Source organism: Pinus tabuliformis, chromosome 2_1 (genome assembly GCF_031772625.1).
Source record: "Pinus tabuliformis cultivar Carrire ecotype Pingquan chromosome 2_1, CPIR1, whole genome shotgun sequence".
In the NCBI taxonomy this organism is placed as follows: Eukaryota; Viridiplantae; Streptophyta; class Pinopsida; order Pinales; family Pinaceae; genus Pinus; species Pinus tabuliformis.
The window spans coordinates 452,574,177-452,718,355 of record NC_142299.1 but is presented as its reverse complement, the minus strand read 5'-3'; the positions used below and the strand labels follow the sequence as shown (position 1 = coordinate 452,718,355).

Below are 144,179 nucleotides of genomic sequence, written 5' to 3'. Positions count from 1 at the left end.
TCAACCTCATTAAAAAAAAATGAAACAACTCCCTTTTCAGATCGAGTCTTTGATTAAGATCTCGTAAAATCCCAGTCGAGTCTTTCCAAGATCTCGAAAGTGAACCTTCATTCCATCCACTTTGTCGAATGCAATGAAGCTTGGGGGGGCATGTACCTCGATTTGCGTCATTATGCTGGGGGCATGCGAGCTTACAACAAGCATAGTTTTTCGTTTCAAGCTTGTGTAAACATGAAACCGAATCCAAGCAAAGTTCTCCATGGTTCAAGTTTGTGTAAAAATGAACCCATACCCGATTTACATCTCGTGATTGCCATTTTTATCCGCCGAATTCTGCTAGATGAGCCTTGGTTGTTTTCATTCCATCGTCGCCATCTCTTTGGCCGATCATATGCTCTCACTTGGTTGTTTATCCTTTCCTGAGGAACTGCTGCGATGAGTGGTTTTATTAGCCAGCCTCTTAACCATTACATGTTTTGAACAGTTCCACCATTGCCGGAACCAGTTGCTACCCTTTATACCACTCGTTCCTCTAGGATGAGTCACCTTTAAGCTCTTTTCTGACTCATAAAATATGAAAAGATTGTCGAGTATTTTTCCCTATTTGACTCGTTAAAGAGAATAAAAATGGAGGTCTGCTTTCAGCTCTTTTCTGACTATTTAAAGATGAAAAGATTGCCGAGTCCCCCTCTCGACTCGTTAACGGAACGAGAGGCGGTCACTTTTAAAGCTCTTTTTCGACCGTTTAAACTAAAAAGATCGCCGGGTGTTTGTCGTTTCGCGCTCGATATCGGCTCTAAAACGACGTGTTTTCGACCGCTTTTTTACTTTTTCGGGTCGAAGGCACTAGTCATGAAAAGTACTCCTCGGTTGTAATGACCGGGCGGTTCTTTCGAGCATAGTTTTATACTTTTTCGGGCTCGAGAGACACAACTATATGAAAAAGGACCCCCCTGGAGTCTTCTTTTCCGCGTTCTTTTCAGACTCTCGAAACAAGAAAAGAAGCCGAGTTTCTCCTTTGTCAGGCTCGTTAAACACTCAATGACATCGGATATTGTCAACATGACACACATCAAGCATATGTTATCCCCGTCAAGCTTGTCATCCAAAAATAATCGGGGTACCTGCCTGCAAAGGTGGGGAAAATGGAACTTTGATTACAGTCGTCTCGGCAGTACGTCACTCTTGAACATGGCACTCCGCTGTTTCGTGTCTGGGTGGGGTCATCTCATCTCGTTTTCACTAGCCTCCATGGGTTTGGGATATCCTATTTGACCTCTCATCTGTTCATTGCCGTCACCATCTTATCCGCTGCTCATTTGATGTCAAGTACTGCCAAATCCGTTACAGTGCCGTTATATGTTCAAGAGAAGTTGTCCTCTGCCACAATGCAACCTCGTTCGCTATCTCATCACAAACTATTATATCTCTGTCTCGTGTCGATGATGTGGGAATCATCATGGCCCACCTTCGATCAAGGCCACTTCTCGTCGACTTCAACTCATTATCCGAGAAAGTGACTTAGAGACTCCTTCCCGGTGCCTTGGAGCCTGCATGCCTCAATGGCAGGTTCCTCGTGTTCGACGCAAGGTTTACATCATTGACCTACGATCGAATGATTCCGTGGGTGTTCGACACCAACTCATCGATTCACACGCCACGGATTGTACCTATAGTACCTTGAGGGCCATTGTCATTATTGGTGGTACCTCTCGCGTCTGTTAACGGTTTTCATCATTGACCGGTAATCAGACGATGTTCATGCATGTTCGACTCCAACCCTCGTATTCACATGTTTGGACTTGTACTCTGTTCGGGTTGAGATGGAGCGCAAGACCCTGGATCCTTGCTCACTGTGGTCCAGGTTGCGATTTTATGAATAATCATTACATGACTCATTGATGGATGGCTGCGCCCATACCAGAGTCTTCATGGATGGCTGCGACCATACCTTGTCATTTTTATGGTCTCTTTAGCTGGGTGGCTGCGTCCACACCATCGACCAGTCTCGCATGTCTTTTGGATGGCTGCGCCCATGCCTAGACTGCATGTATATGATTGTCAGAGATTTTTCGGTACTTCCTGGTGGTGTTCCAGTTCGGCGTGTGTTGTAAAGCATTTCACCCCTCCCACTCTCTCGGTCTTCATGCTTTAGGGGGCATCTGTTACACAGTAATTTATCACTGCCTTCCTGTCAGTCACCCTGCTGTGTCCAGAAGTCACAATCACTAAGTGTTTGATCCCTGAACTGGCTTAAAAACCCTTTTTTCCAAAGTTTTGTGCATCAGCGCGTCTGTTCCTAAAATAACCGCGATGACCAGCGCCTCACAGTGTATTTCGTGCGTTGCCATCGCGGAAGAACATCACTTTTCCGCGATGACGCACAGCGCGGCTTTCCCGTGTTCTTCCGCGCTGACATGACTTGTTCAGTTATTGTTATGTGCTGACAGCGCGGCAGTCTCCATATAATCCGCGCTGATCCAGTTTGGGCGAATTTGTTCAAACAACCAGCCTTCCAGATCTCTCCAGGCTTGGTTGTTAGCTTTGTGAATATTGACTCCCTTCTATGGCATGTCTGTTCGACCCTTTGCAACTACTCCCCTTGAAGATAAGCTCATCCTTCCCCCTTTTTAGGAGACTCCTTCTCCTATATAAACTTCCACCATTACCATGAGCAGCTAGTTAGAAACTAGTGGGAACTAGCTAGACTTAGCTTGGATTGTACAGAGCTTGTAGTGCTCAGATTGCTGCTATAGGTTTGGTGTGTTAGGAGTGGAAGTGATTGATTGCTTGGGGAAGTTTGGTTGTGACATTTGTGAGAGAGAGAGAGAGTTGTTTGTCTTGGGAGAACCATCCTCAAAGGTGAATGCTTGAGATACATGCTGACTGATCCCTCCTGAGAAGTTTATCGACGTCAGAACATTTGGTTGTACTCTTCTCTATTCTGATTAATAATAGATGACTGCTATTATTGTTCCATTCTCGTTTGTTTATGCAATGGATAAATGTGAATTATGTCTTTTCTGACTGACATATAGTTACTTTTACTAGATTTCACGCTTGCGTTTGCCTTCTCTTCGTGTGTGCAGGTGTCCGTTCGCGGGAATCGCGGAGGACTGTGACCAGCTGAAGTGAAGGAGCGAAGGAGACATCTCTTCGTCCAACGACAGCGCAGGAATCCAAGTAGGTGCTCTTTACTTCTTGTTTAATTGTAACTAGGAACATGCGTGGCAGCATTGTGTGATTGTTGCTAGACCCCTATTGGGCTAGTAGGGATCGCCTCTATCCGTAGAGGGGATTTACCTCTCCAACACTACTTGTTATCACTCTGATATTTCTTTCGAAGTTAATAAAGAAAGATAAGTCAAAGGTAACCACAAACCACTTCTAGAAATTAGGACCTAGCCTTCCTGATGCTCAGAGAGGGCTCTCTCTTTATAATTTAACTTTGTTTTAGTAAGATGATTTTAGGCTAGTTATTGCTTGCACTTGGGTTTTGTTTTGAAATTGGGTGGTGGGATCACTTTACTTAGATGAAAAGAGGTTTGCTTCTACCATTGGGCTATGGAGTCGAATGTCAGACAAACAAGATTGGATTCAGTCTAAAAACAGTGTCTACAAGGCAAGATAGATGAGTTACATCAGATCTCAAAGGCTAGATGGTGAAATGGTTTCAAATCGAATCCAGGGAGTATTAGAAAATTATATATTTCGTAGCAATGGAACACATAAAATATTGCAGAAATATAAACACAGAAGATGCATAAAACAAGAAAGACACAGATATACGTGGTTCACCCAGTTTGGGCGATGTCCACCCTGAATAGCCAGTCCTTCCTTTCTATTATCCAGCAAAATGAAGAGACACAACCCACAGTAGATCCGCTATAATATCCTTTGTTTTCTATCACAGTCTCACCTCTTTGCTTCTCGCTCGGAGAATACACATCTATTAAACAGACTCAATACAATGCCCTCATACAAAGAAAAGGGTTGTCTTCTAGGAAAAAAAACCCTAAACTAAACATAAGTTCTACCATTAGATCATCCACCTAATTAATGGCCCAGATTGACTAGAAATTATTGTACTTTTACAAGGCAATTTTTCATCTGTTTTTAGCTTCCCGGGACTGCTGGCTCCCCGACCCCCCAGCCGAGGGGGATCGGCCCCCCCGCACCCCCCCCCTCCCCCGGTGTGGAGGGGTGTACAAACTTCCTGGGGTATACATCCGACTAAAACAAATGTCTCTAGACAATCATGCTCCATACTCAACAATCTCCCACTTGGAGAATTATTGTAGCAACTCCATCGCTGCTTCATTTGCTGGACAATGACTCCTCTTTGGACCTGGTTGTTTCTCACCTTCATCGTCATCCTTGAAGACCAATTGAAACTGAGAATATTCTCAGTTTCTCCCTGGTTAGAACTTTTGTTAACATATCTGCAGGATTTTGGCTAGTGTGTATCTTTTCCAGCTTCAACTCTCCATCTTCCAACACTGATCGTATGAAATGGTACTTGAGCTGTATGTGTTTAGTCCTGCAATGAAATGTTGAGTTCTTTGCAAGATGAATGGCACTTTGGCTATCACCTTATAACATGCCCATATCATGCTCCTTACCCAATTCACCCATAAACCTTTATAACCAAATCATTTATTTACTAGCCTCTGTAGTAGCAACATACTCTGCTTCTGTTGTTGAAAGTGCAACAACACTTTGGATTTTTGAAACCAAACTGACAAATATTCCACCAACAATAAATACATATCATGTAGTGCTCCTCCTGTTATCTCTGTCACCTGCCATATCTGCATCAACATATCCCTATAGAGAAATGTTTGAACCACCAAAGCATAATGCTTGATTTGTGGTACCTTTCAAATATCTGAGAATCCATTTCACTGCCATCCAATGTTCCTTTCCAGGATTGTTCATGTACCTGCTTACAACTCCCACTGCATGTGCAATATCAGGCCTTGCGCAGACCATTGCATACATTAAGCTTCCAACTGCTGAATCATATGGAACTTTAGACATATAATCCATGTCTTCTTGGGTCTTTGGGCACATTTCCTTACTAAGTTTGAAATGGATAGCAAAAGGTGTACTAACTGGTTTTGCATTGTGCATATTAAATCTTTTCAACACCTTTTGTATGTACTCATTCTGAGACAATGTTAATTTACAATTTTTCCTGTCTCTAGTTATTCTCATACCAAGGATTTATTTTGCAGCTCCCAAATCCTTCATTGCAAATGAATTTGCCAATTTTCTTTTGAGCACATTTATTTCCTGCATTTTAGACCCTACAACAAGCATGTCATCTACATACAATAAAAATATAATATAGCTACCATCATTTCGCTTTTTCAGATAAACACAATGATCAGAGTGACATCTAGTATATCCTTGTTCAGACATAAACTTGTCAAATTTTAGATACCACTGCCTTGGAGCCTGTTTTAAGCCATACAAGCTCTTCTTCAACCTACACACTAGTTTCTCCTTCCCTTTCACTTCATATCCTTGTGGCTGCTGCATATATATCTCTTCCTCCAAATCCCCATGGAGAAAGGTTGTCTTTACATCTAACTACTCAAGATGCAAATCTTCAATTGCTACTAGACTTAAAATAGTTCTGATTGAAGTCATTTTAACAATAGAAGAAAATATTTCATCAAAATCAACACCTTTCTTCAATGCAAACCCCTTCACCACAAGTCTAGCTTTGTACCTTTGTTTTCCTCCATCTTCTTCCTTCACCCTGTAAACCCATTTATTCTTCAATGTAGTTTTTCCTGCAGGCAGCCTAACTAAGTCCCAAGTCTAGTTATGCATTAAGGAGTCCATCTCTTCTTCCATGGCCACCTCCCACTTCTTCCTGCTTTCAACCTGCATTGCTTCTTCATAACATTCGGTTTCACCAGAATCGGTCAACAATAAATAATATAATGAAGGAGAGTATCGTTCAGGGGGTCTACTTGACCTGGTAGATCTTCTAACACCACTTTCAGGTGCTTGGGGTGCTTGTTGATGTTGTGGTGGTTTATGTTGTTGTGGTTGTTGATTATTATTATTTTCAGACACCTTTACTTTTTCAATGATTTCATCAAGAACTGCATATTCCTTGTTTTCTTTTTCCTGTTTCTTTTCCTGCAACTGATTCTTATACAAGACCTTTTCATTGAATATTACATCTCTGCTCCTAATGATTTTGTGATTTTCGTAATCATATAAGCGATAACCAAAATCATTAACACCATATCCAATAAAGGTACATTTCTTTGACTTTGCCTCAAGCTTTGTTCTATTTTCTTTATCAATATGGACAAAAGCCTCACAACCAAAAGGCTTTAAAAAAGAGTAGTTTACCTTTTTACCTGTCCATGCTTCCTCTGGAACACCACCATCCAAGGAACTTGAAGGCCTTCTATTTATTAGATAAACAGCAGTATCTACAGCATCTACCCAAAACTGTAAAGGCAATCCTGCATGTAATCTCATGCACTTTGCACGCTCCATGATTGTTTTGTTCATCCTTTCTGACACACCATTTTCTTGTGGTGTTCTTGGAACTGTCTTCTCTCTGCGAATTCCATGCTCTGAACAGTACCTATCAAACTCTTTGCTGCAATATTCACCTCCATTGTCTGATCTAAGACACTTCAATTTCTTTCATGTCTCAATCTCAACCAAAGCTTTCCATTTCTTGAAAGTATCAAATACATCAGATTTATTCTTAATACAATAAATCCAAGTTTTTCTAGTTGCATCATCAATAAAAGTAACATAATAACGAGAGCCACTAAGAAATGATACCTGAGCAGGTCCCCATACATCTATATGCACAAGCTTTAATTTTTCGCTCTTCTTTTTCTTTTCCAACTCTGAGAAATCTGACTCTCTTCTGTTTTCCATAAATGCAATTCTCATAGAAGTCCAAAACAACATTCTTCAAACCTGGCAACAAATTCCTTGAGTGAAGAATATTCAATCCCTTTTCACTCATGTGTCCGAGCCTATGATGCCATAATGCTGCATCTGCTCCTTTGGAAGTTAAATCATTAACAAAGTTAGAAATACCATTTCATAAATACAATGTACCAACCTTTTCGCCTTTTTCTATTACCAGGGCTCCTTTGGTGACATTCCAAGCTTTATCTATGAAAGTTATCACACAACCTTCACCACCTAACTGCCCTGTTGAAATCAGATTTTTCTTTAGATCTGGAACATGCCTTACTTCCTTTAGTAGCCATTGGTTTCCATTCTGCTATTTTACAAGAACCTTACCCATTCCAACAATTTTACAGGGTTTATCATCACCCAAACGAACTTGTCCAAAATCTCCTTGAACATAGTCATGAAAGTATTTCTTATCAGGTGTGGCATGGAATGAGGCCCCTGAATCTACCACCCAGGAATCAGTAATATTTTCTAAAGAAAGAATCAAAGCATCTTGTAACACCTCACCTGTCACATTTGCTTCATGATTGTTTTCTTATTGTGCATCTCCTTCTTTTCCCTTCCGAGATCTACAGTCTTTCTTTAGGTGTCCTTTATTTCCGCATTTCTAGCACATTATCCCTGATCTAGACTTGGATCTGCCTTTCCTTGATTTACTGCGATATCCTAAGCTCTTTCCTCTTTCCATTTTTCTTCCCCTTAACTATGCACTCAAAGCATTACCCGATGTCTCACCGGAGCTTTTCCGTCACATTTCCTCACTAAGGATAGCACCGACAACATCATCAAACTTTAAAGTACTAGATCCAGAAACAGAGTTACTAATGGCAATTACTAAACCATTCCAACTTTCTAGTAATGAGCACAAGAATAACAGAGCTCTAAATTCATCATCAAAGTTTACCCCTACAAAACATAACTGACTTGTAACAGTAATAAAATCATTTAAATGGTCTGCAACAGATCCACCATCTGACATCTTCATATTAAATAATTGTTTCATAAGAAATACCTTTTTTGAGGCCGAGGGTTTTTCATATAGTTTCTCCAACGCCTTAATCAAACCCTCTGTTGTTGTTTCCTTCGAAATGTTGAAGGCAACCGACGCTGCGAGGCACAATCGTACTGTTCCGAGTGCCTTTCTATCGACAAGGTTCCATTCTTCATCTGTCATACCCATCGGCATCTTTGTTTTTCCGTCCAATGGTAGGTACAGGTCTTTCATACACAGATAATCTTCCATCTACATCTTCCACAGTGCGAAGTTTTAGCCATTAAATTTCTCGACCCTAAACTTACCATCTTCCGCCATTGCTCCCACTCGAACGAGGAAACCTTCTTTCCTACGAGTTTATCAGCCAAATAGACCTTCGACTCTGATACAAGTTGTTCGAAAATTATATATTACGGAGCAATGGAACACATAAAATATTGCAGAAATATAAACACAGAAAACACATAAAACAAGAGAGACACAGATATACGTGGTTCACCCAGTTTGGGCTACGTCCACCCTGAATAACCAGTCCTTCCTTTTTATTATCCAACAAAATGAAGAGACACAACCCACAGTAGATCCGCTGTAATATCCTCTATTTTCTCTCACAGTCTCGCCTCTCTGCTTCTCGCTCAAAGAATACACATCTATTACACAGACTCAATACAATGCCCTCATACAAAGAGACGGGTTTCCTTCTAGGGCAAAAAAACCTAAACTAAACATAAGTTCTACTGTTAGATCATCCACCTAATGAACGGCCCAGATTCACTAGAAATTACTATACTTTTACAAAGCAATTTTACATCTGTTTTTAGCTTCGGGGGTGCTGCCCCCGGACCCCCCAGCCGAGGGGGATACAAACTTCCTAAGATATACATCCGGCTGAAACAAAGACCTCTAAACAATCATGCTCCATACTCAACATGGAGCAATTAAGGGTTCCCTAAGTCGAACTCTAGAAGGAATGAAAGAAGTCAACCGGGATGGGAGAGCAATTAAGGGTTCTCAAATCCGGGTATCAAAGGAAAACATGTAAATGACTAACTGTGCAAAACAGAGTGTACTTAAACAAATTCTAAGTGATATCTCCAGTTAATTCATTCAAATTTAGAACACATTTAAGATTATGAAACACATAAGAAGGTAACAAAATCACACAAAGAAGATACTTCACTGCAAATGGCTCATCTCATGAATCCTGTAGCGAAATGCTTTTATTACTTGCTCCAGTCTGTTGACTTGAAAATGGTACAATCACCCTTAGGTTTAAGATCAAAATAACTCTACAAATGTAAAATAATCCCCCATAATACTTCGAATTTTGAAGTATTTATACAAAAGGAATTACAAAATATCTGAAATTGCTTTCAAAACTAATCTAGGAAAAAAGGAATATCTTCTTGTAAGAAGATAGAGATAGCTATTGAACTATTGCTTGTTGTCCCTGTTATTAAGGTTCTGCTGGCTTTGCTCTTTGATCTTTTGCCCTTTATGCTGCTTGGTTGTTTGGTCTTCACGTTGGATGTTTTGTTTTACTTTAACCTTTCACCTGATACTCTTTCATCTGATACACTTTAACCCTACTAACCTGTCAATATCCTTTTACTGTGTTGTTTTACTTTTTACTCTACATTAATAATTTATTGTGAATTTACTACAGTAAATCATTGAATTTTTCCTATCTTTCCTCATCCGGTAATTGGATATTGAGCATTTTTCTGTATATCTCATCTACTACTGTATATTTGGAAAAAGTAGGATTATTAATAAACAAGTGTTTTACCTCATGGTGGAGGTAAAACAAATTTTCAAAAGTTTGGTACCACACTTTCCCTGTTCGCATGCCCTTTATGGATGAAGTGATTACCTATTCTTTGGCCACTTCCCTGATCTTCTTGTTGTAATATGCCTGTGTCATTAACTTGTCATTTATTACTAAGGGATTAGGTAATCCATTTTCCTTCAAAAGTTCAAACTTAGCCTTGAACCTGTCAACGGCTAGCTGTATGTTCTGACACTTATCTTCTAAATTCAACATCCAATTCCTCTTGATGAGGACTCTTCTGACTTCCAAAATTGTACTTGTCCTATCAGGGATATCTAGTTCTTGCAGTTCATACTTATTCTTGGAGTTGAGGAAGTGGATGATTCTTGTTGCTTCCTCTGGCATATCTCTAAGTTCTGCTTTACCCCTTTCAATGGCTTTTGTAGCCTGCTTGATCAAATCAATCTGCTCAAAAATGACCTAGATGGATGGCCAAATATCATTGACAGAGTCAATGATATTGGCCCACGGTTGTTCTTTAGCCTTCCTATAGGCTTAGTAAATTTCATTTTACAGGCTTTTTATCCTTTCATTCATCCTTGTAGCCTTTTGTTGTTCTTCCTTATGGATGATCCAAGCAAGTTTGAAATTTGTCTCAAGGTTGCTGACTTTGTCTTTCAGTTTGTTCATCTCATTGGTCTGAATGTACATTTCTTCCATTGCTTTGATCAGCATATTTTCTTCTTCACTTGTGGAGGTTGTTGTTGTTGATCCTATTGTTGATGTAGTTTGTGCAAATGTTGGTAGTGCAATGGCCATTGCAGCAATGGGAACTAATGTTGCTGCCAAAGTAGAAGGCACAGTTGTGGTCACTGTTGGAATGACAGTTGCAGGAGAATTATCAATACTAGATTGTTTGACCTGAATCAAGCTATCCAGATCCTTCTCCATCTCCTTTAACTGGTCTTTTAGTTGCAGCACCGAGTCCATAATTTCCTCATGATTAGTCTGGATTTCCAGGACTTCCTTTGTCTATGGGTGTTGCAATGAGGCAACTTGAGCTGTTTCTTGAGGGTTTTTATTTCCTCATTCTTCTTTTTTATTAGTTTCTTTGTGGCCTTAACATCAATTGGGTCATGGCCCAGTTCAATAACCAAGTCCTCCAAGGAAATTATCCCGGTGTCTTTAGCCTATGAAGAGGCTCTCTCCAATTTGAATTTGGTTGTTATATTGTCTAATGAATCCTGCAGCTTGTAAGCAGCCATGGCTTTTGATGTGAGGGTGGAGTAGATCATCTCTCTAACCTGCTTGTGAAATTCTATCTGATCAAGGGGTGAACATCCCTGGTTAAGACCTCAAAATTTGTGTTCTTGTAGTCTATTGAGGTATTTGGTTGCTGTACAATGGGCTGCAAGAATGATACCTGCATTTTTCCTTCTTTGATGTCAAATGCTGACATCAGTCTAGTCTGGTTTCGTGGTGTGAGCTTGAGGTATTGGGCATATGTCTCTGCCTTCAGTCTCTCATTCCTCATTTTTATCTCTTTAAATCTGTCTTCGATTTCTTTTTCCTTATCAGCTAGCCTGACATAGGAAGAGATCTCCATACTCGATTGTCTATCTATCAACTATGTGTTGGATGTTGAGGGTTGTTGTGTCTCCTCTGATACAGTTTCTTCTTTACCTTTATGTCCCATTGCCTTAGTGTCAATTATTTCCTCTGATGCAATGTTATCCTCGTGTTCAAAGACAGGATTCAATTTGGGCCTCTTGCTTGGCTCAACCAACTCATCAGTAGTCTCCATGGAAGAGCTAGATGCCTCATCCCTGCTCCTCTTAGGATTCTTCTCCTCATTTAGTGGAGTCTGTATGACAAGAGGAATGTTCATTTTCTACCCTTGTTCTTGAACCTGCAGGAAAGAGCTATGATCAAATTGTCTTTCCAAATCAATAAGTGTATTCTCTATATCCACAACAGTGATGTCCATGTCAATCAAAGTGTTCTCCATCCACTCATCCTGGTTAGAAAATTGTTCAATGTCAGGCCTTGGGTGGTGGATGTATTCTCCCAACTTGACCTTGAGTCTGAGTTTGTTTATGACCCCATGAGGGTCATAGTGCCAGATGAAACTGTTTCTGAATTTCATTAGTTGAAGTAACCTGTCGGCCTCTAGTTCAACCTCTCTGTTGTTGCAAATAAACGGGCCCATTTGGTTCTTCACTTTGAACTTTGTTTTCTTCCTATAAGATAGGAAGTGGATTTCATCAGATTTGATGGTTTGCCTGAAGTACTCAAGAGCAAATATCCTCATAGGGAGGTATTTGGGAAACTTGTAGGGGGCTAGCTCACAGCCATAAATCCTGATCTTAGTGTGGTTTTGGTACAAGTACCAATCTCCCACCTTGTTGTTATTGGCTAATTGCAGTACTGAGTCTTAGAAATCAACATGTTCATGACTAGGTATATAAAAGAGTCTATGAAGTCTTTGTAGATGAATGATGTGGAAAACTTGTGGACCAAGGGTGTCCAGTAGATGATTAATCTCTCCTTTCCCTTGGTATCCAATTTCTGGATCCTCAAAGGGAACTTATCTGTCTGGTAATACAAGAACATATGAAACAACATTGAAGAGTATTTCAAAACTCTTTCAAGGGGAAATCTAGTGAATTGTTCAATGAACTAGGCATAATCATACATAATAGCAGGAGGCTTGCCTGGAGTGAAAATGGATAAGGCCATGATGACCTCATCCACATGCTCACCTAATGTGTATCCTAGGATGCATGAGAGCATGGTGATTATTCGCCTGCCAATCTCTGGAAAAAAAAGTGGAAGCATAGGGTGGAATTTTTTTGGAGTATGGCGCTCCTCAATGATGAAATTTTAGAATATTTGTTTGATTTTGACTGGGTCCAGTGTGATGTACAGGTCCAACGGGTTTCCAATGGACAAAGGAGTTAGATTAGGACTAGGCTATATTTGCAGCATTTGGTTGATGGATTCAGTAGTAATGGTGAATAATATCTCATAGTTTGGTGCCCCAATAGCCTTATGGCTTGGAACATAACAGGCATGACAAAAATGTACTATATTTGGGAATGGTTGAACTTATGGGAATGTATACTTCGGAAAAATGGATTCCCAGAGGTTGATGTCATCAGCATGGTTTAGAAACCTATCCTTAGCCCAACAGTGGATTTTCAGAAGGTGGCCTGGAGTGGTTGTGTCTTTAATTTGGAAAACCCTCTCTCGCAGGGCCAAATGCTCAATGTCCAGGAGAGGGTTTGAGATCAGTCTGACATCCAAAGAGGTCAGGGCAGCCATTTTTGTGACAAAATATGGGAATTTGGCTTATATAGCTTGTGAAAATGGGGTCTTGGCAACTCTGGTACAGGGATATGGTATTAGAAATATGCAGGATAGGGTTTTTCAGTATTTGAGGGGAAATACTCACAATTCAATGGAAATTTATTAAATTCAATTAGTTATTTCTTGAATTTACTGTATACTTTTAAATTTGAGAGGTTCGTTCTGGTTCTTTGTCAAAATACCTCGAATTTATGGTTCAGGTTGCAAACTAGTTCTGAATGATGGTTGTATAGGGTTTTGGTTCTCCAGTTGTGAACTAGATGCTCAAATTAGGCGTCCGGAGCTTCTTCAGGATGCAATTGGTGGTTGGAAACAGTTGTAGAAGTTCGGGGACACAGGAGAACTTAAAATGCTTTCGTAGAGAAAATGAGTGAAAAAGGGCGAAAATGGGGGTCTGTGAGCTTTTAACCGGGAATGGTTAGATTTTGGCAGGGAAAGTGTTTTATGAATAGTGGATGGTTTTCACGTTGGGCGGGGAGGCGGTTTAGGGACACATTGCACCGCTTTTGACCAATGGGTGGTATTATCCCGAGAGCACACGACTTAACGTGGTGTCACCACATAACCCAATGGGGCCGAAGCAATACCGCCCATATCGCGTGCTCTCGGGCCGGTAAAAGTCGGGAGATGATCAGGCACGATATGGGTGAGGGTTGTAGGATTTGGGGTGCAAGATACAACCGCTATCGCATAGCGAAGATGCCTAACGGGAGATGGGGGAGAGATTTAGCGGGGCTCAGGGGTTAATTACACTTTAAATGTAATTAATCAATGTATAATTGCACAGTTATTCTGTAATGCGGGTTTATGGAGTATAACGGGGAAAAGTGAATTTGCGGGGTTAGTAAAGTAATGCGGGAGGGGAATAATAGTTAGGATAAGAGGTTTTAGTGGGTTTTTTAGGGTTTTTTAGGGAAATAAATAAAGGAAAAATGATTTTTGCATGGGACAAGGGTTTCACACTAGAGAAAAAAGGGGTTTTTTGGGTAGGGAAATGAATTTGGATGGTAATTTACTAGGGAATGTGTGAAACCAAAGGGAAAGGGTAAAAATGAAGGGAAAAGGAGTTTACATAAGAAATGAAGTGGTAAAAGGGGAAATTAGTTAAGTATGTAGTAAGGGGTGAAATAGAATGGGGGAAGTTAACCAAATGAACTTGAGAGCATCCTTTTTATTTCACAATTGCTCCTGACACTGAAACACATGATTAAACACGATATGTGTGCTTATGCCTCAAATAGCTTGTATTTCTGCAACCTTTCTTCTACTTACCCTAACATTTTTTCTTCACTTTGTTGGGTGCACTTAAGCTAGCAAACCCTTTTCTTTCATTTTTCTTTTACGAAACAAACTATCTACTTCTAACCTTATATCTTCCAAGGGCGCATATTAAACTGATGAGCTCCTTTTATTTCTCTTCCTATCTACTAATCTACCAAGATTAAACTATTTGGCTAGATTTTTATTCTCCAACTATAAACATGAAATTCAAAGCATGAAGTAGTCAAGATTAAACAGTTTGACTATCATGGGTTGTGGCATGTATGACAAGCTGTACACAACCATTATTCTACACAGTAAAGTAAAGAGTAGTGGAACTTGTACTTGCACACTTTCATGATCTGTTTTTGTTTGGGGTTCATATTTTTTCATTTTTTTATCTTTCTTATTCTTTTTTCCTTTTGATATTTCTTTTAGGACATACCCTCTTTACATTTTTTTAATTTTAATATGGAAAAAATTTGCAGAAAGCAAAGGTATGTACAATATTACAATTGTTAACCTCAACCAATTCAAAAATTATGAATCCCATCACTATAGGACCCTAATAGTGCCCCTAAAGGGTCATCAAGTGGGGTTGGACGTCCTCTCCAAAGTACTAAAGAAGTCTTAATCAATCCCTCAAAGGACGACAGATGTACCTTGAAGAAAACATCTACAACATACCCTGAAAATCAAGTGAAATCATCATCATAGGTGAAGTTACCATAAAAGTATCATAATGGGTCATACCTAATGCCAAAGGCACCAAAATGCTCCACACAAGCATCACCTACAAATGCCTTTCTAGGTTAGGGTTTGTAAACAAGCTATCATGCTTGGATATGGGAGGGTTACCTAGAGTCCTTATTAGGTGCTTCTGACCCTAAGGGAAGGAATAATTCCTAGGCAAACACATCAATCCATAACTATAAGTGGATAGCAATATAGTGGGGGTTTACTTAAAGTAAAATACAACCATCTATGTCCTAGTTATCAAATTCCATCATTCTTGGGCATTGTAATGTGAAAAGTGTGCAATCTTGGAACCTAAGTTACCACTTTCCTCAACTTACTTTTAACACCCCTATTGTGCACATTTTTCTTCAAATTTTTTATGCATAGCGTGGTTATTTTGTAATGCAGGTTTATGGAGTATAACGGGAAAAAGTGAATTTGAGGGGTTAGTAAAGTAATGCGGGAGGGGAATAATAGTTAGGATAAGAGGTTTTAGTGGGTTTTTTAGGGTTTTTTAGTGAAATAAATAAAGGAAAAATTATTTTTGCATGGGACAATGGTTTCACACTAGGGAAAAAGGGGTTTTTTTTGGTAGGGGAATGAATTTGGATGGTAATTTGCTAGGGAATGTGTGAAACCAAAGGGAGAGGGTAAAAATGAAGGGAAAAGGAGTTTACATAAGAAATGAAGTGGTAAAAGGGGAAATTATTTAAGTGCGTAGTAAGGGGTGAAATGGAATGAGGGAAGTTAACCAAATGAACTTGAGAGCATCCTCCTTGTAGATCTGATCCATCTATCTCTCTCAAGAAAAAGGCATTGTTTCCCATATATCCATAAATGACATAAGGCCTTTGCCACAAAAAATTAAAATTTTCCATGCTTTCCTTTGTCTTCTCTCCTTGAATCCCACTTAAAGACTTTATCTCCTATGTAAAAATCATCTGCTTTAGTCTTTTTATCAAAAACCTTCTTGATTTTGTCCTGGATTACCTGTGATTTTACATATACTTCCTATCTGGTTTGTTGCAGGTGTATGGTCTGATTTATTCTTCTCTGAATATCATTTGGTTCCACCTGTAATTCCTGGATGATCTTCATCATTGGGACTCCAATGGATGATGGGGAAACTGCATCCATCCCATAAACTAGCTGATAAGGTGATGTTCCAATGGACTTCTTAGTAGTCAGTCTATCTGCCCATAAGGCATTGACTAACTTCTTGTTCCATGTCTTTTTGTTATCTAATTTCTTAATGATATTGACCGGGCTTTTCTTAGATGATTCTACAAGTCCATTACCTTGAGGGTAATAGGTTATGGAATGGCCAAGGGTGATGTGTTATTTGTTACATAAATCTGTCATTCTCTTGGATTTAAAGGTAGTGGCATTATCAGTGATGAGCTTCTGGGGACATCCAAATCTTGACAGGATATTACTCTCTAGGAAGGAGATTATGACAGCGTCTGTAGCTTGCCTTGAAGGTATGGCCTCTATCCATTTGGTAAAATAGTTCGTGGCTGTCAGAATCCACTTGTGCTGAGTTGAGGAGGCTGGGTGTATTTCTCCAATGAAGTCTAACCCCCATTGTTGAAATGGAATTTCAATGGAAATTGGTTTAAGAGGCAAGGGTAAAAGTTTTCTCTTTCCCTCAAATATCTGGCATTTATGACAAGAGGCCACATATTTCTTAACATCTGCAAAAAACGTGGGCTAGTAGAAACTAGCCCTCGGGATTTTGTCAACAATAGTTTTCCAGTACAAGTGTCCTCCACAATCCCCTGCATGAAACTCTTGCATGATTTTATCAGTTTCATTTTTCAGTAAACAATTCAAAAGAATACCACTATTGTCTTTCCAAAATAATGCATTATCTATGATACAATACTTTAATGACTTCATCTTTAAAAATCTAGCTTTAGTTCTTGTTAAACCAGGAGGAGCTTGTAAATTTTGTAATACAAATATAATATTTGCATACCAGGGTGAATCAGTAAAAGGTTCACTAATCGATGGAGTCGCCATCTCTTCCTGATCATCAAGGGCACTAATGAAGTTTATATCAAGGGCCTGACAGTTCGATTCAGCCATGAGTTTAGCTAAACCTTGGCCTTTGATAAGCTTAGTTGGCTTTATCTCTATGTCATATTCCAATATTGTGGCAATCCACTTGTCTCTTTTCCCTTCAGGCCCATTTTGTGTCAAAATGTCATTAACTATAGAATTTGGAACATAAGAAATAATGTGAGAATATAGAATGTATACTCTGAAGTCTTTGATAGCCTTTACTAAAGCTAATGCTTGTTTTTCCATAATATTGTATTTGAGTGTGGAATCTCTTAAGGATTTACTAAAAAATGCAATTGGTTATTCATATCCTTGGTTGTTCTTTTGCAGCAAGACTGCCGCAATGGTGTGTTCTGAAGCAAAAGAAAAAATTATGAAATCCTTGTTAAAATCAAGACTTATCAAGACTCGAGTTTTGGTTAAGGATTCCTTGATGGCTTTAAAGGATTGTTTGGCCTCCATTGTCCATTTAAGTGTTGAGTCCTTTCTTATCGTGTTATTTAATTCTCTAATCAGTTCTTCTAGATTTGAAATGAATCTCCTAAGAAAGTTTATTTTGCCTAGAAATGACTGTAACTATCTAATGTTTCTAGGATGGGTAATGGTCAAAATGGCTCTATTCGATCAGGATCTATTCTAATCCCATCTTTAGATATGATATGTCCCAATAATTTTCCCTCTTCCAAACCAAAGAGTGTATTTTGGGGATTTAAAGAAATCGCAAATTTTCTACATTTGATAAATAGTCTTCTCAGGTGGTCTAGGTATTCATGGTCACATTTAGAGAAGACTGTGATGTCATCTTGGTATACTACTAAGAAGTCATGGATCTCCTTGGCAAAAGTTATATCCATAGCTCTTTGAAATGTGGTAGTTGCATTCATTAATCCAAAAGGCATATTCAAATACATGAATGTACCCCAAGGAGTAGTAAATGCAGTTTTGGCTTGGTCCTCAGGTTAAACTAAGATCTAGTTATACCTAGAGAATCCATCTAACAGTGAAATCCTAGATGATCCTACTACCCTCTGCAGGATATGGTCCATTTTTGGTAAAGGATAGTTATCTTTTAGTGAGACCTTATTTAGATTTATGAAATCTACACAAAGTCTAATTTCACCAGTATTTTTCCTAGTTGTGACTAATTTTGAAATCCAATCTGAGTATCTAATGGGGTTTATAATTTGGGCATCAAACATTCTTTTAACTTCTTTCTCAATAGAGGGCATAAGAAATGGGTTTATTATCCTAAGTTTCTGTTCGAAAGGTTTATGATCTTTTTTTAGAGGTATTTTGTGTTGGATTACACTAGTGTCATAAGATTTTAAGTCTTTATAACTCCAGGCAAATACATCCTAGAACTCTTTAAACATATTGATATATTTAACCGTTTCCTCTAGAGGTAAGGCTTTGATATTTTAATGAGTTTTGGTTTATCCTCAATGCCTATGTTAACCTATTCTATGTCAGATCTCAAGGGTTTCATTTTGGGTTTCCTAGCTACATCATTAGAGTCAAACAAATCTTCTAAAGGGACTAATCCCTTAGGCAAAAAATTATTTTTCAGATTAAGAATTTCAGGATCATCATTCATTATTTCTTTAATCTCTACATTCTCTAAACTATCTATTTCTACTCTAATAAATTTAGTTGGTTTAGCTATATCTAAAATATTTACATCTATGTTACTTTCTATATTATTATCTTCTATGGAGTCAGTATCTATCTTACAATTCTGAAACTCGCCTTCATTGTTCATGAAATCGTAAATCTAAGAATCCTGGGAGAAAATTTATCAATACTTCAGGTTGTCTGGTATAACAAGCCTATGTCTAACTTCTACAGTGTACTTATGGTTGGTTTGAAATGGAAATTTACAGGTACTAGCAAAAGTGGCCAGACTGTGGGCCTGCATGTTTTGTTTTCCAGGAATGGCAGCAAAGTTTGTTTCCAGGAGGTCTTCGATCAAGTCTAGGACAGTATCCCTATATTGACCAAGTGTAGGATTGTATGTAGAGTATTCATTGTTGGGTGTGGAGCCTGATTATCTTTTGTATTCAAAGGTTTCAGCCAGATGTATACCCCAGGAAGACTGTACACCCCTCCATGCGGGGGGGTGCGGGGGGGACTTGTCCGCCCCCCGCGGAGGATGTAAAATTGCCTTGTAAAAGTCTAGTAATTTCTTGTCAATATGGGTCGTTCATTAGGTGGATGATCTGACAGTAGAAGTTATGTTTAATTTAGGTTTTTTTTTCCCTAGAAGGCAACCCCTCACTATATATGAGGGAATTGTATTGCGTCTATATCATATCTGTATTCTGAGTGAGGAAGAGAAAGGAGATTGAGAGCAAAGAGGGTGTTACAACGGATCTGCTGCAGGTTGTATCTCTTCAGTTTGTTGAATAATATAATAAAAGGACTAACTGTTTCTCCATGGATGTAGCCCAAACTAGGTGAACCACGTATATCTGTGTCTCTCTTGTTTTATGTGTTTTCTGTGTTTATATTTCTACAATATTTTATGTGTTCCATTACTCCGTAATAAATAATTTTCTAACAACTGGTATCAGAGCCGAAGGTCTATTTGGTTGATAAACTCGCAGGAGAGAAGGGTTCCTAGTTCGAGTGGGAGCAATGGTGGAAGATGGTAGGTTTAGGGTCGAAAAATTCAACGGCAAAAACTACCAGCTGCAGAAGATGCAGATGGAATATTATCTATATCAGAGAGATTTGTACCTACCATTGAGCAGAAATACAAAGAAGCTGACAAGTATGACAGACATAGAATGGGATATTCTCGACGGAAAGGCACTGGGAACAATACGGTTGTGCCTAGCAGTGTCGGTAGTGTTTAATATTTCAAAGGAAACGATAACAGAGGGCTTAATGTCAGCATTGGCCAAACTTTATGATAAACCCTCGGCCTCAAATGAGGTATTTCTTATGAAGCGTTTATTTAATATGAAGATGTCAGAAGGTGGATCTATTGCAGACCATTTAAATTATTTTAATACAATTACAAGTCAATTAAGTTCTGTAGGAGTAAATTTTGATGATGAAGTTAGGGCTCTGTTATTTCTGTGCTCATTTCCAGAAAGTTGGAATGGTTTACTTATGGCCATTAGTAACTCTATTTCTGGATCTAGTACTTTAAAGTTTGATGATGCTGTCAGTGCAATCCTTAGCAAGGAAATGCGACGGAAAAGCTCCGGTGAGACGTCAGGTAATGCTTTGACCGTAGAGACTAGGGGAAGAAAAATGGAAAAAGGAAAGAGCCCACGATATCGCAGTAAGTCAAGAAAAGGCAGATCCAAGTCCAAATCGGGGATAGTGTGCTGGAAATGTGGGAAGAAAGGACACCTGAAGAAAGACTGCAAGTCTCGGAAGGGAAAAGAAGGAGACGCACAGCAAGAAACTAATCATGAAGTGAATGTAACAGGTGATGTGTTGCAAGATGCTTTAATTCTTTCACTAGAAAATATTATTGATGCCTGGTGGTAGATTCAGGGGCCTCATTCCATGCCACACCTGATAAGAAACATTTTCATGATTATGTTCAAGGAGATTTTGGACAAGTTCGATTGGGTGATGATAAACCCTGTAAAATCGTTGGAATGGGTACGGTTTTCATAAAACAACAGAACAGAAATCAATGGCTATTGAAGGAGGTAAGGCATGTTCCAGATCTGAAGAAAAAATTGATTTCAACAGGCTAGTTGGGAGGTGAAGCTTGTGTAACTACTTTCACAGATAAAACCTGGAAGGTCACTAAAGGATCTCTGGTAATAGCGAAAGGAGAAAAGATTGGTACATTGTACTTATGCAATAGTATTTCTAATTTTATTAATGCTTTAACCTCTACAGGAGAAGATACGGAATTGTGGCATCATAGGCTCGGGCACATGAGTGAGAAGGGGATGCAGATTCTTCACTCAAGAAATTTGTTGTCAGGCTTGAAGCATGTTGATTTAAAATTATGTGAAAATTATGTTTATGGAAAACAGAAGAGAGTCAGATTCCCTAGAGTTGGGAAAGAAAAGAAGAGCGAAAAATTAGAGCTTGTGCATACAGATGTATGGGGACCTGCTCAGGTATCATCTCTTGGTGGCTCTCGTTATTATGTTACTTTTATTGATAATGCAACCAGAAAAACCTGGATTTATTGTATTTAAAATAAATCTGATGTATTTGATACTTTCAAAAAATGGAAAGCTTTGGTTGAAAATGAGACAGGAGAAAGGTTGAAGTGTCTAAAATCAGATAATGGAGGTGAATATTGCAGCAAAGATTTTGATAGGTATTGTTCAAAGAATTGAATTCGCAGAGAGAAGACAATTCGAGGAACACTACAAGAAAATGGTGTGTCAGAAAGGATGAACAGGACAATCATGGAGCATGCAAGGTGCATGAGATTGCATGCAGGTTTTCCTTTACAATTTTGGGCAGATGTTGTAGACACTATTGTTTATCTAATAAACAGAGGGTCTTCAAGTTCCTTGGATGGTGGTATTCCAGAGGAAGCATGGACAGGTAAAAAGGTAAACTACTCATTTTAAAGACTTGGTTGTGAAGCCTTTGTCCACATTAATAAAGAAAATAGAACAAAGCTTGAGGCAAAATCAAAGAAATGTACCTTTATTGGATATGGTGTTAATGATTTTGGTTATTGCTTATATGATTATGAAAATCACAAAATCATTAGGAGCGGAGATGTAATATTCAATGAAAATGTATTGTATAAGAATCAGTTGCAGGAAAAGAAACAGGAAAAAGAAAACAAAGAACACACAGTGCTTGATGATATCACAGGAAAAGTGATGGTGCCTGAAAATCATAATGATAAAAAGCTAGAATAACAACCACAACAGCAATAAGCACCTCAAACACCTAAAAGTGGTGTTAGAAGATCTACCATGATAAGTAGACCCCCTGAACGATACTCTCCTTCATTATATTATGTATTGTTGACTGATTCTGGTGAACCAGAATGTTATGAAGAAGCAGTGTAGGTAGAAACCAGGTAGAAGTGGGAGCAAGCCATGAAAGAAGAGATGAACTCCTTAGCACATAACCAGATTTGGAACTTAGTAAAGTCCAGGCTAAAGGAAGAAGATGGAGGTAGAAAAAGGTAGAAAGCTAGACTTGTGGTGAAGGGGTTTGCACAGAAAAAGGGTATAGACTTTGATGAGATATTTTCTCCTGTTGTGAAAATGACTTCAATCATAACTATTTTAAGTCTAGTAGCAGCTGAAAATTTGCATTTTGAGCAGTTAGATGTAAAGAAATCCTTTCTCCATGGGGATTTGGAGGAAGAGATATATATGCAGCAACCACAAGGATATGAGTTTAAAGGGAAGGAGAAACTAATGTGCAGGTTGACGAAGAGCTTGTATGGCTTAAAACATGCTCCAAGGCAGTGATATCTAAAATTTGACATGTTTATGTCTGAACAAGGTTATACTAGATGTCACTTTGATCATTGTGTTTATCTCAAATAGCAAAATCATGGCACCTATATTATATTGTTATTGTATGTAGATGACATGCTTGTTGTAGGTTCTAACATGCATGAAATAAATGTGCTCAAAAGGATATTGGCAAACTCATTTGCAATGAAAGATTTGGGTGCTGCAAAACAAATCCTTGGTATGAGAATAACTAGAGACAGGAAGAATCACAAATTAACATTGTCTCAAAGTGAGTAAATAGAAAAGGTGTTGAAAAGGTTTAATATGCAGAATGCAAAACCAGTTAGTATACCTTTGGCTAGCCATTTCAAATTAAGTAAGGATGTGTGTCCCAAGACTCAGGAAGAAATGGATCATATTTCTAAAGTTCCATATGCATCAGTAGTTGGAAGCTTAATGTATAATGGTCTACACGAGGCCTGACATTGCACATGCAAGTGGGAGTTGTAAGCAGGTACATGAACAATCCAGGAAAAGAACATTGGATGGCGGTGAAGTGGATTCTCAGGTATTTGAGAGGTACCACAAATCAAGCATTATGCTTTGGTGGTTCAAACATTGTTCTACAGGGATATGTTGATGCAAATATGGCAGGTGGCAGAGATAACACGAGGATCACTACAGGATATGTATTTACTGTAGGTGGAACAGCTATCAATTGGTTTTCAAAAATCCAAAGTGTTGTTGCACTTTCAACAACGGAAGCAGAGTATGTTGTTGCTACAGAGGCTAGTAAAGAAATGATTTGGTTACAAAGGTTTCTGGATGAATTGGGTAGAAAGCAGGAGTTGGGCAGGTCACACAGTGATAGCCAGAGTGCCATACATCTTGCAAAGAACTCTGCATTTTATTCCAAAACTAAAAATATACAGCTCAAGTACCATTTCATACGGCCAGCATTGGAAGATGGACAGTTGAAGCTGGAAAGATACACACTAGCCAAAATCCTGCAGATATGTTAACAAAAGTTGTAACCAGGGAGAAACTGAGAATTTGTTCAGTTTCAATTGGTCATAAAGTATGATGAAGAAGATGAGAAACAACCAGGTCCAAAGTGGAGTCATTGTCTAGCAATTGAAGCAGCGGTGGAGTTGCTATAATCAGTCTCCAAGTGGGAGATTTTTGGGTGTGGAGCCTAATTATCTTATGTATTCAAAGGTTTCAGCCGAATGTATACCCCAGGAAGATTGTACACCCCTCCACGCGGGGAAGTGTGGGGGGGACAACCCCCTCAGCTGGGGGGTCCAGGGGCCAAAGGTCCCCTGGCGGGGCTTCGGGTGCAGCGCCCCCGAAGGTAAAAATAGATGTAAAATTGCCTTGTAAAAGTCTAGTACTTTCCTATCAATCTGAGTCGTTCATTAGGCAGATGATTTGACGGTAGAAATTATGTTTAATTTAGGGTTTTTTGCCCTAGAGGGCAACCCCTCACTATATATGAGGGAATTGTATTGCGTCTATATCATATATGTATTCTAAGTGAGGAAGAGAGAGGAGATTAAGAGCGAAGAGGGTGTTACAACAGATCTGTTGTAGGTTGTATCTCTTCAGTTTGCTGAATAATATAATAAAAGAATGATTGACTGTTTCTCCGTGGATGTAGTCCAAACTGGGTGAACCACATATATCTGTGTCTCTCTTGTTTTATGCATTTTCTGTGTTTATATTTCTGCAATATTTTATGTGTTTCGTTGCTCCGTAACATATAATTTTCTAACATTCACCATTAATCAATTTAATAATCAGCTCTGAGTCTCCCATGATGGAAACTCTTTTAGCTCCCAGTTTCCTAACCAATTTTAACCCTAGAATTAGAGCTTCATATTCGGCCATGTTATTGGTACACTTGAAGTTCAATCTGAAAGCATGTCCCTCAGCATGATTGCTCTCCATATTATGGATCCACACTCCTGCACCAGCCCCTAACCTATTGACAGACCCATCAAAGTCTAGATGCCAAATTGAGTCATGAAATATGTTCTCACTGTCAGTTGTTTTGTATTTCAAGTCTTTAGTTGTGATTTCCTTATTACCATTTTCTGCATTGTACAAGATAAAGTAGTCCATATCTGAATGCATGGAGTTTATGGGAAAGTTTTGTGGTTTTTCATCACTACTCACCATGTATTTCATCAAGGTCTCTCTATATAATTTTCTTGGTTGGCCAAAAACAGATATGGTGGCGTAAAACATATTTAACTGCAAGGATCCCTGCAGTTTTTCTCCCCATGAGTGAGATAGCAGCATTCCATATTTTGGTGGGATGTCTGCAACTACAATGTCCATTAGAATACTCTTTGCAGGGCACTGGACAAGAGTTACACATGATTCCTTGATCAAGTCAAGGGATTTAACCTAGCTAGAGTCAAAATAAAAAAAAATCCTTATATGGCCTAGTGATGTCTAGGTTCAATCTCTCCATGATTGCCTTTGGCATCAAATTGTGGGATGCCCCTGAGTCCAACATAGCGTTATGCAATATTTTGTCATGAATGTTTAGGCTAATGTAGAAAGGAGGAACTCACCCTTGCTAATGAATACCATTGGCCTCAATTCCAAACAATAATTTAGGTTGGTCGTCATTTAAGTTAACAGCGTCCTCTCCCTCTCCTATGTTTAAAGTTTCAGTTATCTGTGACATATAAGATTGATTCTTTACTAGTTCGGTAAAAGGAACTGATATCTTTAATTTTTCTATTGCAGTTTTGATGTTGAAAAGGAGCTGAGGTTAGTTTGTTTGATTTAGATCTTCCTTAACATGTGTAGTTTGTGTGTTCTTATCCTGTTTCTCAGTGTTAGGCATTTCAGTCTGTGTTTCTACTGTTTTGTTTTGATTTCTCTTATTTTGATTGCTTTCAGTAATTGTCTCTATTTGAGTTTTAGTGGAGGTTATATCTACAATTTTAGAGGTAGAAGTCTCAGGTGTTCCCCTAGGGAGGATTTGTAACACTTTGTTAATTGGAGCTTCTTTTATTATCTTAATCTGGGTTTGGATGGATATTCTTTTTTACTTCTCAAGTTATATTGTTTGTGTACCTCATATATAGTTGACTTATATCCCTATTTAAAGTCAAAGGATTCACCAGATTCTAACTGCAACTGTTGCATCATATATAACTCATGCTCATCTTGAGTAAGAAAAAAATTGTGTTCATCTTTGGTTTCTAGTAAGTTTATCTGGGTATCATCCTCTCCTTCTTCGTTATGTGAATCCTCAACATAATTTTCTTGGAAGGGGGGGCTAATCTGTTGATCTGGTGTAGAATTCTTTCTAGCATTAGGGTTCTTCCTAAAATTGGGATTTCTTATTAGGGATTGTTGTTGTTGATTCTCCCTTGATTTTTCCTCTCCATGTTTTCTAATATATCCATTATTCTCTCTAAACTCTTAGCTAAAATATCTACCTTTCAATTGGAAGTGGAAGCTTCCTCTTTAAATACAACTTTCTTTTCATTTCTCATTCGGGCTTTCTCAGCTAATCGGTTGGCCTCTACACTAACAGCATTGCTTTGCATTTGTTCTAGTGTTTCAGGGTTTCTTTCCCTTAACTGGTATGACATGTCAGCGTCAAAACCATCAGGGAATTTAATTAATGCTAGGTCAGGTGGAGGCTTAATATTGACTGGAATTGCATTGTAGATATTGTTGAATCTAGTGCAATAGTCCTGAACTGACTCATTAGGATCTCTTCTAATGTTTTAATATTCGGAAAGTATTTGCAATGGGTTTTTCTTTCTCTCCCATCTATCAATGAACAACCTATGAAAATTAGCTAAGTCTGCAATATGGTTGGTAGGAAAGGCTTTGAACCATTTCTTGACATCCCCAGATAAAGTTTGGGCAAACAACCTTATTTTGACATCTGCTTCATCTATCTCATGCAACTCAAAAAAAGTTAAACATCTTGTTTACATGTTGTTGTGCAGTGTAATGATAAGTGGCATCAAACAGGAAGATTTTACTCTAATAATCTGTGGGCATGGCATGGAGTTGTGCAGGTAAAACTAGAGGTGCATATTGGTTTGCCATTGCTGTGATTCTGGCTTGACTAGGGGGTAAAGTTGTGGTACTTGAGGAAGGACTTGAAACTGATGGAGGTGAACTAGATGATGATGAGGATGGTTGATTAATAACTGGTTTAGGTGATTGGATTGTGGTAGATACAATTGGTGAAGTTGTGGTAAAAGAAGGGGTATTTACAGTGAGTGAAGTTTGTGATAAAATAAGGGGTATTTACAATCAGTGAAGTTTGTGCAGAAACTTCAGGGGCAGCAGTAGTAAGGGCAGTTGTTTCAGCATATTGTTGAAGGTAAGAATCACCTATATTACTTATCAATTTAGAGGCCCAAGCTTCTATCTTGTCAAAAGTCTCAACGACAAATTTATCTAAATCTGAATGAATAATCCTTTTTTATTCAATGAGTTGAACAAACTCAGGGTCTAAGATTGTTTCATGGATTGCATTCTCAGATTTACTTCTAAATAATGAGAGGTCAAATGACAAATCAAAAGGGATGTCCTCTAAAGTTGACAACTCCTCAGGGAGTGAATTGGCTCTAACTAACCTGCTACTACTGGCTTGAGTTTTTGTTGTTTTGGGTTGTCTTAAAATTCTTTCTCGGTCATCAACTATAGTTGCAGGGTTTGGATCTGAGTTTTCCCTGGTATAGTGAATCTTCTTAGGAGACAGAATTTTAACTTTTTTAACTGTTTTTATGAAATTTTTCAAAATTGACTTCAAAAAATGACCTTAAGGGGCTCAAGATTAAATTTAAGGTTTCCTTAAAGTTTTATGACATTGAGAATCGAAGTTCCCCAGTATGGTTGCCATAAATGTTATCACTCGAATATTTCTTTTGAACTTAATGAAGAAAGAAAAGTCAAAGGTAACCACAAACCACTTTTAGAGATTAGGACCTAGCCTTCTTGATGCTCAGAGAGGGATTTCTCTTTATAATTTAACTTTGTTTTAGTTAAGATGATTTTAGGCTAGTTATTGCTTGCACTTGGGTTTTCTTTTGAAATTGGGTGGTGGGATCAATTTACTTAGATGAAAAGAGGTTTGCTTCTACCATTGGGCTATGGAGTCGAATGTCAGACAAACAAGACTAGATTCAGTTCTAAAAACAGTGTCTACAGGGCAAGATAGATCAGTTACCACAGATCTCAAAGGCTAAATGGTGAAATGGTTTCAAATCGGATCCAAGGAGCAATTAAGGGTTCCCTAAGTTGGACTCTGGAAGGAATAAAAGAAGTCAATCGGGATAGGAGAGCAATTAAGGGTTCTCAAATCTGGGTATCAGAGGAAAACATCTAAATGACTAACTGTGCAAAACAGAGTGTACTTAAACAAATTCTGAGTGATATCTCCAGTTAATTTATTCAAATTTAGAACACATTTAAGATTATGAAACACATAAGAAGGTAACAAAATCACACAAAAAAGATACTTCACTACAAATGGCTCATCTCATGAAACTTGTAGCGAAATGCTTTTATTACTTGCTCCAATCTGTTGACTTGAAAATGGTACAATCACCCTTAGGTTTAAGATCAAAATAACTCTACAAATGTAAAATAATCCCCCATAATACTTCAAATTTTGAAGTATTTATACAAAAGGAATTACAAAATATCTGAAACTGCTTTCAGAACTAATCTAGGAAAAAAGGAATATCTTCTTGCAAGAAGATAGAGACAGCTATTGAATTGCTTCTTGATGTCCTTGTTATTAAGGTTCTAATGGCTTTGCTCTTTCATCTTTTGCCCTTTATGCTACTTGGTTGTTTGGTCTTCACCGTAGATGTTTTGTTTTACTTTAACCTTTCACCTGATACTCTTTCATCTGATACACTTTAAATGTGTTGACCTGTCAATATCCTTTTACTGTGTTGCTTTACATTTTACTGTACATTAATAAATTACTACGAATTTACTACCATAAATCATTGAGTTTATCCCATCTTTCCTCATCTGGTAATTGGATATTGAGCATTTTTCTGTATATCTCATTTGCCTCTGTATATTTGGAAAAACTAGGCTTATTAATAAACAAGTGTTTTACCTCATGATGGAGGTAAAACAAGTTTTCAAAATTTTGGTACAACAATTTCCTAGTTGGCATGCCCTTCATGGATGAAGTGATTACCTATTCCTTGGCCACTTCCCTGATCTTCTTGTTGTAATTTTCATGTGTCATTAACTTGTCATTTATTACTAAGGGATTAGGTAATCTGTTTTCCTTCAAAAGTTCAAACTTAGCTTTGAACCTGTCAACAGCTAGCTGCATGTTCTGACACTTATCTTCTAAATTCAACATCAAATTCCTCTTGGTGAGGACTCTTTTGACTTCCATAATTGTACCTATCCTGTCAGGTATCTCCAGTGCTTGCAGTTCATACTTATTCTTGGATTTGAGGAAGTGGATGATTCTTGCTGCTTCCTCTGGCATATCTCCAAGTTCTTCTTTAACCCTTTCAATAGCTTCTATAGCCTACTTAATCAAATCAATATGTTCAAAAATGACCTGGATGGATGGCCAAATATCATTGACAAAGTCAATGATATTGGTACACAGTGGTCCTTTAGCCTTACCTATAGGCTCAGTCATTATCAGTTCTCTCTCCAGGCTTTTCATCCTTTCATTCATCCTTGTAGCCTTCTGTTGTTCTTCCTTATGCATAATTTGGACAAGTTTGCAATCTGTCTCAAGGTTGCTGACTTTCTCTTTCAGTTTGTTCATGTCATGGTCTGAATGGACATTTCTTCCATTGCTTTGATCGACATGTTTGCTTCTTCACTTGTGGAGGTTGTTGTTGTTGATCCTGTTGTTGATGTAGTTTGTGCAGATGTTGGTAGTGCAATGGCCATTGGAGCAGTGGGAGTTTATGTTGCTGCCAAGGTAGAAGGTACAGTTGTGGTCATTGTTGGAATGACAGTTGCAGGAGCATTATCAATACTAGCTTGTTTGAGTTGAATCAAGCTATCCAGCTCCTTCTCCATATCCTTCAATTGGTCATTCAGTTGCAACACCAAGTCCATCATTTCCTCATGATTGGTCTGGCTTTCAATGACTTCCTTTGTCTGTGGGTGCTGCAAATGAGGCAACTTGAGCTGTTTCTTGAGGGCTGCCATGTCCTCATTCTTCTTTTTTATTTGTTTCTTTGTGGCCTTAACATCAATTAGGTCATGGTCCAATTCAATAACCAAGTCCTCCAAGGACTTTATCTTGGTGTCTTTCGCCTATGAAGAGGCTCTCTCCAATTTGAATTGAGTTGTTATATTTTCTAATGAATCTTACAACCTGTAAGCAGCCATGGCCTTTGATGTGAGGGTGGAGTAGATCATCTCTCCAACTTGCATGTGAAATTCTATCTGATCAATGGCATGAACATCCCTGGCTAAGACCTCAAAATTTGTCTTCTTATAGTCTGCTGAGGTCTTTGGTTGTTGTACAGTGAGCTGCAAGAATGGGACCTGCATTTTTCCTTCTTTGATGTCAAATGTTGGCATCGATCTAGTCTGGTTTGGTGGTGTGAGCTTGAGGTATTGAACATATGTCTCTGCCTTCAGTCTATCATTCCTCATCTTTATCTCTTTAAATCTGTCTTTGATGTCTTTTTCTTGTCAGCTGGCCTGACATAGGAAGAGATCTCCGTACTCGATTGTCTATCTATCAACTATGTGTTGTATGTTGAAGGTTGTTGTGTCTCCTCTGATGCCACTGCTTCTTTACCTTTTTGTCCCATTGCCTCAGTGCCAATTATTTCTTCTGATGCAATGTTATCCTCCTGTTCAAAGATAGGATCCAATTTGGGCCTCTTGCTTGGCTCAACCAGCTCATCAGTAGTCTCCATGGAAGAGCTAGATGCCTCATCCCTGCTCCTCTTGGGATTCTTCTCCTCATTTAGTGGAGTCTGTATGACAGGAGGAATGTTCATTAGCTCCCCTTGTTCTAGACCCTGCAAGAAAGAGATGATCAAATTGTATTTACAAATCAATAAGTGTATTATTTATATCCACAATAGTGATATCCATGTCAATCAAAGTGTTCTCCATCCACTCATCATGTTTAGCAAATTGTTCAATGTCAGGCCTTGGGTGGTGGATGTATGCTCCCAACTTGACCTTGAGTCTGAGTTTGTTTATGACCCCATGAGGGTCATAGTGCCAAATGAAACTGTTTTTTAATTTCATTAGTTGAAGTAACCTGTCGGCCTCTGGTCCAGCCTCTCTGTTGTTGCAAATAAACGGGCCCATTTGGTTCTTCACTTTGAATTGTGTTTTATTCCTATAAGCTAGGAAGTGGATTTCATCAAAGCTGATGATTTCCCTGAAATACTCAAGAGAAAATATCCTCATAGGGAGGTATTTGGGCAACTTGTACGGGGCTAGCTCACAACCATAAATTATAATCTCAGTGTGGTTTTGGTATAAGTAACAATCTCCCACCTTGATGTTCTTGGTTAATTGCAGTACTATCTTGACTTCTGGGTTGATTCTAGGCTGAGTCTTAAAAGTCAACATGTTCATGACTGGGTATACAAAAGAGTCTATGAAATCTTTGTAGATGAATGATATGGAAAACTTGTGGACCAAGGGTGTCCAATAGATGACTAATCTCTCCTTTCCCTTGGTATCCAATTTTTGGATCCTCAAAGGGAACTTATCTGTCTGGTAATACAAGAACATATGAAACAACATTGAAGAGTATTTGAAAACTCTTTTAGTGGGAAATCTAGTGAATTGTTCATGCATTCTGTCTGCAATGAACTGGGCATAATCATACATAATAGCAGGAGGCTTGCATGGAGTGAAAATGGATAAGAAGGCCATGATGACCTCATCCACATGCTCACCTGATGTATATCCTAGGATGAATAAGAGCATGGTGATTATTCTCCTGCCAGTCTCTGAAAAAATAGTGGCAGCGTAGGGTGGAATGTCTTTGGGATGAAATTTTGGAAATTTTGTTTGATTTTGACTGGGTCCAATGTGATGTACAGGTCCAACAAGTTTCCAATGGACAAAGGAGTCAGATTAGGACTAGGCTGGATTTGCAGCATCTGGTTGATGGATTCAGCAGTAATGGTGAATAATATCTCATGGTTTGGTGCCTCAATAACCCTATGGCTTGGAACATAATAGATATGAAAAAAATGTACTATGTTTGGGAATGGGTGAACTTCTGGGAATGTATACTTGGGCAAATTGGATTCCCAAAGGTTGATGTCATCAGCATGGTTTAGGAACCTATCCTTAGCCCAGCAGTGGATTCTCAGAAGGTGGCCTGGAGTGGTTGTGTCTTTAATTTGGAAATCCATGTCTATCAGGGCCAAATGATCAATGTCCAAGTGTGGGGTTGATAAGCTATATTGTATGTCCAGGTGACAAAATATGGGAATTGGGCTTATACAGCTAGTGAAAATGGAGTCTTGGCAACTCTAGTATAGGGATAGGGTATTAGCAGTTTGCAGGATAGGGGTTTTCGGTATTTGAGGGGAAACACTCTCAATTCAATGGAAATTTATTAAATTCAATTAGTTATTTCTTGAATTTATTGTATACTTTTGAATTTAAGAGGGTGGTTTTGGTTCGTTGTCAAAATACCTGGAATTGATGGTTCAAGTTGCAAACTGGTTATGAATCATGGTTGTATAGGGTTTTGTGGTTCCAGTCGTGAACTGGATGCTCAAATTGGGTGTTTGGAGCTTCTTCGGGATGCAATTGGTGGTCGGAAACGGTTGTAGAAGTTTGGGGGCACAAGAGAGCTTAGAATCCTTTCGTAGAGAAAATGAGTGAAAAAAGGCGAAAATGGGGGTCTGCGGGCTTTTAACTGGGAATGATTAGATTTTGGTGAGGAAAGTGTTTTATGAATAGTGGATGGTTTTCGCGTTGGTCGGGGAGGCAGTTTAGGGACACATCACACCGCTTTTGAGCGATGGGTGGTATTATCACGAGAGCACACAACTTAACGCAGTGTCACCACGTAACCCAAGGGGGCCCAAGCAATACCACTGATATCACGTGCTCTCGACTGGTAAAGGTCGAGAGATGATCAAGCGCGATATGGGCGAGGGCCGTAGGATCTAGGGGTGCAAGATCCAACGGTCGTCGCGTGGCGGAGATACCCGACGGGAGATGGGGGAGAGATTTAGCAAGGCCCATGGGTTAATTACACTTCAAATGTAATTAATCAATGTATAATTGCGCAGTTATTCTGTAAGGAGGTTTTATGGATTATAACGGGGAAAAGTGAATTTGTGGGGTTAGTAAAGTAATGCGGGAGGGGAATAACAATTAGGATAAGAGGTTTTAGTGGGTTTTTTGGGGTTTTTTAGGGAAATAAATAAAGGAAAAATGATTTTTGCATGGGACAAGGGTTTCACACTAGGGAAAAAGGGGTTTTTTTGGGTAGGGGAATGAATTTGAATAGTAATTTGCTAGGGAATGTGTGAAACCAAAGGGAAAGGGTAAAAATGAAGGGAAAAGGAGTTTACATAAAAAAATGAAGTGGTAAAAGGGTAAATTAGTTAAGTATGTAGTGAGGGGTGAAATGGAATGGGGGAAATTAACCAAATGAACTTAAGAGCATCATTTTTCTTTTACGATTGCTCCTGACACTGAAACACATGATTCAACGCGATAGATGTGCTTACGCCTCAAATAGCTTGTATTTCTGCAACCTTTCTTCTACTTACCCTAACATTTTTTCTTCACTTTGTTGGGTGCACTTAAGCTAGCAAACCCATTTTTTCCTTTTTCTTTTATGAAACAAACTATCTACTTCTAACCTTATATCTTCCAAGGGCTCATATTAAACTGATGAGCTCCTTTTATTTCTCTACCTATCTACTAATCTGCGAAGATTGAACTGTTTGGCTAGATTTTTATTCTCAAACTATAAACATGAAATTCAAAGCATGTAGTCAAGATTAAACAGTTTGACTATCATGGGTTGTGGCATGTATGACAAGCTGCACACAACTATTATTCTAAACAGTAAAGTAAAGAGTAGTGGCACTTGGACTTGCACACTTTCATGATCTGTTTTTGTTTGGGGTTAATATTTTTTCATTTTTTTTATCTTTCTTATTCTTTTTGTCTTTTGATATTTCTTTTAGAATGTACCATTTTTACATTTTTTATTTTAATATGGAAAACATTTATAGAAAGCAAAGATATGTACAATATTACAAGACTTAACCTCAGCAAATTAAAAAATTATGAATCCTATCACTATAGGTCTCTAACAATACCCCTAAAGGGTCATCAAGTGGGGTTTAACATCCTCTCCAAAGTACTAGAGAAGTCTTAATCAATCCCTCAAAGGACGACAGATAAGTGAAATCATCATCGTAGGTAAAGTTACCATAAAAGTATCATAATGGGTCATACCTAATGCCAAAGGCACCAAAATGCTCCACACAAGCATCACCTTCAAATTTCTTTCTCGGTTAGGGTTTGTAAACAAGCTATCATGCTTGGATATGGGAGGGTTACCTAGAGTCCTTATTAGGTGCTTCTGACCCTAAGGGAAGGAATAATTCCTAGGCAAACACATCAATCCATAACTATAAGTGGATAGCAATATAGTGGGGGTTTACTTCAAGTAAAATACGACCATCTATGTCCTAGTTATCAAATTCCATCATTCTTGGGCATTGTAATGTGAAAAAGGTGCAATCTTGGAACCTAAGTTACCACTTTCCTCAACTTACTTTTAACACTCCTATTGTGCACATTTTTCTTCAAATTTTTTATGCATAGCTTTTGTTACAAGCTTTCATTCATGCATCTTTTACCCTGTTAAGGTCCTATACTAATAGGATTCATAATTTTGAATTAGCTATGATTAGTCTTGTAATATTGTACATTCTTTTGCTTTCTGCAAAATGTTTTCCTATATTAAAAATAAAAAATAAAAAAGGGTAAGTCCTAAAAGAAAAATCAAAGGACTAAAAGAAAAAAGATCAAAAAAGAAAATAAAATATGAACCGCACCAAAAACAGATAAAAAATAGATTTTGAAGTGATGCAAATTCAAATGCCACTACTTTTGCTTTGTCTTGCAAAATAAGATTGTGTGCGGGTTGTTAAAATGCCACAATCCATGATGATCAAATAGTCTAATCTTGATTTGTTCATGCTTTAAATTTCATGTTGGTAGATAGAGAATGAAGATCTAGCCAAACTGTTTAATCTTGGCAGATCAGTGGTTAGGTAGAGAATAATAATGCGCTCATCAGTTTAATCTGAGCCATTGGAAGTTATAAGGTTAGAATTAGATAGTTTGCTTATCAAAGAAAAAGAAATAAAGTGTCAGCAAGCTCAAATGCACCCAATCAATGAAGAGAAAACGTTAGGGTAGATAAAGGGTAGGTAAAAGAGGTTTTGAAGTACATAAGATTGCTAGCTCAAATGCACCTTCATCATGCTTGATCCTATGTTTCATGTGCAGTTGGAATTGTCAAAAAAAAAGGACATTCACTAAAGCTCATTCACTAATTTCCTCTCATTTCACTAAACCCCTACATGTCTAGTTCATTAATTTCCCTTCATTACCCCTTCATCACTTTTCATTCCCTAATGTTTTTCCCCTTCTTGGTTCCAATTGACACTTCTCCCTTCATTTCCCCTTGTAATAACCCTTCCCTTTCATTTTCTCTTATTCTAACACATTTCCATTGTAAAAACCCTTTCCCTTCTTTTTAACCCCTTTTCCCTTTACATTTCCCCTTTCCCTAGACATTACCCTTTAAAAATTGTTTCCCCCCCTTATTAATTTCCCTTTTCCGTTTAAACCCACTAAAACCCCCTTATCTTAAGTTTAAAAAGTTAAATATATCAGGCCCCATCAAAAAACCCTCCCCGATACCCTTTTTAACTTAACCCTTGTATTATTCTAACCTATAGCCCCCACTTTATAACTCCCTAACCCTCACCAAAACCTTTGTATATATTTAAAACCCATCGCATATATTAAATCCCGTAATTACTTTTTAATTATTTACATTTCATTAAAACTCAACCCCACTCCCCGACTCACCCCTCGCAACTCCGTCACGTGATAACCCTTCAATCTCCCACCTCCAGATTCGACAGCCCATACCCATATCAGGCGTTCCCATCGTCCGACAGTTAAGATCTCAAAAGTACGCGAGATTCGCGGTTTTGCCCGATCCCCATTTTGCTACGTGGCAGCTCCACGTTATGTCGCGTGCTCTCAAAAAATACTGCCCTTCACTCAAAAGCGGTGCGATATGCCATAAAACCATCACCCCACGTAAAAGGAAATTGCCTATTGTTCATACATTAATCCCGCGCCCAAAAGTTAATCGTTGTCGATTAAAAGCCAAAAAGTCGCCCTTTTACCCTTTTCATTGTTATTTCGTTGCAAACACCTCTGTCGACCAATTCTAAAACCCTGAAGCTCTGCTCAACCATTTTAACCTCACAACTAGAAGATGCGGAAAACTTCAATTTAAAGCAACACAGAGACAATTGAAGCCTCAGAAACCTTCTTTGCTACCACAGAACCCTGTCTACACACCTAATCGTCGTTTTTCCAGGTACTCTTGAAAGAACCAGAACAGCGATGTACTTAAGCTCTGCACAGTTTTTGTTAAAGGTTAATTAATTGAACTAATTAGAAAACCTTGCCAACTAAAAGAACCCCACTGTGCATCCAAAAGCCCTTTTCTACAGAGTATATTCACTCTTCCCAGTGCTCTAGAAGTCTTGAGCCTACTCCTAAAGCCAGAGAAAGATTAATTCAATAAAGTAAACAAAATTATGGCTTCCCAAAGCATTCTGAATAAAAAACCCCTACAAACCCCTCACTTGGATATTGACCACCCCCCATTGGCTGACAGAGATTTTCAAATCAAAGACATAGTTTCTCCTAGCCATCTATTGAAACTCCACTACTGGAGTAAAGACAAATTCCTCAACCACGGTGATGATATTCAGTTATGGGAATCAAATTTGCCCAAGTACTTGTTCCCACAGGTACACCAGTTCCCTGAAATCATCCACCTATGCCAACTCTGCTATATCCCAAGCCAAAGAGCCATAGTCTCTCCTAACTAGCAGATTTTATTTACAATCACTGTAGAGTCAATAAATCAAATGTTGTAGATCCATCCAAACCCAAATGAAACCCCATTTTCCATTGAAAACCTACTTGAACACTACTTGAAGCTAGACCTTCCCAAGAGAACTCAAATCTTTCATAGTTTCATCCTAGGAGAGTCTCATACTCCTACAGACAGTGCTCCATACTCTGCCACCATTTTCTCTGAGAGGACCAAACAAATTGTAACCAAACTCTCTTGTATTCTAGGATACACCACTGATGAGCATGCAGATGAGCCTATACTTTCTTTTCCCTCTATTTTTTGCCCAGGCAAGCCTCCAGCTGTAATTTTCAATTTTGCCCAGTTCTTGGCAAATAGAATCCATGATCAATTGATCAGATTGCCAAATGAAAGATTATTTAAATACTCTTCAGTATTGTTCTACATGTTCCTATATTTCCAATCAGACAGCGTTCCAGTTAATATCCAAAAGCTGGACACTAAGGGCCATCCTAGATCTGTCATCTTTTGGACGCCCTTAATCCAAAAGTATTCCATTGTTTTCAGCGACAAGTTCATTGATTCCTTTGTTCACCCAGTTGTAAATATGCTATGCAGTAGCAATCAACCCAGGATCAGTGATGAGATAAAGAGAGTTTTGCAGTTGTCTAAAAACAGTAGAATAGGAGACTAGTATCTATACTAGGACCACACTGAAATTAGGATATATGGATGCCAACTCACTCCCTATAAGCTGCCCAAATATCTCCCCATGAGGATATTTGCATTGGAGTATATCAGGCAGATTATAAATTCAGAGGATGTAATTTTTTTATCAGCGAGGAAGAAAACACAGTGCAAGATAAAAGATCAGTGTGGACCTTTTATCTGTAATAATAGGGAGGTTGGAGAAGAAGCAAAGAAGTGTTTACAAGAAATGAAGTTCAACGACAGTTTCATTTGGCTGTATGACCCTTAAGGTGTCATAAACAAACTCATACTCAAATATAAATTGAGTCCTTTTTTGCATGAGTCCAGACCAGACATTGAAAAATATGCCAACCAGTTAGAGTGGTTGGAAAACACCTTGATAGATATGGAGAAACAAATGGATACTAGTTCCATCCTGCATACTCCAGCCCTACAGGACAGAAATGTAAAGCGAACCAGGGAAGAAGGTTCTTGCTCAAACATAGATACAACACATGATAGATTTGAAATCATGTGCAGGAATAAGCCCAAGCTAAATCTTGCCAATGAGCAAGAAGAGACAGTTGAGACAGTTAAGACACTTCAAATAATGGATACGGATACAAGGGTCAGAGAGAGCACAGCTCTAGCAGTTTCAGAGGAAACTCATCAACCTTCCACCTCTAATACTCAGAGTATTCAGAAACAGCTTAGCATTGAGGTCTCATCATCAAGCAAACCAGTGGATAAGGAAAAAGACATAAAGGAGAAGTATAAAGAGATCAAATTAAGAAATGAGGCATTGAAAGTTGAAACATATGCCCAGTATTTCAAACAAACTCCTAGCAATCAGAATAGGTTAATGTCAGCTTTTGACATTAAAACTGGTAAAATGCAAATGACCTTTTTGCAGCCTACAATCCAGCAGCCTAAGTCATCAGCAGATTACAGGAAGACAGAATTTGAAGTTTTGGCCAGGGATGTTCACCCTATTGATCAAATTGAATTTCATAAGCAGGCAGGAGAAATGATATACTCAACGATGACCAACAAGGCCATGAGTGTACAAAAACTTCAAAATTCTCTAGACAATATCACAGCACAGTTTAAGCTAGAGAAAGCATCCTCACAAGCAAAGGATAACATAATCAAGTCACTAGAAGACTTGGTTATTGAGATTGGCTACAATCCAAATGACATCAAGGCAACAGAAAAGCTCATAAAGAAGAAAAATGAAGATATTACTGCTTTGAAGAAGCAACTAAAATTGCCTCCTTCAGAACATCCACAGACCAAGGAAGTTCTAGAGAGCCAAAGCCAGAAAGATGAGATGATGGACCTCATTCTTCAGCTAAATGCTCAATTGAAAGAAATGGAGAATGAAATGGACAAGTTAATACACGAGAAACAGGCAACATTGAAAAAACCACTGCAACTGCGATTCCTACAGTAACTACAGCAGTTCCTTCTACTTTGGCAGCGTCATTGGCCCCAGCAACTCCACTAGCTATAGCGCTGCCAACTGCATCAGCAACTACATCAGCAGCAGGTTCAACAACAACAGCAATTCATCCAAGTGATGAAGCAAGTAAACTGGTCAAAACCATGGAGGATATGTACATCCAAACCACTGAAACAAATAGGCTTAAGGAACAAATGAAAAGTCTAGAGGATGAGAAGAAACTGGCTCAAATCATGCATAAGAATGAAGATCAAAAGTCAAACAGGTTGAATTAAAGGATACAGAAGTTGGAGAAGGAGTTGACACTAAAAGAGCCACTAGCCCAAGCAAAACAACTTTTATGGGCCAATATCATTGACTCAATCAATGATATTTGGCCATCTATACAGGTGATATTTGAGCAAAATGATTTGGTCAAAGAGGCTGGTGAGGCAATTCAAAGGGTTAGAGCCGAACTTGGAAATATGCCAGAAGAAGCCTCAAGAATAATCCAGTTCCTTAACTCAAAGAATAAGTATCAATTGCAGGAGTTTGGAATAGTTGACAGAACTAGAACCATACTAGAGGTAAAAAAGGTAATGACCAAGAGGAACCTAATGATGCAGCTTGAGGAGAAGTCCCAACCAATGGAGCTAGCAATAGGCAGGTTTATGGTGAAATTTGATGCTTTGAGGCAAAAAGGTCTGCCTAATCCATTGGTAATAAATGACAAGTTGATGTCTCATGAAAATTATGACAAGAGAATCAAAGAAGTGGCCAAGGAACAAGCCAACAATTCCTCTATGAAAGGGATGCCTACAAGAAAGGTCCTTTACCAAACTTTTGAGAACCTCTTTTACCTCCAGCATGAGGTAAAACATCTTTTTGTAAACAAGCCCACCTTTGCAAAATACACAGAAACTGATGAAGTCTACAGAAAAATGGTAAATATTAAATTACCAAATACAGAGACTTGGAAAAAGTTGAATGATTTACTGTGAAATTGCAAGGTAAACAGTGAATACAAAACAATGAAAGAAAAATAGCAGATCAGCTAAGTCAAAGAGTATCAGATGAAAAACAGAGTTTAAAGATGAAAAGTATCAGTCAAAGGGCAGAGTAAAAGGACAGCCAGCGTAGAGCGACGGCCAAAGAGAGAAAGCAACAAAAGATCAAAACAACAAACAGCAAATCAATAAAAGAAGGGACATCGAGCCTTTTTAGTCTCCTAGGTGTCTTTATCTTCTTGCATGAAAATATTTTATTTTCCTTGAATAATTCCTAAAACAGTTTAGGATATTTTGTAACTATTTTTTGTATAAATACTTTTTAATTCGAAGTATAGGTGGTGGATTGCTGAACATTTCTATAGTTATTTTGATCTCAAAACCTAAGAGTTTATTGTAAACATTTTCAAGTCAGCAGACTGGATTGAGTAATAAAGGCATTGCATTACAGGATTCATGTGTTGGGCCACTTCAGTGAAGTATCTTTCATTTGTCAAATTGTTATTTTCTTAAGTATTTCACAAACATACTTGTTTTTTCCAATTTGAATGAAATAACTGGAATGTTACTACAGAATTTGATGAAGTACACTCTGTGTTGAACAGTTATTCATTTTTATGTTTTCTTCTAATATCCTGAGTCGAGAATTCTTCATTGCTCCATGGTTTCGATTGACCTCTTTTATTTCATTCATTATTCAGTTTGAGGAATCCTTAATTGCTCCTTGACCCCGATTGAAAAACCACTTCACCATCCAGCTTAAAAGATCTGAATTTACTTAGCTACCTTGCCATGTGAACACTATCTTTAGAACTTGATTCAGTCATGTTTTCTTGACATTTGGACTCCATGGCCCAATGGTAAAAAGACACTTATCTATCCATTTGAATCAATGATTCCACCACCAAATCAAATCAAAACCCAATCAAGCCTAAATAACTAGCCTAAAATCAATTAACTCAACAAAGTTAAATCATTAAGAGAAAGCCCTCTCTGAACATCAGGAAGGCTAGAGCCTGATCTCAAAAATAAGTTTGTGGTTACCTCTATCATTTCTTTGAACACAACATGACAACCCTAGGGAAATTTTAGAGTGATAACATACCCATTGAAAATGAAGTAGTTTATTCTTAATCAGAATTGGGATAGCGAAGATCCTTTCATTTTGATTGCTCATGCACTAGTCGAGAACTTGATGAGGGCTAACAAAGGGGGTAGAGCATAAGTTAGTCTATTTTCCAAGCACTTTATTATATCCAAACCAAATTTTTTGCATTTTTCCATATTCTCTTTCTTTCTATTGCATCAATGTCATAGGGAAAATTTTGTAGGCCCCTACTCAAGAATGAGGAAAGTAGGGAACCAATACTACTTTTAGAGAGCAATCAACTCGAAAATGGGACATGAAACAAGGGAACAATGGAAAGCGTTAAATATAGATTACCATGGTCAAACAACATTAATAAATACCTCATAATTGTGCCCCTCATGGCCAATGGAAATAAAGACCTCAAGGAAGGTCAAATTGGACCAGGGGCAAGAAATAACCACCAAGGTGAAGTATGGGAAAAAGTGTACAACCCTAAGTGGTCTATCATCCAATTCAACCCATGATTCATACTAGAATACCCTGAAACATTAAGTGAAAGCACTTGATTACAAAAATGGTTAACATACCCCATAATGGATAAGCTAGATGTCACAAAGAATTAAGGCTAGCTATCTATAGATCACATAGGGCTACTGCTTAGCAAGGTTAATAGAATAAAAGAAAATGTTCTCCTAAGGAAAGCCAAGGAAAGGGGTAACTACTCTGCCTCTATTGTAGCATTGGGAATTCTAAAATGGTGTGCAATGAGATCTCTTGGTTGGTTGCGTCTCTGTCATGATCTCTCATTTACATATGGCCATGTTTCTTTCTTGGTCTTTCCTTGGGACCTCTTTGCCATTTCATTTCGTTGTACATTTAGCATCCATGAAATTGGTAAATACTTTCCTTTGGTTTGCACCCACAATTACAGCCACTATAAGATGGATGACAAGGAATCGCAGAAGACCAAGAGGACCTTTAAACACCATGAACCTGCAATTGACAAGCATGATAGTTCAATTCAATCGAGCATGTTGGACCAAAAAAACATCACTAGTTCATAGATTGAAGTAATAATGGGCATGCTCTTGCAGCCATAAAAAAACACATCATTGCATTAGAATCTAAACAAAGAACTTTGTGTCACCTTATTGCTTAATTTTCAAAAGAGATACATTCTCAAATTTACATCGATGTTCACTCAACACAATGAGACTATGGAAAGCCAACATAGCAAGATACAGTCCAAGTATTGGAGCAAATGGAACCAGTAAAAATAGTGAAAGATCCAGCCATGTGAACAAAGGATGAAGCCATCAATTGAATTACCTACAACTGTATAATTAGATATGTTTTCAAAGTATTTAGTCCTTTATGACCTTTTTGTAAGGTTTACACTTACGGATATTTCAGTATCATAATGCATCTAAAGCTTTTTTTGGTATGAAAATATATATTGGGTCTCTCTCTTTTTGGCTTGTGAATTAATGATTACCAACATTTTTTTATGTTCCTTCCTTGTGAGCTTTGCTGCAGCTTTTATTATTATAAATCACCCTGTTATGATTTAAATAAGAAATAATAAATAATAAATAAAACAATTAATTTACTCCAAGATATTATCAATCCACCCACCCACCTCTTCATTTAAAAACCACAAAAAAAATTACAAAAATCAATAAATAAATAAATATCCAACGAAGCCTGAGGAAGGTTCAATAATGAAGATCTACCACTTTGAAGAATGGACTTACATACAGTGACTTGTAGTACTCTCCAAATCACCCTCCTCGAAAAGAACCAATGCTGCACACAAGATGAGGGAAGCACAACAAAAGCAAAAGCGATAAAATGATGAACAATAATTTCTCGTTAATCTACCTCTCGTGCGTTCTAGAGATGGAAAACTCCATCCTAGAGGAGGACTCAAGAAAATCACTCACAAGATGAAAATAGGGAGAGGGCAAGAGATGGAAAGAGGAACAACAAAAAAATCATTACTTACAGTTTTGACGGCAAACCCTAATAGTGAAGGGTCCAACAAAACCATTCACAATTCACAGAAAGGAAGATAAGTCAAGGGGATGGTAATAGAAAGAAATATAAACAATAAGAAAGATATGTCAAGGGGATGGTAATAGATAGAAATATAAACAAGAAAATACCATTACTCTACATATGCAGGCATGCCTTGAAAAGAGAGCAAGCCCTAATCCCATGAGGTTGAGCATAGAATCCCAAATATAAGTAAAATAAGAAATAAAAAGGACTAAATGATGAAATGGTTCAGACAATAAAAAATAATGTCAAATCACTATTTTGTATTTTCTTTTTTTCCTTACTTTTTATTAAACTGCGACAGACAAATTGAAATTGATAATTCGTATAGTATTGCTAGAAGGACCTCATGTGTCTCCATTACTAGTATTGCTAAAAAGGCCTCTTGTGTCTCCCCGAACAAGCTAGATGTTACTAGTATGATTCCCAGTCAGCTAAAAACAGCATACCCAAAATGTTGTCAATGGTTGAAATCCATTAGTTGATTACTTGAGGCATTAAAAGCCAAATATTTCACCAAGTCCACTAAACAAAAATGAAAATCCAAAAGCATGGTTCAATAAAATCTCAATAATCAATCAATGAGCAAAAGGCACAAGAATTTTTGGGAGCTCTATGTTGGTGTTTACCCATGTAACTATCAAATAATATATGAACTTCCCCTGGCACTTTGTCAATTTACATTAGTACATTTATGCTTCAATCCTTAGGCATGCCCCTTCAAGATGGTTTTCACTAGAATGTTTTTACGAGATATGCAATGTTATGTGTCTATTTTAAACATGCAACCCTGACATGCAACATTTTTATTTTAGAAAGAAACGCTTGCATTTTTGTAACATTCCGTTAACCTGTACATGTATCATTAGTTTTTTCCACTTGATAAAGCTCAAGACTCAAATGCACCTCTACGTTTATTAGACACCCATGTCCCCAACATGACTTTGGAGGTATACACTGATTGCTTGAAGAACTTTTTATTATCATAATGTCGCCACTTTAAAATTTCATTCATAACTGGCTCTGGTCACTATCCACATTATCGTCCCCCTACATCACAATTTAACCACTTTAAAATTTCATTCATGACAATTCGTTGGCTCTGGTCCCTGCCCACATCATCACCCCTCCCCACAACCAAGAATAATGAAATAAAGTTGCTTGTAAAGAGAGGAGAGAGAGACGGGTTCAATAATAAAGACCAATTACCATGTCCTTGAAAAAAGCTTCAAACATAGCAACTCCGTGTTCAAGGAAATGTAACTAGGTTCAGTCTCCATAAATGTACTTTTGATATTTGTATTTATTCAAGAAAATAAATATTATTTTTATAATATATGCCAATGAGTTTCTTGCTCATTGAAGTAGGTCTAGCACATGTTAAAGTGCTATAGATGAGTCAAAGAGTCAAAAGAATTATGTTGAAGACCTTAAGAGTATGTTACATTATGTATATTTTATCTATAAGAGTCAAAGAAGAGACCTCCAAGCAAAGTCACCATCAAAAGAAGCAATGGCACCATTAAAAGCACCCATCGAAGCAAAGGAAGTCAAGTCAGCCTCAAGGCAGCAAGTCGGCCTAAAGGAGGGACAGTCCTCTATATATAGAGGTTGTCCACTCCCTCAAACGACAAGCAACTCACTCTGAAATCAGCGAAGATAGAGGACCGAAAAAGAAGCCGAGAAAGGGACGAAGAAGGAGCCTCTAGTGCAGTGAAGAAGCAAGAAGGAAGCAAAGGTTTTGGGACTGTTTTAGGGCCCTACCAACCACACGTGAAGAAAAGGGCGGGCTATCTGCAGTTAGGACAGAAGCAAGTCACCTCTCAACATACCTCATCGTTTGGGCTACAAACTAGGCCTACTAGGCCTCCTATCCAAGCGAAGAAGGAAGGACCTCAAGCGAAGGAAAGAGGAGCCATATAACATCAACAAGACCTCTCACACATGCGAGAATTAGGGCTGCAGTGCTGTCACACAAAGCCTACAACTATACATCAAGAAGGAACTTTGTTGGTCAAGAGAAGGAAGGAGTATCCTTAGGTGAAGGATCTCACTAAGTACAAAAGATAAGTGTCTCTTCTAGAAGGACTACTAACAGTGGAAGGAAGAACGGAATGCCGGGGAACGAAATGACGGAAGAAGGTGGACAAGGTGCTGGGGAGACATAGTGCAAAGAAAAGGAAGGACTTGACTTGTACTTCAAGGATCTTCTAGTCAAGGGTCTAGGGTTTGGCATTGATCAAGAAAGAAGCTTCAATAAGAGAAAACTTACCGAAGCGTTTTCCTCTCAAGAGGAGAGAGATTTTGGCCTTGGCAGACAGCCAATATCTTGTGTTCTTTTTTTATGTTTTTTATAGCAGTTTGATGAAGTACACACACATGCATTAATAAGAGAAGAAGAAGATTAAGCTAACAAAGACAAATTGTAAAAAGACTTCACAAATTGTTATCTAGTCCCGAAGAATCACTCTACATCTCATTGCCCTAGATTCTTCAACACTCTGTACCTTGAGACTCTCCAAATCACCTCCCCAAAAGGTATCCAACAAAGCCCCTCACTCACAAAGGGGAAGAGAGGAGAGAGAAGGTTGAACAGTAAAAGCCTATTGGCCCAGTCTATATACCTTGAATAGAGGGTAAACCATAATTGTATGGACCACCAGCCCATAGGTTGTTAAGAAACAAAAAAGACTGAATGGTAAATAAGTTGAACAGCGAGGGTCTTTCGGAAGGTCATTTGGTATTATCTTCATCTCTTCATCCCTGCATGGGGCCAGATTAAATCTCTGCAAGGAGCATAAGACTCTAAACTTATCAATTCGTACAGATGATATGTTCTTGCTAGTATTTATATAAATACCTTGTGTCTCCCCAATCAAACTAGATATTACTGATATAACTCCAATAAGCTACAAGTAAAATACTCAATATCACTTCAATAATTAAGTCCAAAAGCTAATTAATAAAGGCGCTAAACTGCCAGTTTTCAACAGACAAATATTTGATCAAAATATTCAATAAACTCTTTAGACAAAAATCTACCAGCATATAGTTAAATATAATCGCAATACTCAATTGATGAGCCAGAAGTTTGCTATGGCTCTAGATTAGTATTTGCTGCATGTAACTAGCAAACACCTACATCAACTTTTGATGGCACTTCGTAGTATGTAATCAGTCTCACAACTATAGCAGCAGTCTGGAATACCAAGGTATTTCACATGGGACACAATAGACAATACAACCTGGTGCACACAAGATTTATTCCTTGGAAACAGTGTTTTTATATCCAATCAAACAAATCCACTGGACAGACCAGAACCATAGCTGAATTCCAACCCTTTTTGTATTTTAATTTTTTATCTATACATGCCAACCACAAAATCTGTAAATCTACAAGAACGCAGAGTTTATCTTTAAATGAAAATTGGGTGAATAAGAAAATTCCAGAAAAAGGTCATACATGCAGCAGTCCAATTTAAGTCCTCGACTTGCACATCACGACCTAAATGAAAGGTCATTTTGTAAATTCCCGATATCCTACTTACAAGAATGTAAGCAGTATTGATATTCTTCTGGTGTAGTCAGCCAATTTCTTAAATTTGCATTCTAAAATACAAATTCACAATCTTGAAAATTATTCCTGGAACTACTGACCATGTTGCCTGAACATTGTTGATCGATCTTTTGTTGACTGGCAAATGACACCCTTTGCAAGAGCATGTTTTTGGTTGCTTGAAATATGATGCTGCGTTTTAAACAGCAGAAAAAACTTATCACATCGACAAACATATAGCTGTCTACAACATGCATTTTTTAAACATGTCAACTTACAAGAAATCATCGGTTTCCTGGCGGAGTGATGTCTCCACTAACTCGATTTGCTTCACTAACTCCAGCAGCCAAGGCAAGAATATCTGGTGTTATTTCCCAACTTCCACTCTTACGGCCCCAACTTGAACGCCTTGGATGTATTCCACCTCTTCCCTCTGCACTTTCCACGGGAAGTGTACGGCTTGAATGAGCAAAAGAGTCCTCATAACCATCTTTGTTTTCTAATCCACCATTGCTTTCATGTGCTTCAAAATCTGCCAATACTTCAGCACCAACGGATGGCCATGAAGGCTTATTACCTATTTCAAGGTCAATTCCTCCTTTGCCCATGTCAGGACTGAGAAAGTTCCCCCCCTGAAGGAGGAGCAGAAGTATCTTGCAGTGTAGAATCATTCTGTAACTTGGCTCGAAAATTATTCTTTGACGGTGGAACACTTGTAAAAAATATTTCTTTGAAATTCTGTATTACTCCTTTGTTGTAAGGATTTGCTCTTCTATCATACCGATATCTGAAATTCTCATATGTAGTCTGAAAAAACAAAAACCCCTCAGACCCAAGCAATAGCTAAAAAACAAATAAGCTATGCAGGAGAAAGCAATCCAAAGTCTTTTATTCGTGATGTTAATGTGCTAATGATAGGAAAAAAAACAAAGGAAGCATATTTACCCAGTATAACCAAATGTTACAAATGCAACAGAAAATCACCTGATTTGTACTGATCAGATAGAGATGAAATACTGTAAGTCCACCAACAAACCAAACTGAAAAGAATGTGTACAGTATGAGCACAATTGATGCAGGTGTTTTTGACATAGCTTTCCAGACTGTAACATCATCTGCTACCATAATTTTCTTGATATATACCCAACAAAAGGAGAATACATAAACGCACAACAGCGTTGTTGAAAAAACAAACATAAAGAAGAAACGGTAGTTGCGCTGCATACAGTTTACCAAATATGTCAGCTCCTTTAAGCAGCGAACAGAAAGCATACCAAAAGAGCAAAAAATTTCTACTATTTTCTGCCAACCACATATAGGTGAAGAAAATGAAGTAAAACAAAATAAATAGGAGTCATTGGCTAATATTATCTACAACTACAAAAAGTACAAGAAAAAACAAGATTCAGCCTGACATTCATCTAAAATTAGAATGTGTAGTTATTTATATGGAAAGTAAGCATACCAGCCCAATGCACTGCCCTACCCATGGGCAATGATGATCAAAACGCTCCACACAATTATTGCATATAGAGCAGTGGGAACATCGTGGCGGACGATACAACATACAGGTATCACAATACTTTATCTTCACTGAAATACCATTCACAATCACATCTTTTGTACGAGGTAATCGTGGATGTGGAGTCTGCCCACCTATTGACTCTGGTGTCAAACTGGAAACATCATAACCTTCTTCATGTTCAGGAGGGTGTGAATTTCGAGGGAGTATTCCAGGATCTCTTCCGGATGTGAGAAGAAGAAGAACCAGAACCTGCCCAGTTAATTACACAGCATCATAATGACAGTTGAAACTCTTAATAGACAAAAATGTTACAAAACCATAAAAATGAATGAACTGGAAGGCTAAAAGAATCATTTTTACATGTTTGCATGCACTTGAGATTAAATTAAAACGGCCCAAACCTTAAATCGAAAATCATAGCGAGGATGGAACTTTGAGAAGAGAATTCTTTCAAAAACTTTCTGAAATGTTTCAATTGGGATCATAGGATATAATATAGTCAAGTCAAGGTTTACACATGTTAAAACCAATGTTCCACCAAGACTCTGGGACGAGGAGACGCGGGTGTGGGGAGACGCACAAAGGGGACGTGTGGAAGTACCCTCAAATTTTAGGGAAATTTAGGGCGGACGGGGGGCATCGGGGTATATAATTTTTTTCCTTTTTAATATATATATATATATATATATATCAAATTCATATTTTATAATGAATGCATAAATACAATAATACGTACATATTTGAATTAAATAATGAAATACATTGATCCATACTCATCATCAATGTTTTAAGACTCCGACTCCGACTCCGACTCGGCCGAGGATCGACTCCGACTCCGACTCCGAAACGGTAATGACTCGGCAGGCTCGATTTCAATGACTCGGTCATTGTAAAAAATACATTAAATATTTTTTTTTTTATAAAAAAACATAATTTTAAAGATTTTAAACATAATTTTAGAGATTTCATTCATGTTTCCAAACACACCTACAACTGGAGTCCTTGCTAGTTGTGAGACTGAGGATGGTGGATTGGGATCTGCATTCAACTGAATAGCATGTTCAAGTTCAATTGATGTCTCGATATCTAAATCTAAATCAAGATCCTCATCAAGATCAAACTCTGCTGGACGACTCTCCACTACCCAATCTCATGTTGGATCAATGTCTTCCAACACAATGGGATCTGAATCAGGTCTTTTGTTCAGCAAATGGTTTCGTCTGAGCCGGAGGTTGTATTGGACATAAACTAGATCATTTAACCATTTTTTATCCAAACGGTTTCTCTTCTCTGTGTTACTTGGGAGCAGGAGCGAAAATGGGAGCGGGAGCGACATTTTCAGAAGCTCCTGGTTTGGGAGTGAATCCCAGAGGAGTTCGACAACCAATGTCACTAACATCAAGGTACATAGAGGGATTGGTGCTCTTGATTAAATAAGAGTTCCATACCCTAATACATGACAAAATTCAATGGAAACATTGCAATCCTCCAATCCTGAAATCCTGAAAAACTGATAAGTCTGCTGGATTTTGAATGAAATCTAAAATTCTACTTTCTCCATATGAAATCCAATGAGGCCGAAACCACTCTCAAACATCCTAAGTCATTTCATGGTAATGTTAAAAATTTAAGTAAAAGGATGAAAATGAAAATTAAGGAGAATGTCACTTTTACTTTAAGAATTTAACATTACCGTGAAATTTGAATAGCATATCAATAGTAGAGAGCATTTGAGTGTGTTAAATAGGGTTTGGGAGGGGGAATGGACCCCAAATGACATTTAGCAAATTCATATAACACCTTGGAGTCCAAACCAATCAGAAATCACCTTAAAAATCCATTAAAAAAATATTAAATTGTTGTTTAACATGTTCTGGGCCGGCTTTTTGTGACTCGGCCGAGTCATAATAGAAACGGCCGAGTTGGCCGAGTCATGGCTGAGGGTATCGGCTGGATCAACTCAGCCGTTTCGGTATCGAAACGACCGTTTTTTAAAACAATGCTCATCATCCTTACTAATACATACATGATTCATCCATAGACCACGAGATTCAATAATGAAATACTCTGATCCATATTCATTATTCATTATTCACCATTCTAGAATCTACATTGATTTAAAAATTAAATTCATCATTCTAGATTCTAAATTGAATTAAAATTTAAATTCATCATTGATCATTCTAGATTCTAAGTTGAATTAAAATTTGAATTCATCATTCATCATTCTAGAATCTAATTAGTACTAAGAAAAATAGACTATAATAGATACTGAAATCTAAAGTTTGGAATAGTAAATTGATATAGCTAAAACTCAAAAACAGTGGAGTGATGAGTCTAAAAGTCACTCTAAAATACACAAAGGGCTTGGTGGTCTTTATTAAACACTGATCAAGAGACATGACAAAATGCAATGGAAACATTGCAATCCATCGAATCCTGAATTCGTGAAAAACTGTTAAGTCTGCTAGATTTTGAGTGAGATCTAAAATTCTACTTTCTCCATATGAAATCCAATGAGGTCGGAACCACTCTCAAACATCCTCTTGATTAAATACTAATTCCATACCCTTGTACATGACAAAATGCAATGGAAACATTGCAATCCATCGAATCCTGAATTCCTGAAAAACTGTTAAGTCTGCTGGATTTTGAGTGAGATCTAAAATTCTACTTTCTCCATATGAAATCCAATGAGGTCGAAACCACTCTCAAACATCCTGAGTCATTTCATGGTAATGTTAAAAATTAAAGTAAAAATGACATTTTCCTTTAAATTTCATTTAAAGGAAAATGTCACTTTTACTTTAAGAATTTAACATTACCATGAATTGCATAGCATTAGTAGGGAATTATGGTCAAATACTAGGTTTTCCTTGTGATAAATCATTGTTTACAAGCAAATTTAAGGGGGGACGAATAGCCCATTTTGAGGGGGGGGTGCCCAAGCGTCCCCCTTTCGGGGAGTCGCATCCCCCACACTAAGGAAACGCCCCCCCCCCTGCATCACCCCACGTCTCCCCAAAAGGGGGACGTGGGGAAACGTTTCCCTAGACATCCCCCCGTCCCAGGTGTGTGGGGTGTGAGGGTGCACGCACCCGACCTTGGGGGACGCGTCCCCGTGGAACATTGGTTAAAACTAATCAGTTACTATATTACTTACTACATAAAAGGTACTCACTAGTTTAATATTCGCTAACTATGTATATTCACTATTTAGCTACCTTAATATTGATTATGCTAAATATCTAGGATTAATCTTTGCTGAACTAAGTTATTAGAAAATTATAAATAGGTAAATAGTAATACCAGTCAGCTCCGAGTTTCTTAGAAGTTTTAATGCATGAAACATTTCAACAATGGAACAAAATTTCATCATAACTACGCTGCAAACGAAACCAGTAAAGTTACAGGCAGGTATTTTGTGAAGCTATACCTAACCCACCCAAAAATGAGTAACTAAAATCTGATGTGGATATCCAATCTCACTGCTGGAACACCCACCTGAATCATGGGCCTTGACAAGAGAATGGCAACCCTTGATGTTACAGCAGCAAAAAGCAATGGAAACTACCCAAAGGCTCCGACTGTTACAGCCTATGGAACCAAAAGCTGTAGTCATTTAAAAAAGCCTTAGCAAGACAATTTAGTCAACTTTCACTCAAACAGATATGTGGATTACCCATTTTCCTGTTGTTTTATAAATTACATCAAGGTAAAGAAACTGTTATTTATTTCACATGGCTATTTACGTTTGACTAGATTATTGAAACATAAAATTGTATTCACATTTCATAATCTTACAATTTAATCGTGTTGTGTATCTATTTATGTATCTTGATGGTTCGTCTGCTTCCAATAGGGACTGCCACATAAATATTCAGCCTAAGTTGTGAGGAAACATAATAAAAAGGTTGTCAAGCTGGAATGGAAAAATAACAGGAAATAGCCAAAAGCTAGAGCAGCAAGTCATAAATGATTTCTCAAGTTATTCAACCTGAAATTACAAATATGTTTTTTCTGCTCTGCCTTTCCCATTACAGTGGACCACTGGACAACAAATATTTTAATGTATTCTCACATTGCTTCAGCCAAGAACCAGACTATATATCTCCCTCAAGAATTTATGTGGCAAGGCCAATCCATCACATATTTAAGAGTATATTTGTTGGAAGATGCACAAGAAAAAATGAAAAGAACTGATCCCAATATGGGAATAACATATATTAATCAGATGCTCCATTATTAAAGAAGTAATGTACTTCACCATTTTGCAGTAGGTGTTTTAATCGCTTAATTCTAACACCTAACTTTTGATTATGTCATAGTGATTATGTAACATTGACAAACAGACTTGGGGCTAAGTTGCTAATTGTGGAAGTGAGGAGTTTCAAAACATAGACCAAGATTCCATGCCTATTGACTTTCTGGGGAATGGAACCAAGAATTAAGGGTTGAACTCATGACAATGGGAGTCCCCAAGGCAGAGTGGCTGTATATCTTGATGGCATTGTCAAGGGCCACAAAATGATATTAAAGACCCAAACCCACACCAATGTTTAATGCCTGCCATTTTTTGCATCATTTTCCTCAATATTAAATCTTCATTTTCATGCTTTTATAAGAGCAGCCTTTGCACTCCCACTTTGTATCCCACACAGCTGTACTAGCAGTCCCACTGACCTATTTGTGGCGATTTGTTGGACATTAATAGAATTATCTATCATGTGTGAAAATTCTATCACTGCAACAACTGATTTATTTTACCTACTTATTTTCCAATAAGTTATTTACGAAAACCCTTCAGTAAACATTAAAATAAATTCTGTTGCAGACATCACACCATAATACAGAAACAAATACATGCACAAGAATCAAACACATCAACACAGATATTTTGGACAATTGTCCCCGGAAAAACCCAATGTGGGAAAACCGGTGCAGCAGAGGAGGATTTTATTAATCAGCTATTCTTGAGTACAACTGGGTGCCAAACTAGCTTACCCAACAGAGATAAATTCTCCAGCACCCTCCCCCAGACTCAGCGTCAGACTTGCTGGCCTCTGTGCAGCTCCCAGACCCTCTGCGTTAGCTCCTGCCTCTCTACATCAGCTCATGCCTCTCTGCGTCAACATTGGGACTTTCTACGTCACCCACACAGGCCCTCCAGTGACTGCATAGTCTTGTTGCCTCTGCGTCTGCCTCTCTAATCTCTGCGTTGATCTTTTGGGGTTGTTCATGCCTCTATGTTCCGTACTCGCTACCTCTTGCTGCAATCCAAAACACTAGTTCGAATTTCTTAGCAAACCCCGCTCCAGAAATCGAACTGACTGGTCTCCCTCAGTGCGTTCTCCAACTGGCCCTCAAGCCTCTTCTTATACTTTTCCTGTTGGCTTGATCCATGTCTTTTGGAACCTTCAAACTAGTTTTATATTAATACCCATTAATATTTTAGTTTTCCTAAGTTTAGACTTAGGAACTCCATTAAAAATATTAATTATTTTAATATCTCCCAAACTGGGAGTCTGCCCAAACCATTTCTGGGTCTTGGAGATCTCATGTGCTTTAGCCTCTCCACCAATTTTCATGGCTAGAGCACATATGATGCTACCCCAAATCAACACTCCCTCTTAGAAGAGGATGGTGCTCTAGTAATACTCCATACTAAGCATCACTATGATTATACGCATAGGTACATGTGTTGATGCTAGGCCTCCCCGCCCAACATCCTATGCACTGTTGAATCCTATATTGCTGCCCATGGCTCTGCCATTGCCACTGCTACATCCGTACGACAGTTTCCTCTGCATCTGTGTTGTTGTTGGTCCTTTCTCCCAACACTGCAACTCCCTTTGCATCCGTGTTGTTGCTGGTCCTTCTTCCCAACATTGCATCTGCACTGCAACCTTCCCCCAGACTCAATGTCAGACTTGCTGGTCTCTGCGCAGCTCCCAGACCCTCTACGTCAGCTTTTGCCTCTCTGCGTCAGCATTGGGCCTCTCTACGTCACCCACGTAGGCCCTCCAGTGACTGCGTAGTCTTGTTGCTTCTGCATCTGCCTCTCTAATCTCTGCGTTGATCTTCTGGGGTTGTTCATGCCTCTCTGTTCCGTACTCGCTACCTCTTGCTGCAATCCAGACCACTAGTTCGAATTTCTTAGCAAACCTCACTCCAGAAATCGAACCGACTAGTCTCCCTCAGTGCGTTCTCCAACTAGTCCTCAAGCCTCTTCTTATACTTTTCCTGTCGGTCCTTCAATGGCCGAGATTATATCTCTAATCAACAGCTAAGATTAGATTTGGCTTGATCCATGTCTTTTGGAATCTTCTAACCCAGTTTTATATTTATATCCATTAATATTTTATTTTTCCTAAGTTTAGACTTAGGAACTCCATTAAAAATATGCAATTGTCTATAACGCGATTTTTTGAAAGCCTTTCCGGCGGGTTTTTCCGGTGAAAATCCGGCAGCAATTTATTGGAATCGCAAGTTTGATAGCTAGTTTCTGCACAATCAAAGGGCCCCAGGGGTTTTTCAGGGTGCTGAATCCAAATATGCAGTTAAAAAACCATTTTAACTGCAACAAATCATGATTTAATCTCAATTTCTTCCGCCGGATTTCGTCACCGGAATCTCCAAAAAGTCGCATTATAGACAACTCCTAAAAATATTAATTATTTTAATATCTCCCAAACCAGGTAGAGTCTGCCCAAACCATTTCTGGGTCTTGGAGATCTCATGTGCTTTAGCCTCCACCAATTTTCATAGCTAGAGCACATCTGATGCTACCCCAAATCAACACTCCCTCTTAGAAGAGGATGGTGCTCTAGTAATACTCCATACTAAGCATCACTATGATTATACGATACAGGTACATGTGCTGATGCTAGGCCTCCCCACCCAACATCCTTTGCACTGTTGCATCCTATACTGCTGCCCATGGCTCTGCCACTGCTGCATCCGTACGACAGTTTCCTCTGCATCTGTGTTGTTGTTGGTCCTTTCTCCCAACACTGCAACTCCCTCTACATCCGTGTTGCCGCTGGTCCTTCTTCCCAACATTGCATCTGCACTGCAGCCTCATACCCATTTCTACTAATGAAATGGATTCTTTAGCATCCCCATCTTCTCCCTGAAATAATAAAACTTTGTTCTTCCAAGGGCCTTGGTAAGAATGTCTGCCACCTATTCTCCTGTAGGAGTGTAGCTCAATTGTATAGCTCCTCGTTGGACACAGTCTCCGACAAAGTGACACCAAATATCAATATGCTTTGACCAATCGTGAAATACTAGATTCTCAAGGAGCTTGATGCAACTTTGATTATCACACATGATCCTGGTCGCCTCCATCTTTCTTCTGAATAGGTTCATAAGTAGTTTTCTAAGCCATATGGCCTCGCACGAAGTTGTGCTTGCAGCCATATATTCTACCTTAGTTGAGCTCAGAGCTACAGATTTCTGTTTCCCACTGCACCATGATGTCATTCCCAATCCAATGTTGAAACAATACTCAGAGGTACTTTTTCGATCCACTAAACTTCCAACCCAATCTACATCAGTAATTCCACTCAATCTGATATCCTTACTCCTAGTGTACAAGAGTCCATAATCGACTATTCCCTGAATATATCTGAGAACATGTTTGGCTGCTACCCAGTGCGCCCTCTTCGGTTCCACCATGAACTAACTGAGGGTGTTGCCAGCATAACAAATGTCTGCCTGGTATGACCAAATACATCAGGGACCCTATGAGTTGCTTGTATATGATGGGATCAACATCCTTGTCTTCTGATGCATCAATTTTCTTCCAATTGGTGATCATTGGTGTAGCCATGGGTCTACAATCGTCCATCCTAAATCTCTTCAGAATTTTTATAGCATATCTCCCTTGTCCAAAAAAGATCTCCCCCTTTTGCTACCAAACTTCCAACCCTAGGAAAGAATGCATCTGTCCCAAATCCTTCATGTCAAATTTTGTGGCTAGATTCTTCTAGCAGTCCTCGATGAGCCTAGATGATCCTATCAGGAAGAGATCATCCACATATAATACTAGGATTAGAGGCTCATTCTCTACAACCAGACAGTCGAGATTTGGATATGTGTCACTCTTGACAAATCCCATCTTCTGCAAGTAGCCATCAATTTGACCATACCATGCTCTAGGTGTTTGTTTCAGCCGATACAAGGCTTTCTTCAATCTGCATACATGAGACTTCTTCTCATGTGTATCAAAGCCTTCTGGTTGTTCAATGTATACCTCCTCTTCTATCACCTCGTTCAAAAGTGTCGTTCTGACATCCATCTGATGAATCTCCCATCCCATCTATGTTGCAAGAGATATCACAGTTCTAATAGATGTATACTTGGCTACTAGGGCGAAGGTCTCTTCATAGTCAAATCCTTCCTTCTGAGCATACCCCTTAGCCACAAACCTAGCTTTGTATTTTTCCACACTGCCGTCTGCAGCATATTTAATCTTGAAGATCCATCTCGAACCTACCATCGATCTGTCTTGAGGCCTCGACACTACCTCCCAGACATCGTTCATCATTATGGAATTGTATTCCTCTACCATCGCATCCAACCAAACTTGATGTTGAGCAGCCTCCTGAAAACTGGTAGGCTCCCCATCCTAAGCTACTAATGCTTGATATCTATCTAGTTGTTTTCGCTCCCTTTTATTGTTTCTTGGTGCACCGATAAAATCCTCTGCATCTCATAAAATCTAACAAAATTCCTTGCTCGTTCTTCCTCTGGTAGCAGGTGCTTCTGTTAGCTCCTCCTCTTCCTATGATTCTTCTTGATCCGACAAAGAATTCTTTACTTCCATTGGTTGAAGTGGTTTGACCAACAGCTCATCTTTTCACTGCTCCTCGGAAGGCATTTCTCGAGATTTCCTGAAAGCCCTATCTTCCATGAACTTCACATATCGTCGAATTACTACCTTCCTTCTCCCTGGAAGATATATTTTGTATGCCTTAGCATTCTCATTATATCCCACTAGATATCCTTTCTCTGCAGTTTGATCCAGCTTCTTCCTCTTTTCCTCAGGTATGTGGCAATATGCTAAGCTCCCAAATATCCTAAAATCACTGACTTTAGGTGTCTTCCCTGTGAAGACTTTCTCTGGAGTAATCTTGCCCAATGCCCGATGAGGAGTCCTATTCTGAACATAGACTGTTGTGTTGCATGCTTCTACCCACAATAATTTTGGCATATCCTAATCAAAAATCATGGCCCTAGCTGCTTCCACAATAGTCCTGTTATTTCTTTCTACTACTCCATTTTGCTCTGGATTGTAAGCAGTTGTCCACTCTCTTCTGATGCCCTCCTTAACGCAAAAATCAGTGAAATCCTTATCGACATACTCTCCACCATTATCTGAGCGCAAAACTTTTATTTTCTTCACTGTCAAATTCTCCACCAGAGCCTTGAACTCTTTGAATTGACAGAAAACCTCGTCCTTGGTTTTCAGAAAATAAATCCAAGTTTTCCTTGAGTGGTCATTAATGAAAGTCACGAAGTACTCGGCACCACTAAGAGCTTTAGTGGACAAAGGTCCGCAAATATCTGAGTGTATCAATCCCAGTACACTCTTGGCCCTATTTTTACTTCTAGGAAATGTCGCTTTGGCATACTTTCCTAGAGCACATCCTCTACATACATCATCTCATTCTGTACTCGGAGCCGAAACTCCTGTTACAGTTTTCTTGAGAATCCTTAGAGGTTAGAGCCCCATGGTGCAAATGTCCCATTCTTCTATGCCATAGTTCACTCAAATCCTTGTCTCCATGATTGCCTATCAGTGCCATTAGTGATTCTAATTGTAATTTATACAACCTGTTACTTCTGATCCTGATCTACACTTTTTTTTCCAGCTTGAGTGTTTTGTAGGTTTTAACCAGTGTTTTACAACCAGGCCGAGTTGACTCGGAAACGGCCTGGTCAAACCGAGTCGAAAAAAAAAATTACGACCAGGCCAAGTAACCGGCTAGGTTGGCCGAGTCATAGCTGACTCGGTCAACCAGGCCGAGTCCGTATTGACCAGGCCGGGTCAATAATTGGGTGGTGTTTTACATTGACTTTCAGCGTGCGGACCCTGGATTTTTTCAGGATACCAATGGTGGCTCCCTGTTTCACTTGTCTTTGTGTTTTGCAACGGTCAACGAATAAGAGATGACAGAACAATATCAATTTAATTATTCGATTCGGGAATATTTTCCAAATTTAATTAATTGTAAGATTCAGAAATTATATATCACAGATTTCGAAATATTACTAAAATCTTACATAATAATTCTTTAAATTAATTTTCCAAATAAATTAATAAATAACACTGGTAAGGATTTTAAAAGTGTGAGACGGCAGGTTTGTTGTAATGCATGCGTTGTAAGAAAGACCATGGGCATACAGGTGAACCCATTAATTCAAAATTTCCTTATTCATTGAAAACAGGTAAGTTGATCATTCAAATGACTGTAAGATAGAGACTTGTAATTGAATTGAAACATACTCAAAAATCAAAGTCCAAAATGGCAGCTTGACCCTTAGTTTTTCAGCATCTACAGCTTTTGATAGTAATACATATCTTCATTCTATTGCTTCACTCATGTATATATATATAGACCCATGAAGAGAGTACAAGTGAATATATAGCGTTTGTCTCAGACTGCAAACAGCACATTTGAAGATCATTAAAAGTACAAGCACAGTTACAGAAGTTGCAATTTCAATGGCTTCTTCATCAGCCTGGTAAGTACTTGCGCTTTATCTTACGTAATTGTATCGAGTAATTAATTATAGCTATGTTTGATGTATAATTTGTGAGTTTACTTTTGTTGTAGAGGCCATTTCTAGCCTCCTTGGTTATTTGTATTTTGTTTTGAGTCTTTCACTTTGATCATGTATGACAGTTGACTATGTAGCCATTGGGTACCATTTTGATATAATGGATTGGTTCATGAGCCTACTTTGATCATATGTTGTCTTCCATCTATATTATAATGCTATGTGTTTGGAAACATGAATGAAAATCTTTAAAATTATGTTTAAAATGTTTAAAATTATGTTTTTTTATAAAAAAAATAAATATTTAATGTAATTTTTACAACGACCGAGTCATTGAAATCGACTAGGCCGAGTCATTATCGAATCCTGGTCGGAGTCGGAGTCGATACTCGGCCTGGTCGGAGTCCTGGTCCTGGTTGTAAAACCTATACATAAATTACCTGCATACGAATTCTTAAACAAAGAAAATAAACAATGCGAGAGTATAACCCATAAACCACATATGCACAGAGATTTTTCCCTGGATCCCAAAACCGGGACTACCAGCTTGATTTTTCATTATGTTCCTTTCAATGTTACAATACATATTTATACATGCTGAAGTTGCGATACAGAAAGTAAGTTCATCCCCGATCCTAGTACATGCAGCACGTTGGTAGCACGGAACCGCTCTCCCGTTTTTGTTTGAAAAACTATGGTACCCTTCCTCACTGGAGTACACTTTGCCTTATTCCCCATGGTGATCTGAAAATTCATCCTTTCCTCCTGAAAATCTGAAAAACATTCCCGGATTCCCGTCATATGCTAGGAGGCTCCACTGTCTATATACCATACCTCTGATGATGCAGAGCTTGTCACACAAGCAATTTCTTCTTCTAATCTGGAAGTCAACATAGAGAAATCAAAATTGTTGTCCCTTGTGCAATTTTCTGAAAATTTGTGCGAGTCTCCTAACGTAGATGCTTCTGCATCATGGTCTCAACCCATAATTGATTTTCTCTTCCTGTCTCTGATTACTTGCTCTGATACCATGTGAAAATTCTATTACTGCAACAACTGATTTATTTTACCTACTTATTTACCAATAAGTTATTCATGAAAACCCTTAAGTAAACATTAAAATAAATTCTATTGTAGACATCGCACCATAATACGCAAACAAATACATGCACAAGAATCAAACACATCAACATAGATATTTTGGACAATTGTCCCCGGAAAAACCCAATGTGGGAAAATCGATGCAGCAGACGAGGATTTTATTAACCAGCTATTCTTGAGTACAACTGGGTGCCAAACTAGGTTACCCAACAGAGATAAATTCTCCAGCACCCTCCCCCACACTCAGCGTCAGACTTGTTGGTCTTTGCGCAGCTCCCAGACCCTCTACGTCAACTCCTACCTCTCTACATCAGCACTAGGCCTCTCTACGTCACCCATGCAGGCCCTGCAATGACTACGCAATCCTGTTGCCTCTCTCTGCGTTGATCTTCTGGTGTTGTTCCTGCCTCTTTGTTCCGTACTCACTACCTCTTGCTGCAATCCAGACCACTAGTTCGAATTTCTCAGCAAACCCCACTCCAAAAATCGAACTAACTAGTCTCCCTCAGTGTGTTCTCCAACTGACCCTCAAGCCTCTTCTTATACTTTTCATGTTGGTCCTTCAACGGCCGAGATTACATCTCTAATCAACAACTAAGATTAGATTTCGCTTGATCCATGTCTTTTGGAACCTTCTAACCCAATTTTATATTAATACCCAGTAATATTTTATTTTTCCTAAGTTTAGACTTAAGAACTCCATTAAAAATATTAATTATTTTAATATCTCCCAAACTGGATAGAGTCTGCCCAAACCATTTCTGGGTCTTGGAGATTGCATGTGCTTTAACCTCTCCACCAATTTCATGGCTAGAGCACATCCGATGCTACCCCAAATCAACAATATGTCACTTCCTTGGCTCCCTCATGTCAAGTTGTGGCTAGCAAATAACAAACCCATGCTTTTCCAAGAGCTTCATCCTATTTTCCCAACTTGGCTTCACATCTACATGGTGCAATCCATAAGAATTTCCACCGATCCAACATACCTTGACATTCTCTCTTCTGTTTAGCCCCAAGATTTAGTAGTTTCTAAGATATTTCTTGTGCTTGCACCTTATTTTATATCTCCCCTTAGCTAGACATTTAGTTTGTGTTTAGTATCTTATTTATTTATCTTTTTAGCTTCTAGTTCTAATATAGGTATTCCTTTCACACTCCACTTTGTATTTACACTAAAGGTATTGTTTTAGTTCAATTGACCTGATTTTGATCATCACTTAAACATTAATAAAATTGTCTTAGTTTATGAAGTATTTACTAAAGCTTGATCTGGTCCAAGGAAGCCCTAGTTTATCAAGCATTTAAAAGCAATGTCATCACCCTCAAGTTCTAAGATGCCTTCCTTTGACTTTGTGATTTTTTTTTGGCTATTTTATCTCCCCCACATGGTTGTTTCCAATAGCTAATCCTTCAACTCCAAGTGTCCCTCCAATGGTCTTGAGTGTAGTGGCTTCTACCACTTCGCATGTTTCAATGGTGTCCCCATTAGGTGCCTCCACAACATTTTGGGTGGGCAGCTTTGGGTCCACTCCCTTGTTTGGAAGATGTTCTCAAAATCGACTATCGCTCTTCTTCAATGTGGTTTGTGTATCTCTTATGGTGCTCCTTTGGGTGGTGAGGTCAATGCAACAGTCCGCTCTCAAGCAACCCTCATGCATTATTTCAAAATTTGTTACACCTCCTTGACATGAAATAAAGAGTGACTTTTCTTGTACTAGGTTGAAACATCATTAGGAAAGGAGATTAATTTGTAGATTGAATAGTTTTTGGTCCTCCATACAAGGTCTCTTCACATGGGAAAAGCATTATAGGAATGCACCAAAAAGCCTTTGATCTCTCCCTCTTTGGGTAAGCCTTCCAAACCTCATAATATTTCTTTGAAATGACAAGTTCTTCCAAAACATTTTTAATATGATTGGACACTATTGATTTTCTAGTAACATTCTAAATAGCTCAATTCTCGATTGTGCCAGAATTTGCATAGAGGTGAATATAAGCAAAGGTTTAACAACAGAACTGCCTTTAACCTTGGATGATCTCAGCTGTAACCAGTATAAATTCATCTTAACCACAGATCTACCAAGAGCCGAGAGCGATCAAATCTCTCAAGGTGCAAACCCTTTTTATAGTGCAAAACTTAAAAAAACTGCACCTCCAAAGATTTCCCTCTAGGGTCTTGATAGATGTAGACATTATTATTATTATTATTATTATTATTATTATTATTATTATTATTTTAAACCATATAAAATATGTAAATGGTTGACATTGAAATAATTTAGTTAACATGGTCCACGAGGTCTTGGCTAGATGGTGATCGAGTGAGTTGTTAAGGCACTCCTAGATTTAAGTCACTGGTTTAATTCCCCGCCCAATTCGGGGGTTATTCTTGGACATGACCATTATGTAGCCTCACCTTTGTCGAGCTTAAAAATAATAATAATTTAATTAACATGAGCACTAGGATATTTTATTTATGGATTACATTGTCCACATTAAAACTTTGTTATTCATGTTAATATATTTTTAAATACATTTCAATATTACTTAATTTTATATATTGAAATATTTTATTTATGATGCACATTGAAATATTTTATTGTGGTTCATATATATATATATATATATATATATATATATATATATATATATATATGTTTATGTTTTTTTTAAAATTGATATTAAAATAAATTAGTTAACATGGATATTAAAATGGTTTATTTACATATCCAATTGAAATATGAAAATATAAATAATATCAACTTTATTTGTTTTTTGTTTTAATTACTTTAAAATAATTTTAAAAGTTGATATAAAATTATCTTATTTCATATGGATATGAAATATTTTATTTATAACTGAGAGAGTGAAATATTTTTACCATATCTCCTTTGTATTGGGTTGTAATATCAACAACTAATAAAGCAAGCATAGTTAGAGTGGGATTACATTTTATAATACTTTTAAGTAAAACTAACCAAATATGTATATTTGTTTTTTATTTTGATTATAGTCGACATTATTTTTTAATTTAAAGAATATTTTATTTTTATTTTAAAAGGGACACATGTCAACTCCACGTCTAGCACAGATGGAACATCACCCTCACACTGGGTTGTAGAATGAGCCTCTTGGCTCAAACTGTGCATTTTTGGAGTTCCATTGTAAGAATTGCCACAAAAATTGGCAATGCCATCTCCTCCTACCTAATTGCTCGAAGGATCTCAAGAAAGTACACCGGAAAAAGACAATACGATGGTTAAGGGAAATGATAAAAGGCAAGTTTGAGCTATCCTCATCCTCAGAAAAATAATCAATTGAATATCTACACAATCAAGAAAAATATGAAAAGGATTCAATGTAGGTCAACAATACAATGAAAGAATGGGTCAGCAATGTAAAAGAAAACTAGCCTTTCCAAAAAGAAAACATAAAAATACCTAAGGATAATGAAGAAGCCCCTTCAAAGACAAAGAACATATCTGAAGAAGGGCAAGTCGTGGTAGATGTTGAGGACATTTACAAAAAAAAAACAAAAAAGAAATTAAAAAAGCAGGGGAGCCAAAAGGAAAATAAGGGAGAGGAAAATTAATAGGTGAATTCATAAAATTAGTTAATCAGACAAGAACCCCTAAGGGTATGATAGCACAAGGTAACATTTTGTACATTTTAATCAATGCTTTAAAACTTGGAATCTACCAACAATCAACCTAGACTCAGCACTGACTCGAACTGATCACAATTTTATGCCTTGACTTACTAAAAAATACATAATATATTATTTTTTAAGAAAATGGAATATTTTAAAGATTCCAACCATTAGAGACAAAATATGCAAAGTTGACTCATGTCTACCAAGTAAGGGTGAATATATCAAAGTGCAACGAGTGCAATACATTGTATTAAAAGATAATCAACTAGGCTCTAAATGGCCTCGAGAGTCCAAAAAACAACATGCTACAAAGCCATGGCGTACTACATTCACTGGTCAACATGATCAATCAATCTTTAATCATTAAACACAGCAACACTTATGGAAATCGGATCCCCAACATTAGTATTTGGTTGTCAACTAGTGCCATTGCCTGCCATGTTTGAATCTACACCTACCTTGCCTACTACTAGTGAATCCACACAAATCAACCCACCCCAATTCATTTACATCAAAATGATGACTTGGTTGGATCAATATCATCCAACACAATGGGATTTGTATCACATCTTTTGCCTAGTAATTGGTTGTGCCTTAACTAAGAGATAGATCATTCTTTGAAGAAGCAAGTTGTGGCTTCATGTTCCAGTACTGGATATAGTGTTTCATCTATGTAACAGTGTACTTGGGATCTTTCATTCATAATCAAAAGCTCTATGAGTCGGCACTTCATCATACGTGTATCGTAGATATAATAGCATTATTTTTGTTGTGTTTGCAGTATATGTTACTTTAATTACATACTAAGTTCAATGAACTAATTCTGTGTTGGATGTCGCCAACATGTAAGGGGATCTCCCCGATGTGAAGTCCCAATTAGACCTCACACCATTTGGTGTAGGAGTCCCATCTGGCTATACGGTCCGGCCATCGTTGGAAAGGTTTCAAAGATATGCCTTGGTTACAATCACACACAAGAGATCACAACACCTCTTTGGGGCAGCAAGTATGTAAGCTTTGTGAGACACCTAATGTAAGGTGCACGAGGTAACTTCCACAGTTGGTAAAGGGAAAATGAGCCTTAGATTAGAAAAGTAATAGTACGATCATAAAGGGGGACCCAGGAATGAAGAGAAAGGCTAGTTGATTATGTACACATTAGTCCACATAATAAACAACAGTCGCGAAAAAATAACAACACTTATTCAACAATAATCATAGCTCATCAATGAATTAGTTCATTGAACTTAGTATGTAATTAAAGCAACATATACAGCAAACATAACAAGAAAAGTCCTATTGTATCTACGATACATGTATGAAGAAGTGTTGGCTCATACAGCTTCTAATTATGAATGAAAGATCCCAAGTGCATTGTTACATAGATGAAACACTATATCCAGTAGTGGAACATGAAGCCACAACTTGCTTCTCCCAAGAATGATCATTTAATTGTATTTGTACAAAACAACTTTTCTTCTAGTGAATCCGCTCAAAGACTGACCAAATGCACTCACACCCAAAAACATTGTTAATTGAAGTTAGAGATGAAAGGGTTTTGCTAAATTTAGAAGTGCGCTAAATTTGGCAGAGGGACCCACAAGTGAAGTTAATGCGCAGTCATACTTTCTCTTAATTTTGACCTAGGAAAATTCTAAATTTCCTATAGTCAAAAGTAAATCGATCTCAACTAGTTTGACTTGAGTTGATGGACTAGTTCGACTTGAGTTGATGGGTCGGTTCGATTTTATAAAAATGTAAGGGCACAGACTTGGCTAATCAAATTAGGCACTAGATATTTGTGTTTAGCTCAGCAAGGAGACTTTTCTAGATCAATGCATTAGGGAAAAGAAGAGATGTCGAATTGCCTCAAATTTTCTTCAACCAATGTGTTTCTCTTTCAGGATCAGGTTAGGTTGCGCAGAGGGGTTCATTCAAAGGCTAGATTTGTGGCCAAAGGGTACTCTCAAGTCAAAAGGATAGACTATGATGAGACGTTCACACCAGTGGCCAGATATTCATCCATTAGTACTATTCTAGCGATTGCAGTGCAAATGTGGTGGAAGATCCACCAAATGGACTTAAGACCGCCTTCCTTAACGAAGTTGTTGAGGAAGAGATATATGTTGAGCAGCCTAAGGGGTTTGAGACTTTAGCAGATACATGCATGTGTATAGGCTACCAAGAGCTCTTTATGGGCTCAAGCAACCATCGAGGGCATGGTATGCCCAGATTGACAGTTGCCTTCTCGAATCGGGCTTCACCAAGAGTGAAGTTGATCCTAACTTGTATTATATTGTGGTTGAGGGCCAGCCTCTCATTCATGTGTTATATGTTGATGATTTGATATTGACAGGAGACGAGGAGCTCATTTGTGACTGCAAGAAAAATCTTGCAGAGGAGTTTGAGATGAAGGATATAGGGCTTATGCACTATTTCCTTGCACTAGAGGTTTGGGAAGGTGATGTGGAGATATTCTTGGGATAGAGTAGGTACGCACAGGAGATTCTCAAGAGATTCCACATGCAGATTACAGTCCTATGAGCATGCCTCTAGTCACAATTTGAAGGAAGTTGGATGCTACCAAAGGTGAGCGAGTGGATCCCACTCTCTATAGGCAGCTCATAGGGTCGATGTATCTAGTGAACACATGACTAAACATTTGCTTCGCAGTCAACCAATTGAGCCAACTAGAGTGCATTGGGTTGTTGCCAAGCATATGTTGAGGTATCTTAGGGGCACAGCTGACTATGGGTTGTAAAAGCAAGTTGATGGAGTGAGTCTTCAAAGATTCACAGATGCAAAAATGGGTAGGGGGTTTAGCAAACAGGAAGAGCACTTCAAGTTGTGCTTTAAGTGTTGGGTCAACAGTTGTTTTATGGTTCAGCAAGGAGCAAAGATAGGTGGCACTGAGCTCAACTGAGGTTGAGTATATGGTTGTCAGCTTGGCAGCTTGCAAGGCCATTTGGTTGAGGACGCTACTTGTCGGGTTGTTCAATGAGAGGTTGGAGTCCACGGTCATAATTTGTGACAATCAAAGTTGCATCAAGCTCTCTGAAAATCCAATGCTTCATGACTGCTCCAAGCACATCAAGATCAAGTACCACTATATTAGATATTGTGTTCAGAGGGGTAAAATCAAACTTCAATACGTACCTGTAACGGAGCATATAGCAAACATCTTGACCAAGGCATTGGAAAAACGCAAATTTGTCTACCTCGAAGATAAATTGGATGTAGTACAGAACATCTTCCTCTCTAAGAGGGAGTGTTAATTGAAGTTAGAGATGGAAGAGTTCTACTAAACTTAGAAGTGAGATAAATTTGGTAAAGGGACCCACAAGAGAAGCTAAGGCACAGTTATACTTTCTCTTAATTTTGACTTAGAAAAGTTTGAATTTTACTATAGTCAAAAAGTAAATAGATCTCTGCTAGTTTGACTTGAGAGATTTGTGTGTTTAGCTCAGCAAGGGTATTTTTCCAAATCAGCGCATTAGGGCAGAGAAGAGAGGTCGAATTGCCTCATATTTTCTTCAGAGAGTGTGTTTCTCTTTCAAGGTCGAGTTAGGTTGTGCAAAGGGGTTAATTCAGCCTAGAACAGCTACGCACTAGCCTATAATAGTTTCACATGCAAGGAGGTCGAGTTGGTTAGAGAAGCGCAAATCACTATGTTGTGGATCGGCAAATTGGAGAGAAATTTTTCCCAGTATATGTAATCAATTTCTGGTACTTTTGCTAAGAATAATAATAGAACACACAAGTTGGCAGGTTTTCCCCTGTTGGCGTTTCCTAGGTAAATTTTGTTGTATTATTTATTGTGTGCTTATGTCTTCGTGAATTTAATTTTCATCACTATTATTTGTTAGAATACTCAGCATATTTAGTAAAAGTGTTTGGAGTTCAATTTTCAATTTCTTCATCGCAAATTTTATTAAATTAGCAGTTGGGTATTAGAAAGCTACCAAACACTATAAGTTTGATTCAATGCTTGAATTGCAAACTTTCGTAATTAAGGACATTGGCTACCAAATTACTCCCACCAATTTGTTGCAAAGACAAAGTTAGTTCAACAAATAAATTGTGCATTTAGCTAAAAATTCAAGTAAATAAAAGTTTAAACAACTAAACGCTATTAAACTTTGGAATTGTTTATGCGCATGGGCCACATCTCTTGAAACCTCTGTAAGGTTTTTGCCAACGGTACATGTAGCTCTAGATAAAGCATTGATATGTTGGTGTATCTTCAGTTGCTCACTTTCATTGGGCACTGAGACCATGCACTAGCACTCAACAATCCATCTTTGACCTCCATAGTTTGATCTTCTCCTAAATAAGCTCTATAATTATACCTTGGGTTCAAGGCATTTACAATTGAATGTATGGGGCAACACAGTCAATTATTGCATCTGTTATCAAAGATATTCTAGATAGGCCCATACATAGCTACTCCACCTTTGTATGTTGCCTCTTTATCTACTCCTTTGCCTTATCCATACCTCATAAATGTAACTCATGGCCAATTTCCCCATCCCCCAACTACAACTTAACAAGGGGTTCAACAATTTTCATAACCTCCATTGCTTTTTCCCAAATGTTTTCTCAAAAACTTTCTTTTTGGTGTATTTTCCATCTTGTTTGCAGGCCTACTAAGATCCATTCCACTCATCCTTGAAAACAACTTCCACAAGTTCTATGCTTGGGAAAGAAGAGATTACAACATGAGGAACTGATTTGCAAATCTTGTGATGGCAAGCCTAACAAGTTCCATATTCCCAATGTTTTTCCTCATTCGGTTGAATACCTATGAGTGGTCATCGATGTATTTCAAGATGCTTTTTGCATGCACTAGAATGTTCTTGATCCAATCATGTCTACTTGTATCCTCAAGCATGAGGTCCATGCAATGTGCAACACATGAGGTCCAGAGCATGGTTTTGTATTTTCTCTCTAACATCTTACCAATGAGAACATGGTTAGAGGCATTATTTGTGATGACCTGGACAACATTTACCACCCCCACCTCCATAAAAATTTCATTCAAAAGTTGAAAATTAACAAGTTTGAACCTTTCACCTTATTATGCATCAACTGATTTTAAAAACATGGTTCCCTATGGGCATAAGACAAGGAAATTGATTATAGTATGGTACCTTCTAGAAGTCCATCCATCTAACATGATGGTACATCTTGTTTTGACCCATGACTATTTAAAACCCTTGAAGTAATTATCGAACTTATTTATTCAAAAGTGATATCCTTATGCCATGCATGTTAGGACCTTTGAATCCCTTATTGATAGTGGTAATGAAATCCCACATGTTGCTAATAAGGTCAGTAGGGTAGCATTGAAAGGGATATATGAATCATACCACCATCTAGCTACGTATTCATAACAATTTCTTAAGCTCTTTGAATTGCTTCTTCCAATGGTTATCTAAGGTGGAATGAGTCTGACTTAACTGAAATTGAAGGTAATAACACTCGCAAAGGTGGGGGGAGATGTAAAAAAAAAAAATTGAAAGTGATTCTTTTTAGGCCACTTTTCATGGGAGGGCAGCAATATCCCCCCAAGGAGTAACTACTTTAGAGGCACCCTCACAAGGGCATTATGTTGTTGATTGCATCAGCTCTCTTGGTCATATTCTCGAGACTCAAGCAGTGCTCTCAATTTCTTCTTCAGAAATATGATTGTGCTAGCTCAGTTGTGGTGTATCACATCTCCCTCACTACTCAGATGACATGCATTTATTGATGGCACATTATAGTTTCAATATGCTCTATTTGGTGTTCCATGCATTGGTTTCATACTTGGATGTGGTGTTATAACTTTGAAGCCAAACATGAAAAAGGTAAACAATGAAATGAGATTCAGAAATATTTCGTAACATTATAGTTTTATTATTTGCCTCGTCATATAATGGGGGACATGATTTTCCTTTAGAAGTGTCATCATCACTCGGGACAATTTGTACTACTAGGAAACTAGTTGAGGTAGTGTCTTCCAATCCCAATCATACTTAACATTCTTCTCTATGTTTTCTTTCACTACATTCCATCTATAAAAGAACTATTCTCGTTCATGTTTGTCTTGTCAAAGATCATCAGAAACTAAGTCAATAAAGCCCAAATGGGCTAGAGGTGGATAGTTAATAAAATTAAAATCCAAATTGCAAAGCTTGAGTTATGCCACCTAACTATAAGGCTAATGCCCCTAGGACCTAGGCCCATGCTTGTTTATTAATATCTAAAGAAAATGAGACTTGTTCAATGAAATGAACACTTGAAAAAAAAGGAATAATAAGAAACAATGTCAAGGATAGGCAACTCAATGCTAAGCTCCCTCTTCAAAGCTTCTATACACAAATTCTTGACTATTGAAAGCTAGTTGATCAAAGCTATAAGACCCATACATCATAATACATATTATATAAATTTGAGGGATCTTACAAGAAGTTTTCCCCTTCCCCCTTTCCCCTTCTGTAATTATTCATAACATCACCTACCTTTTACTTGCGGAATTGGGAAATATGCTTTGTCCTGGGATTTGACACATGTATAAGGGCTAAAGTTGTTGCCTCATGGTAAAACATAGGAAAACAATTAAACTTTAGTATGTTGGGTTAAGAGAAATCACTAGGTGTGTACCACCTAATGGCTCACCAAGAAGTTGGACCCAACACAAGTGGACACCTTGCATTGGATCCATCTACCATGCCTTGAGATGCATGACACTGCATTGAGATCTATGACGCTACTTTGAGATATTTATACGTGTATTTGACCATATCTACCAATATTGAGATCCATGCCATTTTTCTTGGGATTCAAGTGCTTCATTGGGATACGTGTCGTTGCATTAGGAACCTTAACAGTGCATCGAGTGATGACAAGGATGCCACATCATCACAACTACCATATGTACCATTAAAAGATGGCTCCCTTACTCAATTGGATGTCTTCACTCACATGCATGCATAATTATTCTCTCTTGGGCTACACATGGGAGGTTGGTTGAGGTTGTTGAGGACTCTAGGTGGTTACACATGGTCAAAGGTTGTTATAGTAGTTACAAGTTGTTGTGTCACTGACCATAATATTTCATTGAGGAGCACATGTGTCACCTTATCCGAACCATCTGACATTGATTATAACCATGAAACGTCGATCCAATACAAGTAGACAACGAGCAATCTTGTCAACATTCAAAGCTTTAGATACACATTTTTTATATATCTTAAAAAAATAATATATTAATATTATAATGAATTATATATTAATTTTAATTAAATTTTATCGCTTTTCAATCTATTGAATCTATTATGTTGATACTTCACATGAGGAAATTTGGCTTCTTATAACAGCAAAGTGCTTGTTTTCTCTGTGTGAGAAAAAAAAAATACTACATGTGCCAACATTTAATATCACTAACATCTCTGACTCACAAGCATATTGGGATAATGTTCATTGATTTTAACACCTATTAGGAATAATGACCAATCGGCATCACCTTAGTTAGTCACAATATGTCATGGCCACATGAATTTACTTGTGTGACAAGGTGTGTTTAGCTCCTATGTAGATTAATGAACCAAGGTGACAAGATCTACATGATGTTAGTATGTCATGTAGAAGAATTGATAATGACATGTGTCATAATGTGTCAAAGATTCATAAGGGAATATGTCAAAGGTAATAAAAACGTGTAAGACATCTAAGGAATATCTTATTAAGGACTATGCCATGAAGATGAAGGATTGAGGAATCCCACCAAAGTTAACAAATTGGCAAAAGGCTGAAAGATTCATGGGTTGTGTAAATCAATGTTCTAACTTGTATAAGGCTTGCTAAGTCTTCATACTCTAGTAGTTTTATGTCTAAAACAAGAACACACTTCAAAAATGGCCGACAAACTCAAGAATTGCCAAGGCTTGAAACTTTGCCCTCAAACTCAACCCAAACTCGTGAGTTTGGCCCTCTAACTAATTTGTGGATCATGTGCGTCATTTTGGAGGGTTAAATAAGCCAACAATGAAAGCCTAAAACCCTAAGCGTTGTTTGGTGACTCCCTTTCATTTCACATGTTATCCATTTCCTCTCATTCACTTATTCATTGTTTGATGTGATTAAATAACTAGAAGAGGTGATTTTATTTGTCGAGAGTGTTTGATAATTTGTTAAAGAGGTAGAGCTTTGCTATCAATCTCCATTGTGGTTATAGTTTGTGAGTGTGCTTGTGAAGGAGGTCAAGACTCTAGTGTTTATTAGCTTTTTAATCAAAGAGGTAGCATATTAAACATTGACTTTTAAAAATTTTAATCAATCTTTTTCATGAATCCTAAGCCAAGATCAAAGAGGCCTCATGATCAAGCATGAGAACATTGCGCTCAAGTGGAAATCAAGTGCAAATATTACTTACTTGTTATGTTTGGGGGCATAAACATGTTGAAACACAAGCTAACAAGAATGCCATGCAAAGATATCATAGATTGTGACCATCAACCCTACAAAAGTCATAATCCAAATGCAAGTTATTTGAATAAAATCAAAGAAAATTGCAAGGACAGCTAGGATGAGGTTAAAAGTTGCAAGAATGGGCAGATCACTGATGCCACCTCTCAATATTTACTCATCAAGTATTGCAGCAAGTACAAGTATCATCTCCCATCTCTTCCTTCCTTACACAATCTTAGGAGCTCAACCATCCTTGGAGAGTTTTAATGAAAAGAAAAGAAAGGAGGCAGATATGGAAATGAAGAGATTTTAGTACTATGACATCTCATGTAACCGGCAGGACAAGATACGACATAGAGTCTACGCAACATGTTTGTCATTGTATCTTATAAACCATAGGCTATTGTATTATTCAGATTGGTTTAATATAACGAAGATTGGGTTGTACATTATTGTACAATATTTGTTAAAAAATGTGTATACTTATGCATATGTGATTTACTGCTTTATATTTTCTACTTTGCAAAGTAGTTCTTGTTGAGATTTTTGGTTTGGTAGCGTCAGAGATTCTAAGATTCTAACCTAGACCCAAGATCGTGGAAATTCAACACTTAGAATTTCATGGGAGATCAATTGCACCATTAAGTTAGACAAGAAGACAAATCACAAGAATAGAACAATCCTCAATTTTCTTGTGGCATGCCCTTAAGGCACTGTTAACCACCAAAATGGGTAAGCCGCTAAGAGAAAATATTTCTCCTATTTTGGACAACCAGCCAACCAGCAACCCTACACATTACCTTGATGACAATGATATGCCAACTCCTCCACCATTCACTACACCTCTCACTGTTATGCAATCAAATCATAAAACAAAAGAAAAAATAGAACAACGAATTGAAAATTAGCCTCTTCAAGGGGGCAACCCCCTTTACATCACATAAATGAACAATTTTTGGATGGTACAAATGACATGACCTCCTTGGTATATATAGGAGTCTAAAGGTTCACAATATAATCAAAACCTACATAACAATAATAATGCAATGGCACAACAATAACAAAAGTGGGCTTCTATGGGGCACAACAATAACAATATGGGGGCTACATGAGCACAACAATAACAATAAGAAGGCTACACAAACAATAACAATAAGGGGGCTAGCCACTATATTAGTGTTATAGGGACTTAACATGCCCCTCTCCTTCAAAAACAATGTTGTCCTCAACGCTTGAGTAGTTTTGGATGCTTTTGTATAAAATTCTCATCCTCCCATGTCGAATCTTCCACAAGTTCGTTCTTCCACTTAATGAGATACTCTAAAATTGATCAATTTCGTAGTTGTTGGGTTCTTGTTTCCGTGACTACTTCAGGATCCAATATGATTTTTCTTTCCTTGTCAAGTTCTGGAAATATTGTTTGAACTGGGAGCTTGTCACCAATAACCTTCCTTAAGCATGAAACATGGAAAATTGGGTGTACTCGGGAAGATGTAAGTAGTAGCTCCAATTTGTATGCCATAGTACCAATCTTTTGTAACACCTTGTAAGGACAATAATACTTGGGTGATAATTTATTATCCTTCTTAGCTTGCTTGAGGGACATTTGTTTGTATGGTTGTAGCCGTAAAAATACCCAGTCACTTACGTCAAAACTTATTTCACTGCGATGTTGATTTGCCTATTGTTTCATTCGATTTTGCACCAAAGCAAGGTTAAGAGTTGGAGAAATTGTTGTTGATGCTCGATGTGATCTTCCACTGCTTAAACCTTAGAATTTTCTCTTAAAAATGAAGTGATGGACGATGGATGATACCCATGGAGTATCATAAATGGGATCATTTTTGTTGCAGTATGGAAGGAAATGTCATACCACCATTCAGCGAAAGGTAACCACTTGACCCATTGTGTTTGTTTATCAGATACAAAGCAACGAAGATATCCTTCCAAACATTTGTTACTATCTCAATTTGTCCGTCAAATTGAGGATGTAAGATGAACTATAAGCTAATTGAATACCAAGACAAGAAAATAATTTAGTCCAAAAATTTCTAGTGAAAATGGTATCTTTGTCACTTACAAAAATCTTTGGGTTTCCATGTGGCTTTTGAATTGTTTCCATAAATGCAGTAACAACTATATTGGCTTTAAAAGGATGAGATAATACACAAAAATGTATACTTGGTAAGTCTATCAACTACCACCATGGTGACTCTCTTTCCTTCAAACTTGGGTAAACCTATGATAAAATCCATTGAGACCTCCTCTCAACATTGACTTGGAATGGCTAAAGGTTGTAACATGCCTGAAGTCCTAATTGTCTCAACTTTATTTTGTTAGCAAACCAAACATTCTGCCACAAACTTCATATCGGATTTACCATTCCAAAAGAATTCCTTCTTGACCATGTGGTAAGTTTTTAAAAATCCTGAGTGCCCTTCTAAAGGAGAGGTGTGCAATTCCAAAAAAATCTTTTGTTTGAATTGGGAATTCTTATGTAGATATAAGCGATCTTCCTACCATAATGAATCATTTTTCCAAATAAAGTTATCAAATGTATTGGGATCTTGCTACAACTTTTAAATGAGTATCCACACCTCTTCACAATTCTTCCATTCCTCCCTTGCTTCATTTATCCAGCCAAGTTGGATAATAGAAATGGCATAGAGCAATGCTTCCACATCCTCATCCTTTCTCGAGAGTGCATTTCTAACAAAATTTTGCTTCCATTTTTTGTAGAGGATTTCAAAGTCATAACCCAACATCTTTGTGACCCATTTTTGTTGCTCTTCTGAAGATAATCTTTGTTCCCAAAAGTATTCAAGACTATCATGATCTGTATTAGGTAAGGGTGCCATTGCTTCAGGGTATGTAGTGTTGCTAGCATTTCCTTCTCATAAATAGGTTTGTATAAATAATTTCCCTTGATTGGACAACTTTCAAAAGCAATGGGTCTTTCTTCTTGCATTAAAATAGCACCAATTCCATTTCCTAGGGCATCACATTCCACTATAAAGGTTTTTGTGAAGTTTGGAGTAGCTAAAACAGAAGATTGGCACATCGCCTCTTTAAGATGTTAAAAGGACTTGGTTGCTTCTGGAGTCCAAAAAAAAAAATGCTCTTAACAAACTTGTGATAATACCTTGTCAACCAGAGAAATCCTCAAAAATACTTTAGGTTGTGGGGATTTTCCATTCCTTGATGGCTTTAATTTTGTTAGGATCTCCCTTAACACCCTCATGAGATACAATATGACCCAAATATTCCACCTCATGTACCCCAAAGAAACATTTGGAGGCTTTTGCACACAATTGTTTCTCCTCCATTAGCTTGAGCACCCTGTCAACATGTTGAACATAATCCTTCCAAGATATGTTGTAGATTAGTATATCATCAAAAAATACTAACAGAAATTTTTAAGGAAGGGTTTGAAAATGGAATTCATTAAACCTTGAAATGTGGAAGGTGCATTAGTAAGGCCAAAAGGCATGACCAAAAATTCATAATGACCTACATGAGTTTTGAATGTTGTTTTTGGAATGTCTTCAGTCCTCATTCTAATTTGATGATATCCTAAACAAAGATCTAGCTTGGTGAAGTAAATTGCTCCATGTAATTCATCCAACAATTCATCAATGACAGGAATGGGAAATTTATCTTTAATAGTGAGTTTGTTGGGCTCCCTATAATCTGAATACATATGCCATGATCCATCCTTCTTGTGTACCAATACTATTGGAGTAGAGAAAGAACTTTGGTTAGGTTAAACTTTAAAGTATACTTGCCTCTAGCATTTATGCAACCATATGTTCAATTTCACTCTTTTGGGCATAGGAATATTTGTAAGGTCTGATGTTTGAATGAACACTTCCTAGAATTAAGTGAATAGCATGATCACGATTGCGAATAGGTGGGAGGCATTTGAGAGTCTCAAATACCTTGGAATGATTGCCCAAGATTCTTTGGAGATTTGGAGAAACAGATGATTTCGATATTTGAACATCTAGTGAACATAATTGTGCAATTATGCCTCGTTGTTCTTTCTTCAAAAGCTTTGTCATACCATTAGAGTTGATTATCTTCCTCGGTTTCCTTGCAATGCCCCTTAATTCAATTTCTTTTCCTTCCCAGGAAAATTTCAAAAAAAGTTCTTGAAAATTAAGAGTTATCGTCCCCAAAGATTGTAACCATTGGACTCCTAATACAACATCAGCACCACCCATTGGAATGGAAAGCATTGGACTATTCAATACATATTCCCCCAAGGTTAGATTGATATTATGGCACTTCTCTAAATAATTTGCAGTTTCTCCATTTCAACCATCACTTGACACTTTGGTGTTGGATATAGAGCGCAATTCAATTCCTTGGCTATCTTACAATGAATAAAATTATGGGTACCACCACAATTGATAAGCACTATTGCCTTTTTTTCTTGATATATCCTTCTATCTTGAGAGTTTGAGTGGTAATTCTTGTCAATGCATTACAAGATATGGTCAGATTCATTTCTTCTTTCTCTGGGGTTGGTTCCTTGTGTATATCCTCTTCTTTCGATGTTTTTTGTTCTTTTTCTTCCTCCTCTTCATAATCTATGTAAAATAATTTCTTCTCAGCACACTTATGACCCTTAGTGTATTTGCTATCACAATTGTAACAAAACCCCTTTGCTCTCTTTTCCTGCAGTTGTTGTGGTGTCAACCTTGAAGTGACAATTGATTTACGAGAACAAATCCATCGATACCACACAAATTGATCTTGTTCTAAATGTAAAGATGTAATGTGTACCTTTTGTGTGTGTAGCACATCATGTAGATCAAGTAATTGCTCCATCTGTAGTATCCATGTCACCAGATCCTTGCCATCAAACTTCCTCATATCAATCTTTGGAATGTGGTTGGTCTTCAACCCAATGTTAGAGTCTCTAAAATCATGATTCATGTTCTTTTTGTTCTCATCATGAGTTTCATGGAATGCCTCATCGCCATTACGAAGCATTTCTTGTAGCAACTTTGTCAAACCTTCCTTTAAACCTTCCATTTCTACTTTTAAACCATCCTTCAAACCTTCCATTTCCGTTTTTAAACCATCCAACTTAACATTCATCATCGCTTCCAATTCATTTTTGGTTACTCTTTGTGAAAGCGAAATTTGTTGCACTTGGTCTCGTAATTTTGATATATCATGTCGCATTTCTTCCTATTCTTCATGCATCATATTAGAGTTTTTTGGTTACTTACGAGATGTGTCCATTTTTTTGTTTCGAGGCATATTGGAACTAAATAATGAAATCTATGCTTCACTGTGTCCTTTGAATCTCTTCAAACTGATTTTTCAAACAAAAGTTTTGCAAAATAAAAATAAAAAAAGATATTCACATATTTGTGCTTGTTTTTTGGAGCTTGATCTTGAAATTGTTGTATCTATGTAATTTCGGCTCTCCAAGATCTGAAATTTCGTCCTGTGATAGCCCTTTGAGTCTTCATTCCAACACCATAAGTCAAACTGAGATTGGATTCATCAAGATAAAGTTATGCCCAATCTCCCGTGATGACCTGATGAAGTTCAGTAGCGTAAACTTGTACAGAATGCCACGCATCACTATTTCAACCTTCGGCCTTGAAAATGATACACGACAAACTACATTTTGTGCACTTTTAGTCATATTTTATGAAATTCAAATCTGATGCTCGTAGAGAAAAAGTTATGACAATTTTCCCTAGGTCACCTATTTAAGACTAAATTCTGGAGCCTTCCAAAACCCTAACTTCTTTGAATCATATCTCAGAAACTATAACGAACCAAGATCTGAAATTTTAACACGAAGTTGACCAAGATTTCGACTCCACGTGATCGAAATTTCAACTTTTGAAGCCTCAGAAAAAGGTTATAGCGAAAATGTCAAGATGACCTGTTTGAAGTAGCAAAACCCTAGAATCCAAAGCTCTGATACCAAATTTTATGCAACCAAAGCACAAACATAAGTAAATATATAAAATAAAATAAAATAAAAAAGATAGATCAACGACTTGAAAATTAGCCTCTTCGAGGGGGTAGCCTCCTTTACATCACATAAATGAACAATTTTTAGATGGTACAAATGACAAGACCTCCTTCGTATATATAGGAGGCCAAGCGTTCACAATATAGTCAAAGCCTACATAACAATATTAATGTAAGGGCACAACAATAACAATAAGGGGGCTATGCTAGTATTATATGGACCTACCGCTCACCGTCTAGCAATCCTCTTAGATGAATGTGGTATACCACTCAATATGTACCTTGATCATTTTGCCATCGAGTGTTTTTACTTAATGTTTTAGACATTTAGTATGGACAAAGGCCTTATCTAGATAATTGACCGATCTTGACTCTTAATCCATTCTCTCTCCTTACTGGGGGGGTTAATTTTTAGCTCTAGTCCAATGGGATCTCCCTTAAGGCCTTGGGGTTATAAGAGGGGCACCACTTGGAAGACCTACATTGTAATAGTGTGTTCATTTTCCCTTCACCATTTTTAACACTTTCGTGTCACATTATAAGCCCTTGATACCATCTCCATTCTTCATATCTAACTTGTCATCAGTTCATTGGTGAAACTTCACTAAGAGCAAGAGGTGGATTGTTGAGGTGACAAGGGCATCCACCTCATTGTTGTGTCATAGTTTGGCCTTTGCCGTGTGAGGTGTCTCACAAGACATGGAAGATTTTGGGGCAACAAGAAACATGTTCCTAAAATCCATTGATGCATCCTCACAAGTAAAGGATGTAAATCCAAAATTGACAAACACCTTACTCTCCCAAGCCCCCTAGTTATTAGTGTGTGTTTCCCTAAGACTTCACACAGTCTTTGCAATAGTAGGGGCATGCTTTAGTAGGTTCAGGTAGAATTGTTGTTGCCTAATGGGAACCTCTACTACTAACGTCTTCGTGTAGTGTAGCCACTTGAAATTAAATCACTGAATCCCCAATCCTTTGCCTATTCTATGGTGACAAAACTAGTATCCATTAATTGTTGTCCCCGGATATAATTGTCGATTGACATCTCTTTTGATTTGTCAATACAAGGAGCAAATTGTTATGTAAAGGAATAAATATCCTGACATAAGCCAAGAAGAAAGTCTTGTGCCACTCAAACCGGTCATATGAAACTAGCATGCATACTAGCTTAGAGGACTCTTTCATTGAACTCCATCAATCTCTCTTACTCCTCAAAAGCCCACAAGGACAAAGTTAATACTCCCATCCATAGCACATGTACTCACTATTTATAGAGGTTTTGGAAGAAGTTGGGGTCACACATGTTGTCCAAGTAATCACAGACAACTCTACAAATTATGTGGCAGTTTAAAAAATGCTATGTGATAAAATCCTACTATTTTTTGAACCATGTGAACTTCCCATTACATAGATCTAATTTTGAAGAACACAGAAATTGGAGAGGGTGCACAATATTCTTCATGAATGAAAATAAATAACTAACATTTATACCATGCTTGGTTGTTAAGCCTTATGTGAGAGTTCATAATGGGGAAACTCACACACCCAATTATCACACATTTTGCAATGAACTTTCTCTCACCCCAAAGCCTTTTGAATGAGTATTGGGCACTAGCATGGATATTTTGTAGTGAGAAATAGCTATATGGAGAAGACAACACAAAACTTGATGTAATCGCTAGTAAAGTGTCTCTATTTAGATAAGATAGGATAACATTATTAAAGTCCAACAAGTGACCACTAAAGTAGGTGAAAGGTATTGTTGGGTACAATGATGTCAGTATAAAGTAGGAGCGTTGAAGTGACTCCTACAAAAATAGAATGTACAAAGAAAGAATGTGAATCTAATCTAAAGCATATGTAAACAATATCTAGACTCCATTATTGGAGATGACTCTAAGAGAAAGATGTACAATATAAGCAAATCTAGGATATGGAAAATGGAGATTGGCAATGAGCAATTTGTCTCGCAGTCTGCTAGATTTGGATTTGTTCCTCCTAGCATCCAAGGCTAAAATGAGGAAGCTCAAGATAAAGGACCACATAGAAGAAGTGTTGAAATAAGAGTTGGATAATGTGTTGTATTGTCCTCTCGAGGAGGAGGTGCACCATTGGAGTCAAGAATATCTCCACTAATTGTTGGTGTGAGGGTCTAGAGTGGCTAAGTTGTTGAGGCCTCTTTGAAGTATGGTTAGTCAGTGTTTCAACGTCGTATTGACCTACTATCAAGGTCGAGGGCACTGTTCGTCTATCTCTTAGTGCCTTGAGCAAAAGGGAGAATTGTAACGAAGGAAGTGAGAAGCTAAGTAAAGCCTGGCCTAGGAGGCAATGGCATAGAATGATAATGGACATGGAAGATCTCCCACATGTAAAGGTCCAAACATCTTTGATATAAGAATTTGAAGAAACTGGAGAGAGTTTGGGACTCTTTGAATAAGGAATGGAACCTACCTTTGATCTCGTAGTAAAGAGGGTAGCAAAAGATAACATACTCCTTAGTCTCAACCTCTTGAAGGTGGCAGAGCTAGCATAGCATGTCCAATCTGTCAATATGATGTTTATTCTCTACTTGAAGCTTATGAGAGCCTACTCTAAACTACCCTAGAGGGATACAACAAGCATGCATCTAGTGATGAAGGGTGTACTATTGCCCAATAATGAACCTGTCTCTTTGCTCCAAAAAGTGTTGAGCATAGAAGGTAATCTTTGGGTGTACCCCACCAAAAGAGTTAACTTAGTGGCCTAGATAAATTGCTTGTATCCCTAATGAACTATTTCAACTCCTGTATGGGAAGAAGAAGGTAGTCACGAGCATTTAGGGAGTACCTAAACGAGGGAGCAAGGAGGGAGCAAATCCATCTGAATGCATGTGGAATCCCTGGGAACCAAGACCCCCATAAACCAACAACAAGCCCATCTCGATGGCCTAGAAAAGGCAACAGTCTCTGAGGAACCATAGGGCAAGTATGGATACCTATCTCACCCCTTCGCTAAATCGGCGAAGCTCCGAACCGAATGTAAAAAAGTAACCAAACTAAACACTCTCTCAAGTTTGAAAAGCCAAGCGCCAACCTCCACCAAGATTATGTTGAGGGATTATTTGTTTGCATCATGTGATGGAGGAGAAGGGTTTGCACACACTCAATTTAAGGCCCAATCATACTCTAGCAAACAAGGTCCCCAAACCTCTGACTTGTAGAGCACAGTAGACTGGATAAAAGAGTCCATGAGAGAGAACTTGGACGAGATGTCTTGAAAATGGTGATGAAAACATTATCTCTCGAGAAGGGATAGGGATGCATAGCCCTTATTAACCTAACAAGGGAAGTTGTGCCATAAATCGAAACAAGGTCTTAACAACTAATATTTCAAAAGGTTTTAGCGATCTTAATCTCCTCCCGTTTAAAGAAGAAATGTACGTCCAAAGAGGTCGTCTTCATCCCATGAACAGCCATAACTTTGGTTTTACCCAAGTTGACCATTTGTTGTTGAAGGTCACAAAAGAGAGCAAGAGCATCCAACTATCTATGCAATCCCTCCGGTAACGAGGCTAAGAGGACCATGTCATCCACAAAAAGTAGAATCGATATCAAAACATGGTGAAGGCAACATCCACCACCATCCTAAATATGGTCATGGAGAAAATTCTCCAACTCTTCAATATAGATCCCAAATAATGTGGGAGACAAGAGTTAATCATATTTAACCCCAATGGTATTCCAAATAAAATCCAATGCCCCATGATCAGTGTGAGGATGACCAACAACCAACTCATACAGGTACATAATGGTTGTCATTGGGGGGATCAGATATGCCAATGTCTCTAAGCCTCTAAAATAAGGGTTCCCAAGGAACATAATCAAAATCATTTTGAAAGTATACAAAGCAACAAAAGAATTTGGAAGAGTGGTGTCATGCCTCCTTAATGATATAGTTTAAGGGTGAAAATGGGGTCAAAGGTCTAATCAGCAAACCTGAATCTTACATGTCCTCTAGCTCTAAGTCATCACTCCTCAAGCTCCTTAGAACGCTTCATATGGAGGATTGTTGCATAGAACTTTGAGAGCGTGTGACCTACCATGATCATTATCTAGTTGTTGTGATTTCTATTGGGACCTGATTTGTGTATCAAGTGAATGGTATGATGTGACCATGTTGGTGGGAAACCAAAGTGGACCACCCAGTTGAAGAGATTAACTAAATAGTTTCCCAAAGCATGGAGACCATACTTGAAGAATTATGCTTGAAAAACTTCCTCATTTGTTGCTTTACTAGTATTCATTCCACAAACAACCTTTTACATATCCTAATATGAGAATAAGAAACATTAAGAGAGTGGCTAAGTAATCTAAATCAAGGGTTACCGAAGGACATCATAAAGAGTGGAAGTATGAAAAGCAAGGATGCAAGTGTAAGATCAAATAGAAGGGAGGAGTGGTGTGGGAACATGGTGCACCAAAAGTGTTTAAACTTTGAGTGAAGCACATAGTCTATGTCTCCTTTGTGAAACAAAGATATGTTTCTTGTGGAAAAAGAGGCAACAGTAGGGGGCTTTAAGACCTTCATATGAGGGGATATCATGAGAGAAGGCATGTCGAAGTTAGTGATGGAGTGTTTTCCAATCTAAGGCATACCAACAATTCATGGGACAAGTCCCAAGTGTTGGGGAAAATGAGAGTAGACTAGATGATAAAGAGATATGACTTAAAGGCAACATCCCAAATAGTTGATGAAAGACGCACATATTTGGCAAAGGCAGAGTCAAGGATGAGATTGGGATTTGGAAAGAAGAATCTGGCAGAGATGAGATGAGAAGGTATTGAGTCCCCTTCATCAAAAAGAAGAATGGCTCAAGGTGGGCCCAAGGAGGGGAGTAAAATCAAAGCGGGGGGGAATCAACACAAAGGGAGGAGGACAAAAGGGCCTAATCAACTAGAAAGATGGGGTTACTTAAAAGTGGCAAATGTGGGAAAGCAAATCCTGGACAAACATGAAATAAGCCACTACAATAGCCCCTTCCCCATGAGGAAGAAATGTGAAGCGGTCAGTGTGAGGGAAACAAGAAAGGTCGTTGAGGATCAAAAGCTCATGAGATACCCTAATCCTCAAAAGGTGTCTGCCATATGTTGTAAAGGGTCCTAACATGTTATCGAAGATGTGGTGAAGTCCCATTGAATCTGGATCAATCTCCTAGGTACAAAATGCATCCTTGGCATGGTCATGAAGAGGAAACTAGACATTTCTAGTGTGGGTATCGAAGTCCCCCAAGAGTATGACCTCTCCAACTGTTGAATACTAAGTGATGTTAGTGTACAAATCTAGGAAGGGGTTTCCAACTAAATCACTATGAATAGTGAACTAAGATGATGATGGGGGGAAGTAGCACAGTGTTGTGTAGAGAATACTTAAGAGATTGTTCACATGACTAAGCCTTCTATGAAGGTGTCGGGATAATGGATGGAAACAAACCACACTAGTAATGAATGTCTGAATATAATTTCCCCTTTGGGGATTTTTTAAGTGAAAACTCCCAATGTCCCTTGCTTATGTATAACAATGATTCTATTGATGCACATATCTAATTCCCAACAATATTTTCTATCAAGGCAGGGGGAATTAGTCATCAGAAGCACAGAGATCTCTAGACGGGAATGAGAATGTGAGTTTTGTCAAGTGATGTTTGCTTCATGAGCTTTGGTTTGTAAAGCTTTCAGTAGGATTTATGAGAGTCATCAAAGGTGTGTCTCACTGTGCATGTATGAATGACAACCTTAGAAAAGCATGCAAGAAGTGGGGCTACAATTGGACGATTACATTGTGTTTACATTTTATACTAAAATAACAAGGAACAAAAAGTTAAACATTATGTTTGTGGTGGCGAAGTAGTGGTGGCAATGGGCGTACTTTAATAATTGTTGATCTGTATATAATTCATAGACGAGGTTGTGAGTAGCAGGAGATTTGATGCAAGCTTGTAGAGTGTGTTTTTCTCAAAGAAAAATTATTCTTTTCTTGTTGCATTTTTGTCTATAAGAGTGCTTTCCAATATGCACAACACATTCATCGCAACCTTGAGAGGATGTTTTGTAGCATGACATTCCTTGAGGGCACATGGTTCAATTTAATCTACAAATGAAGGTTCTTCATTCTTGGCAACAATGCACAAGCTACAATGGTGAATTTTTCCACATGATCCACATGTTGGTTCATGGTCATCAAAGTCGGAGTTTTCCACATACTAGTTCATGGTTACACTATTCCAAGAATTGAGAATGCTTAGATTCACATTTTAACAATGGAAATCCATGGTAGCATTATAAGAGTTCCTTTATGTGCTTAATTAACATATTTGAAGAGAATTTGCCATATCTATAAGTAGATAAACAACATCAAAACATTATAGCCATAAAGATTTATCCATTACATAAAATTCTTAAATATGTAAGCGAACAATTATATGGTTTAAAATCTAAACATGCCAAATGGCTACCAACAATAGATTTGCCTCCCAACCATAGTCATCCAATGTGAACACCAACCTCGACCTAAGTTATGAGGTGACAAGGGATATAAGAACTCTGCCATCACATAAGCACAAAGACTACAAGTGTTAATTTTTGGTATGTTCTATGCTAGAGCAATTTATTTAAATTTTCACAATTGGCAATCACATCAGCATTATGATAAACTGCAGATAGAACATAAATATAAAACGCAGAAGACAAGCCAAGACAAGAGGACACAAGATATGGCGCAAGCCAGGGACAAACCCCACAATGTGTGGGGAAACCCTTTGATCAAATCTTCTTTTATCTTCAAAGTTCAGCAGAGAGAGAGAGAGAGATAGAGTACAATGATTTAAAGTCAATACTTGACTTGCCAAATAGGAGATCAGACATCAGAGATCTTCACCTTGACGATGACACAATGAGGTTGCAGATCTGATCCCAAGGACTGAAGATATGTAGCAGATGAACAGCTCAGTCAGTTACCCATATTACTGAAGTTTTCCTTCCATAAGATTCTCCTTCCTTTGCCGATTCACTGATCATGTCAAGGCTGCTAATCTGGTACCTTTCATAAGGACTGGTGCATGGCAGACCTGGTCATTTGTTAGGGCACCCTCTGAGAGCCACAACACCTTAACCATGCCCCACAGTTCACCTGATTACTGCAGCTAGCTTTCATACAATCCTCCAATGATACGCTGCCTTATAGGGCTGCTTACCTTCTGAACGCAGCTACTAAATAAAGGCCTCCAACTGCTGGCTATGGCCTGCGGCCTAGCCCATCAGTGGACTGTAACTTTAGTCCCTTCAAACAGTGATCCAAACAGCTCCTTAAACTACTGTCCCTAGCTCCTCCTTTTTGCGGATTCTTTTGCTCAGCACACCAAGATCAAGAACAGCTTGATTATGCCCAAACAATCCTGAAATAGGCCACGCTGTTACCTACAGCAATGTAGCATTATGTCAGCAGCTTAGGTGACAGCAACTGGGTCTCTTTGAGCTGCGTATAAGGGCTTCCCTTACTGCGGCTAAGGGCACTACTATACAGCTGCTTAAGACCTCCATTTGCTGTGGCTGGAACCTCCTTCTTTGACTGCGGCTAAGGCAGATTATGACTGTGGATAAGGAGTCTCTTTCTTGCTGCATATAGGGTCAATAGACAATGGATTCAGACCTTCATTTAGGGCCTATATTAGCCCTCCTCTCATCTGCGGATTGAGCCTCTTGAGACAGCGTATAGGGGCTTATTCATGCTGCACATAAGTCTCCTCTTATCTGCATTTAGATCTTCTTATAAGCCTGCGGCTAGGGCATCATCTGCACTGCGGCTAGGGCATCAGCTACTGCGGCTAGGGCATCAGCAAATGCATATTTTAGGTGTCCCTCTTTCTCCAAAAACCCAAGACGTGGAGAGGAGGAGAACACACCAAGAATGTGTGTTCAAATGACTTCAAATCCTCACCAATTTATACTAGAACGTAGATGATGAATAGACACGTCTATTGGGCTTCTGAGCCTACTCAAGTTGCTGGTCGGCTTGGTAATAATTATATAAACAAAATAAATTCATATCTCCATAAATACTTATCGGAATCGGATGATCTTTGGATCAATCCTACACCTCTCGACGAGAGGGATCCAATAAAAATATCAGCTGTCATAAATAAGCTGATCCACATGGAGTTTGGCCCTAGTTGCCAATTTAACAACAAGACAAGTACATCAAGAAGATACAGATGAGCTAGTAATTAAGGTATTAATAAAAGGTACTCTCCTCCCTTTATAAGATACACGAGAGAGCCCAATAATAGAAATTGGACTAAGTCCACAAGCAACCTAATCTAAGCCATTGTAGTAGGCCCACATGAGAGCACTCTACTCAAGGTGTACCATGTAATGAGGTGGTTGGACACCACCTACACTCTCCAAGTAAGGCTCCACATGTCAAGCACTCCTCGTCACAAGGTTGCACATGTTCCAAGCAAGGCTCCAAGCACTAATGTTGCCCCTCAACATGTTTGTCTTATCAACAAGAAGAAGAGAAACCATACAGCTCAGCGGCACAAGTCGTACAGTTGTTCGTACGTATTTCATACAATCGTATGAATTGTAGAGCAAGGTGTACATATTTTGTAAAGTCATATGAATTGCAAAGAAAGTTGCATGTTTGGTGTAGATCCGCCTCGATTTTTGTATAGAATGAAGTTTTTCCAAATCTATTGTTCATTTGTTAATTTCTCAGAGCCAATTTCCATGTAAGCGAGCTCATGTAAGTTATGAAAATATTTTGAATGATGAACTGATCTAGTATGGTTGCTATGTATGTTTGCTTTTCTCAGTTTCCGCTACATGCAAGAGTTAATAATTCCAACAAGTAACTCGATCTAATCATTTGCTTAGATAGTTGGTTTTAAGATAATTTAACAAGGTACCAAAGCATTTGCTCTGAAGCAAAAGTAGATCTATTGTTTTCCAAGTTACTTCAACGAGCTTGAGAGGACAAAGCTCATGATAACCATGTTAGTAACCAATGTGAAAGTTGACAATCGACTTGATGAGGTATTGAATTTCTTTCCATGGAAGATAAGAATCTTAGTGATATTGAAGAAGCAAGACATGTGGGAAGTCATGTCCAACCCTACTCCAGCTCCAACAAAAACCTCAGAGCATGTAGGCACCAACAGTAGTAGACCCTGCAATAAAAGCAACATCGGATAAGGACATAAAGGAACAAAGAGTGATCCTTGAAGTTGTTAAAAATTATCTGATTCTGCATGTTGTAGAAAAGAAAAGATCTAAGGAGATGTTTTATGCCATGGTATCACTTTTTCAAAGTGATAACATGAGTTGGAAAATGATTCTCAAAACTAAGCTCAGTGAATCCAAAATGAACACCTCCAACAATGTGACCAACTACCTTATGAGCATCACATAGATCTGTGACAAGCTTGCAGCTATTGGAGAAATTGTATTGGATGCAAAGCTAGTGAATGTTGCTCTGAATGGGTTCACCAAGGCTAGGAACCATTTGTTGATTTGGGGTAGCATCGGATGTGCTCTAGCCATGAAAATTGGTGGAGTGGCTAAAGCACATGAGATCTCCAAGACCCAAAAATGGTTTGGTTAGATTCTACCCGGTTAAGGAGATATTAAAATAACTAATATTTTTAATGGAGTTCCTAAGTCTAAACTTAGGAAAAATAAAGTATTAATGGGTATTAATATAAAACTGGGTTACAAGGTTCCAAATGACATGGATCAAGCCAAATCTAATCTTAGCCGTTGATTAGAGATGTAATCTCGGTCGTTGAAGGACCAACAAGAAAAGTATAAGAAGAGGCTTGGGGGTCAGTTGGAGGATACACTAGAGTGATTAGTCATTCGATTTTCTAGAGCGAGGTTTGCTAAGAAAAGTCGAATCAATGATCAGTTTCCAGCGAGGGGCAGTGAGTACGAGACAGAGAGGCAGAGATAGTGTTGGAAGACAAGTGCAGAGGTAGAGAGGCAGGCACAGAAGCCAGAGGGAGCCATGCAGAGGCTAGGAGAGACAGCGCAGAGGCCAAGAGGGCCTGTGTCATCCAGGCAGGGGCTGCATGAGTGACGCAGAGGGCTATAGAGGCTGCGCAGTGCCTCACAGGGCTGACGCAAAGGGTTTTGAGGCTAACAAAGAGGCCAGGAGGGCTAACACAGTGCTTCAGTTGTGTTGGAGAGGGTTTCGTGGGGCAGATTTTCTAAATATCTACTTCTGAATTGAGAGGTATTACTTCCGGATTATTTTCTCTGTCGGGTAAGCCGGTTTGGCACCCAATTGTACTCAAAGAAAGATTGCATAATAAAATAACCCTCAAAATTGTTGCACTGGTTTTCCCAAGTTGGGTTTTTTTGGGGACGAGTTGTCCAAAAATAACGGTGTCACTTGTGTGTTTGCTATTTCTTTCAGCTGTTGATCTGTAGATGGTTGAGACTGTATTGTGTTTATTTTGATATTTATATGTTTAAATAACTTGTTCGTAATTAACAAGTAGGAGAAATAAACCAGAGAATACAAATAAAATTTCTAAGGGGCAATACTTAGAAATTTCAACATGGTATCAAAGCTTGGCTGCAGATCACAGGAGAGCTGAAGGTATTAGAATAATGCTATCTAGTGTTTAATGCTCATTCTGATTAGCTATTGCTATTTCTATCTTTTTAGCAATTTCTTAGATGAAACTGGATGTTTCTATTACTGTAAATTACGAATAGAAACTTGATGTTTCTATTACTGTAAATATCTCTGTATCATTATTTGAGCTTCATTTTGCTCATCAATTAATTATTCAATTTGGAAATCCATATGCGTGTTTCGCACTGTTTTATGATATTAGAGCCAAGTTTTGCTCTCTGGAAGTATGAAATCTGTATTTTTTGGGCGCAACATTATTTGACAGCGTTAACAGACTTTGGTGTTGGAATCGATCTAGTCTTTGCATGTCGTTTTCCCGAGGACGTTTTTTTTGCAGATTCTTTCCTATTGATCGACGCCCAGAAGCACTTTTTTAAAGTCGTCCTCACACGATTTGCAACTCAATCGAACGGTTTTACTCGAGGCTTCTGGAGGATCAGTTTTTTTTAGCAGTGAGTAAAGGCGAGTATCCACTGTTGACAAGCGGCACTGTAATCTGCGTTGAATCCCGCTGATATAGTTTGGCGGCTGTACGAGTGCCGAACTCGCGTGGCGTTTAAATCTGACTGAGTAGACACGCAAAGGCAGAAGTTTGGTCGATTTTCAGTGGTCCTCGTCTCGTCGAGCAAAGTCATTTGCAGTTTGCATCATTTGGTTCGCCTAGACTCTGAAGATTTCCTGACGTCATCATAAATGTAACCAATGACCTGTGTGGAGCCCGCTTTCTTCATTGATTGTTCATCGTTGAAGGATCTGCCAATTTCCGACTTGAGTTTTGGATGATTGTTTTGCCGACGCACGGGGAATAGATTCATTACGGCACACACTCTCCTCATGCTGTAACTCTGCAATTTTTTTTGAAACACGCTCTCCTCCCAGCACACGCAACCTTCTGTTGAACCCGACGTGAAACGACGACACATCCTTCTCAGTGCTCAGCGTCCAGCAGTCAACTATCGTGGCAGCGTTCTCAAGAGATCCTGGTGGGCCACGTATTTTTTGGGGACAGTTCTGGTATGGTATATATAACTTGTTTTTTGCATAGCAAAGTCATTGTGGAGACCATGAATTGCTGGTAAACTTGCTGTATCAATTCATCAGTACATATATTTTCTTTTAATTCTTCAGAAAACACAAAAAAAAATTCTGGTTTTGGGCATACAAATATTCTCCAAGTTTCATCCTGCCTAAGTCTCTCAGAGCGATTTCTGCATTAAAATTTCAGCAGATCTGCATTCGTGCCGGATTTCTTTGGTGGTTTGTGTCTTGGGAAACGTGCAGATGGCTACGCTAACCAATCTGATGCTGGAAGGTAGTCAACGCTTTAATGGCACCAACTATAACATCTGGAAACAAAGAATGTTGACCATTTTTTAATATAGGCATCTTGACCAGCTTGTTTTGGCCAAAGAAATCCGTCCTGGTACAGCGGGTACCGATCAAGATAAGTTTGATGATCGAAATCGAGAGGCTGTTATGCTTCTCAAACTCTCCGTCACTAATGATCAGTTACCGCAGATTCCTTCAGGCAAAGCCGCTGCTGAAATTTGGCAACATCTGAAGGAATTGCACGAGACATCCGACAAGAGCAAACCATTCTTTCTCAAAAGCAGTTGTTCTCCATCATGATGGACAAACATATGTCTTTACAGGAACATCTTAACAAGATTAAAGACATTCGAGATCAGCTCGAAGCCATTGGTCGAACCATGGAGGAAGAAGATATGGTAGTCATCACTCTGAAAAGTCTACCGAAATCTTATGAACACTTCAAAGAAACACTCAATATTACCATCACAAATGTTGATCTGAAGTTTCCATATTTATGCACCAAACTCCTACAGCAGGATCATTGGAAACAACAGTTTGGTAGTGGTACTTCATCAGTGTCCTCGGAAAATGCTTTTGCTGCCAAATATCAGTCCTCTCAGTCCTTTCAGCAGAAAGGTTCTTCTCAGCCTTTTGATCCTGCTAGGAAGAAGAGTGTGCAGTGTAATTACTGTCACAAGTTCGGGCACATGAAGAAAGATTGCCGACAGAGGATTGCTTCTAAACAGAAGAAACAGGGAGGGCCCCATCAGACAGCAAATGTTGCAGAACATTCCGAGCAGACAGAATCCGCCTTTTACGCCTTTATGGCTAAAAGGTCTTCAGATCATGTCCCGTCTTCTGCCTGGTACATTGACTCTGGTGCATCACGCCATTTCTCTCACAGGCGTGACTGGTTTATTGACTTCTCACCTTTCAGTGATTCCGTGGTATTTGGCGGAGGTGAAAAGTACACAGTGGTTGGCAGAGGTACAGTTCAGATCCAGTCTAGTTTGCGTACACTCATCTTCTTGAATGTGTACTATGTTCCTGGTATGGAAATTAATCTGTTGTCTGTCAGCCAGATTATGAGGAACTCTCCTCAGCTTGATGTAGTGTTCAGTACACACAAGTGCTCTATTATCGACAGGGAGACTAGTCGTACGGTTGTTGTTGGCCTAGAGGATCATGGTCTATACAGACTTCTTGACACTAGTGATTCTCCAGAAGTGGCTCTAGCAGCTCGTGTTTCTCCCATCAGCGCTCTGTGGCATCAGCGATATGGGCATCTAAACATGCAGTATCTCTCTCAGCTCTCTCGAGAGGGACTTGTGTCAGGCTTACCTGATATTCAGACTCAGCAGTTGGGAGTATGCAGCGCCTGTCAAGCTGGCAAGCAACATCGGTCTTCGTTCAAGGATGGAGAATCTTGGTGCGCATCTAAGGTACTCCAGTTACTTCATGCTAATATTTGTGGTCCTATGAATACATCTTCTATCACTACTTGCAAATATTTTTTGCTTATTGTAGATGATTTCAGTAGAAAGATGTGGGTGTATTTTCTAAAATATAAATCTGATGCATTTAGTACCTTTCAGAAGTTTAAAACTTTAGTTGAAAAAGAGTCTCGCTGTAATATCATGACTCTTAGGACAGATAACGAGGGGGAATTTTGTTCTTCTGCTTTTTCCAACTTTTGTGATACGCATGGCATCAAACGCCAGTTAACTACACCCTACACTCCTCAGCAGAACAATGTTGTCGAACGTCGCAGCCGCACGGTTGTTGAAATGGCTCGTTCCATGTTATAACACAAGAGTGTTCCCAACAAATTCTGGGCTGAAGCAGTATTTATTGTTGTTTATCTTCTTAACCGAACACCCACTCAGGCTGTTAAGGGGAAGACTCCCGAAGAGGTTTGGTCTGGACGTAAGCCTAAGATCAGTCACCTCAAAGTATTTGGCTCAGTTGCATATGTTTGGATTCAAGCTGCTAAGCGCTCTAAGTTGGATTCCAAAAGCCAGAAACTCATGATGACAGGGTACAGTGATCATCACAAGGCCTATAGGCTGATAGATATAGCCACTGGTCGTCTTAGCTTCAGTCGAGATGTAGTATTTGATGAAGACAGAGGATTCTTTCAGTCTTCTCCTTCTGAGCAGTGTTCTGAGAATTAGCCTCACAGCGTTCTTCTTCCAGTAGGTCCACCTGATGGGAGGGATGATGCAGCATCAGTGTTTGATAATACACTACCTGAGCTTCTTCCGGAAAATAACCCTCCTCTTGCTGCCCCTATTGTTCTTGAGCCTTCTCCACCTCCTCCTGATATTGGTTCCTCTACTCTTCGGCCTAAATGGTGGGCTAAAACCATTGGTGATCTCCGAGATGATGAGCTCCTTGAAGGTAGAACTTCTAGACATAAGAGCAAACAGCAATCTACAGTAAATTTTGCTCTTATGGCTAACCTACACAGTATTTTTGAGCCTCAAACCTATTCAGAGGCTAAGGGTACATCTGAGTGGGAACAGGCTATGGAAGCTGAATTCCAGAGTCTTCAGAAGAATCACACGTGGACCCTTTCTGATCTTCCTGCAGGAAAAAAGCCCATCAGCTGCAAATGGGTGTATAAAGTGAAATACAAAGCTGACGGAACCCTAGACAAGTATAAAGCTCGTCTTGTGGCTCGAGGGTTCTCACAGAAGGAAGGCATCGACTATGAGGAGACTTTTGCTCCTACAGCCAAGATGAGTACCATACGGCTTGTCCTTGCCCTAGCAGCTCAGTTCAATTGGAAAGTTCATCAGATGGATGTAAAGAGTGCTTTCCTAAATGGTGACTTACATGAAGAAGTCTACATGACACAGCCTCCAGGATTCAAGGTTGTCGGTCAAGAACAGAAAGTGTGTAGATTAGCTAAAGCACTCTATGGATTGAAACAAGCTCCTCGGGCTTGGTACATGAAAATTGATCAGTATTTGACAGATCATGGCTTTCAGCGGAGCCCATCTGATGCAAACCTGTATATCAAGCATACTGGTGATGATATTTTGTTTGTGGTTGTCTATGTGGATGACCTTATCATTACTGGCAGCTCTGCACATTTGATCCATGGGATCAAACAAGACTTATGCAGCACCTTTGATATGACAGACTTGGGACTTCTTCATTACTGTCTGGGGGTTGAAGTCTGGCAGACTGAGAACAACATCTTTCTCTCTCAGTCCAAGTATGCCAAAAATCTTGTGGACAGGTTCAGAATGCAGGATTGCAAGCCGGCCACGACTCCTATGGAACCAGGGCTCAAACTTTCAGCTCAGTCATCTTCCCCCCTTGTGGATGAAACTTTATTCAGGCAATTAGTGGGCAGCCTCATCTACCTTACTGCCACTAGACCTGACATCAGTTTTGCAGTGAGCTACATTTCCCGCTTAATGTCAGCTCCTAAGGCTAATCATTGGATAGCAGCAAAGCGAGTGCTACGATATGTGCGTGGCACTCCTAATTATGGACTCCTATACACTCGAAGTTCCGATCCTATACTAAGTGGTTACACAGATTCTGACTGGGCCGGTTCGGTTGATTACCGTAAATCTATAGCTGGATATGTGTTTAGTCTAGGATCTGGTGCTGTCACTTGGACTAGTAAGAAGCAGCAGGCAGTGGCTCTCTCCTCAACAGAAGCAGAGTATCAGGGAGCAGTTAAGGCATCCTGTGAGGCAGTTTGGCTTCAATGTATGCTTGCGGATATGCATGTTTCCCAGACATGTCCTACTCCCTTGTTTTGCGATAATCAAGGAGTGCTCAAACTTGCCAAGAATCCAGTCTTTCATGAACGAACAAAGCATGTGGAAACCCATTGCCACTACATTCGCCAGCTTGTTGAAGACGGATCTGTTCAATTGCGATATGTTTCCACAATGGAGCAGCCTGCAGAGATCTTCACCAAGCCTCTTGGTCCGGATAAGTTTTTAAAATTCAGAGGGTCTATTGGTGTTGTAAATAGATTGAGCATTAAGGGAGGGTATTAGAATAATGCTATCTAGTGTTTAATGCTCATTCTGATTAGTTGTTGCTATTTCTATCTTTTTAGCAGTTTCTTAGATGAAACTGGATGTTTCTATTACTGTAAATTCCGAATAGAAACTTGATGTTTCTATTACTGTAAATATCTCTGTATCATTATTTGAGCTTCATTTTGCTCATCAATTAATTATTCAATTTGGAAATCCATATGCGTGTTTCGCACTGTTTTAGAAGGCACCAGCTGAAGCAAAAGCATTTGCAGCAGAAACAGTTGTCCCGAGTGACAGATGTTGTTCCTAGCAAAAAGCGGCGAAGAAGGGTTGACGCAAAGGCATGCGTCATTAGTTCAGGCTAGAGAGAGGTCAGCGCAGAGGCTGAGGAGGGTAGAAAAAGGCTCACGAAGAGCCACGCAAAGATGAGGAGGGTAGACGCAATTGGCTTGGGGAGCATTTCAGCCAGTGTCGGGATTGCGTAGAGCTTAGAGGCTTAGTCCTTCAGTTGTTGGGGCTTAGGAAGTTGTGGGTAGTTTGCGAGGAGAAAGCTGGTGGGGTGTTATTGCTACCGAGACAGAACAGTACCTAACGGGCAAAACCAAGGTAGAGGGAGTCGCTACCGAGGTGGATTTCTAGCCAAGGAATCCGGATCAGAGTTGCGGGTTCATAGGAGATCGAAGAGATGCGACTCGACGGTTGGCAAGCAGATTTCCAAGAGGGAAATTGGGACTCAGAAGGAGTCTAGCAAAGAACTTTTAGACGGGAAGTAGCGACTCAGAGGGAGTCAAAGAGAGAACTTCCAGAGTGAAGTAGAGACTCGGAGGAGTCGACAGAAAGAGCAGAGAGATGGCCCTGAATGGACTGAGGGATCAAGACAGGCTAGACAAGGCATCCAACTTTGTGGTCTAGAAGGCCAGGATCCTATCCATTCTAGATAGACATCGCATTAAGGCCTTCGCCTTGGGAAATGTGGCTATCCCAGTTGACCCGGCTAACAATGAAAAGTACGAAGAAGCAATGGCCAAGGCAAAATGCATCATCCTTGATGAGGTCAAGGATCATGTGGTCCAACATATTGCCGAGAAGGAGACAGCGAAGGAAATGTGGGACACCTTAAAGACATTGTACCAACATACTTCCATGCAGAGGAAGATGTTACTTGTGTAACAACCCAAAATAAATATGTAATTAACTTATTAACATTAAATTTAAATCACAGTGGTACTTACCTAACCAAATAAACATGTAATTAATTAACTAAATTCAAACTATGAATAGTGCTTACCTGTGCTTACCTATGGTAGAAGTAGGCTTACCGCAACAAGGTTTTGGGGACGACTCTCCACCTAACCATAGGCTCAATTGCGCAAGGATTTGCTACAACTGGCCACCCCTAAGCCCTCAATCAACGTACTACTGCCAGTGACTCCTAAGTCTTAGAACACCATTCTCCCAAGAGAATGAAAGATAGAATCTCAAAATGATGGAATTTAGGAATGCCTCTCATCTTCCTCACCATCTATTAAATAGAACAACATTGGAAGGGGAACCACATGCACACACTCCATGTGTCTACATGCAACTTTCTTTTGATTTTTAGCTTTCTTGTTTTATTTCCTTCTTTTTTATAGTTTTCTTGTTTTATTTCTATTTATTCTTATTTAGAATTTTAGTATGGTTATTACTATTTTTATTGTTATTATTTTTATTATTTTTATTTATTTTCTTTGTATATATTTTTAATATCATTTATTATTTAACATTTACGATTTATTATTTTTATTATTTATTATTAAGTGATTTATTTATTATTATTCATTATTTTTATTATTTATTATTTATTATTATATTATTATTTATTATTTTTATTATTAAGGAGAGGGATATTACAACTTGAGAATCAACTGCGGTCATACCAGATGCAAAAGGAGGAGTAGATAGATCACTTCCTCAGTGGATTGAAGAAGATCTGGGACCAACTAACTTCCATAGGGGCCACGTCAGATCAGGAGCTGATGGTGAGGACTGCCCTAAATGCAGTCTCCGAGGAGTGGGAGACATTTGTCTAGAGCATTCTGGGCAGGGCGAATCTTCCAAATTGGGAAGAATTGTGGGCATCTCTTCGCCAAGAAGAGATTAGACGGCTGAGCAAGACAAGAAATAGCAGCAAAGGAGTCTGGATCAAGAAGAAGAAGAAGATGCAGCTCTGGCATCTGCAGGGAAGCAGGAGAAGAGGAAGAAAAAGGACCTCTCCAAGGTTAAGTGCTTCAACTGTGGGGAACTGGGTCATTATGCGAACCAGTGTCCGAGGAAGAAAAACAAGGGAGAGGCATCTGACTCCAAGGCAATGCTAGTGAAGGCGAAAAAGGAGGTAGAGGAGGATGACAATTGTGCCATGAGTGCTCATGTACCTCTAGAGAAGAGGTGGGGAGACATCGAGCTGTAGTCAGGAAGACTATATGTGATGAGGGGCGGGATCCTTGAGGTACCCAAACTCTTGGATCAGATCCTTGCTATGGGAGCCCTGAAGTGAGAAATAGCAGGACTGGCATATGTCGGTAGAAACAGATGCGAATGAAGCAACAGAGAGTGCTACAGTGTAGTAGTCTCGGGCAGCACAGAGCTAGCAGGTTGCAGCAATACGAGAAGCACAAAGGAGGTTGCAATAGTGCAGGATGGCACAGGAGGTTTGCAGTGGTGCGAGAGGCATTGAGTCTTGCAGTAGCGCAGAGGCAGTAGAGGAAGCACTTGATAGCAGCAGAGAGAGCTTCAACATCGGGAGTGTTTCTATCCTGACAGGGATGTCAGTAGTTGGGTGGACCAGTTACTTACTTCTCAGTAACTGAGTTGCAGTGCAGCAGCAGTTGGCAGTAGCACGATGTAGCATGATGAGAGGGGGTTGCAGTATAGATGCAGTGTTGGGAAAAAGGACCAGCAGCAGCATAGATGCAGAGGGAGTTGTCGTACGGATGCAGTTGTGGCAATGGCAGGACCATGGGCAACAGTACAAGATGCAGTAGTGCAAAGGATGTTGGGCAAGGAGGCCTAGCATCAGCACAGGTACCGGTGCCATATAATCAGAGTGATGCTCAGTGTGGAGTATTACTAGAGCACAGTCCTTGCTAGAGGGAGTGTTGATTTGGGGTGTCATCAGATGTGCTCTAGCCATGGAAATTGGTGGAGTGGCTAAAGCACATGAGATCTCCAAGACCCAGAAATGGTTTGGGTAGATTCTACCCAGTTAAGGAGATATTAAAATAATTAATATTTTTAATGGAGTTCCTAAGTCTAAACTTAAGAAAAATAAAATATTAATGGGTATTAATATAAAATTGGGTTAAAAGGTTCCAAATGACATGGATCAAGCCAAATCTAATCTTAGTCGTTGATTAGAGATGTAATCTCGGCCATAGAAGGACCAACAAAAAAAGTATAAGAGGAGGCTTGAGGGTCAGTTGGAGGATACACCAGAGTGATCAGTCATTCAATTTTCTAGAGCGGGATTTGCTAAGAAAAGTCAAATCAGTGATCAGTTTGCAGCGAGGGGCAGTGAGTACAAGATAGAGAGGCAAAGATAGTGTCGGAAGACCAGTGTAGAGGCAGAGAGGCAAATGGATAAGCCAGAGGGAGCCATGCAGAGGCTAGGAGAGACAGCGCAGAGGCCAGGAGGGCCTGTGTCATCCACGCAGGGGCTGCAAGAGTGACACAGAGGGTCGTAGAGACTGTGTAGTGCCTCAGAGGGCTAACGCGGTGCTTCAGTTGTGCTAGAGAGGGTTTCGTGGGGCATATCTTCTTAATATCTGCTTCCGAACAGAGAGTATTACTATCGGATTATTTTCTCTCTTGGGTGAGCCAGTTTGGCACCCAGTTGTACTCAAGGAAAGACTACATAATAAAATAACCCTCAGAATTGTTGCACCGGTATTCCCAAGTTGGGTTTTTCTGGGGACGAGTTATCCAAAAATAACGGTGTCACTTGTGTGTTTGTTATTTCTTTCAGTTGTTGATCTGTAGATGGTTGACACTGTATTGTGTTTATTTCGATATTTATATGTTTAAATAACTTGTTCGTAATTAACAAGTAGGAGAAATAAACCAGATAATACACATAAAATTTCTAACGGGTAATACTTAGAAATTTCAACACCATTCATCATGGCTATCTATGCCTAGGAACATCTTCCCAAGTGGAGAGAGACTTTAGGATGATTACATCCAAAAGGAGACTCGTAAAGAGTCCAGAACCAACAAGCAGGGGGAAGGAGCAACGAATGAAAACTTGGCCATGGTTAGCAAGACAAAGAAGACAAAAGGTAAAGTTTCCATCAAGAAGGGTGATAGTCAAGGAGAGGGACAACAGTCCAGGCAAAAGAGAGATATGAGCAAGATCAAAAGCTAGGCAAAAGAGAGATATGAGCAAGATCAAAAGCTATATCTACCATAAGAATGGCCACTTTGTTGCTCAGAGTCCACAAAGGAAGAAGGGCAAGGGGAAGTTGTAAAAAGTTGCAACGATAACAAAGACAATTGAGTGAGCTTGCTTCCAAGTTCAAGAGGGAGTTTTCACTTGCATCTTGCCTTTCTACCAATGTTATTGCTAGAAGCGCCTAGTTCTTGAATAGTGGCACCCCCCACCACATGACAGAGGCTAGAGAGCCATTCAGTAGTTTTGCAAAGTGTTGAATTTTGTAGTTATGGTCAGTCTTCATAATTCATATTTTGGCCATTGATGTATATGTAATAATATATATTGGGTGTGTTCTTCATGTTAGTTTTAAAATGAAAAAGTTTAGAATTTAGAATTTTAGCCTCAAGAAAGTCAAGTTGACCCTCCACTTAGTCAACTCGGCCCTGCCCCGTTGTGGCCCATTTGGCCTCCTAAGATGTAAGTATATAACTTATTTGACCTCCTCCTCATAGCATTATTCGACCTCACACACAAGATATATTTTGATCTGAGCAAAGGACGAATAAGATAAGAAGAAAATTTCTCTCTCCAAGTTTGACCTCGCATCTTCTCTCTTTGTTAACTTCATATGTGTGTTGTTTTCTTGGCATATTTGGCAATAAGTCCGAATTTTCTAAGTTCAAGAAGTGGCTGAAATTTGGCCCTAGCAGAGCAGAGTAGCCGAGACTTTTGGGCAACCTTGTGACTTGACATAAGGGCAATTTGACCAGGTTTGCCCATAGTGATATTATTGGTCAAGTTGACCTTGTTCTTGGCTAGAAGTTTAAGATGTATCTCTATTGGACTTGATGTAAGGAAAGTCAAACATAATATACAAGATTCTTGATTTTCCAACATGGTATCAGAGCTAAGGTGCAAGAAGGAGATTAAAGATCACATCCTAGTTGGCATTATGGCAAGGGTTATGAAAAAGGGTTTCAATTGTCTTGGGAATCTCACTACATCCATCAAAGGTTGCATCCTAAAGTTGATCTCCAAGCTAGAAGAAAGAGTGATAGATGGGAGTCTACTATCCGCTTTATCTGGCACTCTCAAGGACGAAAATGTATGGATTATTGACAATGGTGCTTCCAGACATAGGAGAATGCAGTCAACTCTAGACTTTGTCAAAAGGAACCTCCTCTCATTCAATTGAACTTGGAGACAAGAAGAGCTATCCAATGAAAGGGATTGGATCTACTTTGTTGGAGCCTGAGTCTGGTGGAAATATTCACCTCAACAACATTCTATATGTTCCAGGTTTGAAGAAAAACTTACTTTCTATTTCTTATCTAGAGGATGATAGAGATAGAATTGTTTTTGTTGATGGCAAGGTTTCAGTCTGGGGCAAGGACTCTAGTACTAATAATGCTAGGTTAATTGGGATTCGTGAGGGGGCATTATATAGGCTTTTTATAACTCTATCTCAAGCCTTAGTTCAGTTAAATATGAACCCTTCCAAAATAAGGCACAGAAGGTATGGACACCTTCATTATAAGATTTTTCCATCTCTAAATCAAATGGTTGATGGCATCCCTGAATTAAAGGAAGAACATGAAAGGACCTGTAAGGGTTTTTCTCTAGGCAAGAACGTTAAGAAACCATTTGCAAGAAGTGATACCAGATCTAAGGAAGTTTTGGATCTCATACACTCTGATGTATGTGGTCCTATGGCAGTAAAATCTCTTAGTGGGAATCAATATTATGTGACCTTCATTAATGATTTCTCAAGGAAAACTTGGTTATACCTCCTCAAAAACAAAGATGAGGTGTTCGAGAAGTTTCAACAATTCACAAAGGAAGTTGAGAATCTGACTGAAAGAAAGATTAAGATTTTGGGGTCCGACAATGGTGGAGAATATACCTCCAAAGAACTCATAGTTTTCTGCAAGGAAGCGGGGATTAAGAAGGAGCTTATTATTCCTTACAATCTTGAACAAAATGGTGTGACCGAAAAGAAGAACAAAACAATTGAAGAATGTGTCAGGGCCATGCTACATGATGGAGATCTCCCTCAATTCCTATGGGGAGAAGCATATGTGACAGATGTTTACTTGCAAACCCAAGTCCTCACAATATTTTCAACAACATGACTCTAAAAGAAGCATTTATAGGAAAGAAGCCAAGTGTGGATCATCTTGAATATTTGGGTGTCTTGTTTATATACATATACCAAAGGACAAAAGGAAGAAGTTGGGTCCTACCGGTCTAAAGGGCATCTTTGTTAGGTATAATGCTTCATCAAAAGCTTACAAAATCTATATTAAATAGAGTCATCGAATCGAAGTAAGCAGGGATGTCATCTTTGATGAAAGTATGGCTTACAAGAAATCATAAGATGTTCCAGTCGATTATGATAAAGAAGAGATACCTATCTTTGAGGATATCTCGAGAGACAATGATGGTATCCTAGTGAGCCTGTGCAACAAGCAATTGTTCCTAGAAATCAAAAGAGGCCTACTTGGTTGAGAACTACTCTACAAGAAGCAGAAGGACACACAACAAAGGGGACCTTTAGAGAGAGTAAAATACCAAAAAGGTATTCTGGATATGCAACATATATGACGAAGCTCATTGAAGTTGAACCTTCCTCCTATGATAATGTAGTTAAACATCAAGAGTGGAAGAATGTGATTCAGGAAGAATACCAGTCAATTATGAAGAATGATATTTGGGAAATCATTCTTAGGCCAAGTGACAAATCGATAGTCACTTCAAGATGGATATTTAAGATCAAGCATGTAGCAGTTTGGAGCATTGATAAATACAAAGCAAGGTTTGTAGCTAGAGGCTTCTCACAAAAAGAAGGTATTGATTACAAAGAAACCTTTGCTCCTACAGCAAGATGTATAACAATTAGATCGCTTGTTTCTTTGGTTACTACTATGAGATGGAACATCCATCAAATGGATGTTAAGACAACTTTTTTGAATGGGACTATTGATGAAGAGGTTTATATTGAGCAGCCTCAAGGATTTGAAATAAATCAAAGGAAGACTCATGTCTACAGACTGAAGAAAGCTCTATATGGCTTAAAGCAAGCACCTAGAGCTTGGTATGCAAGAATGGATGCATACCTATTGAGACTTGGTTTTACCAAGAGTTTTGCAGATCCTAACCTATACATCATGGTGGTCCAGGGTGAACCAACCATCATACTCATATATGTGGATGATCTACTTGTTACAGGTGTAGAGCATCGACTTCAGGAATGCAAGAAGCAGTTAGCAACTGAGTTTGATATGAAGGATCTTCGGATTATGCATTATTACTTGGGACTAGAAGTTTGGCAAAAACCAGGAGAAATATATCTCGGTCAAGTGGAATATGTGATCAAGATTCTGCAGAAATTTTGCATGATGGATAGCAAGCCAATGATGACTCCTATGATTACCAATCTAAAGAAGTTGAGGAGTATAGATTCTAGTCTGGTAGATCCTACTTGCTACAGTCAATTGATTGGGTCTTTGACGTATCTGGTAAACACTAGACCTAACATTTGTTTTGCAGTAAATGTCCTCAGTGAGTTTCAGATGGAACCAAAGCATGTACATTGGATAGCAGCCAAACACATCTTAAGATATTTGCGTGGAACTGTACATCACTGCCTTCAACTAATGGTAATGTGATTCAACTCATGGGATATACAGATTCAAATTGGGTGGCAGTGAGACAGGTGGAAGAAGCACAATAGGTGGATGCTTCAGCTTAGGATTTTCCATGGTCTCATGGATGAGCAGAAAGCAAGATACAATTACTTTGAGTAGTGTTGAAGCTAAGTATGTTGTTGCAAGTGAAGTCTGTAGGGAAGTTGTTTGGCTCAGGAAGTTATTATCAGATTTGTTTGAAGGACCGCTTAGCCCTACATGCATACATTGTGATAATGAAAGTTGCATAAGATTGACAGAAGACTCAGTGTTTCATGCTAGGACAAAGCATATAAATAATAAGTATCATTACATCATAAGCTTCGTACGAGATGGGGTCGTTGAGTTGCATTATCTTCTTCTTTTTTTTGCAGAAAAGAGTAGTAGTATTATATCAATCTACGTCCGGTCGCAGCAAACAACGGGAGATTACACTTCGAAAACAGTGCCATCTTTGGGCAGCATTATTTTCAGACTATCAAGTTGAGCCCAAATACTATGGGAAATACAAATTTCGACCGAGCTATTACAAAATCATTCAGATATGCCTTACAAAACTGACCAAGTAGCAAAATACATTTATAGTTTAGCATAAAACACTAGAGAAGACTAGTCATTTGGATCAGTCAGCCTGTTGAGATCAATCCCTAATGATTCCTCCTTAGAATGCGGATTCTTCTCAGCTAGCTGAATCTGCAATTCTTCAATTTGGTTGCGCAGTGCAAACACCTCGTCTTACAGTTGATGGTTCTTCTGGTTCTTCTCTATGCTTCTCTCAAGCATTTCGCATGCTTCTTCTCATTGTTTCTAGAAGCAATTCTGGAGTTCAGCCAAACTTGCCCTTAATTCCAAATGCTCTCGGTCGCAGGGGGTACAAACATGAGGGGAGACAGTAGCCAGAGGGGGGCACTTCTCCCAATTCCTGTCCATGCGACTAGCCACCCCGCCCGAACGCCGTCGACGATATCCCCAAGCATCCATGATATCTGATTGAGGGAGAAATTTCAAAGGGAAGACTGATTCCCAATAGCCACAAAGAGACAAACTCTGTGACCCCAAATTCATCGAGGAGAAGCAGAAATTCCACAACACCTAGGAGTCCTCAAGGAGAGAACATGACCAAATTACAATCCCAGGAGTCTCCACAGCACTGCAGATTCTACCATAAATTGAATTCCCAATAGTACTCTTGAGATCTATACAATTCTCCACACCAAACAGAAAGATTCTAGGAGATAGAGGCCGTGAATCCACCGTCGAGGAATTATTACCCAAAAAATACCATAAGGACCTAATTCGACACAGGGACCTAAACAGAGGCTCAATTGACAAAGGCCCTACTCTCAGAAGCTCACAAACATTATTGTTTTCAACATCAAGGATCTCATGCAGAGACTCTCCAACACTAAGATCGACCCAGAGGCAGAATTCAACTTCCCAAATTGCCCACAGACAGCCCCAACTATGCCTATGCAACCTACCCCTCTCGGCCTTCTAGACAGAGACCTCTCTACTATAGTGATTTTGATCATTGTTTCCCAATTTATAGAAATCCCTAAACCATGAGAATGAAAACATACCTCCAGGGTCCCAATTACCATCCATGAATGCCTTGCAGCCTGAAACGACATTCGCCTGGTGCCTATTAACTGTCCCTCACGCGAGCCATCAAATCTTACCCCAGAGAATTAAATGAGGCTCAATCTCAAAGATTTCTCGCATGGCTCTGGTTTGCTAGTTATGCGACGGGCTTGATTACAGAGCATAGTCAATTGATCTCCCACACTTATGCCAATCCCATCACCAAGTGTCCAGGACAACAAAATAATGCAGTCACACGTCGAGGTGATTAAATTGCACGGCTTATTCCAAGTGTTGAGGACGAGAGGCCGCCACCTCATATTCCTGATGCGATGTTTGAAGCAAGGGTATACGGAGCTGAGGGGGGAGGTGAGATGAGAGGGCGGGGGAGGAGGATGCCAGCAGAGCGAGGAGGGGGGAAAGGTGAAGGGAGGAGAGGAGGGGGAGATGAAGGGGAAGCCTAGGGGAGGAGGAGAGATGAGTGAGAGGGGGAGGTGGATGCAAGCAAAGCGAAGAGGGGGAAATGTGAAGAGAGGAGAGGAGGAGGAGATGAAGGGGAAGTCTACGGGAAACAGAAGGGGATATATAAACATAAACCCCGCAGAGCAAGGGTTAGTGAATGAGTTTACACCCTTAAGCTCCAAACTCCAAAACAAATTGTTTCTATGCTTCAAATAATATAAAATATTTGCCTCCAGATGCATTCTACTCATGGTCAAGATTAGGGGATGGGGAGGTATCCTTCAATTCCATTTACTTGATTACATCTTTCTTTCATTTGGCAAGCTATATTTTCTTGCAAGTCCTCCTCATGATTTAGACTTCTCAAGATGTGAAAGAATTGAAGGTTCTCAAAGAGAGAACATAAGCATTGGGTTCTTTTTAGAACTTGATTCAACTTGTTGTTCTGGGTTGTCGTGCTTGTGTTCATATGTTTTATAATTAGGAGAGATTCCCCCAATATGTTCATGTCCTTGATTCCATATTGTTGGCTAAGGTGAGGCCATATAATAACCCATAGGCTTCTGCTTCATTATTTGTCTTCTGCCCAAACCTCAAGCATACTAATCCACAATTATTCCATCGGGATTAATGAGAACCCCTCCCCCTCATGCCACCCCAGTGGAGCTGCATTATCTACCTACAGATGAACAGGCAGAAGATATTCTGACAAAAGCATTACCAAACAAGAAGCTTGAGTACCTGAGAGGTAAGCTTGGTTTGGTGGACATCTCTTCCCCAATTGAGAGGGAGTGATGTTGGATAGTTCTTATCTTTATGTGTCATGCTCTAACAAGACTAACAACCGTAAGTCTTAGTGAAGGCCATAAGGAAATAATGGAATCTGAGGGACTAGATAAGCATCTAAGATTGAAACTTCTTATGGATTGTATAATCCAGGAAATAAGTTATAGACCAATACTCTTTGAGGATGAGGTAGGGCATCCAATATAAGAGTAGTCAAAGAGAAGCGATATTCTTTGAGGTTTCAGACTTGGAAATCCAAGATAAGAATAGTCCTAAAAGGACATACCCGGTGAACCTTAGAGGTAATGTGGCAGCTCACATAAAGCCTCATAACATAATGCTCTCAAATAAAGATGCGCTTGTCTAGTTAAGGCCTTCAATGACAATGTTGATAATGATATAGATGCTTGACAAATGGCTTATCAATCTAACTCTTCTTATGAGAATGCTTCAAGTTTGAGATTCCTTGTACTTCATGATGGGATTATGAATACCTCCCTAGTTAAGAGGGAGTGTTGGAAATTGTAACTAGGTTTGGTCTTCATAATGACTTTTTGTAATCATTACATTGTATATTTTGAATAAAGAAAGAAAAATATATATATATTCAAAAGCATGGGTTTCATGCTGAAGTCTAGGTCAAAAGCATGTTCTTCGTGCTTCTAGGTCTTTCTAGGACAAAGAAGAATTTATGTCATGTATTATAGTCCCATTTGGACTCTTTGTAACAAAGAAAAATATTTATTTTTGTCAAGAAAAAGCCATTTATTCCTCCAAGACCAAGTCGGCCCCAGTCAAGGTGAAGTCAACCTAAAGGAGGGTTATTCGACCCCTCAAGAAGGCTATAAATAGAAGGAGCTCGACTCATTTTGACACACCATTGCATCACAAGTTTGATCTGCAATAGCAAAGGAAGAGAAAGAGCTGGAAGGACGAAGGAAGGAAGAAGAAATCGAAGTCTCTTGCGTTTATCTCTTTTTCTTTTCACACGTGTGATTCGTGAAGATGCTAGGGTTTATGTGTAGCTGTGAGTTGTAGGAGGCCGAAATTCTAGAGCGAAGCTGCAAAAGGTCAAAGTCTTGAAGCTACCTTGGAGAAGATCTCGCGGGGGGGTTGACTTGGTGCATGGGAGGATTTTGGGCTTTTGGTCTTTGGGTCTTGGAAGTCTCATTGTAAGAAGATTATGTAAGAAGAAAAGTTTTCTTTCTAGGTTTTCCCCTTGGAGGGGTTTTGCCCTGGTTTGGAGCCTATATCTTGTGTACTTTGTCTCTTTGTAATTTTCATTATTTTGGTAATTGTTTGATGAACAAGAAAAACAGAAGTAATAAAAGGCCAACTATCATCACAAGTAATTATCAAGTAAGGAAAGTCAAACACAATATACAAGATTCTTGATTTTCCAACACCTTCAGGGTTTCTGCTGATGGAGGATGCTATATTTCTCAATCTGTTTGTACTGGAATGCAGAAACGCATATGCAAAATGTAATTTTTTTTCTTCTCTGATGAATAAAATTAAGCGTCGTTTTTCTATGGAAATATTATTTAAGAAAAAAACAAAAAACACACCAACATTAAAGAGGATAGAGATATTTTTAAAAAGACTGACATAATCTGTGAATTACAACCAATTTTGATAGAGGCAATGTAAGTTTAGAAGCCTCTACTATAAAGAATGCAAACACTTGTAATGATGATTAACCAGCACAAAGAAGTGTGGTTTTAATACAAGAAAAATAAGGGATTGATTATAATTATAAAATATGTTTCTTATAAATAATTATAACTGCTTTCAACCAAAATTATGAAAAAATAGAATTGCAACAAAACCTCTATACCAGGGAAATAAAAATATTTAATATGCTCAAAATGAAAAAGGGATAGAGCACAAACATATATTGTGAAGACCACTGCAATGACCATTATGGATACTCCAGCATGATGTGAAAACTTGTCCAAAAGTTTTCTTGCAACAAATACACAGAATATTGTTGCTGGAACGAGGATGAGAACAAACGTCAAAACCAGTGACCTCACATCTGGCCCAAATATAAACCTCCCAGCAAAGAAAAATTTCTGCATCAGATAAGAGAACGAAGAATCAGTGGGAAGTTAACTTGCAACAGAAAGCAGATAATGGTAAAATAATGTATTCTTGTTTGCAAATGCAAAATAGGAAAGTAGCCTAGCAAGCTTATGTTGTCCTTCTAGACGACCTTAAGAAAGAATTAGCCTGAACTCAAGGGCAAGAAAAAAAAGGACACACCAGACTAGGAACTCCTTAACTGAAGTAGCGTATAAGTTTGTTATGTAGCTGACACAGATAACGAATTGGCATGGACTAGAAGATTTATGAGGCATGGTGACCTATTCAAGAAACTTTTCACAATGTCTTTAAACCAATTTGCATTGGCCTCAAGGACCCTTCGGAGGCAATTACATTGACAATATGGGTTCAAGACTAACTGAGATATCATTTAGGATGAAACATCCAACTGGTAAAATGACATTTTTGTAATTAAATTAAATGTGTTTGTCAGTGTGTCACACCCAACCATCCCATCTGTAAAGGGACTAAGGTGTAGCAGCAACAGAGATAAAAATTAGAGAACTCTAATTACGTCAAATGAAAAATCACAACTTTTTCCCCATATCAACTAATTAATAACCAAACCAGCATATTTGGTTTATAAAAACCACTAGACAATAGGTTTTGCCTCGATAATTCTTAACTGCTGCATAAACTTAGATTGTAGAATTTGCCCACAACCAGCATTGGCAAAAAATGCATTTGATCACGGCAGACCTTCAACTGTGTTATGTCAACTGACTAAATGCCAGACTTCAAACAATGGCAAGTCGGAATGCCTCATGCTAAATAGGACGATCCCTGAATCGTCATCCACTATAAGTTATTCAACAGTACCTGCCTTGATGCTTATGGCGTGTGAAAAGCCAGAGATATCCCAGGCTTCACTCCAAAAAACCTTGTAACTCTTCCAAACAATGCAACAAATTTGTCCTCTCCTGCGGCATGCCAGATACTATGCAATGCAATAAACTGGGTTCTGGACACACCCCATGACAAGCACAGTGGTTTCAAGTATCCAAATAAGTAGTGGTTGTCTACATCGCAGTCAGTGTGGATACTAAATGATTTTACAGCTACATAAAATGAAATAGTGTACAATTTTCCCACAACCATCATGGACTACAACCCTTCGGATTATTCCTAACCCTCTACTGTATTATGTAAAGCAACTAAATGCCAGACTTCAACATCGACAAGTCTAATTGCTTCATGCCACACGATAATTCCCCTAGTTCATCATAGGACCTAATCGACAATACCTGACTCGATGGCTATGACGTGATCAAAGTCAAAAAACCACAGGCTTCACTCCAGACAACTCCGGACTCTTCCAGAAAAGTTAACAAAGCAGCCATGTCCTATAGCGTAGCAGATACTGCGCAATGTAATAAACTTGGATATCAGCACACCCAATGGTTCTAAGTACTCTAATGGGTTTTATCTGTTTATAGGGCATTAAATGTGGATCTAAAATATTAAATGTTATGGGTTGAAGAGAGAAGACTCCACATTTGGCAGAGAGCAACTGGGAAAAAAAATCCATTCAAAACACAAAGTAACCTTCATTACAGACACATTCGCCATAAAATCCTAGGGCTTGCGCCCATACTATTGAAGAAAAAGAATCAAGAGAAAGGGTTTCCTCTAATAAGCAACACAAAAACAAAAATGCAAGATTTTACTTACATTGCTTCCTTTCCAAGCTTGATATACTCTCTTCTCGCTGCCAGTTTGGTCCATATTAGACCCCCCCATGTTCGGAATCTGAGGAGGTGGAGCTGCATACATCTCTTCTGAAGCCTTTTGTTTCACCCCACATTAATTTCTTTCCCAAAGAATTCTGCAAGAAACGCTCGCTTTACCGGGTCAAACCCCAAATCATTGGCCGCCTGAAGACTCGAACCGGCGGCCTCCCGTTAAAAATAGTCCAGAGATTGAAAATCAAAGTGCCTAAAATCGCTGCATATTTTCCTCAAACCCCTGAATCATTGGCCGCCCCGAAACTAGAACCGGCGACCTCCTTTAAGCAGCTGGAAGCATGAAAATGGCAGCAGAGCATCATCGATGAAGGAATAATTTAGATGGGCAGAAAGCGTAGCAGATGCAGCTCAAGGATCGAAAATGCCCACACCACGATTTTTCCAATAATGAGAATTCCAAAATACGACAATGTTGCTTCTTCTTCATCAAAAGCTGCAAACCCTCCCTTTTTTTCTGCTTCGTCTGTACAACTGCACTCAAAAATTACGACAACGAGCACATGACAGGTTTCAGAGATCCACTTGGCGCCACGTCAGCTCTAATATGGCCGAAACGTCGCTGACTCGTTCTCTTAGGCGCGTTCCTGCCAGACACGTGATGACACTCATCTCTCTGAAATTTGTTTCCTCTGCATACCTTTTGACGGGGAGATTGAGAGATGATGCTGACGTGTACGATCAACAATGGTTTGGATGCTGTGACGTGTTCAACGTGTTGACCGTTTGGTTTCTGAGCGCCGGCTGCTGGTCGCCAGTAAGGACGCGCGGTGACTGGCTTCCGCCGGTGGCCACAGCGCCCAGGGCCTCCTGCCCGCGTTTTTTGACAGCCAATGGAATTAGACCAATTAAATTTTTATAAAAATACAGAGTAATTTCACTGCAAAATGTCCCTCGTGATATTTATAATAAATTCAAAAACAAAAAATTACAAGTAATTTGATGCTAATCACATCATTCATTTTTTTCCTCCTAGATGTGTGGAGATTAGGGTATTTATTTATATCAATGACATTTTATTATTAGGATTGTGTAAAGTTAGAAAAAACACTCTTAAGATTATGGAGGCTTAGAACCGTGCAAAGTTCAATGAGAACATGAATAAATATTTTAATTATATATTTTATAATTTTGAAGGTTAGTTTAATCATTTGAGGTTTTGTTATTAGAATATTTTGTTATAGAAGATTTCCGGTCTAGTTTTCGTCGACATTTTAATTTAAGTCAATTAACGATAGATTTAGTGGTTGAGGTGGGTTGTTAACTTTCTTACCATACCCAAAAAAATGATATGATTAGCTTGTACTTATGAGGCGCAAGGAGTAGGCGGCCCTAGGGAGTTTTCACTTTGTCCGTGGTTAATATGGGACGTTTTCACTCTATCCATGGCCCTAACGGGTTTTCACTCTGTTGTGGTCAATATGGGATGTTTGCACTCTATTTGTGCTCAATATGGGACCTCAAGGGAATTTTCACTATGTTTGTGGTCTTGACTCTTACTTATACTAGACGGTCAATATGAGACATCTAAGGAATTTTCACTCACTATGTTCGTGGTCTTGACTCTTACTTATACTAGACGGTCAATATGGGATGTCTAAAGAATTTTCACTCTGCCTGTGGCCTTAACTCTTACTTACACTAGACGGTCAATATAAGAAGTATGGGATGTTTTCACTTTATCTGTGGTCAATATAGGACATCAAGGGAATTTTCACTATGTCCATAGTCTTGACTCTTACTTATACTAGACGATCAATATAGGACATCTAGAAAATTTTCACAATGTCAATGGTCTTGACTCTTACGTACACTACACGGTCAATATAAGACGTATGGGATGTTTTCACTTTATCCGTGGTCAATATAGGACATCAAGGGAATTTTCACTATGTCCGTAGTCTTGACTCTTACTTATACTAGACGGTCAATATAGGACATCTAGAAAATTTTCACAATGTCAATGGTCTTGACTCTTACTTACACTACACCGTCAATATAAGACGTTTATATAGACGTTTCGAGAATTTTCACTTTATCCATGGTCTTGACTCTTACTTACACTAAACAGTCAATATAAGATGTTTAATATATATATAAAATAATTTTTAGTAATTAATTTGTTATAGAGTTCATGCTTCTGTGATCCATATCAAATTTGTGAGAGATTTTTTGGCAAAAATCACATGGAATACCATTTGTCGACGCGTTTCGAACCAACTAGTGTGATTTATGGTCAAGACAAGTTAATTAATTTGTGTTTTGATTAAAAAAACAAAAAAAACAATTGTTGTTAAATTATAATATTAAACTAATTAAATAATATTTTTAAAACCATTTTCAGAGGATAAAAATTGTTAAACTATAACGTTCAAAGAGTCAAAATATATTTATGCTAATGAGTCATCATATGCAGATTTGTAAAGTCTACGTTTTATAATGAATAATTTAATTCTAAAATAATTATATAATGTTTAAAACGTTTTATAATGAATAATTTAAATATTTATAGTTAGAAGTTTTAGTATTCGAAAATTTAATATCAATATTCGTGATATGAGTAATTTAGTAAATGAATTCTTTTTAATGTTGATTTTTTATTTTTTATTATTTTGTTGCTTAGCATATAATGCAATATATGAAATTTGTTTTGATTTAATAAAGTTTAACCAAAATGTTTTTATTTTTTAATTTTTGTTTAAGAATTTGAACATTTTATTGCACAATACATTGTAAATTATTTTTTTTTTTACAAAAATATTATTAGTATTTATCTTTGTTATTATTGGTTTGAGAATTTGAACATCTTATTGCACATTGTAAATCATTATTTGACGTGCACTATTTTTTATTAATACAATGTAGTCATTTTTATCATAACAATATTTTTTATAAACTAATAATTATATTAAAAATGAATTAATTGAATATTTTAATTCAAATTTTAATAAATAAATAAATTATTTATATATATATATATATATATATATATCATTTTTTTCTTAAAATCTTAATTCAAATTTTAATAAATAAAACATACCCATTTTTATAAACTAAATAATAAATCAGTGTTATTATTTATTTTTTCAAATATAAATTCAAATTTTAAAAATAAAATATATATTTTTATAAAATAATAATTGTATTAAAATAACTTTTTTATTGAATATTTTAGTTCAAATTCTAAGAAATAAAATATATAATTCTTGACTTTGAGAGACAATCTTAAGTTGGACAACTAATGTAGTTCAAATGTAAATGCAAGTATAACATATTATAGTTTATTAAAGCTATGTTTGCATAGGCATTGAAATCAGGGTCTTGCTCTTTAATTGCAGATAAAGTCTTTACCAATCAGCAGAACTCAAATTGATGGAACTGTAAACCTTAACATTAATTTGAATTCAGTGTTTTTAGTGTAATTTAGCTAGATTTAAACTAAGCGAGAGGACTAGTTACTATGTAGTGCTTGTTGAAATTACTTGGAAAGTTGTAATTTTCCATAATTAATTGGAATGTTCACCATAAAAAGGTTTTAGATGATTGATCATCAATATTTCAAAAAAGAATATTATTAAAATGAAATTTTGTTTTTATAAAAGTGTGAACATGTAACAGCCCCATGAAAATTCCATGTAATAAAAGTTAATAAAGGCAAAAATAATAACCACAGTTGATGGGCCAATTATTCCAAGTTGAATGTTGGGCAAGACATCCTAGGGGGGTGTTCATTTGGTTGTTTATGGCTAAGGAAATTGGCAAAGGCAATGGCTAAGGCTTTGGAAAGGCAAAATGACATTTTTGGCACATTTATTTATGAAAACAATGGAAATTAGGAGAAAAGGAAGGTGAAAGGTCACAGTTGCATGTGAGAAGGAAATTGAAGGAAAATAATGGAAAATGAAGAAATAGAGGCCTCATTGATAAAAAGGCTTATGAGGATCAGTTGGCAAGCTCTTAGTCAGTGTTAAGCTTTTGCTATGGTTATGCATGGGATCAAGAAAGGCAAAGAAGGCAAGAAGAAGGGAGGAGCAAGCAAGGAAGAGCAGGATCAAGCAGCTACAACATGGTTCTCTACAGGTATCGCTTTGCATGTGTGATTCCCTTGCTAGATTTTGGCATGCATGGTATTGCATGTGGTTATTTTGTTGTTATGGCATGGGTTTTGTCAGGTGTAACAATGTTTTCAACCTAGCCTTGCCATTTCTGGATAGCCATGGTGTGATGGGGTTCTCATGTTTTGGTTGAGTTGGATTGTCGAATGGATTTGAAGCTGAGTGGGGTGGATCTTCGAATGATAGAGCACATGGCCTAGTGGTCCCTGAACCAAACTGTGGATCACGGTAAAGCCACTGGCCTAGTGACCCCTGAGCCAGACTGTGGGTTGCGGTAAAGCCAGGATTGTGTTGCCTCGGTGGGCCTAGGAATCCTTGTCGATGAATGGTAGGATATATGATAAAGCCAAGAGGTGGTTTGCTCTCCGTTGGGCCTAGTAATCTCGGGTTTGGGATATGCGATAAAGCCTGGAGAGTGGGTCTCGGTTTAGGGCCTAGTGATCCAGGTTTGGATTGCGGTAAAGCCTAAGAGACTAGGGGATAGGAAAATTCCTCACAGTGTAGGTGGAGAAATTCGGTGGCATCCATGCTTGTTTGGCCTAGTGATTGGGTAGAGATCACAATCAAGCCTATTATGATGTGTTCATTGTGTTGGCCTAGTGATCCGGGATGGATTACGGTAAAGCCATGTTTCTCCTTATGAGGGTGAGTTGGTTTAGCCTCGGTATGCCCTGGTTGCTTCTTTTGGTTTGAGTCCCACATTCATGCTTGGAATATGGCACGGGGGTGAATGGCTGGAGAGATATCTGGCTCATACATTCTACGATCGAGTGGAACGTGGAAGTCCCATCTTGGGTTTGGTTTTTTGCATCATTAATGAAATTTTATTTCTCCTTTTATTTTTATGAGTATTATACTGGATTATATGTGCTTTAGATGGTTGTGATTTCATGAGTATTTTTGTTGTTATTATGATGGTTATATGTGTGTTTTATGACAACAACTATGTATGGCTCTCATCACGTTTTTGCTTGTAAATGAATGGATAATGTATCTATGGCCTAATATATGATAATGCAGCAAATGACATGAGGGAACAATGGTTCATAGCAATTCTCAGCTAATTATGAGATCCTTACACTTAATTCTGTTGTTTACACCTATAGGTTACATGTTGATGATATGTTTTATGAAATGCATGGCATGGCTAGTAGGGGTCTGATTAAGGTCTTATTTAACTTATTGCATTTGCATCATTGTTTCCTTGCTCTTTGACTGATCTTAAGTTATCATTCCATTATGGGCAGTGACCTGGGATCTATGCATGAAAAAGTGGCTCAAATCCCAGGGTCATTGGCATAATACTGGAAAATTGGGTCTCTGGACACTGGCAGGCAAGCCTGTGAGAGTGACTTTGGGTTTTTAGACGCTATCATGCCTATAACATGAGAGTGACTAAGGCTTAAGATGTCCAAAACATCAGTGGGACCCAGTGACAATATGTCTGAGTGGCCGACGTATCTCTTGAGGGTTTGTTGCTAATGTGGATATGTTGGTTGATGTGTTCCATCAATTCTACTTCCTTAAGGTCACATAGGATTTTGAATCCGAGTAGCCTCTTGTCGCATGTTTACCCAGTCGGCATGGTTACTTAGGTAGATGTGGCAAAAGGGTGTTACAGAGTGGTATCGGAGCATGGTTCACCCCTCGGACTGGATGGGCGGTGTTGGTCATGCATGCATGTCAATTGCATGTGTGTCTCTTACACTGCATTCCATGTGCTTGTTGCATTGCATAATGTTGATCACGGTTGTAGTAAGGTTGTCATGAGGAACCTGATGTTGATTTTGTGGAATGCATCGTCATGAGTATATAACTAGTTACATGATTATATGCAGCTTGACTACATCCTTGTATGTTAGGTTGCATTCTTATATGTTTGATTACATGTATCAGTTTTATAGGTGGTTACAATAATTGATCGCTTATGCTCGACTACATGTGTTCATGTGTATGTGTAATTGATTAGGCATTGCTTATGCATGTTAATGGTTGCATGTGGTAATGCGTACAATGGAGTAATGGTTGTTTTCATGCATGAGATCATGGTTTGTGAAGTTGATATGGTCATGCATTGATGACTGGACTCTAGCTATAAGGATGTGTATATGGTTTTGTACTCATGTGTTATATGTCTATATGCAATTGTTATGCATGTATGGTCTTGGTTATAGTTATGAATGAATAGCAGGTCAAACATGCCTTGAGAAGTCTCGTATGAAATTTAGGTCAGCATGGTGCTATTGGTATGTTATTATGCTAATGTGTTGAATGAGGTAAACAAGGAGATGTAGATCATCAAAGTGAAGTTGCAGAATTGGACCTCAAGGCAAGAGCATGTCGTCATATAGGTTTGTATGTTGGGCATGCAGGTATGTAGGTTAAGTATTGTTATATGGATTAGGGTTATATACATTTGGTGTATGTACATGTCTTTTAATGTTATGGTTACATTCATGATAGATGTTAGTTGATCAGTGTAGTTAAATGCACATGTGTCGGATAGTTAAGAATGATGGTAACTTGTGGTTGTATGCATTGCTATTGTTGTTTTATGTTAGATAACTTGATGATTAGGTTATATGTTGTTGATGAGCATGATATATAGCTTATTGTTGTTATATGTTATTAACTTGATGATTAGGGTTATTTCATTGAGATCTTGATGTTGTAACTTGGATTGGTCATATGCATGATGGTTATGTTCATTGCATTAAAGATCTTGATGTTATATGTATTGTGTTAACTTGGTTTGACCATTGCAGCTGGTTATGGTTGTGTTATTCAAGTATGAGCTGACATAATTGTGATATGGTGTCGTACTAATCTAGACTGATTGTACATATGTGATTGTTATGCATGAACAACAAATTCTTATGAGCTTATGATGTGAACACGTTAGTTAGTTACTGTTATGGATGTCATGATTTATGTTTGAGTGGATATGTTGTCAAGTTGTATCGTGCTAATGTAGATTGATTGTGCAAACAAGATAGCCTCACCTAAAATACACTAAGATATGAGTTTGCTTATGCAGTATACTGGGTGTTTCATTGTTGATTATGTCATATATTTGGTGTTTGAGTGTTTGGTGCCTATTATGTTGTCTAGTTGATTTATCTGACATGGTGTGTTCATAGCTTGCTTGAATGTTTGATTAATTGCATGATATGAGTATGAGTCTATATGGTTGCATGAAGAAATGATATTGTTTTAAGATGATTGCACTAATACATATGTGTCGAGACAGTTGATATGTACTTGCGTGTAAGTATGAGATAGTTGTAACATTATGTCTAATGACTATGAGTTGACTATGGATTATGACATCATTATTAGTCCTACTAAATGTTGATTTCAAATTGATAGATATGATTGTTTTGATATTTGGAACATGTGGTTGACATGTGTGAGCAGTTGCAGGAAGCATGTTGGTATTAGCGTGACAAGGTAATAGTTGATGTATTTATATAACTAACAATTGGGTGATATGACAGTACATAGTAAGCCTCAATTGCAACAAGGTAAAAAGGAAAAGGAAAGAAATTGGGCAAGAATTCCTTTCACTATGTTTGGAAACCTTAGTTCCAAATGAATGAGTGTTTTGCACACATGAAGTCTTCTTAACCTTGATTTGTCTGAAATTATGTGGATATGTGTTGTATTCATGGACATGTATTTGACAAGTATATTAGTTAGTCTCTAGTTACAGGTGGATTTGTCAAGGGGATTGGAGTCCCTTGAGAGATGGCATGGACATGTTCAACTACAAGGCAATGTGCTTGGCACAAAAAGATAAGGTATCTTAGTTATATTTATTTATGCACTGACAATTATGTGTTTATGGCGGTATAATGCAGGGGATTGCATGGCAAAGAGGTTGCCATGAAATCTCGAAGAAGGCTGAGGTCGAGCTTTCCTTAGGAACCATGGGGATTGAGTCATGATGTCTATTTTTAGTCTTATTCTTTTGGTATTTTTCGCTTGATTTGCGATTTTACATGTGTCTGGTGCATAACTGCGTCACTTTGTTGCGGTGTCATGTTGTTATTGGTTTTCATGGTTTTGCTTCTTGTTTGTTTCTTGGTATTGCCTTTTATCTTTTGAGTCTTGGGAATTGGTTGGGAAAGGAGGAAGTTAATGGAGCTTTGAGAGAGCTGTGTGGTACCCAACAGATGATGTAAGATCTAGATGAAGCTCGGTGCATGAGTAAGTGCATAGGAAGGTAAGACTATGACAATTGATTGGACTAGTTGGGTCCATTGTGGTAAATGGACGGTGGCAATACAGACGTGAGAAGGGTAACTAGAAAAAGGTAAAATAAATGGACCTGAGGTATTAGATGGTTTGACTAAGTTGGGAATGACGGTTCTTAATGTTGTGCATAAATAAAGGAAGTTCTCTTAACCTATACCTTATGTTATATGGCAATTATGTTATGATCATGATTATGTTGATGTTTATATGTATACATGTATGTATGTATGTATGTATATTGTTGTCTGACAAGATCACGATTGTTTATGCTAATGTTTATGTATATGTATGTATGTATGTATGTATCTATGTCACTGTCTGATAGATCATCAAGAATCATTCTTGTGGCGGAATGATTGCTTATGTAGGTGAATCGCATGAAGTAGTTCCTGGCTATGAGGAATCAAGTGGGAAGAGTAGTCACGAGAAATATATGAGGTCAGTATCATGTGAATATGAATTCATATTGTATGCTTGTATTATGCTTATGCTTATGTTATTGACAGGTTATACCGAAGGATACATCAGAAAAACGAAAGCAGTGTGGTTTGCGACATGCTAGGATAAGCATGGATAAGACACTGGAAGCAAGGATTATTGGTAAGGATAGTCTGGTTTTGGCTGCATGGTACTATTGTTGTGCATATTGTACATGTTGCATCTATGATGCATGCACATGCGGTTTTGTGTATCTATAATGTGTACATGTTGTTTATGCAGTTTTATGTACAAGATGGTACATATAGTGTTTTGTGAATATTGCATATGATGTTGTGTACATGTTATACAAGTGGCGATGTGTGCAGGTGGTGTTGTGTACATGTCATGCATGTGGCGCTATGTACATGTGGTGTCGGGTACCTATCGTGAGTGTGGTACTGTGTACATGTGGTATTGTGTACACGTTGTACAATGGTGCAGTGTATACGAGGCGTTATGTACACATTGTGCATGTGATACCGTGTACATGTGATGTTGTGCAGGTGGTGCTTTGTACATGTGGGATTTAGTGCTTGTCATACATGTTTTGTTGCGAGCATGTGGTACTAGGTATGTGCATTGTGTAGTCATGGTATCGTGACATATGCATTCATTGTGTTGCACTCTATATACGTATTTGTGTTGCATTGTACACCGGGTGTAGGTGTATGTGTTGTATGTCAAGTGTAGGTGCATGTATTGCATGGTGTTGTATGCAGTGTGCGATTGTACATATGGGATGCACACTATGTGTACGTGCACATGGTTTAGGAGAAGGCACTGGGTGTTTGTCTGGTGTGGCAACTGATTCAGAGTGTGTATGAAATAAAGACAAAGGTAGAAGCTAAGGATTGATGAATGGACAAGTATCAACATTTTATTTAGTTTTATTATGCATGTGTTTTATGACTATGGTATATGATGATTACATGAGATCTATGATTATGGTTTATGATGGTTACATGTGATTTATGATGGTTATGTTTTGAGCTAACTAGATGTGATCTATTTACACATGATGATTTGGTCAAAGATGTTAGTTTGGCTTGTTGTGAAAGACATTGAACAAGATTACAAATGTACCTTATTGACGAGATACAAATGAGGTATGATTTGAATTTATTTGAATTTATTTTGAATCTAATGGAAATTATGTGCTTGGAACAGGAATGCATGAACATGCCTAGTTGGGTGGTTGAAATCGACTACAAGAATTGGTAGCAGCAACAAAAGAAATTGGAACATGCAACAAAATGTTGGTAGAGTACTTCAGGAGTAGGGCCATTGTGGGACACTGGTACCCAATAGTGTCCATTGGTTGCCATGAGCATACTATGACAGGTATGATGGTTGAGGCAGGTATATGCCTTGGTTGTTTGATCTTCCAATGTGAGTAAGCCTTGCCAGGGGATGGATCGTCGAGGATAGGGGATGCGGGGAACTTGGAAAGTGAGTGACTACACGAAAGAGGTGACCAGATTACTTGATGGACTGTGTAGTAGAGAAGGGAAGGTCGTAGATATATTGGTTTTGGTCATTAGCATTGCCAGATGGAATCATATACACATTGGAAGTGCACCCTAGAACAATTAGTTGGTAATTGTTCACTGAGGGGACAAGTGATGCAGGATTGTAACGCTGGACATTGGATGCAACTTTGAATGTGACAGTGGATTATGGACTTCCTAGGAAGGAGGTGAATCCTGGTATTACTTTGAGGGTGGAGCTGTGCGCCTTTGGATTCCCTTGTTTATTGATACGGGCATCGTATCATTTTATTTTTTGGTTTATCAAATGTGCATATGTGTATATGTGGTTATTGTAAATATTGTAATGAGCTATGTTATAAAGCTCTAATATGAGGTATGGTTGTTATCTGGTCATGTTGTCATGATTTTTTGCTTTTGAGCGGGTCATTCATTGCAAATATTGCAATGATTTGTGTTATAAAGCTCCATGGGCAGTATGTTTTGTTTTCAACAGTCTTGTTGGTTATAGGTGTCATTGAACACCGATGACGGTGTCCACCAAGGGGGAGGGTTCTGTAACAACCCTGGTAAAAAAATCCATGTAATAAAAGTTAATAAAGGCAAAAATAATAACCACGATTGATGGGACACTTATTCAAGCTGAATGTTCGGCAACACATCCTAGAGGGTATTCATTTGCTTATTTATGGCTAAGGAAATTGGCAAAGGCAATGGTTAAGGCTTTGGAAACGAAAAATGGCATTTTTGGCACATTTATTTATGAAAATAATGGAAATTAGGAGAAAAGGAAGGTGAAAGGTCACAAGTTGCATGTGAGGAGGAAATTGAAGGAAAATAATAGAAAATGAAGAAAATAGAGGCCTCGTTGATAAAGAGGCTTTTGAGGATCAGTTGGCAAGCTCTTAGTCAGTGTAAACTCTTGGCTCAAGCTTTTGCTTTGGTTATGCATGGGATCCGTTATCACTCAGATTTTCCTTAGAAGTTATTAAAAGAAGGAAAGGATCCAATGTAACTACAAACCAACTTTTAGACTTGGGTTCTAGCCCACCTAAGTCCAGAGATGGCTCTCTATTTATGATTTAGCTATGTTTGAAAGGATTTTAGGCTAGTATTAATGTTCAGTGAGGTTGTTTTGTTTGAGAGTGGTGGAGTTCTGAACCAAATGGGCAAACTAGGCTTTTAGGCCATTGGGCTATGGAGTCAATCAGGGACAATTCACTGGATTAAGTCAAATTGCTGAGTTATGAGTTCAACAGGCAAGATAGCAGAATAAAAACAAACTTTGGGGCTTGAATGGGTGATAATTCTGCTCAAAACTAGAGGGCAATCAAGAATCCTCAACTTAGGATTAGAAAGAGGAAAGGAAGATAGGTCAACTAGCAGAGGGCGATAGGGAGATGAAACGATGAGGCGGAGGTTTCGATCGTGGATCTGGCCGGAACCAGGTCCCGACTGAACAGGGCTAGGGCTCACCTTGGGAGCGTCGACCGGTGGATGAGTGTACGACACATAGGGGTCCAGAGCTTCAGCCAAAGGAGAAACGGGCAGCTGGAGGTATTATTATATTGTTTAGGGTGGACAGCTGGGAACAAGGGTAAAAACTCTTTGACCCTTGCGCTGGCAGGTAAACTTGTTTTCGTTTCAACCCTGTGAACCGCATAGTAACCATGGTAAACTCCAACGAGCTCGTGGATCTGGACCCGGTTATGGAGGATATACTGTCGGTATGGGGTAAAGACCCGACAGCAAAAAACATCGAACGGTATTTTGGAGAGACTGGGTCTTGCAGAACCGGAGCCCTTTCGCCAGAAACGCTCAGAATTAATCAATCTTTCATCCAGCTGACCCAGGGATATGATGAGAATGCGTTTCTTCATCAAGATTTTCTCGGCACACAGCAGTCAGCCAAACCAGGCGAGGGTACCTTGCATGCAAGCTTCCGCCACCCGAGCCATGGCAGCAAAGGGAAATCGACTGCTGTGGAGCCAGTGTTATCTGGGGGTTTAGAGGACATAGTCAATTTCATTTCAAGCGCCGAGCAGACGGGTGAGAAGAAGGCCGGAAGAGTCTCAGCCATAACAAGGGTTTCCATTGGGAAAGATCAGGGCGTTTCAAAGGGAAAGGGAGGTCGGCCGGAAGAAGCGACTGCAACACCCTCAGTTCCACCAAAGGCAACTCATGCAGAGGACCCGGGCTTTCAGGTAACTCATCCCCCTACTGATAATTTCTTCCGGGAGACTGCGGATTTTCCTTTTTCTTTTAGGCCCGAGTCTGGGTTCAACCCAACAAACCCTAGTTTGGAAGGGCCTGAATTAATCAGGGAGATAAGGGAGGAAGACACCGGCGGGAAGAAAAGAGGTGAGAAGCGGAAAAAACAAAGACCCATTGGCGATCAGGAGCTGGAAGGGAACCTGGTCTTGGGGATGGAGGTGAGCATTGAGGAAACTTTGGAGGTGGCAGATTGTACTGTGGTGGGTAGGGCGAGAGGGAAGAAATTTTCTTCCAGTTTCCTTCAATAATGGGGAGAAAAGAACTAGTTGTCAGGAAAAGAAAGGGCTTTTGAAGCCTCAACCCTGGCGAAAGGATGGTTTATGTTTCGGTTTGAGAACAAAGAGGCGGCTGATTGGGTGACTGAAAGGAATTGGGTTATTAGGAATATCCCTGTTCTCATGAAGAAATGGACATCGATGTTTGATGCTGGCTGAGAGAAGACGAATGTCTACCCGGTTTGGGTCAGGGCTCCAGGCTTACCTTCGTTTTTATGGACTGAATCAGTTTTCAAAGCTATAGGGGATAGATTGGGAAATTTTCTGGAAGCCGACATGTCCTTTCTGAAAACTCGGAACAAAGCCATGGCTCGGATTTTAGTCAGCTTGAACCCTGGCAAAGGACTTGCAAAGAAGATAAACCTGCAATACAAGGATATGGTATTCGAACAGATTTTGGACTACGAATATCTGCCCTTCAGGTGCCACAGGTGTCACGAGTACGGGCATCTGGCAAAGGAATGCCCTCTTGGAAGGCGTAGGCGGCGTTTTCAAAGGGAGGCGGCTCAGTGGGAGACTGTTTACAGTCCAATCCATCATTCTCAAGGTCAGGATCCCACATCTGAGCAGAAAGATGCTGATAAGGAGACTGTGGCCCAGATGGAAGTGCAGCCGACGGAAATAGCTCAACAGGCTCCTCAAGCCATCTCGACGGATAAGGATTTGGACACGGAGAGTGCCCCAGCAAAGGAGCAGCTACTTGAAGGGTCGTCACAGCCATCCGAAGGAGCAATGGGTATGTGTTTCGAATCATCCATTCCTCCTGTTCATATCTCTGTTTCTATGGATGTTTGTATGGAGCAAACTCCTTCACAAAAGCTTGTTTTTTCAAATATAAATGATAGTCTAATTAATCATGAAGAAAACATTGAGGGAACTGGTATAGAAGACCTCTCGGCTGCTTTACCCTCCCTAGACCTGAACAGTGAAGGTGTTTCTCATGATCCTGGCCCCTCGGCTTTTCTCCCCTCTTGCCCATACAATCTTCGATCCCTCGACCAAAAACCTAATATTTCCGTCTCTGTAGGAGGTATTGGTCCTCTCCCTTCCCAAAGCCAATCTAGGAAAAAAAGAGGCAGGAAATCCAACCTCTCCATGGCACAGATAAAAGCAAAGTTTGATGTAGCCGATGGAAAACAACAATCTATCACTGGGGCTCTTAGAGCAGTGCAGGCCCCGGAAGAGGTTATAAAATGATCTTGTCCTCATGGAACTGTAGGGGTTTAGCCAGTAAACCCAAAAAACTGGCCCTACGGGAGATGTTTCTTAACTCAAAAACAGACATCCTTTTTCTCCAAGAGACCCTTGGAAGTGGAGTTGAAGTGGAGACAGCTTTAAATGCCCTGTTGCCTGGCTGGAGATTCATAGCAATTGATTCAGAAGGCCACTCTGGAGGGTTGGCAATAGGCTATAAGGAAGGAAGAATAAAGGTTTGCAATCAGTGGGGGACGAAACAGGCTATGGGAATGGAAGTTCAGACCTCAGAGCTTGCCTTTCCCCTATCCATCTGCAATGTATATGGCCCCTGTCAGGATAGGGTATCTTTCTGGAATGATCTGATGTCAAAATCCTTCTTGAAGGGCAAAAATTTGGTGCTAGGAGGGGATTTAAATTTCTCTATTGGTAGAGCGGAGGCTTGGGGTCCTTCGGCCAGGGAAGACCCCCTAACAGACTTTTTCTTAAATATGTTCACTGTTAACAATCTAATCGACATAAATTTGCTCAAATTAAAGCCGACTTGGAGGAACAGGAGAACAGGGGATGCTAGAGTGGCAAAAAGGCTAGATCGTTTTCTCATAAATGATGAGTTGGCGGTCAGGATTCCAATGTTTCGACAATGGATTGAAGAAGGAGGGCTATCAGATCACTTCCCTGTATTCTTAGAATTCTCTACCCCCCAAAGCCCCCTGCTCCTTTCAAATTTAATTCTTCTTGGTTACAAGAGGAGTCTTTTTCCAATCTTTTCAAGCAAACTTGGAAGCATCCGGAAGCCAATGCACCTGAGGACAAAGGCTTCTTGTTTATGGAAAATCTAAAAAGACTGAAGAAAGCCACCATAAGCTGGGCAAAGGCTAGAAAGGAAGCCCAGAACGAGAATTTCACCAAGATATGTGAGGAACTCAAAAAGCTGGAAAGCATAGAGGAGGATGGTTATTTGTCGCAGGTTACAAAGGATAAAATTCTTCATCTTGAGAAACTTAAGATCAAAATTCTTCTGGATAAAGAAGAGGAATGGAGACTAAAGAGTAGAGCAATCTGGCTTAAATCTGGAGATGAAAATACTAGGTTTTTCCACAACTATGCCAAAGGAAGGAAATCGACAAACACTATTTGGGCCCTAAAAAATGAAGAAGGAAGGGAAGTGCAGACTTTCAAATCCTTGTCTGATTTAGGACAAAGACACTTCCAAAAGCTTTTTGCAGATCCAGGAGAGACCACTATTGCTGAGGTGATAAAGACAGCTCAATGTTTCCCAAGATTCCTGGAGGAGGATGAAGCGGAGGATCTAAATTGTGAGGTTTCAAAGGAGGAAGTGGAATCTACAATAAAATCAATGGCAAAAGAGAAAAGCCCTGGACCAGATGGATGGTCCATAGAACTTTTCCTTCACTTCTTTGAACTAATAGGAGCGGAAATCACAGAAGTGGTAGAGGAGGCCAGGAAAAAAGGTGAAGTCTATAGCCCTTTTAATGCCACTTTTATAGCCCTCATTCCAAAGAAGGAAGTCCCGGATAGTTTTGAAGACTTCAGGCCAATCTCGCTATGTAATAGTATCTACAAAATCATAGCAAAAGTGATAGCGAACAGAATCAAACCAATCTTGTCACGTCATATTTCAATGGAGCAATTTGGTTTCTTATCGGGAAGACAAATTCATGAAGCCATAGGAGTTGCTCAGGAGGTCATGCATAGTGTGAGACTGAAGAATAAGAAGGGTGCTGTTATTAAAATTGACTTATCTAAAGCATATGACAGGATAAATTGGTTATATCTCAGGTTGCTTCTAACTCATCTTGGCTTTAAACCTGCTTTCATCAGCTGGATCATGGGCTGTATCACGAATGTAAGTTATGCAATACTCATCAATGGAGCAGCTACTCCTTTCTTCAAAGGCCAAAGGGGCCTGAGGCAGGGATGCCCCTTGTCCCCTCTTCTTTTCCTGCTAGTTGCAGAGGGTCTCAGCCAGCTGATCCATAAGGCCAGAAGGGAGGGGAAGGTAAAAGGTATTGAAGTAGCTACTAATTTATTTATCTCACATCTCCTTTTTGTTGATGATATTTTGATCTTCACAAATACTGAGCAAAATGAAATAAAGGAATTAAAATCTATTTTAGATCTGTTTCTGAAAGCAACAGGCATGCAGATAAACCACAGGAAATCCCAGCTGATAATGACAGGTTTAGCAGCCCAGGAGAGGGAAAGGCTTCAATCTGTCTTACCTTTCCAGCCTAGTACTTTGGAACTTCCTTTCAAGTACTTAGGCTTCTGGCTAAAACCAAATGCCTACAAGAAGGAGGATTGGAACTGGCTGATTGCAAAGATTGAATCCAGGATCTCGCATTGGAGTTTCAAATGGCTCTCGAGAGCGGGGCGATTGACTCTTATAAAATCAGTGCTTTTGGCCATACCAGTATACTGGGCTGCACTAACGTGGGTCCCCAAGGGTATTATGGAAAAGATCAGAAGACTTTGTAGCAGATTTTTATGGGATGGCTCCAAGGAAAACTCGGTCCTACCATGGGTGGGCTGGGACAAAGTGGCAAGGTCTAAGGAATGGGGCGGCTGGGGGATCAAAAATCTTCCTGATTTTAGTCTATCTCTGGCAGCAAAGTCGGGTTGGAGACTTATAAAGATGGAGAACTTATGGACTAGAGTGATAAAAAGAAAATATATAGACCCGGTTCCATTGGAGGATTGGATAAGAAACCCGGATAAGAACAAGCAGAATGCCTCGGTGATATGGAAGGCAACAGTGGAATCTTTCAAGGTTATTGAACAAGGATTGGCATGGAAGATTGGGAATGGCAGGAACCTGAAGATTGGGAAAGATCCTTGGATAGGATGCAACGAAAACTATGCCTTATCACCTGGACTAATCAGACAATTAGAAGGAAAAAACATCTTTACTCTAGACCAGGTGGAAAAGGTAGGTCATTCGAGCATGTGGAGTCAGGCATGGAAAGATGGAGGGGACCTTCAGCTGGATCAGAGGTGGTGGAATGAATGGCATTCTTTCACTCAAGAACTTGTTCGCTCCAATGTAAGGATAAAAGACAGTCCGGACAGTCTGATTTGGGCCCATGGAGAAACTGGAGATTACTCCCCAAAAGACGGATACAAGTTCATTCAATCCAGGAAAGGGTGGGGAGAACCCGAGTGGTGGTCAAAACAAATTTGGAAGCTCAAATGCCCAGCGAAGGCCAGACTCTTTTTCTGGTGTCTCCTCAGAAGGAAAATTCCAACCTGGGACATCCTCCAGGCTAGATACATGTATGGTCCTGGGAGGTGCTCCCTTTGCAAGAATGAAGAGGAAACAATCTCCCATCTGTTTCTACATTGTTCTGAAACTTCAAAAATCTGGGGGGAGGTAGAAAAATTGTTGAATAAAAAGTTTCAGTGGGGGAATGGGAACCTGGACGAGGCATGGTCAAAATGGTGGCAGCAATATCCGGATGGGAATTTAAGAAACCTTCCGCCCATCATCTGCTGGGGAGTTTGGCTTGCTAGAAATAGAACTATCTTCCAAGATAAGGGAACACAGCCAAATGTTACTGCCATACAAGCGGTTTCCATATACACTTCTATTCCAGAACCTGAAGAAAAAAGTCCACAAAATATAAATAAGACAGTGCAAATCAAAGAAGGCATCCCTTGGGCGTTCTTTGACGGAGCCTCTCAAAACAACCAAGCAGGTGCAGGAATCATCATCCATCTAAATGCAAATCACTCCCTCAAAGCCTCAGTTGGATTGGGGTCAGGATCAAATAATTTTGCCGAAATGTCAGCACTGAGACTTCTCTTATGTTGGCTTATACAAAGAAACACCTTCACTATTCAGATCTTTGGAGACTCTCTCAATGTTATTAACTGGGTCAACGGGAAAAGCTCTTGCAAAAATCAAATTTTGAAACCCATGCTGGATGAACTACAGGTATTAAAATCATCTTTTAACAATTTTTCTATATGCCATATCTACAGGGACAGCAACGACGCTGCGGACAAGCTTTCTAAGGAAGGTTTGCAACAAGCTTTGGGAGGGTGGAAAATAGTGGAAGGCTGTCAAGGACAGGTTCTATCATCAGATGTGCCGCCATATGCATAATTCTTCAGATGATGTTTTTGTATATCTATTTCTCTTTTTTTTTTTCTGCATGCACAGACTTATACACAGACTTTTTCTTAATTAAAACTTTCTGATACTTATGGATCATTATATTTTTTGTGGGTTGTTTTCCTCTCTGTTGAGGAGACCCAAAAGACATGAAAGTATGCTTTTTATATGTTTTTAGAACTGCCTCTTTAGGCGAGGTCATTTTTTGACCATGGCTATAATTAACTACAGCTGTATACTTCAGCAAAATTTTGCTCTGAAATCAGTGGAACAAAAAGACAGCAAGGAGATTCTGTGAATGATTGCATGGTCAATCAATCAGCAGTATTGGAAATGCTCAGCATATGCAATGTAACTTTTTATTTTCTTAATAAAAAGTTCGCTTTTTCTTCGAAAAAAAAAAAACTAGCAGAGGGCAATTAAGAATCCTATACCAGGGACTTATTAAAGAAAAACTATAGGGGTAGAGGAGTAGTTAAGAATTCCTTTATCAAGATAGTTTAGAAGAAAACATAAAAATGGTAGACTGTTGATAGCAGAGAGCAATAAAGCTAATTCTGATATACTTTGACTATTTTACCATTTAGATTTAAGATTCATGAAACATTGAAACATATAGAAAGCACATGAAATCACAAGGATTGAATACTTATTTGTAATTACACTGCACGGGAATCTGATGAAATGTCCTCAACTTTCATTCCTTTTCCAGCAAAAATCCAAATTTGAGTACAAAATCTTTCTCAGCTTGATAGCATAGAGTTACAAAGATGCTATAGAATCTACCCACAATACTTCAAATGGAGAAGTATTTATACAAAAATTACATCAAAAATATCTCATAACCACATGAGATTTATTATAGGGAATACAAAATATCTTTTACAAAAAGATAGAGACAGATGGAAAACTGATTGTTGTTGTCCCTTTATTTGTGAATGAGTTGGAGGTTGAAACTCGGATTTGCCTCTTGCTGTTGCTTTAGTAATTGTGTGCTGGATCTTTGCTTACTTTTTCCTACTGATACTCTTTACCTGTTCCTAATACTCTTTACTTGTTTACCAGACTTTACCTCAGTAAATATTTTCTATTTACCTCTGAGTTACCATAGTAAATTATAGGATATCGGTCATATTGGTCCACCATTCTTCATTTGGTATCTTCATCCTGATCAATTTCCTATACACTTCGTCAGCTTCAGTGTATTTTGCAAAATTGGGCTAGACGGTAAACAGGTGTTTCACTTCATGCTCAATATAGAAAAGATTTTCCAAACCATCATACAACACTTTTCCTGTAGGTAGTGCTTTCACTGTGGAAGAGCTAGCTTGATTTCTGGCTTGTTTGTGCAGTTTCTCAATGTAGTCATCATGAGTCATCAACTTGTCATTTATGACCAGTGGGCTTGGAAGTCCTTTATCCCTTAGAATGTCATATTTTAACATAAAATCATCTATGTCCTCTTGAATACTTTGACATCTTTTTTCCAGGTTAAGCATTAAGTTCTTTTTAGTAAGAACTTTCTTAATTTCAAGTATAGTACTAGTTCGATCCTTGATATCCCATTGTTCCAGCTAGTGCCTACTTTTGCTATTCAAGAAGTTGATTAATTGGGTTGCCTCTTCAGGTTTCTCTCCCAATTCTTGCCTGGTCTTCTGTATAGCCTCTGTAGCTAGTTTAACTAACTCAGTCTGTTCAAAAATGATATGAATAGAAGACCAAATATCATTGATGGAATCAATGAAAATTGTCGATAAAATCTCTCTAATATCTCTCAAAGGTTTTTCCAATGTTAACTCCTTCTCTAATGTCTTGATTGTTTCAGTCATCCTTCTATTGTTTCTCTCTTCTTCAGTGTCATTAATCTGTGATAGCTCATACTTGTTTTCCAAACTGGTAACCATTTCTTTTAGTTTCTTTATTTCAGTTGCTTGGATTTTCATTTTATCCGTGGACTTTATTAAGTCCTATGTTTCCTTGTTGAAGTTACTGCTACTTCTGATGTACTTGCTGTTGTTGTTACTGGCAGAGCTATTGCTAGGGGAATATTGGGTGCCAGAGATGTTGCAATAGTAGATGGCACTACTGTAGAAATTATGGGTATTACAGTCTTAGGCATGGTGGTCGGCTCGCCCTGTTTGGACTGCAAATCTTTTTCTAGTTCTTGCTTTGTTTCTTTCAACTGCTCATTCAACTTAAGGACCAAGTCCATAAGTTCTCCCTCGTTTTGTTCTCAATTACTTATGCAGTTTGTGGATGTATGAGGGGAGGGAGTTTGATTTGTTTCCTGAGTGCAACAATGTCATCATTCTTTTTCTTTATCAATCTTTCAGCTGCTTTAACATCTTTGGGATCATGTCCCAACTCAATCACCAGGTCTTCCAATGATTTTATCCTAGTGTCTTTAGCTTGAGAAAAGGCTTTTTCCAACTGTAACTATGCTATAGTATTACTTAGAGGATTCTGCAGCTGATGTGCAATGATGGCTTTACTAGTTAATGTGGAGTAGACCATCTCACTCGTTTGCTTATGGAGCTCAATCTAATCAATTGCGTGGATGTCTCTGGAAAGAACTTCAAAATTTGTTTTTAAATAATCAACCATGGACTTGGGTTGTTGTACTGTTGGCTTCAAAAAGCTCATCTGCATCTTTCCCTCTTTGATGTTAAAGGGTGACATCAACCTTGTCTGATTTGTAGGAGCCATTTTCAGATAGTGGGCATAGGTTTGAGCTTTGAGCTTCTCATTCTTAGTTTTAATCTCTTAGTACTTTTCTTTCAAATCCTTGCTCTGCTCTGAAGTTGTCCTTAGTGATGACACTTCTACACTTGGCTGCCTGCTTAGTGCCTGTGTTTGAGAGGTAGATGGTATCTCCCTTGTTAGTGTTGTCTGCACTGTGTCACTTCTTATCTCTTCATATTCCTGCTTGGACAGAGGATTCAATCTCTATCTCTTTACATATACCCGATCCAATGGCACTGTAGAGGGGCTAGTCTCGTTCCTACTTCTTTTTTGAATTTGCTCCTCATTAAGAGGGGTCTGCAATACTGGAGGGTTGCCCATGTTTGTATCAGTTTGGGTCAACTCCTCAGAAATGCTCTGTGACCCTGAATCTTTTCCCTGTCCTGAAGTCTCTAGTTGTCCTGATGTTTGTGCACTATGCTCCTGTGTTGGTCTCTGTGAAGATTCTCCAGGCACCTATACAAAGGAATCCAGATCAAGTCTTCTTTCCAAATCTTTCATAACATTTTCTACTTCAACTTGTGTACTATCTTGTTCTATAAGTGTTCCTTCCACCCATTCATTTTGATTTGCATATTGTTCTATCTCTAGAATTCTATGATGGATGTAGGGGGATAGTTTATGCTTCTGCCTTTTGTCACAGATGAAGCTATGAGGATCATAAGGCCAGATGAAACTCTTTTTCAATCTCAATCTCTCAAGGATTTCCTCTGCCTCTTTCCCTGCTTTTCTGTTGTTGCAAATAAATGGGCCTAGGTGATCCTTTATCCTTAGTTGAGCTTTCTTCTTAGCCTTCATAAAGTGGATTTCATCAGAATTGATCATTTGCCTGTAGTACTCCAGGGCAAATAATCGCATGGGGAGGTATTTGGGCAGTTTAAAGGGAGGCAGCTCACACCCATAAATTCTGATCTCGGTATGGTTCGGGTACAAGTACCAGTCCCCAACCTTATATTGCTTGGATAACTGAAGAATTCTCTTAATATCATCATTGATTCTAGGAGGGGGACTTCCTCTCAACATGGTAGTTACTGGATGCACAAATTGATCAATAAAATTTGTATAAGGATGGGGAGAAGAATGTGAATAGTGAAAAATGGAAGTCCAGAAGATGACTGACCTAGGGTTCCCTCTGGTGTCAAGCTTTTGTATAGAGAAAGGGAATTTATCAGTTTGGTAATAGAGGAAAAGATGATACATTACTGAAGAATATTTAGATACTCTCTCGTTCTCTAATCTCATGAATTGGTCGTGCATCTTATCAACAATGAATGCAGCATAGCCAAATTTGGCAGCAGGAGGTTGGCCAGGGGTGAAAATTGTCATGTAGGCAAAGGTCACTTCATCTACGTACTCACTAGTGGCAAAACCCATAATGCAAGCAAACATAGTGACAATATCCCTGCCCAAACCAGTAAAGGCACATGACATGTAAGGAGGGGGGTCTTTTGATCTGTATTTTTCTTCAATGAAAGTCTGACTGACTTGGTTAATTTCAAAACTAGACAACCTTGAAGATTTTTCAAGTAAATCGACAATGGAAAGGGGAGTGAGGTCTTGGCCAAGCTGTAATTGCAACATTTCATTTATAGACTTAGTTGTAATGGTGAAAAGGACTTTCTGGTAAGGGGACATTACAACTCTCATATTGGGGTTGTAGTTTGCATGGAATTGATGGACAATATCCGGGAAAATATGGATAGTGGGGAATTGATATTTAGGGAGGTTTGATTCCCAAAGACCTATTTTATCAGCATTGTTGAGATAATTGTCCTGATACTTGCAATATAGCTTCAAGGGGGTTTCATCAAAAGTAAGGTCCTTGATTTGAAAATCTCTATCGGGCAAGGGAAGGTGGTCCAAATCCCTGCGGGGAGTAGTGATTGGCGGGACATCTAGGGTGACAGGAGCTTCCATCCTTGGTTATTATGTATTTAAGGAAGAAAGTTGGGGTTTTCAAGGATTTCAGATAAAACAGGTGCTTGGGGAAGCCTTCGGGCTAAGAAACAGTGTAATTGTGCTGGATTACTTGAGTTTAGAATAATTTGATGGAGGTTCCAGTACAAAAACAGGGTTTCTAAGAAGGAAATGCAGTAAATACCTGTTTATGGTTGACTGAAGGGACAAATGGTCGTGGTGAATGCTCTGTTGAGTGTGCACAGTAGTCTGCAGTGGCTTGGAGTTCAGTGACTGATGGTAGTTGGTAGTCGGGAGTAAGTTGTTGGTCTGGACGTACTCTGTGCATGGAAGGAAAAAGTTTCTTTTCTCGGTAAAAAGGGAAAACAATGAATATTTTTGTTTTATGCACAAAGTCAATGACTTTTGGTGGGTGGATGGGAAAACGACAATCGGCGTCAACTAACCGATGGGACACTTTGTCGTTTAGTGGAAGCAGTAAGTGGGAGTGGTAATGGTTTTTCATCGCACAACTTTAGGGAGGTTGTAGAATTTTTCTACAAATCAGCTAGCTCTGATACCATGGAGAACTTTTTCTACAAATCAGCTAGCTCTAATACCATGTAGAAAATTCCCACCTGTAGATCAACTTGGTAATGCAATGTACTAAAGCAAAACACTTGATCTACTTCCACAAACCATTAAGTGGAAGCATAATCGAATTCATGAGCAACATCAAGTAGAAACATGCATAAATGATAAAGAGAAATAATCACAAATAACACAAGATATATCCAGGGGAAAGCACCAACATAAAACCCCAACCATGTATTATCAATCAAGTGGAAATCCTCTTCAACATACAAAAAGAATTAGCTCAATAGCTATCTTGCTCTCTCTGTAATCAGAAGATTCTGATGATCTTCAATCAAAGGATGAAAATCATGGACTACCTAGGCCTCAATATATAGGCCACAAGTCCTCCAATCTCTTATAATAGATCCTTCTCCATGCAAGGAATACATACTAGAAATATCCAAGCATCTGATAATACACCGTCGCACATTTGATCTCAACTGGTCTCTGAGAGAACTAACATGCAACAATTATCCATGAGTGAATCCTTAGTTATCTAAAATAATAGTTGTCACATGCATGCAAGCATTAACAAACTATATTTTTTTATTTTAACAACTTGTTAAAATAATCTAACTAGACTTGACTAGTTAGAACTAAGTCAACTGATTCTCTCATTATAGAACTCATACTTATTCCCTCAATCAGTGGGACAACTCATGTGCATGCTCACAAAGACTTCAAATTCGAATTTCCTTAACTAATTAACTCAACTAAATTAATTAATTAATATTTCCAACTGCTGTTAAGACCAAAATTAATTTTACTTCCTATAGATAGACTAGGGACTGCTATAAATAGGAAGGGACTCAGAAATGCTATTTTTAGAACTTTATATTTTTAGCAATTTCACCTCTCACCCAATATGGCCAATGACCTCACTGGCCAAAATGCTATTATTAGACGTGCTATTTTTAGCAGGTCTAATTTTAGCACATTCTAAATTTAACATTTCTTGTTGCACATTTTTCAACACTGCCTCTCAACAAGAAAGGCTTTCTCTCGAACCCGATCTTGTAACTCTAGAATGTTCTGCATGCAACACATCTACCAGGTCCACTTGCTCCAACAACACTTGGAACAAAAACACTCCCAATTGACCACTCCGTTGGGCTAGGAACATACTCTGATGTTGAAGCTCTACCTACTACTGACAAGTGCTCCCTCTCTGACATCTACGTTACTGCAACATCTCCATGCATCTTGCACCATTGCACACCTCTCTGTGCCACCTAGCACTGTGCAAAACACTCGTGCCTCTCGCATTGCTGCAGCCTGTTGGCTATGCGCTGTCCTGGGATTCCTTGCACTGTCGCTCTCTCTGCATCTGTCTCTACCCAATCAGTCAATTCCTGCTACTCCACATCGGGGCTCCTGTAGCAAGGTATCATCCAATAGGTTGGGTACCTCAAGGATCCTGCCCCTCCTCCTTGGGACGATCACTCTATATTGCCCCACCTCCTACCTAGAGGTATGGCTGCATGTGATCCCTCAGCCCACCTAGCTCGATTTTTCCCCGTACTGGAGGTCTCTGCATGAGGAGATGTCTCTACTCGATCTCCACTCAGCTTCCCTTGTTTTGGCTGCTCCACAACCTCTTGAAGCTGCTGCACCAATCGTGGCTCCTTCACAATCGTCTAAGACTTCTTTTAGCTCTGCATGTTGAGAGGTAATATACCCTCCCTCTCAACCACCAAGTCTCTAATCTTTGCCTTGCTCCTCAAAGCTTTGCATGTATCTTGTACCTCAAGTGCATACAGGTTCTTGGCTAGCACACCAATCTATTTCCACTTTCCCACCGTCACGAAATTTTCTAGAAAAGGAGCTGATTTTAAATCAGTGATATCTCCCTCATCCGAACTCCGATTCAATCGATTTTTTTTTTTTTTGGATATTTTTCCACAAGGAATCCAAATATGCTATTTATTTCTGAAAATTTTGTACAAAAATTTTCAGATCTGCTCTGCAAACTCTCGGCCCAAAACTCAAAACTTTGAAATCTCCTCTCAGTATATTGTTCTCTCCTTGATCACCTGTGCTCTGATACCATGTAGAATTTTGTAGAATTTTTCTACAAATCAGCCTGATACCATGGAGAAATTTTTCTACAAATTAGCTAGCTCTGATACCATCGAGAACTTTTTCTACAAATCATCTAGCTCTAATACCATGTAGAAATTTCTCACCTATAGATCAACCTGGTAATGCAATGTACTAAAGCAAAACACTTGATCTACTTCTACAAACCATTAAGCGGAAGCATAATCGAATTCATGAGCAACATCAAGTAGAAACATGCATAATTGATCAAGAGAAATAATCACACATAATACAAGATATATCCAGGGGAAAGCACCAACATAAAACCCCAACCATGTATTATCAATCAAGTGGAAATCCTCTTCAACATACAAAAAGAATCAGCTCAATAGATATCCTGCTCTCTCTATAATCAGAGGATCCTAATGATCTTCAATCAGAAGATGAAAATCATGGACTACCTAGGCCTCAAAATATAGGCCACAAGTCCTCCAATCTCCTATAATAGATCCTTCTCCATGCAAGGAATACTTACTAGAAATATCCAAGCATATGATAGTACACCGTCCCACATTTGATCTCAACTGGGTCTCTGACAGAACTGACATGCAACAATTATCCATGAGTGAATCCTCAGTTATCTAAAGTAATAGTTGTCACATGCTTGCAAGCATTAACAAACTATATTTTATTATTTTAACAACTTGTTAAAATAATCTAACTAGACTTGACTAGTTAGAACTAAGTCAACCGATTCTGTTATTATAGAACTCATACTTATTCCCTCAATCAGTGGAGAAAATTAAGGATAAATTCCTCAATCAGTGGGACAGCTCATGTGCATGCTCACAAAGACTTCAAATTCGAATTTCCTTAGGTAATTAACTCAACTGAATTAATTAATTAATATTTCCAACTGCTGTTAAGACCAAAATTAATTTTACTTCCTATAGATAGACTATGGACTGCTATAAATAGGAAGGGACTCAGAAATGCTATTTTTAGAACTTTCTATTTTTAGCAGTTTCACCTCTCACCAGATGTGGCCAATGACCTCACTCGCCAAACTGCTATTTTTAGACATGCTATTTTTAGCAGGTCTATTTTTAGCACATTCTAAATTTAACATTTCTTGTTGCACATTTTTCAACAGAGGTTGGTGGTTTTGGCAAAGGGTCGCGCGATGCCACAAATGGAATGACACATAACATCGGCAAAAAGTCAAAATAGCTTGTATCGAGTGGTTAACGTTCGACCAAAAGGCTCATGTGATATGAGCGAGAGTCGTTGTATGAGGGAAGGCAAATCGAACAACAATCGACAGTGAAAAGTGTTAGGGAGTTCATGGAGGGGGCCCGATGGCATAATCAACATAATTTAATAACTTTAATGATATCGGGGGTGAATGTATTGGCGAAGAGGCTATTAATTAATCCAGGTGGCTAATTAATCCCTTTTTAACATGTCGGGGGTTTTGGCTCTTAATTAATCGCGGTTCGATTAATCAATCCAACTTAAGTAACTTTATTATGGTTTATTTTTCAAACCATTGGGATGAGATATTTTTTATTTTGGGATTTTTATTAATAATACGGGAAATGGCAATTTGTTTCGGGAGTTAAATAAATAATAAGAATTAAGAGTTAATATGACCATGGAAAAGAAAATGTGCTGAGTAAATGTCTCCGAAAATACATTCATCATCCAACATTATGACTTAGGCTAAAATGTGTTTGGGGGGGTTTTATAAAGAACCATTTATTTTTCCTAAGTAAAAGAGTGATTTTACTTTGGGAAAAGGATTTGAAGGGAATGAATGAATTATGAAGGGGGTGAATTTTGATGAAGGGGCTTTAGCACTTAGACCTTACAAGTTATTGGGCCGAGGGTCCGGTCCCTCCAGAAGTTAGAGAAATGCTCTGAGCCCCTTTAACTTTCAGGTTGTTGGTGACTTTAGTACTTATGTGAAATTAGTAAAATTTAGGGAAAAAGTGAGTGAGAAGGTTAATTAGTTTGACTTTTGTCCATGATGTAAATGTGTTCGTTGTCATCCATATCTTTAAGTTCTTTTGATGATGAAAGTATATGGCTTGATATCTGGATAATCACTCATCATACATAACTCTGCAACCAATCATCTACTTACCCACCTACACATCCTACCATTTTTTCTTATTTTATTAGGGTGCATTTAAATTGGCAAACCCTTATCAAAACCTTTTCTTTTCTTTTACAATGGTGTTCTAACTAAGTCTAACCTTATTACATCCAAGGGCTCAGATTAAAATGTTAAGCATCCTTTTATTCACTCTAGCTATCTACTTATCTGCCAAGACTAAACAGTTTGGTCAGATTTTATTCTCTATCTCTAAGCATGAAATTCAAAACATGGAATAACCAAGATTAAACTGTTTGGTTACCATGGATTGTGGCATAAGTAACAAGTTGCACACAATCGTTTATACAGAAAGGGAAATAGTAGTGGCATTTTGACTAGCACACTTTCATGGTATTTTTATTTTTCTTGGGGTTCATTTTTTATTTTTTCTGACCTTTTTCATTCTTTTTGCCCTTTTATTCTTTTTCTAGGACATACCCTCTTTACATTTTCTAATTTTTTGATTTTTTGCAAATATGGAAAACATTTGCAATAAGCAAAGGTATGTAAATATTTCAGAGCTAAACCAAGCCAATCATGATATATGACACCTATTGGTATAGGAACATAACAGGATCAAGAAAGGCAAAGAAGACAAGAAGAAGGAAGGACCAGGTAAGGAAGAGCGGGATCAAGCATCTACAACATGGTTCTCTGCAGGTATCACTTTGCATGTGTATTTTCCTTGCTAGATTTGGCATGCATGGTATTGCATGTGGTTCGCTTCTATCATGGCATCGGTTTTGCCAGGCGTAACAATGTTTTCAACCTAGCCTTTCCATTTCCGGATAGCCATGGTGTGATGGGGTTCTCATGGTTTGGTTTAGTTGGATTGTCAGATGGATTCGAAGCTGAGTGGGGTGGATCTCCCCATGATAGAGCATATGGTTTAGTGGTCCTTGAATGGAACTGTAGATCACGGTAAATCCACTGGCCTAGTGACCCTTGAGCCAGACTGTGGGTTGTGGTAAAGCCATGATTGTGTTTCCTTGGTGTGCCTAGGATTCCTTGTCGGTAAATGACAAGATATATGGTAAAGCCAAGAGGTGGTTTGCTCTCCATTGGGCCTAGTAATCTCGGGTTTGGGATATGTGGTAAACCCTGGAGAGTGGGTCTCGGTTTAGGGCCTAGTGATCTGGGTTTGGATTGCGGTAAAGCCTGAGAGACTAGGAGATAGAAAAATTTCTCACAGTGTAGGCGGAGAAATCCGGTGGCATCTATGCTTGTTTGGCCTAGTTATCAGGTGGAGATCACGGTAAATCATGTTAAGGTGTAATCATTGTGTTGGCCTAGCGATCCGAGATGGATTATGGTAAAGCCTGGTATCTATTGATGAGGGCGAGGTGGTTTAGCCTCGGTATGCCCTAGTTGGTTCTTTTGGTTTGAGTCCCACATTCATGTTTGGAATATGGCACGGGTGTGAATGGCTGAAGAGAGATTTGGCTCAACCATTCTATGGTCGAGTGGAACGTGGAAGTCCCATCCCGGGTTTGGTTTTTACATCATTAATAAAAGTTTATTTCTCCTTGTATTTTTATGAGCATTTTGATGGATTATATGTGGTCTATATGGTTGTACTTTCTTGAGTATTTATGTTGCTATTATGCTGGTTATATATATGTTTTATGACAACAATTATGTATGGCTCTCAACATGTTTTTACTTGTAAATGAATGGATAATGTATCTATGGCCTAATAGATAATAATGCAACAAATGACATGAGGGAACAATGGTTCATAGTGATTCTCAGATAAGTATGATCCCTACACTTAATTACGTTATTTACACCTGTAGGTTACATGTTGATGATACGCTTGACGAAATGCCTGGCATGGCTAGTAGGGGTGTGATTAAGGTCTTGTTTAACTTATTTCTTCTGCATCATTGTTTCCATGTTCTTTGACTACTCTTAAACTATCATTCCATTATGGGTAGTGACCTAGGCTCTAGGCCTGAAAAAAGTGGCTGAAATCTCGTGGTAGCTGGCACAGAACTAGCAAATTGGGTCTCTGAACGCTGGCAAACAAGCCAATGAGAGTGACTATGGGTTTCTAGATGCTCTCATGCCTATAGCATGAGAGCGACTAAGGCTTAAGATGTCCAAAACATTAGTGGGACCCAAGGACAAGATGTTTGAGTGGTTGACATGTATATTGAGGGTTCTGTTGGGGATGTGGATAGATTGGTTGATGTGTTCTGTCAATTCCACTTCCTTAAGGTCACCTAGGAGATCGAATCCAATCATAGTATCCTCTCGTCACATGTTTACCCCGGTTGGCTGGTTACTTGGGTAGATGTTTGAGGAGGGTGTTACAGAACAAAGATTAAATTTATCTACATATTAACCTATTTCCTTTTTTCGACTTTTTAATTTAGGTTCACATAACTTAATAAACTCTGCCTGTAAAATTTTGGAAAGTTTAAATTTTAGGTTAATATTTTTTTTTGTTTTTTTGTTCTTTTGTCTTTTTGTTCTTTTGTTTTTTTGTTTTTTTGTTTTTAGTTTTTTTATATATATCTAGATAAATATAAATATGACTTGCACATGTTTTCTCTTTGGAAGTCAAATGTTTGAAATTGAATATTGATAGGATATGTATCTCTTTATAATTAGAAGCTTAGATCATTGTGCAAAGGGTGTCCATTGTCTTACAAACAAGTAGGTTTGATATGTCATCGTAAGAATGGAATCTCATATCCCATAAATAAATGGATCCCATATGTGAATTTAACATGCATTAGATTGTACCCGGATGCGGGTGGTAATCAATGTTATTTATGAGGGGCCACACAGAGCAGGCAGCTGGCCCTGCACTTGGCTGGCGGACGGCCCCCATCGCATGCACCTCGGGCTGGCAGACACCTTCAAAGACACGCGAATTGAATACGCTGCAGAAAGGTATGTTGGTCACACAGGTTAGCATTTATGAGCGCCTGGTTCAAGAGCATTTGTGTAAGGTTTTATGTATGGCTTCGTTTCTAATTCATGCCATTGTCACTGGTTCATTTCACCTCCGCTCGGAGTTCTTCCCGCACCCTTGCCTGGCTCAACGTATTTGGAAGCTCGCCTGGTTAATTGATGTTATTGGGCTCCTTTGCGCTCAAATTCTCACCCGTCAGCTCCGCCTCCTTCCCTTTCTCAGTCAACCTGTCATCCTAAGTATGCCTCGCCGTCGAGGAGTCCCGCGCAGAGGAAGCAACACTGGGAACAGAGGAAGAACCTCCCGGCCTGCTCCGCAGAATGTCATTCCCATTGCGTCAGCCTCCCCTTCTTCTCCGCCACCGGGTCAAGCTGGGTCTCTTCCGCACAATTCTTTTCAGACTACGAGGTTCACCTTCCACAATAGGCTCAACAGGCCTGTATTGACGACAAGAATCACAGTTATACTCGCTGAGGAAGAGAGTAATCCTACCAGCTCGGCTCACGCTACTTCCTCTCAATCTCAGGAAGATAACGTTCTTCAAGGGGAAAGGGTCGGGGTGGTGTCTAACGCGGACAATATGCAAGATGACACCCCTGTTTCTGAAGAGCCTCTACATCCGGTCGACTCAACTCAGAATGAGATTCTGGCCTGTGGGCCGTCTCAGCGTGCAGGTTGCATTCTCAATCTGGTGGCTACTCCTGAAGGCGACATTGAAGGAAATGATGACAATGGCTTTGTCACCTGGGTCGCTTCGTCTAGCCAGGTGGATAAGGACATGCCTGACTCTCCGCAACATGCAGACTAAGGCCGGCTCATCACCGACGGGTGGCATTCTTGCCTCTGCTCTGTGTAGTTTTGACTATGTGTCTTCGTTTCCAAGTCTCTGGTCCTATGTCTGGTTTATGTTCGTGTTTAAGCTCGTGGCGCTAGCCAACCTGCTGTCTGTTTACAGTTACAACTGCGGGTTTGATGGGTACCATTTTGTCTTTTTGATTAATGGCGGGCATGATAGTATGCGTCTTAGTAAAATTTCTAAAGATGTTAGCTATGTCATGTTAGAAGCAGAATAGAAATATCTCAGGGGGTCATGGTCCAACACAAAATCTTTTGAAGTCTGTAATGTGAAAACAACAAAAAGCATGAAATGTTTATCTCTGAATATCTGGCTGAGGGCTGGCATCTGCCCCCTCTGAGGTCTCGACCTCATTGTACATAAATTTTATCTTTTTTAATAGAATTAGTATTTACGCGAAAAAAAAAAAAAAAAAAAAAAAAAAAAAAAAAAAAAATTGCATTAGATAGTGATTTTAAATTATATTGTTGCTCTTTTTTAAAACCACAATAGAGAATTTTATATTGATATAAATCCACATATTGGGTGCATCAAAATACCAAAATTGCATTTTAACACCAGCCTAGATCCATCTTAACTTCGGATCTACCAAGCGCCAAGAGGGATCAAAACTCTCTTCACTCAAAAAGAGTTTTGCACCTCAAGAGATTTGATCCCTTTCAGCACTAGGTAGATCTAGAGTTAAAATGGATCTAGGTTGGTAGTGTGTGTGTGTACCATGGGTTGTCAAAAACTAGATCCCAAAAATCGCCAATAGTAAATTGACTATTTTACCTAAATTTTATTTTAATTTTTACTTTTATTTTATTTTATTTATATTTATATCTTTATGTAATTTGATTGAGTCAAAATGTTCACATGAAATAAAAAGACAAGACATTACAACATCTCTTCCATATTGGGTCAGAGAGCACCTCTTGGCCCAATAAAGAAGCAAATTACTCCTTTAGGGTTTTTACAACTCTAACATTGCCCTATGCTCTCGGCTTCCTATTAGCTTATTTTATCTATGTCACTCCAACCATGTTATCTCTACTCCTCTTTTGTTGGTAATGTGGGCTTCCCTTTCACCCCTTCGGTCACATATCTTCCAGGTCGAGAGGGTTGGCCCCTCCTCCACTACCCCCTCACATCTTGACGTTCAAAGCCCTAGTGGTAAATAATCAATCTAGCCCTAGACCTCATCCCGACAAATATGTTAAGATACTTGATGGCACCCTAAGATTATAGTAAATATCAACCCATCATGGGTAATGCATTTGGAAAATTGCGGTTTGGTATGTCATTTTTTTGGGCTTTGGCCATTCCCCAGCTCAGTAAACTCATGGGTAAAAATAAGATGGTGCTTGTTCATAGAAGGAAACGTTTCCTCTTCGTTATGCGATAAAGGATTCTTTACCCTCATATTTGAAGAGAATGAAGATTCATATCTAATATTTCATAGTGATCTATACTTCATGGGCACCTAAGGGCTATACCTTAATAGATGGAACTATGATTTCAACCCTTAGAATTACATCCCCTTAGTTGTTCTGATGTGGGTAAAGTTGCCCCACTTCCCTCTTCATCATTGGAAGAAGGACGCCTTCTAAATTATTAAATGGAATTACAAAATATATCAATGGTGCCAACCCATGTGAGTGAATGCATGATTGTGTTGACATGTGGAGGTTGATTTGGAAAAAGGTCTTCTAGAAGTAGTGTAATTAAACCTAGACAATTGGTCCTTTTCTACAAAAGGTGGATTACGATCAACTTTAATTTAAATGTGAAATATCCCTTCAATATGGAAATTTTGCGAGACAATGCCCTCAAGCTGAGACCCAAAAAAATAGGGGAAGAAGGTGATCAATGGAGATAATCGAAGCGTTCTCTCATGCCCAAAAAATAGGAATATATTGGAAAGACTCTTGTGGGTGAAGAGGTCATTAAAAAGGCCCAAATATTGAAGAATGTAACTAGGTTTGGTCTTCATAATTGTACTTGAGTCATAATGAAATGTATTTATCAAAAGAAAGAAAAAAATATTATTATTATTATTATGAGTTATTAAAGCATGGGTTTCTTGTTTGGGTCATCATTTTATAGGTCAAAGTCCCCATTGAGGACTTCTAGGTTTTATATTGAATCATTAGAGTTGTTAGCGCTCAAATCTGCCTCAGGCTAAGGAAGGCAAAACTCGAGGCCACATCAAACCAAGCTCAGCCTCGTAGCTAGCCCTACGAGGACAGGAGAGGGCTCTCTCCGGGTCTATCTCGGCAAAAGGTCTTCAAAGGGGCTGAGATGACTCAAAATTAATACTGATTTTAGGCTAGTAAAGAGATAGGAAAGTTTGATTTAGATTTTTAAGTTTTTTGTTGGAGAAACGGGAAAACCAATTTTGGGTCCGGGGATTGAGGTCAGATCTTTGCAGATTTCGAGTTGGGGCGAGGTAGGCAATAGTCTTGATGTCTTTGATCAGGTGTATGGATGGATCAGAACGACAAGGAGCTGAAGACGACAAAGGAGAACATGGATCCTCTCCAAACTAGTGAAAACATGTAAAACTAAACAAATTTAAAGGCAGAGCACTGTGAACAATGGATTCAACCTCATTTACTCATTCATTTAGTTTCAGAAGCATAAGAAGGGAATGTCATACATTAAACATGAATAAAATTACAACAAACTGAGAGATAACACCATCAAGAACTGAAAGCCACAAGAATCCCAATAGGTGCTGCAAAACCTCTGATCTTTCCTTAGCCAAAATATGAAAAATATGTACAATAGTGTGCCAAAATCTTCCCAAGAGTCCAACCCTTCACCAAAATCCAACCCCTACACTATGAAATTCATAGAATATATACATTTTCTCATCCTTGTACTAAGGGATTGAGCTCAACCATTTTCTTCAAAATAGAATTAGTTACATTAAACTTGGGCCGAATTTCTGAAAATAGGTGCTGAAGATGAACTTGTATCTCCTAAACCATAACACCTGTTGCAAAATTGAAAGAGGTTTTTGTAGATACAGTAGTGCTGGAGAAAAACCTCTCTCAAATTTGGGAAATTTGTTTCCATTAGCTCGTAATTTGTTCCACAAAATCATCTCTAAAATAGAAAATCATTAAAAATTTAATTCTGTTAAAATGAGCTGTAAAGATCTAGTCACACATCCCAATCCATGACATCTGTGAAGAAACTAAAATAGGTTTTTGTTATATGGCTCGTGCTTAACAAAAACCTCCTTGGGTTTTCAAAATTACTTTCCATCTGCTGTCAAATGGTCCCGCACTAAAATGACTAAAACAGTAAAAAAATATGAAAATTTTGCTTTGTTTTAATATAAGCTCCAAATATCACTGTATATCTCCTACATAGTAGCACCTGTGCATAAGATGAAGGAGGTTTTTGTTATTTGGTATGTGATGAACAAAAACCTCTCTCACTTTTAAAAAATTCCTTACCATTCTTTTAGAAACTGATTTTGAACTAAACTTGTCATTGTGTGCAACAACTGACCTCAAAACATGCATAACCAAGAATCACTCATTCATTTCTTCTAATCCAGGAACCGGTTATGGGAGTGTGATATGCCGTTGGAAAGATTTTTCCGAGATACTTCTGATAGAAACACTTGTGACATTTTTTGTGCTGAACATCATGTGCAAAACATATAACAAAACCAGACATAGTAAGAGCTCATGTTGATCCCTGGTGACAGGCTGCGAAGACTGGAACTAACATCGGCTCCAATGGGGATGGTAGCTCCTTGGAGGTGCCAAGAACTACAGATCTCTAGAAAGTAGACAGTGCCTCTTCCATTGGGCATGGATGGTCAAACAACTGCAAAACCAAAACAACTCATATCAATCCAAAAACATA

General features: G+C 38.7%; 1 pseudogene across 1 annotated transcript; it reads right to left on the bottom strand.

Annotated features, from left to right (window-relative positions):
- Nucleotides 1-46,321: 46,321 nt before the first annotated feature.
- On the bottom strand, nt 46,322-109,435 carry LOC149200876 (putative protein S-acyltransferase 7; annotated as a pseudogene). The gene is made up of 5 exons (XR_016253852.1): nt 108,771-109,435; nt 106,886-107,068; nt 48,015-48,323; nt 47,534-47,767; nt 46,322-47,356 (listed from the first exon to the last, which is right to left on the bottom strand). The product of XR_016253852.1 is annotated as a putative protein S-acyltransferase 7 (transcript).
- Between the last annotated feature and the right edge of the window lie 34,744 nt (nt 109,436-144,179).